This window comes from Hermetia illucens, chromosome 4, assembly GCF_905115235.1.
Source record: "Hermetia illucens chromosome 4, iHerIll2.2.curated.20191125, whole genome shotgun sequence".
NCBI lineage: Eukaryota > Metazoa > Arthropoda > Insecta > Diptera > Stratiomyidae > Hermetia > Hermetia illucens.
Window position 1 is genome coordinate 121707666 of NC_051852.1, and position 144179 is coordinate 121851844.

Below are 144179 nucleotides of genomic sequence, written 5' to 3' on the forward strand. Positions count from 1 at the left end.
AGACTTTCCGGACTGGATCATCCTCATCCATACGGATTAAGTGAAACGCCACCCGTAACCTATTGAGCCGGATTTTATCCACAACCGGACGGCCATGGTATCGCTCATAGATTTCGTCGTTATGTAAGCTACGGAATCGTCCATCCTCATGTAGGAGCCAAAAATTCTTCGGAGGATTCTTCTCTCGAACACGGCCAAGAGTTCGCAATTCTTCTTGCTAAGAACCCAGGTCTTCGAGGAATACATGAGGACTGGAAGGATCATTGTCTTGTACAGTAAGAGCTTTGACCCTATGGTGAGACGTTTCGAGCGGTACAGCTTTTATAAGCTGAAATAGGCTCTGTTGGCTGCCAACAACCGTGCGCGGATTTCCTCGTTGTAGCTGTTATCGGTTCTGATTTTCGACCCTAGATAGGAGAAATTACCAACGGTCTCAAAGTTGTATTCTCCTATCCTTATTCTTCCTGTTTGACCAGTGCGGTTTGATATTGTTGGTTGGTTCGTCTTTGGTGCTGACGTTGCCACCATATACTTTGTCTTGCCTTCATTGATGTGCAGCCAAAGATTTCCCTCCGATTGCCGCCTGCTCGATCTTTTTTTTTTTTTTTTTTTTTTGGGTAGGGTAGGTGAATGCATTTACGCACACAGTGTTGGACTCCCGATTCGGTACATCGTCGGACTACCAACTAAACACCTCCCCATCGTCAGAGAGCTAGCCTGGAACCGTTTGTCACATTACTTCGGGCCAGCCCCCGATCTCTCCCGCCTTGCGGAGCCTTCAAATCAGGGAATTCCTTTCACCAACGGGAGGGGAGAGGAGGAAGGGAACTGTCAGTTCAAGGAACTCCCTGCCATCCGGCTCCTCCACCGGTCGAGTTCTATCTTCTTAGCAACGAGAAGGGCCCGAACGTAATGGGCAACACGGTTCCAGCTGTCAGCAGTCCTCAGCATCTCTTCCACAATGTTGTCTGGAGAGAGATCCCCTGTGTTTAAATAGAGCTGCTGACGAACCCCATCCCACCTTCCACAAGAAAAAAAAGTGTGGTGGGCATCGTCCACAACTTCATTGCAAAACACACAATCCGGACGTGGTGCCTTTCCAATCTTGTGCAGGTAAAACTGAAAATTTCCATGCCCACTTAAAAATTGAGTGAGGAAATAGTCAGTCTCACCGTGCTTCCGATTCAGCCACGCACCTAGGTTGCCGATGAGCCGCGCAGTCCATCTGCCTCTAGTTTCATTTTGCCAAGAGAGCTGCCACTCGTCTAGAGTGTGTTGCCGTTCTTCGCGAGCAACCACCTCCCTTGGCTCATCTCCCTTGCGCTTGTATATGGCCTGACGCTCCCTAGCAAGAAGGGCAACGGGGATAACTCCCGCGATCACCATCACGGCCGGTTCAGAGACTGTGCGGTACGCAGACGCCACTCGTAAAGCTCCCCGTCTCTGTACTTGCGCGAGGCGTCTACGATATACCTCCTTGTTAAGAGCGCCAGCCCATACCTCTGCGCCGTAGAGCAGGGCAGACTGCGTTGAGCTCATCAGGAGACGTCGCCTACTAGACGTAGGACCCCCAATGTTTGCCATTAGCCTACTTAACGCCGAAACTCCAACCGCAGCCTTGTTCGCTGCTGCTTGGATTTGCTCAGAAAAGCTCATCTTTGAGTCAAGAGTCAACCCGAGGTACTTTACCGCTGATTTTGACTCAATTATCGACTCGCCGAACGATATGGGACACAGGGTCGGAATTCTCTTCTTAGTCAGGATGACTACTTCGGTTTTTTCCAGTGCAAGGTTGAAACCATGAGTAGTCATCCATCCGCTTACCCGTCGCATCAATATGCCGAGTCTGCTTTGCGCCTGTTCGACAGTGCGTCCAGCAACAAGGGCTGCGACATCATCTGCGTAGCCGACCAGGCGCGATTCTTCTGGCATGTCGAGTTTAAGCAGACTGTCATAGGTAGCGTTCCAGAGGTCCGGCCCTAGGATGGATCCCTGTGCTACCCCCGACGTGACCTCCATCCACCTTTGACCCTCTAGTGTTTCATAGAGCAGGGAGCGATTCCTCAGATAGTCCCTCAAAATCCGTAAGAGATAGTTCGGCACGTTGAAGGTATTGTCTAGTGTGCCTAGAATGTCTTTCCATCTTACGGAATTGAAGGCGTTTCTGACGTCAAGCGTTACGAGGAGCACCACCCGTCGAGTTCGGCGGCTATGTGCCTCTGCTCGTTGAACGGCGTCCACGACCTGCATGACAGCATCAATTGTCGATCTCCCTGCCCTAAAACCAAACTGCCGGGGAGATAAATCTCCGGCAGCGCGTATCGCTTCAGCGAGTCTACTTCTGATGAGCTTTTCGAGCACTTTCCCAGCAGTATCAAGCATACATAGCGGGCGGTATGAAGACGGCAGTTCGGGATCGCCTTTCCCTTTAGGGATCAGCGCAAGCCTCGCAACTTTCCAACGAGCAGGGAAAATGCCCTCTTTCAGGCAAGCGTTGAATGCACCGAGCAGTAGGCCTGGCCGGTGTTGGAATACCAGTTTGTACACCTCTGCTGGAATACCATCGGGTCCTGGCGCCTTCTTGTTTTTCATAGAGAGGACTGCCTGTTCCAACTCTTTTACAGAGAAAAGTGGACAGTCCTCTGCGCTCTCCGCGCCGACGTCACCATCCCATACGGGGTGTGCAGGGAAGAGTGCCCTCACAATGCGGTCCATCTGCTCGGCCTTAAGTGAACAGGGTTTCCGCAGAGCCCCGATTTTTCGGGTTACAAGTTTGTAACCGAGTCCCCACGGATCCCCGTTCACCTCGTCGATCAGATCTTGCCAGCAGCGAGCTTTGCTCTTGTTTATTGCGCTGCGGAGTCTCCTTTTGGCTGATTTGTACTCCATCATTATGGTACATGCCTCCTCCCGGTCGCCTAGACGTTGTGTTAAGCGGCGGAGCCTGTGACATTCCTTCCGGAGCTCTGCGATTTCCACTGTCCACCAATACATGGAAGGTTTGCAGCGCCTCGATGTCTTCCTGGGCATGGAGGCTCCGCAGACCGTCGTTATCAGGTTCATAACTGAATTTACGACAGTGTCAGCAGCGGCGACACCGCCCCCAGGAGTACCCTTCAGCGTGGCCCCACCCGTTCCCAGAGTTTCGACAAACTTCCCGGTGTTCACCTTCGCGACGTTCCATACACAGAAAGATCGCTGGGGTGGCGCACACCGAGAGTTTGTGTCCACCACTTCGAAAGCAATGTATTGGTGGTCACTGGCCGAAAACTCTTCCAGAACTCGCCACCCGTCCACCAGCGACACCAGTGATTCCGATGCGAAGGTTACGTCTGGAATGCTTCCTTCGCAGCCCGGGCGCCGGAACGTTGGGGTGGATCCGGTGTTTAGAACTACCAGTCCTGTTCTCGCCGCCATTTCCAAAATTCGTTTCCCTCTGGAATCTGTGTGAGGCATGCCCCATTCAAGTGCCCTAGCATTGAAGTCACCTCCGACCAGGATCCGCCCATCCGTGCTTAAGATAGCGTCCTCCAATGCCTCAAGCCTCCGACGAAAGTCCGGCATCGTCTCATTCGGCGTAAGATAGACACTAAAAAACGTTATCCCTGAACACCGAATCCAAACAAAGCCGTCCCCTCGGCCTTGGGCAAGAACCCCCAGGAGGGTGCCGTCCCGAACCCAGATGGCAGCGGTACCTGATATGTCTGGGTGCCATGAAACTGGGCCCTTGTTTCGGTACTGCTCACTGATGAGTACTAAATCAGCTTTGGTCTCCGCAGCGAACTGCGCTAGCAACTCGTGAGCGGTTGCACTCCGGTGCATATTGATTTGTAGGATGCGAATCATGTTGACCGTATCCTAGCTCTTTCCAGTTCTGCTCTGAAAACTGGACACCGCCCCGATCCCGCAGTGTGCGCAATGCTCTCATCAGTCGCGCCACGGTCCTTGCATAGAACGCAGCTTTCCTTTTCATTGCAGCTGTTCGCTTTATGGCCTGCCTGACCGCATTTACGGCATGTTGCCCTTCTGTCAGGTCCCCGACAGTTTGCAGATGTGTGCCCATAATCCAAACATCTGTAACATTTGGTTGGGGCGGCCCGAATTCGTATCCTACACACTACCCAACCAATTCTTATTTTCCCGCTGTTTAGAAGCTTCCTCGCGTAGTGCTCGGCAACTTCCACCACAGCGAGTTTTTGGCCTCGTGAGTTTGCGGAGGTGATACCAATCCGGACATTGGTTACCTCCGGGCATTCGCGTTTGATGGCCTCTTCTACCTCGTTCTTTTCCGTGAGACAGTCAAAGTCTCGTATTTCTAAAGCACACGTGGGTTCCAGGCTAGAAACCAAAGCTTTTTCTCCTAGAAGCCCCTTGACTGCTTCACAGAACGTGACTTTATTTATAGTCTTCGGGCCTAGTTCGACTAAGACTCCACCACCCTTCGTTTTACGTATGGAAGACACCTCCGCTCCGTTGTCTTCGGGTTTGATTTTGTAACGGATTTCGCTGAGGACTTCCGCAAAAGTCTTGCCTTCCGTCGGCTTAATAAGCAAAGCTGGCGGTCTAGTCCTCCTTCGTCTCCCCACCTTTTCTTTTGACACTCCATCCTTCGTGTCCGCTTTAGTTTTAGGCAGAGGTTTTTCTGATGGCGCGACGTGTTGTTGTCTTTTGATCCTCTTCGCCTTCTTCTTTCCAGCCCTGGAGAGTACCTGAGTGAAGTCTCCTTCAGATGTCCCTTCCTCCTTTCGTTTTTTACCAAGTTCACTCTGCAATGGGCTGTCAGCGATCCGTTTGGTACTCGTGGTGTTCTCCTCGGGAAGCGCGGTTGTTTCTGCTTCCTGCGGATTTTGTCTTACTTTCCATGTTCGCCTATAATATGAAATCCTGTCCAGGAGCTCTTCCAGTTCCATTAGCCCGTTTTTCACTCCCTTACCGACGTTTTTCTGAAGGAACGTCGAAGATCGCATGTGCTTCACAATTGCTGTGCATTTTTTAATAAGTCTTTCCTCTTCCGCTTGTGCCAGAGTAATCGACAGTCCTCCCACTCGGCTTATATTCGAAACCATTTTATTAGTTTCGGCAGTTTCCACTGTGCCTCTTTCCTCAATTACAGCACTGTGCTGTATGGTCTGGGTTCCTCCTATCCGCCTGCTCGATCTGGATGAAGGTACGTCTCGGGTCGTTCTTCCCATGATGTCGATATCGTCAGCATAGGCCAGTAGTTGGGTGGACTTAAAGAGGATCGTACCTCTTGCATTTACTTCAGCATCACGGAACACTTTCTCCAGAGCCAGGTGAAGAGGATGCATGATGGGGCATCGCCTTGTCATAGACCGTTGTTGATGTCGAATGGTCTTGAGAGTGATCTTTTATCTTGCCTCGCAAATTGGTCAACGTCAGTCTAGTCAGTCTTATCAATTTCGTCGGGATACCGAATTTTCTCATGGCCATGTACAGTTTTACCCTGGCTATGCTATCATAGACGGCTTGAAAGTCGATGGAAAGATGTCTACATTCCAACTCCAAAAGGAGTGAAGCTTCTTTGGTATGGGCATGAGGCTATCTGACCAAGCAAGATAGCGGAGGATATCTTATAGATGGTTCTCAGCAACGTTATACCTCTATAATGGCTGCCCTGCACGATATCTCTGTCTTTATGTATGAGACAGACGAGATGAGCCACTTGGTGTAATTGGTCGCCTCCATATTTAACCAATTCGGCTGTAATTCCATCGGCTCCTGGCGACTTATGATTTGTAAACTAATGAATTGACTGTTTCTTCTATACTTAGTGGTGGCAGTTTTTGTCCGTCGTCTTCAGTTGACGGGACCTCAACCTTGCCGATTTTCTGGTTGTTCAGTAGTTCATCAAAGTACGCAACCCATCGCTCCAATATCACCATTCTGTCGGAAATCAGATTACCCTCTTTGTCTCGGCAGGATGAGCATCGAGGTGTGTGAAGCTTTATCCTGCTAACTTGTTAGTAAAACTTGTGCGCCTGGTGCGGTTGCTCACTGTACTTTTCTAGTTCACAGACCTGTTGGTTCTCCCAGGCTTTGTTTTTTCGCCTGTAAAGTCGCTTCTCCATTCGCCGGATTTCGTCTCCGCGCGTGCCCGCGTCCTGTGAGAATGCAGCATTACTTGGTATGGAGCATTCTTCCATTTCGTTGCTAGCTTACATTCATCGTCAAACCAGCCGTTCCGACTTTTTTTGCGGCTGGGGCCAAGAATGTTTGTGGCGGTATTTATGATAACGTTCTTCAGGTGATTGTGAAGATCATTTGTTAATGCTTCATCTCCTGGATCTCTTTTGACTGCGGTTATTGCGGCATCCATTTCCCCTTATAGGTGTTGCGAACGGCTATGTTGTGGCTATTAAAATCCCCAAGTATGATTTTGATATCTTATCTGGGACAGGCTTCGAGGGTTCGTTCCACTGCCTCGTAGAAGGTATCCTTCTCCGACCCTGAGGTCTCCTCTGTAGGGTCGTGAACGTTAATAAGGCTTAGATTTCTATATTTGCCTCGCAAGCGCAGAGTGCTTAGCCGTCCGCTTATGATTTCAAAGCCGATAACCGCAGGTTTCATTTTTTAGCTGAATAAGAAACCGACTCCTACCTACTATAATATATGGGGTAGCGACTCTTCTCTAATTTCTAATCGATCCCTGTCCAACGCATCTCCTGTAATGCTGTTACTGGGAAACGACTACCAGGGTATCGGCTAGCTGCTTGACAGCTCCATCTCTGTACAATGACGCACCTTCTATGAAAAAAATGCGCAAATCGTTATTCCGTTGCCGGGTTCGTCGTTGTGTTATCCATCCAGCCCGAGACTCCTGTTGTGGCTTCGTAACAAGTTGTTTTCCGTGTAAAGCTGTCAGCCCTACCCAACCCCCAATCTGGAGAACCAGTAGGTGCAATTTGCCCCATTTTTAGGCACGGAAAACTCACCTCCATCCTTCTCCGTCTACAGCTTTCCGTTAAGAAACAGTTCCCAATGGTCACCAAGTGGAGGTGGAGATAGGGTTTAATAGTAAAGCTGTTGGTGTTGGTTCAGCAGCTGTTTTCCAGATTTTATGCTCCATGGTGGGTGCCAATCTTCGTTTCGCCCTGGGACCTATACTTCCCTTTGACTTTAAGGAAGTATAATTTGAGAACAACTAGCAGTAGCTATGAACTTCAGCACAACAATTACCGAAAATGAATAAGATCGCCTCCCCCAATTTGGAATCTAGGTCCAATCGCTGTAAGATATGTACCAGTTAATACTCTCTGTTATGCCCTGGTAACCTGAGAGTTTGTTTCAGGCAGAGTTGATATATAGGCACCTACATGAACAGTTAAACAACTCTTAGCGACGCATCACGGGTTAGGGTTAGCCCCTTATAGCTAAGTCCCCCTTATTCTACTCCACTTTTCTCTCAGTCTCCACTTTTTTCAGTTTACATTATATACACAAGGGCGACTTTTCTTAATCTTCCTGGCTTGGTAGCATTCTCTGCTTCAGATACCAATAATTCTCCTCCTCGCTGTTTTTAACTAATCTCGGACAGTAAAGTAATACGTGCCCTGAGTCCTCTGGAACTCCACTGCAGTTTGGCAGGTAAAGTATCAAATTGAAACCTGCATTCCTTCCCTCTAACGACTCATTGATGGCAGTATTCCACTTGTGTTTATCGACCCTTTCCCACCGCATGTGCTATCCATTTCTAAATCTCTCCTTTTCGGCGTTCTTTGTCTGCAATAAAGGAACAACCTTGTTAGTGTTTATCATATAATCTACCAAAATGTCAATCGATCTCATTCCCGGGTTAATGAACCGGAAATACACGGTATATATTGTATTCCACAGCGGTTATTGTAGTATGCATGCATGTGAGAACCGAGAACCGAGAAAATAACATCAATCGTCACCGGAACTTCCGCAATGGACTCCAATTGGCTGAATCAAATACATTTTTCACGATCAGGACGACTACCACCCAACATTTTCTGGTATCTATCATTTTCGAGAATTCCATTTTCAGCCAAACAGATAACCAATTTTAGGACATTTATTGTTAATTTGTCTTTAGGAAATCTGTTTTGCCGATCTGAAGGAAGCAATCAATTGTAGATAACCGACTCCAACATTTTCCTCATAGCACCTAAAACACTTATTGGTCTATAGAAAAATGGTTCACCTGAAGATTTATCTACGTTAGACAGTAGTGTCAGCTTCTTCGGCTCCAATAATGTGAGAAATATCTCTTTGGGTGTGCAAAGCACATCGAATAGGTTCGGTCTAAATTTCATGACGCGCTTAAGGGCCTTATTTTCCAGGCTTTGCTTACACCCTATTCTATTATCTACTCTGTTACACCCTATTCTATTGCCGATCGTATCTAGTTAATTCAAGGATTACCTCGTATCCGCAAATATCTGCAAGTCGTCAATGTTCCTTTCTTGCTGGAGGAATAACCCCTAGGAATGTTTCTTTGGAAGTGAACGTTCTCCCATCAAAATTCTATAGGCGTTCTCTAATTTATTTCCGTCTACCCCGGAGCGAGTTTCTTAAGACATTTCCTCCCCTGGATAGCCTATTTGAGGCTTCTTCCCTGTCGCCCTCTGAACTGTTCATCTGTCTCAATTCGCTATTCTACCAGTAGCCAAATTTTCTACTAGGAAATGTGCTTCTTCTACGTACGAACGCTTCGTATGCTTGGATTACCCCCAGGCCGGACTTCCCTGGCGGGCCTGGAGTAGAAATTTCAATGAAAAAAGGGATAATAGGAGGGCCCCATAATTTTCGTTCCAGACCCGTATAATTATATATTATATACGTATGTTTTTCTGCATGTGAAGGGTTGTCAGTGTAACGTGGCGTATCGAAAAGTTCAGGTAAGTTCAAGTCATTAGAGCTGATATTAACGGCCTCAAATTGGCATGAATACTGAAGTAGATGGAAAACAACCTAAAGGCCTACCGAAACGGCGATAGTGGACCACGTTAGACAATGATTTCAAAACCTTACTACTTCAGTTCACAATCCAAGAGAAGTGGAAAATCCGATTCAAACGAGCCAACTTCGCTATCTAAGGTTACCAAAATTGAATAATGATGAATGAAATTGATTTTTTCATTTCCTCCTCTATCTTTTTGGTCCTTGAATATTTCTTTGACTATATTTACTCTTCCTTGCTTTGACTATTGTCAACCGGTTTGACTACCGAAACCCACTGTTCAATACTACCTGGTATCTATTGTCCTGACTGCTTAATCGACTAACCCTATACACGTAGTGTTATCGGCTATTCCGCTCCTCGTTCAATTTGTTTCTTCTGCTTGTTGCCTATACTTACCATTGCTGATAGTATCCAAATATATATCTTAGCTCCGAATACTAGTGCTCCCCAAGTTACTATTATTTCAAAAATCGCTAGATTTTATCTACATTTGAATAACAAAGTAATTAAGTCTTATGGTGCAGGGATTACAATAGAGGCCTTTTCTTGTGGTCTGGCTTCTTAAGGAAGAGAAAGTTATCTTAATCAAAACGACGGAACTTAAGACCTGCAAAATAAAAACGAGAGTAACATGGTTGCAAAGATCCTAGCCTATATTAGATGTAAGGAAAAAACCAGCCAAGTGTGTTTTATTGTCTTATGCAATTGTCAGCTGATTCGTGTCATAGTTTCTGGTAGAACCTTTGATTTGTCAAAATAATACTTTCTACTTAACTTTTCTCTCTCTTTTCGTTTACGCGACGTGATTTAAAGGAGCCAATCTTGGGCCACCAGATAATTCCAAGAATTTTCAATTGTAGGATAACTCCTTAAAAGGCTTACTGAGCGGCTATATTTGACTTAGCCAAACTGATGACCTTTTCGCTTATAGGCATAATGCTGACAAGAGAATGGAGTCCAAAAAACCAAGCCAAGACAATTGAGGCTTTTTAACTCTGATAAGGATAATATATTCTAGGTCACGCTGTATTGCGGCTTCGCAAGCATATTTTAGAACTTTCACGTTTCTCTTGACAACGAATTTGTATGTTTTCTGTTTAGCCTTTGGCAAGCGTAGGCAGGCCTGACGAGAGGGGAAGAGTTTATTTTCGTCGAACCTGGAGGTTTTTCAAAAGTCCAAAAAGAAACTTTAAATCGATTAAGTTTCTGGTCCGGATTTTCACTGTATGGTCTGCATCATGAAAGCATATGAAAGGGCATTCATGAAAGCATATGAAAGGGTATTATTCAGTATGATCGAAGCAGAAAACATGGTGATATAGGCCACATTGTCAACGAATGCGATAGAACCTCAAATTCATGTTGTATGAAGGAACGAAGGGTTCAAATAATACCCATATTGCTTAGAGCACTATATGCCTAGAATTGAAGTAGGAAAAAAGAGAAATTAAGTTAACTCAACTCTTAGAGAATGGCTCAGGATTTGCATTCCCAACCCGCTTCCGAAATCAACCTAATAGAAGCTCTCTTAATAATATGTGGATCAGAGATTAGACTGAGATTGAGAAGGTGATTGCTTAGACCGAACGAAATAGCGCCGCAAAATACTTCCTTAGCTGGGAGCGAAGTAAAAGGCAAGCTTGGAAGCACTCTGCATAGAGATGAACATAAGTTTCTATGAATTTCTTGAGGGTTGTGAAGGACCCCTCAAAATCATTTAAGGGTTCGATGATGAATGTAAGCTAGCAACGTGGCGGAATACTGCATACCGAGTAATGTTGCATTCTCAAGGAATGCGGGCACCCGCAGAGACTTATCACGAACTGTGTCGACCCTAGAAGCGACTTCTCAGGCGAAAAAAGGAAGCCTGGCAGAACCAACAGATCTGTGAACTCAAAAATTACAGGGCGCAACCGCACCAGGCGCGGAAGTTTTACCAACAAGTCAGGAGGATGAAGCCTTATACTCTTCGATGCTCATCTTACCGGTACAAAGAGGGGAATCTGATTTGCGACAGAATGGGCATATTGGAGCGATGGGTTGAGCACTATGATGAACTACTTAACAACCTAAATGTCGGCGAGTTGGAGGTCGCGCCAACTGAAGACGACGGGCAGATGCTGCCACCACCAAACATAGAAGAAACAGTCCGTGCAATTCATCAGCCTAAAAATCATACGTCGCCAGGAGCCGATGGAATTACAGTCGAATTTATTAAAAATGGAGGCGACCAACTACCCTTAGCGGTTTATCAACTGATGCTCGAGGTATGGGGCAGCGAATCAATGTCTGACGACTGACGAGGCATTATCTGTCCCATACAAAACGAGGAGGATATCACGCAGCAATTACAGAGGTATCACTTTGCTGAGTACCATCTATAAGATATTCTTCGTTATCTTGCTAGACTGGATAGCCCTATGCACCCAGAACATCATTGGCCCATACCACTCCAGCAAATGAGATTTTCTCTCTGCGGCAAGCAAAAGAAAAACTGCTGGAATATGGGCATCAGTTCCATCATCGACTTAAAGGCCGCCTATGGCAGCATAGCTAGAGTAAAACTGCGCAGGACCATGAGAGAATTCGGTATCCCAACTAAACAGGCGAGACTGACTATGCTGATCCTGACCAATGTGCAAGGCCAAATAAAAGCAGCAGGATCACTCTCAAGACCATTCGACATCAACAACGGTCTACGATAAGAGGATGCCCTATCATGCGTCCTCTTTAACCTGGCCCTCGAGAAAGTGATCCGTGATGCTGAAGTAAATGCAAGAGGTACGATCCTCATTAAGTCCACCCAACTACTGGCCTATGCTGACGATATCGACATCATGGGAAGAACCACCCGAGACGTACAAACTGCCTTCATCCAGATCGAGCAGGCGACAATCGGAGCGAGATCTTGGGCGGCACATTAATCAAGGCAAGACAAAGTATATGGTGGCACCGAAATCGAACCAACCAACAACATCAAACCACACTGGTCAAACAGGAAGAATAAGGATAGGAGAATACAACTTTGAGACCGTTGATAATTTCTCCTATCTAGGGTCGAAAATCACAACCGATAACAGCTATGACGATGAAATCCGCGCACAGTTGTGGTCAGCCAACAGAGCCTATTTCAGCTTACAAAAACTGTTCCGCTCGAAACGTCTCACCATAGGGTCAAAGCTCTTAATGTGCAAGTCACTGATCTTGCCAGTCCTCATGTATTCCTCGGAGCAGACGAAGCAGACCCTGCCTGAGATGGGGCGATGAAGTAGGTCAGGACGCCAGACAATTTTTAGGGATATCGAATTGGTGGACCTCGGCGCAAAACCACTATGTCTGGAGTTCCTTATTAAGGCACGCCTAGACCGAATAGCGGTTGTTGCGCCGTTGATGATGATGATGAATTGCCCATTATTATATTTTCAATTTACAAGAAGATCCCCTCTTAAGTATATTATCGCTTGATCCTGCTGTACCCGGTTCGAATCCTAGTTATCATGGTTATCTATGTTCGTCTTTGTACTGTAGTTATGGTAGCTGAAAGTTATCTCCTTCATATGGATAGTCATATTAAAATCAATAGTCAGCCTCATTAAAATGCAAATACGTTCTAATCTACCAGAAGTACAAATGGAAATGTTTTCACATATAAAATACACAAAACCTTTCATATCTGAAGCAGCGATCTTCCGGTTTATAACTTATCTTGTAAATATTTTAAGTGTAAATTTTTGTTTACCTGTGTAATAATTCTCAACTCTCGTTCTGATAGTAGACCATGAACTCTAAGCTATTCTTGATACAGAACTTATCGCGGAAACGGAGCTTGAAAGAATGCACACTTGAATTTTTGGCTTCATGCAAATGGGAAGGACGTACAGTCTAAATACACAAAACCGTTCAAATCTGAAGCACCCAACTTCTCAACTTTTTTCCATTAAATGATGTTAATAATTTTGGATAATTTATTCCAAAGTAACTTATTAAATATTACCATAGTTCCAAAGAATTTACTAGTAATTGTGAATGCAAGATTCAAATTATTTGAAATGATATTGTGAGGGAAATAAAATATACATTTAAGCTGTATATTAATTTTGTTAGTCACTATTGTCACTCGGACTACTAGCAAATCCACTAACCAGTACATTGGATGTAATATAAGATGTATTCAGCTGGATCTTGGATAAAAGGCCTTTTCGAATATAAATTTACTCATCATATACACAAACCATAGCATAAATTGACATTTTATAGCACCAAAGCCCACATGCCATGAAGATTGCTGAAAACCCGACACAAAACATGCGTAAGGAAAAAGAATTCTTAAGGATTAATATCACCTCCTTGTTTTTTTTATCATTTTTTTATTGCCTGAAATGCTTCCTTCTTCTTCCTTGTCTTCAGTCTTTGTCCCGTCCACAGACGGAGTCGGCTTCTCACGCTCCCTTTCGTCATTTGATTCAATATCGGCCGCTTATATTATCCAGCTGTCGATCAACAGTGCCAGAGTTATCTTGCTGATCGCATGGCAGATACCCTCAGTAAGCCACCTTTTCGCGGGTGCTACGCAGATCATCGAGAACGTGTCAACATCTGAGCAAGTTCAACGTAGCGTGCGCCGTGATAAAAGTGAATTGGTTCTTGTGCTGATTAGGGAAACAGAAGCTACCGCAGATCGCAATGATTTCAGAACAGAATCATCTTGATCATCAGTGCACTCAAACGAAGTAAAGCCACTGGACTTTTCCAGTGTCTGCCGATCTGCTGTTGCCACTCACACGAAAATCCTGGGAATCCGATACCTTTTCACAGAGAGGCAGAGCAGGATGATCGTGAATATTCCAAAGAAAGGCACCGGTTTTGAGTGCGACAATTGGAAGGGTGCCTGCGTGCTGCCTACCGTAGCAAAATTAAAATCTAAAATAATCAAGGAGCAACTCAGAAGCTTGATGGACAGACTGGTTCCCACTCCGGTCCCTTTTGTATTGATCACGCCAACACCCTACGGCTCATTGTGGAACAGTGCGCGGAGTTTAGATCTTCGATACACCTGCCCATCAATTTCGAAGAAGCTTTCGATAACGTGGAAAGGGTGTATCTTGAATGTTCTAGGCAGGAGAGACTTTCCGTAGGAACTGATAGCTATTACCCAAACGACATATAATGACGCAAAATGTCGCGTAGTGCACCGAGGTAAAATCTCAGATCAAGGCAGAATGTACATCTCGGGTGACTCTTCCCATAATGTTGATATCGTCAGTGTAGGCCAGTAGTTGGGTGGACTTAAAGAGCGCGAATCACTTTCTCCAAGGCCAAGTTAAAGAGGATGCATGATAGGGCATCCCCTTGTATTAGTCCGTGGTTGATGTTGAATCGTCTCGAGAGTGATCCTGCTACTTTTATCTGCCTAGTCCCTCTTATCAATTTCGTTGGGATACCGAATTCTCCTATGATGAGGTAAAGTTTTACCGTGGCTATGCTGTCACCGGTCGCCAGTGATGAAAAGATGATTCAACTGATGTCCATATTCCAACAGTTTCTCCATCGCTCACCGCAAAGAGAAAATCTGATCTGTTGCTGATTTGCCTGGAGTGAAACCTCTTTGGTATAGGCCAATGAAGTTCTGGGCATATGAGGCTATCCGGCGTAGCAAGCAGTCGTCAGACATTGATTCGCTGTTCCATACCTTGAGCATCAGTTGATGAACCGCTTGGTGTAGTTCGTCGCCTCTGCTGTATCAGCACTAATTCATCGATTCCTGGCGACTTATGATTGATGAATGTGACTGTTCCTTCTATGTTTGGTGGTGGCAGTATTTGTCCGTTGTCTTCAGTTAGTAGGACCTCCAACTCGCCGACATTCTGGTTGCTGAGCAGTTCGTCAGAATATTCAACCCATCGCCCCAATTCCCCATATATTGGAAATCAGATTCCCTCTTTGTCTCGGCAGATGATCATCGAGGCGTATAAGACTTCATATTACTGACTTGTTGGAAAAACATTCGTGCCTAGTACAGTTGCTCTCTGTACTTTTCGAGTTCACAGACTCGTTGGTTCTCCCAGGCTTCTTTCTTTCGTCTGTGAAGTCGCTTCTCCACTCTATGAAGTTTGTGATAAGTCTTTGTACGTGCCCCTGTTGTTTGGGAATGCAAAATTATTCGATAAGCAATATTCTTCCGTTCCATTGCTAGTCATCGTCGAACCAGCCATTCCACCTTTTTTTGCGACTGTGGCCAAGTATGTTTGTGCGGAATAAGTGATTACTTCAGGTGATTGTGAAGATCATTTTGCCATGCTTAAGGGGGTCATCCCGTGTCAAGGCCGTTTTTTTTTGCTTTCTTTGGAATTTTTTTGTGAAAAACTGGATAAAGATACAAATTCGATTTTTTCACCATAGATTTATTGATGTCTTGAGCGTGCATAGTAATTTTTTCACCCCGCATAGTTGGCATAGTTGGTTATTGAAATACAGGACAATTTATGCACCCATCTCCAAAAAAAAGCTAAATTTTTGGTGCCATGTTAAACTTTTTTTTGCGAATTTTGGTGTTTTTTTCACGGCTTCTTCAATGAATAAAAAAAAACTACTGAACGAATCACAATTATTCTAGCTTGTGGACCGTAGAAATATGTTCTGAATAAGTCCTGAAAATTTCAGAGAATTTCGTTGGATAGATTTTGGGCTATGGTGGCAGCCGATTTTCAACATGCGGTTTCGAGAAAAACGTATTTAAAAAGTAGAATGCGATTTTTAGCCATAAAACCTTAACTAACCATTAATCTGCTATACCTAGTCCATAAACCTTAGGTTTCTTCAAGAAGCACATGTACAGCCTTGGCTTCAATTTTTGTCCTTTTAGCGGATTCATTCGGATCGATAAATACGAGCTTTATTACGGCGATCGATATAAATCTGGCATGTGACTTATCGCGTGTTTAACACTATAATTTCCGAACGACTCCGAATATCAAAAAATCACTTTGCGCATATATTCTACACTATATCTAGATACAATTGATGCAAAAAAAAAAATTCGATTCCGCGAATCCGACACACGGGATGACCCGCTTAAGCTCCAAGACATCTGTTGACTGCGATTATTGCGGCATCCATTTCCTCCTTATAAGTATTATGGAGGGCTCTGTTGTGAATGACTTCAGTGTTAACTTTCACCCGATTGTCAGAATGGATTCTAGGCGATGTTTTTATTCGAGCGTGGGACACCATGCCAACGACATATGATCCGAGTCTATATTGACCCCTCTCTCTATATATTCTGGCATTCATTAAGGCTGAACGGTGGCAGCGATAAATTGGAACCGCTTTCCGCACAAACCAGGTACTTCTAGCAACCATTTCGTGTGATACTGCTAACTAAATAATCCGCAGTCTGTTACCATTTTTATCGTATCGCTTGAATACGGACTCTGTGCCTACTTGACTGTTAAAATCTCCAAATATGATTTTGATATCATACTTGGGATAGGCTTCGACGTTCCGCTCAACTGCCTCGTAGAAGGTATCCTTCTTCTACTCTGCAGTCTCCTCTGTAGGGGCGTGAACATGCCTGGCGCTCAATGGTATCTGAAGAAATTCATTAATTTTCTGTTGGTATGCATCTGTTGCAACTCTATTTCATCAGCCCTATATTTTATATAATTTTTATTTCGTTGTCATTGCCGGGTTCGTCATTGTAAAGCCCATCCTGTCTGAGGCTCCTTCTGGTGCTTCGTAACGTCGGTTTTCCGTATAGGGTTTTCAGCTCTACCTAACCCTGAATCTGGAGGATTAGATGCTACAATTTGACACGTTTTTACTCGCCTACATCCTTCTCCGTCTGCAGGTTTGGTAGTAGAGCTGTTGGTATTGGTTCAGCAAGCACACGAGAAAGGAAAAGGTTAGAAGAAAGAGGTATGTAGAAAGGAAAAGAAGGTCTCCTCTTTCTAGCTCCGTTAAACGAATGCGGCGCACTGCCTCTTAAAAAGATGCGGCGCCCCAAAAGGGGCTATTTTTATGTCACTAATAAGCTTGTTTGTAAGGCAAATATCGTTGCAATTGGTCAGAGGACTAAATAAGGGCCGCTCTCTTTACAAACCCTCTTGCAAATCGCGGCCATAATTAAGCTTAATAACAACATGAAAACAGTTCTTTTTATGAAGGAATGACTGCAACGAGTTTTAAGTGGGACTATAAAAGTAACTTCTTCTTCGTTTTCCTGCATATCTTGCTTACCCTCTCATGCTCAGCTAAGAGGTGCCAATGACGAATCCTTTTAAAATGCCATTACTTTTTACAAGGACATGACCACCACAAATGTTTCGGCTGGATTGGGGAGAAATGATCTTCTGCCTCTCCCTTTTTGACTATTGCTGGTGTTTAAAACTAAAAGCTACCCTTTTTACCTCAAAATAGCCCTACTTTGAAACACTATAACTTTCTAAAGAAGGATATCGATACGATTCCTCAACGGAATTAGAACAAGGAAACTCTGGTCTTTCTCTGACATATCTTCCCCTTTGGGGTAACGTCGAAAAATTAAACCTAACCATAATAGCCAAAAAGTTTGTGGCGCCACCCACATGCCCAATTTTCATCAGGATTGATGACGGGGGACCTCCCCCTTCTCCTTTCCTTCCTCTATCCTTTTTTTACGTTGCAATCGCCATTTGTATTATCTTCTAACAGAATATCCAAGCGCTGGTTATTAAACTCTGTAGCTCTGCCAATTTTCAGTGTATTCCTGAACCTCAACTCACAGAGCCGAAAATACTTTTTGAAAAAGACCCGAGCGTTATTTCAATTAGTTTGAAAAGCACTTTGAATTATGCACACATACAAAAAGTGGCAATGGGGACTATTCTTCCTGGATAGATTTGTCAGCCCATATTATGCTTAGTAGCTAACGAAGTTTAATCGTTAGTCCTGTAGTCATCGTTTTTGAGAATTCCGCCAATGTTCCAAGGTGGGGCTTAATGCTGCTTTGCTATTTGCTAGTGTTTTTAGTACTTACTTGACTTTCTTGAGCGTAGGTGTTCATAAACAATATATGGCTTATATGGAAATCCAGAACTTACCTTCCAGGAATGAATCAGTCAGAAATCCTACTGATCTTACTTGTATTAGGCTGCAGGATGATCTTAAATTGAGTGCCTTGAATTTACGATAGAATCTGCAGATATGGAACCCTATGTCCTTGTCCTCAGTCTTTCTGCATATTTTTTGCTCTTGAATTGCATCCGGTAACGCAATATACAACAGTTTTAAAGAATTTATGTGAAACAGTTTAAACCTGTACACCGAACTTTCCAGAGCATTCAACGACCTTGCTATCTATTTACAGATCTCTCCCTTTCGGCATTGTTCGTCTGCGATAAAGGAGACATAGACCTGACGTTATATCTGTTCGTCATTTCGTCTGCCAGGATATCAATCCACATCATCCCCGAGGTGACGAACGCAGCATCATCTGAAACGGCCCTGAACGCGGAGCACTGCCTTAAGGCAGTTATTTTGTAGACTGCACTCAGTTTACTAATATTAAATAATAATAATAAAATTCCCCAACCTAGAGATGCACAGAGCAAAATCTAGTTCACCACCGTAGCCATAAGTAACCTGGAAACATACTGCAATATTTGCTGGAACTACCCTTTCCGTGAATTGCATCTTCGGCCAAGCCCGTAGTCAATTCGATGTCATCAATGGTTGATTTGTCGTTTCGGGACCCATACTGCCAATTTGAAAAGAACCGTTGATTCTCAATAACTGGTAGTAATCTATTGTAACTTCTGCCGCTTCAAATATCCCCTCGTACATGCACGCTTCGAACAACTCAGCGAAAACGCTTAACATTTCATGGCAAACTTAAGGACCCTATACGGTACGCCATTCAGAACCGGAGCTTTGCAGTCTCATATTCACCGCAGATCTATAGTAGCTCTTCTCTGGTGAATGCCGTAATTGGTCTCACATTGGAAGGTGTCAGTGCCTACTCTTGCTGGTGGGATAACTTTTGGATGATTTTTACCAAGAGGGCAGGGCAGTGTACGTGATCTGCGGAGATAGACGGCCTTTGAATGTTTCCATCATGATTATAAAGGCGCTTGCCCACGAGTTTACGTCCGCTTAAGAACAAAACTCTTGAAAGCGTTATCTCTTGCTCCGAGCTTCTGGGTTCCTTATAGGCGCGCTCTTTATGCACTTGATCGATTCTACCTACCGCCCTCTGAGCCGCTTTTCTAGCTCGGTGGCTGACCACCAGTAGTTCCCCCTAGCCATAGACGCGTCACATGCTTTGGTGATGCATTTGGTCACATGGACAGCTCTTTCCGTAAAGACGTCTGTTTTATTAGATTGGTCTAAGCACACCTTACACACCAGGCTGACATCTTTCTCGGTTTCGGACATGATTTTTCTCTGCCCTGTGGCACCACCCATAGCTCAAAGGTTGCCTGGTTATTACTGCAGGTGTAGCCCTCGCTAACAGTACCGGGAAATATCACGCGCCAGTGAAGGGCTGACAAAGGTTATGTCAACGGTTGAGGCACACCCCCTTTCCGGAAAGCGTTTACAGCACCTTCGTTAACCAGAACTATATCTAACTGCGCAAAAGCATCTAATAGAGTGCACCCTTTGCATTTGCCCCTGTTCCACCCCATACAAGGGCCCAAGCATTGAAGTTACAGGCAATCACCTTTGGAATACGTCCCATTGCGCCGAGAACAAGATTGTCAAGCAAGCACCTCATCTTTTTAGTTCAATGCACTGCAGTTTGGTAAAGCCTACGTTCTTTTGTACAAATCCTTTAAAACGTAAAAAAATACATCATTTTCCTTGGTAGTGAAGTTATGAGCCATAAAAGCTAGCATTAATCAAAAATGAACTCTTGGTACATATTTAAGATCGCAGTTTATTAAAAGAAAATGATAGAAAGTATATAATAATAATTTACGTTTGATACAAAAACATTGCAAAATTCATTAATCTATTAAATGATTCTTTCTTAATATTCTTTCCCTCATTTTTTGGTAAATATAGGCAATTTATATCATACGACAACCAAACAAATGGGGTACCTATATGACAAAATAGTAGCTCTCAGATTTAAAAAAGTCAAAATAAGTTGGTCCTCTTCGCTGTTAGATCGAATCGCTCAGTCTTCGAATTCTTTATTTCGATTGATGTTGTTTCCATTGAAAATAATGATGTAAATTATTCGTTATCATAGTTACTGTTAGCCACAATTTAAAAAAAAATCGATTGGAAATTAGGACGTGACAAGATGTTAATAAGGCAATGGGTGAATCGTACATTTTCCCCAACAGTTGGTCAATCGGATCTTATAGATACTTTCAACGTAAAAGTACTCTAAAGGTAATATGGATGATATCGTATTTGATGAAGGCAATATAGGATTGCGAATATAAAAGAGAAGTATGTGGTTTACCTAAATTCCAGCAAAAATAAATAATTTCTAAATGTAATAGAAAGTAATAAAAAATACGACTAAAGTATGTTATTCGTATAAAAAACAGTTTCTGTCGTTTTTAACTTACAGCATAAAGACCGACAATATATGGATGTAAACTGAAATTGTTGATATTCAATGGTTACACATTTTAATTGGTAGAATATATGTTAGCATATCAGAATCAAGCTCCAGAGTCAATAGTCATGGTGTACATATTTTTACAAAATTGACGTCATTTAATGAGCCTGAGCAAAAGGAAGCCTTAATTTTTTAAATTAATAGGTGTAATGCTTCCTCGTGGACTAGATATCAAGCCCATGCTGATATATATAGTATAGTAAAGCTAACTAAAATCATGAAAATATTTTATCGTAACCCACTCAACTTACAGCAGCTTGTATCCACAATTGCCAGTATTTAATTCAAAAGTAACTTTCTCTGATGGATACTAAAGTTAAATTTTAAAAATTACATAAGGCTTCATTCTTAAACACATTCTCCTTCAACTTCATCAGCTACTTCTCCTTCAAATTCATCATCCGCGGTCGCTTCTTGATATTGTTGATATTCAGATACTAAATCATTCATATTACTTTCAGCCTCAGTGAACTCCATCTCATCCATACCCTCGCCAGTGTACCAATGCAAGAAAGCTTTCCTCCGGAACATAGCCGAGAATTGTTCCGAAATACGTTTGAATAGTTCTTGGATGGCAGTGGTGTTTCCAATGAATGTAGAGGACATCTTCAGTCCCTTCGGCGGAATATCGCAAACGGCTGTCTTCACATTGTTCGGAATCCACTCAACGAAGTAGCTGCTGTTCTTATTTTGAACAGCAAGCATTTGTTCATCAACTTCTTTCATGGACATTCGTCCACGGAACACAGCAGCTACAGTCAAGTAGCGTCCATGACGTGGATCACATGCAGCCATCATGTTTTTAGCGTCAAACATTTGCTGAGTTAATTCTGGAACAGTTAGGGCTCGGTATTGTTGGGAACCTCTTGATGTAAGTGGAGCGAAGCCAGGCATGAAGAAGTGCAAACGTGGGAAGGGAACCATGTTTACAGCCAACTTCCTGAGATCAGCGTTCAATTGACCAGGGAATCGTAGGCAGGTTGTCACGCCAGACATGGTCAGTGATACTAAGTGATTAAGGTCACCGTAGCTAGGATTTGGCACCTTGAGGGTCCTAAAGCAAATATCATATAAAGCTTCGTTGTCGATGCAATACGTTTCGTCTGTATTCTCGACAAGTTGGTGGATCGACAGAGTAGCGTTATATGGTTCCACTACAGTATCAGATACCTTAGGTGATGGGACCACGGAGTATGTATTCATAATTCTGTCGGGATACTCCTCACGTATCTTTGAGATCAGTAGTGTTCCCATACCAGATCCAGTACCGCCGCCCAGTGAATGAGTTAGCTGGAAGCCCTGAAATAGAAACAAGAATATAATCAAAGATTGTAACCAAACATATTCAGTAAATCGAACTCACCTGCAAACAGTCGCAGTTCTCGCATTCCTTGCGAACAACATCCAGGACGGCATCGACTAGTTCAGCACCTTCGGTATAGTGACCTTTTGCCCAATTATTACCAGCGCCCGACTGACCAAACACGAAATTGTCAGGACGGAAAAGTTTACCATAAGGTCCCGAGCGTACGGATTCCATGGTGCCCGGCTCCAAATCCAAAAGGATCGCACGTGGGACATACTTTCCACCGGATGTTCTTGTAACAGCTGAAAAAAAAAGAAAGAATATAGCGGAGGACATTAATGGAAGTTATAAATAAGCTTTACTAGAAGAAATAATAACTGAATTAACAAAGAAGTCCCTCGTATGAAAGGAGCTAAAAACATATTCGCCTGAATCTTTAGTAATCTTAGAAAGCTAATAATCTTTCATGTGCACTTGAGGGTATTACTGAATATTGTGCGCTCAGTATTACAACATGAAGCTGTTTCAACTCTGAAACAGCTGTGTAATCCCTAAACAGAAGCTGGTTGATGAGCACGAGTAGAGGCATGGACAAATTCCACTCGACCACTTCAAGGAAGTAAACATGATACTGGCCAATAATGATAACAGTTTAGGCTCGACTGAGGAACTAATCTAGGTTCAGCCGAAAGGGCAGAAGCGAATAGATAGATGGAGCTGGTGCCTATTGAGAAGGAGGGCTGGACGCTCTAAAGCTGAATCTTCGAAAATTTAAGACGAATAGTCAGCCGGAGGCGAATGCCATGCCGGAGGAATGGGACGAGGCCCCGACCCCGGAGAAGAGCTCTAAGCATTAATGAAGCCAATAGCCAGCAGTAAGATAGCTCAGGTAACCTTCACAATGCAAAAGACTAGTGCTGGCTCAATAATCCGGGTTTACCAGGGGCAGATTCGTTGTGTGCAGAGACGAAGTGTATAAATTATTTAGGACACCTTTTGCGAAAATCACATCTATAAGTATGTCTGCAGTGTACGTATTTGAACTAGAGCCCAGGCATGTGGAATTTGCACCCATTAAAAATCGTCTCTCCTGCCCCGGCCCCGCAGGATCACTATTTTGGTTATACTTCGCACGGCGGTTTACCTTCAGGCACTTGTGCTTTTAGTCCTTTAAGCTTCCCTCCCAATTACTTCATTCAGCAGATCGTTTTGCATTTCCACAGTTGCAGAGGAAACGATAGAACAGTTCCCCATGTATTCCTGCGTTCTGTTTCCCCTCCATCACTAGTATTACCACGTCTGATGCGATGGTGAAGGTAATTCTCGACCAGAATCACCAAATATCCAGGAACTCCTATATCAGCCAGTATCCATGATACAACATAGCAGCCCCCAGAATTCAAGCGTCATTTGTCAAATTCACTACAATGATAGAGTAGGCGCATTGAAAAGCGTACTGACGCTTCAAAAGGCCATTGTCGCTTTCGGCTATGGATAACAATATATTATAGACGACTCACTCCATCATTTTCCCCTTGGGATCCAACAAGTAAATCGAGTGATGTGGTGCTAACGCTCTAGCACTCTACTGCTACTTTATTGATTGTGGGAAGCATACTCCACCCTTTAGGCACCCCTTGAAGGTGGCGGAGAAAAGTTTGGGCCTAGTCTTCATTGCAAGCTGCAAAGCTCTGTTAGGACCCAACCCCCCCCCCCCCTCAAAGCCTTTCTTTCGATCCTACCACAAATCTCCTTAAATTCCTCGTCCATAACTAGCGGCATCTTACAGTCATTGCACTGGACCACTATTTACATTCGGTTGTTTTGGTGTTGAGGAGGCAGAATCGCAACAGTTTCTTTCAGAAGACATGAACAGGTTACCTGAAGCCACCCTAAGTGTTGAGCAATTGGTTTTATTTTTCGAATGCTACCTGTAAAGCGGCCTACAGTTGCCTATGTACCCCTTATCGACCGTTGTATTATGTATTTCTTTAAACCTTCGATAAAACCTCCTTGCTTGAAAATACGAGTGCTCGAAATTGCATTGTATATACAACCTTTGGCACCTTCGTGTGCTTACGTTACCCATTGGGTGGTCTGTGTGAAAGTTTCTATGGCCGTAATTCGTAATTCGTCGCTAAACGCGCGGAAAACGTGCTCCCATCAAAAACTTTCGTCCTCCACCCTGCATTCTGCAATATCCTCTTTTGGAGCTTCATTCACTTCTGATCTCCACGCAGAGGAAACGAAATACATACAAAACCTCACTGAAGACGTAGAATAACGTGGGTAAAGCAACAAGGCGAAATAACTTCAGAAAATTTTTTGAAAGGATTGAACAAAACAACACAGTTGTAGTCAAAGGCAAAGCAGTATTCTCAGTCTGCCTGAAAAAGGAAGTTGAAACATTTATCGAAAATGCGAAAAAAAGGTGTAGCTACCCTGCGTCAGAGAGTAGTAAGATTCTGTTTGACACCCAAATAACTAACAGATGAAAGAAAATGAAAAAATCGGAAAATTGCAGCTCATTAGGAACAGATTCACCCAATGAATACGTACCGCCGGGGAATTATCCCCAACACAGTTAATCAGAAATGTCTTTAACGATATGGCGGTATAAGTTGAAATTAGGTACTAGCACTGAGGAAGGAGGCACGTGGTCTCCGAAACGATTGTATGCGGGAAAAAATAAAATTAATTACAGGATAAGAAAAAACCTAGTTTTTTTTCAACTTATATACCAACTTTAAAAAAAAACATGGACATTAATTTCATTAAATTCATTAATGTTCATTGATATGACGGTGTTTAGGTGGCAGATAGGCTAGGAACCTATAATCTTGAGGGTATTAAGGAATTATCTGAGAGTCCGCCCTCTACCCCATGGGACGCTGAAGAACCAGAGGAGGATGGAGATCACATCAGGAATAACACAGGAGTCCACTCTAGGGCCAGATCTCAGCAGCGGCAAAGAGTTACATCGTGAGCACCTTGTGCAATCACAGAAACCGGGAGCTTTGCGGATGACGTCTGCTTACCGCACTGCCTCAGAATCGGCTGTGAGGAGTAATCCCTATTGGCCTACATGCTTAAGAATGCAAAGCTGTCTCAAAGTGCAAGAGACAATACTCAGAGAGATGGTTGCTCGTAAAAACAGCAAAACATACTGAATGAATAACAACTCTCTTGGTAAAACGAGTCAAGGGACAAATGGACTGCACGATTCATCGGGAACTTGGACCCGTGGTTCAAATGTACTTTCCTTAACTGCTCTTCAGTCTCACCCGCACAAGATTAGGAAGGCACGATCCCTGAATATGTGTTCTGCGATATCAGACAACATCGATCACACCTTTTTTCGTGTAAAGTGGAATGGTATTCGTCAGCAATTCTATGCAAACACAAGGGAGCTGAGATTGACCGGTAATGGGACAGAATGCAAAGAGTTCTGTGAACTAACAAATTCACTGCCTCCTCTGCATAAATATAGAATGCTCTAATCCACAGAAGAGTCAGGGCAGGGTGTCATCTGGGTAGAAGCATCAACAGGTACCATTTCTATTGCTATAAACACAACCAGAGGTTGTCCACAGGGTGGGGTACTATCACTGCTAAAGTGAAGTATAAGAGTTTATGAATTTCTGGACGAACTAACTAACGCTGGAATAAAGGGTAAATATCGGGCATCATACTCTAAAAATATTTATAAGAAAACTATAAAAGCTTTGATGATTTGCAAGTCCACACAGGACAGATAAAGCTGATCCCTCCCCCACCCCAAGACGATGAGAACATGTACAACGGCATCCTTCTGGGATTGACTCCTCCTCCTCTTCATTCAATCTTCAAAATGCCCGATATTATCAGTGAGGTATAGAATTGTCTAGTTTTATAGGAAATTTACATTCTTTCTAGGCGAAATCTCGATTACTGATACAACGATGGGGGCACACTGGGAGAACGTGGCAGTGACCTGCGGCTTAAACCACTAATTGATCACTTAACAAATCACATCAGAGGAAGGAGGAATAGGTACCATTAATAAAAGCAAAACATACTTCCAACCAATGAGTTAGCATACTAGTTTATGTCAGTTGGAAATATACATCTTAGATTGGTGTGCCTTAGCATCATAGTGGGAATAGTCACAGGTCACTGCAGGCTAAATGATCTCGTAGAGAGGCTAGAGATATCTTCGGACCAAAACTGCAGATTCTATGGGGAAGGCGATGAAACCTCTGTACTCCATGCATAACCGAAATGTGCGGTGCCAATGAGATATTGAAAATGTGTTGCCCCTGGTGCCAGAAATTTTCCAAAGGTCAAGCGGGATGTAAGATTACTAGGAGCTGGAATAAAGGCACCAGGATTTTCGAAGTAACCTTAAGGTAGCTACACCAGGGCGTAAGTCTGGGCATCATAGCACACTACGGTCTGACTTGAATATGGGCCCCTATAAAATGTTCACTTAAGAGGACCTATGTGAGATTTGCGGCTATATTGGAGACTACAAAGCTTCGGGATTATATTGAATTCCGAACTGATTTCTTGAAATGGCTGTCAAAACCATATCCAATTGGTTCACTAGCACATTGGAAAAAACAGAAATTGAAGATACCAACCGACATGCCAAAAATCATCCAACAAACTATGTGTTTTTTTAAAAAGTCCAAAGAAGTAGCTCGCGGAAAAATACCTATGGTACGAGGCGAATGAAAACCCAAAGGAGTGAATTGTTGTGACAAGAGTTCATTGAAGTTCCATATTTTGGGCGTTCGTCTTTCAGCGGAAGAAAAAACGATCGATTTTGTAATTGAGCTGGCAATGGTAGTAGTCGCGAAATACTCAAACAAATTTTGTGCATTCTTAAGGAGCTTTGGTTAACGATTTGCAAATATAGAAAGATTTTTTTTTATTCGAAACGTCTCAGGACACTTGAAATTAATCAAAAAAGGTTCTGATGAATCCCACCGTTTTGAAGGCCACATCAGATTCTCCGATACAAGAAATAGATCTTCTTTAGCTGTAGTAAATTACTATTCAAATATATTCTGTACTACCATAAGAGCCACGACACATCTGATTCATACTGAATTCGTTAAATGGTGACTACCTCCTTTGGAATAGATCGTGTACCATAATGCCAGCCATAATCAATCACAATGCCACCTCGAATTCTTTAGCACTTAGCAGTTATTCCCTTCCATGAATCCTGATACCACCATCGCATACTAATCTCTTCAAAAAGAACAAAAACATTGTTTTCATTGACAATGAAATAATCAAGATTATATTTCAGCTTAAAATCATTACCGCCCCCACACAAAATAAACCGCAGAGAACGTGTCACCGACGAAACCAATTGCATTAATAATCATAATTGCAACGTGATAGGTAATCCTATGTCCCTAATGCGTCTGGGTGATAAGAGACGTTGCAATCACCTCAGGTTCGGCGCATCACACTTGCATTTTATTGATCGTCATAAAGTGTAAACTGAGCCGCTTGCATGCAAAGTGCAATGCGTGTAATGATTATGCTCGTTCTTAATCGCATGGGCACACATGCGGATTCTTCAGTATTCTACGGTACAGTGTCGTAAATATTCTTGAATTCACTGGTTAATTCGGCGGAAGGTACGTGAACATGCTAAAAATCAGTTAGCTATGCGAAAACAATTGGATATGCATACTTGGATTACACCTTTCTGCAATTAACCATTGCACTTAAACCCGTTTTTATTAAAACACTCCCTTTCTGATGGATTATGCACCTTTTATACCTGATTAGGTTAGGTTGTGTTAGCAAAATTGGGGATTCGGAATTCCAAGCACTCAGGCCGCAATAGATCCATTGTGCTTTCAATATTGTATTACCCCGTTGCTATTTTCTCCTCCTCCAAGAATCAGAGTTTGTAAATTCTTCGTTGAAAGGGACCTTCCCGTCTTCAGTCTAAGGTAGTCGGCATTTGCACATGAAATGCAAAGCCGCCTATTTAAGGTTTTCTGCCAAACAAAACCTTATTAAAATCAGTTTAGTACCTTTCTGTCTGTCTGTCACATCCATTTTCGCAAAAACGGTTTAGTGCCTTTCTGTCTGTCTGTCACATTCATTTTCGCAGAAACGGTTACTACTATTAATACTAAATCTTGAGAAAGGTAGGAACTGTGTATCTGTATGCAGTGAACAACATCGTTCGAGGTTTTTTTTGATCGGTGGGAAATGTCCTACAAATCTCGCCCAGAAGCGTAAATCCGCGTAACCAAAAGCCATAGCAAGGCAGAAAAGACCCATTTCCCGTAAACAACCTCTAAAGCATCTTGCTTCAATCGACTTTCTCCCGACAATAAAAAGGATCTCCCTCGATTCTAATATGTGGGGAATCGAACTGACCAGCGCGGGAGCGATTCCATACCTGTGTGAAAAGTTCATGTTCCATTCCAAGAAAGGCAATTTATTCAACTCCGCTCAAAATCTTCCCTACACTAGCGTATCTATTAATGCTAAGGTGGTTCCTTTAGTAGTGCGTTAGCCGGGGCTGTTTCGGATGAAATTTGATATTTTAATACCGAAAGTCAGATGTTAGGTTTCACATCGCATATCGTATCTAGGTAAAGAGGGAAGGTCCGTTATGACAACGCTCCCAGCTAGGTTTTTCTGCGCATCTGAGAATTACTGACGGAGCATATTTTGGTAACGCTGTGTCAAAATCTCGCTTTGATGACTTCCAAAGGTGGCCCGATGCATAGCCATGCTTATATTACAAGTTAGCAGCTTAGTTGTTTTGCATGCGGCAGTAATGTGACCGGTGCTCAGGATCCCAAAATATCGCAAAGGACTTCAAACTGCATGCAGATTGAACGCACTCCGAAAAAGCTGCACAACACCCTACACGATCGTGATGTTCTGAAGGCTGAAGCACATCGGTTGTATGGTATGCAGCTGAACGAATCTGAACGAGGTCTAGGCAACAGGAGAAGAATAGATGGTGAACATGCAGTTTTTTAACATATACTAAACGAAGAAACTGTGAGACGAAATACCACCTCCACCCGTCCTAGGTTTGCAGTTGTAAGAGGCCTCAAAATATAATAATTCAAACCCAACTTAACAGGACGCAACCTAATATGGCGAGTTATATACTCGGATCTGAAGAGACATGGATAAAACGAATAAATTTTCTGCCAGAGTAAGCCACACGGAATGGAAACGCACAAAGGAGATAACAGCGAGCAGACCTGTGCAAGGTGGCAGTGTTTAAAGGTACCACGCATTAAGAAAACCTTTCGAAAAGCATTTTGAGGCTGGACCAGAACGGTGAAGCAATGTCAGAATGGTGATCCTGTCAGGAAATTGTCGAGAACTTTTGGGGGTTTTAGCCGGTGAAAATCAAACGTAAGCATGGGTGTATAATACCGCTTTCATATCCATGAAGGATTTCCTCTACAAATCCATCATGGATATTAAAGCGTTATAATACATGCATGCTCCCGTTTGATTCTTAACCGCTTAAACCTCCTAAAAGTTCTCGACACTTTCCTGACAGGATCACAAAGATACATAGCAAACCAATTGAAATAAGATTTAGCCTTAAAAAGTTGCTATTAAAAAAAAAATCGTTTCATCAAGTCCTGAAAAGCAACCAGAATAGGAATTATATTACTACTTGCAAAGTTTGTTCAACACCCTCTGTGGCAAGCAACTAGAAGGATGTACAACTTCCACTAGAATTAAGATACAACTCAAATATACATCTAAAAAGGGGAGAACATTTACAAAACAGGTGAAATTCCAGGCTCCTTTCTCTTTTTCTTTACGGTAGATCGACAAATGGAGATAATACCTGCTAAGAGCAAGTCGGCAAAAAAAATTCAAGGCAAAACAGGTAAAGCATCAAACTTTCGTAAATCGCAATTTCCAAGGCTATATCATATCTTGTGGCGAATAAAGTAATCCCCCGCTATAGCTTCTGAAAGTTGTACAAGAAGAGATCGTCTCATATTACGCTCCAGATAATATTGCCTACCGATTTCGTGGAATATAGCACCATCCTCTCGATAAAGTATCTCATAGGAACCGGATCTGCATAATTAAATAGCTCTTTTCAGGTAAGAGGAACAATATTATGAGATTTTTACTCCAGAAATGGATGCTATTGAGAAGCCTTTCTCTGGAAATGCATCTTCAAGATGAAAAGCTCTGTCTCAAAAATCTTCAGAGCTACCTATAACGAATTTGGTAATAGTTAGCTTGGGTATCTATATCTGAACAACCGACTATGAAAATTGATTACGAAATCAAATCGTTCTCGGATCCTTTGCTAGTCTCGGTACTGCTGAACCTTCTAAGGGAGGCGCGATTGTTGCCCTAGCTGAACCAAATGACATTATAATTGCAAGATAATTCTTCCATCTAAGCAAGAAACTAATTACTGCCGGATCCAATTGAAACTTTGAGGTTATCTGTGTATTGCCTGTCGACGGTTTCACTTAAAAATAGTAACGTCCATTTTGCCGTGGTAAAATGATGAGAAACCTCAACTATTAGCTCAACCAGAAGAGTTCTCAATACCTGTGGATATGTTAATCAAAAAGGACCCTCATCACCATGAAAAGAAAAATAATAGAACAACATCCAGATTGGTGACTAGGAAGTTGCGTCCAAATCTATATTGAATTCCGAGAAGTTCATTTTTAAGGTTTTGTGTAAAACAAAACCTTATTAAAATCGATTCAATGTCTGTCTGTCTGTCACACGCACTTTTCTCCAAAACGGCTAAACCGATCCGAACAAAATTTGGTGGACAGATGGGAGCTATGAAATCTCACGCATACAGCGGCATAGATTTAGGTGGAGTTTAAAGGGGGGCTCCCCATACATGCAAAGGGGGGATTCAAAATTTTTTTTCACCGGATATAGTTGTGTGGGATATCAAATGAAAGGTCCCGATTTGTACTTTCCCAAACTGATATTAGTTTTGGCATAATTTGCAAAGTTCGTGAGTAAGGACTCAAAATGTACGCACTTGAAGTGAGACAGGACTCGTTTTCGGAAACTACCCAACCTAAAAATCCGAAAAAAATCAGGGTGGTGCGCCTAGATGAAATCTAGGCCTCGAAATATGTCCCATTCCGATATCTGCTCAAATAAACTTACTAATAGTATATTACTACTTTTTAGAAATTTACTGAAAAACCCCCCTTAAATTCATCCTAGTACTTCCGAATTTTTTACCAGCATAGGGGACAATATTTCGTATATATGTGCCAAAGTTCATGGAAATGAGGCAATTAACGCCAAAGTTATAGCAGTTCAAACTTCAATTCAATTTCGCGCGAGTTTACTGCTTCCAAAAACATGCAAATCAGATGCTGACGTCATAATTACTCGGAATAATTGACATTCGCGTGGAATATTAAAGTCGCATTTATGAAGAATCTATTTATCTGCAGCCCTTTTTAAGGTTTTGTGTAAAACACTGATGTGAAATCTAATCTTCGAGAGATGTCCCATTCCGGTATCTGCTCAAATAAATTTACTAATAGTATATTATCAACTTTTAGAAATTGACTAAAAAACTCCCCTTAAGCTCATCCTAGGTGTACCAAATTTTGCACCGGCATAGAGGACAGTCTCGTGCATACACATGCCAAGTTCCATGAAAATCCAACTATTAGTGTCAAAGTTATACAAGTTCAAACTTATCAATTTCGAGCTGATTAACAGCATCCTAAGCCATACAAATAAGATGCTGACGTCATAATTAAGGAAAATAATTGAAATTCGAGTGAAATATTAAAATTCCATTCAAGAAGAATCTAATTCTCCCTAGCCCTTTTGGGCTAGGCATTTGCTAATAATATTAAACTCAGGGTGTGAGGCGTATGAGGTTGACCATTATCAACACAGAGCTTTCCATCAAATGATTTATTTAAATCGCTTTCTAGAAAATAGAGGGCAATGGAATTTTTAGCTATATTACACGGAGCTATCGTGCACTCGTCGCTCCTCACATCTTTTTCTTTTTCTTCAGCCATCAGTTCACAAGCGGGGTCGGCCTGTGGTGATCGGTTTTGTCATTTTATTTTATCAAATGCCTGATAGGATGTAGACCTTTAAATCCCCATCCAGGATATCAAGCCACCATTGTTTTCGCCGGCTTTTTGGTTGCTTGCCATTGCTTTCAATGTTCTGACCAATACTGGTTGATGAATTCTCGTTAATGTGAATTACGTGATCACACCATGGAAAACGCCTCTCTTGCAGTGCACGATCAGTGCAAACCCGTTCGATCGCGGATATTCTCATTTCAGACGTAATCAAAACGTGTCACGCCACCAGTGCAATGCAACATCTTCGTCCCCATTACCGCAAGACGGCGTTCATTGTCCTTTATAGTCGGCCAACACTCAGAACTATAGAGAGCGACAGACGGACGACATTGCAGTAAATTTTAGAATTGGGACGTGCACTGATACGTCGATCACAAAAAACACCAGTTGGGAATACCACTTCATCCAGGTTGCGTTAATGTGTGAAATAATTTCATTACGCAGTTCTCCATTGGCAGATAGCATTGACTCGAGATATTTAAATCGCTGAGTTCTGGCAATGGCAGTAACCTGCCCCTCGAGATATTTAAATCGCCGAGTTTTGGCAATGTCGGTAACCTGCCCTTCGAGATATTTAAATCGCTCAGTTCTGGTAATGGCAGTAACCTGCCCAGAACTGAACGATTTCAATATCTCGGGTCAATGCTATAAGCCAATGGAGAACTACGTTATGCTCCTCACATAGGGAAACACAAAACCTTGTATACCTGAAGCGTCAAGCTTTCGGTTTCCCGACTTGTTATTAGATGATTTTTTTTATCCATTTCCCAAGATTATACCATGTTGTTTGGACCGTCAGTAACAGGGACCGAACCAAAAATGAACGATTTAAGTATTTCATATGGGTGCTCCAGTGGTGTCAGTGGCGAACTGCACTATGAAATTACTTCACGCGCTAGCGTAACCTTAGGAATCCACAATCTATTGCAGCGTCGTTCGTCCTATCACCCTTTATACATAATATAGCCATAACTTCTGTCAGTCGATTCGTATAGCGAAAAATGTTAGGCCGCCGAAACTGATAACACTGCGCACGGAGAGTACCTGACTATACCCCACTTCCGTCAGACTTTCAGGTGCCGAAGGTGAGTAGCGCGTGAACGACAACATGATGAAGTTCGATAACTACGAAAAAAGAATCGCGATTATTGCGTTGCACCAATGTGGAAATACGCCGAAAAAGATTGATAGTTTGTTAAAAAATCTGCCGGTAAACGAACGATTCGTTTTTAGGACATTAGCTCAATACCACAAAACAGCTGATGTGGTTGACAGGCCGGGGGGGGCGCCCGCGCTACGTACGTGCATGCTGTGCGTATGTTCATCGCAACCCTCTCCGCAAGCAGAAACGAATGTCGGCGGAAATGGGCATTTCAACTTGAAGTATGAGTTGTATTTTACAAGAAGATCTCGGTCTCGGTGCGTACCGCCAGAAAAGAAGGAAATACGGCGAACTCGGTGTGCTGCTCTTCTGTAACGATTTCGCGGTAAAACATATCGCAAATTTCTATTTTCTGATGAAAAAATTTTTACCATCGAGGAAAAATTCAACCGACAAGATGGTGGAGTATATGCCTACAATTCTTATGAAGCCAAAGTAAATGCTCCGCGAGTCCAAAGTTGTCACCATCCGATTTTTGTCATGGTATGGTAGGGCGTCTCACATTACGGAGTAACTGATATCCATTTCTGTGACGCTGGCGGCAAAACCAATGCGAGCGTGTACGAAAAGATATTGGAGGATATAGTCGAGCCATTGAGTGCATCTCTATGCGCTGGAAAGCCATGGTGCTTCTAGCAGGACTCGCCCCCCGCGCACAAAGCCAAGACAATTTAGCAGTGGTTAGCGGCGCATGTTCCTGATTTCATGACTGCGGATGAATGGGTCTAAGGTAGCCAAGATTTGAATTCTCTGGAGTCGAGCCTTTGGGCTAAGTTAGGGGAGACTGCCTGCGATCGAACTTACACCGACTTAAAGAGTTTCAAAGCCAGCATCGTGCGTGCAGCTCGAGAAATGCCGCTTCATACCATGCCTGAAGTGATCGATGCATGGCCTCACAGACTTCGGGCCTGTATAGCTGCTAGCGGCCATTTTGAATGTTTTTTTTTTTTCGTTTGAAAGCTCTATGTTTCTCTTTTCTAATGGTGTACTTTTCGATTGATTTGGTTTATTACTTAGTAAGAAATAAAGATTTGTTTAACTGACAGAACTTATGGCAATACTATGTAGTTTCTAGTACTGACCGGCTACCAAAGACAGTGAGCGCTGACTCGCAATAATGGAAACAAAGATCTTTTGCTGAAATGCAGGCAACATTCACTATCAAAACGAGATTACGCTAATCATGCAGAAATTGCTAGACAGACGTCTTCAATGTTACGGCAATGTAATCTACGTTAAAGAGAATTCGCTACCCTGAATAGTTGATAGGAAACGACCCAAAAACAAATACGTGGCGATCTAAACGACAGCCCCCTGCCAAACGGAACAAAAACTGAAAAGGATACCATTTTGTTTGATTCATTTCTATGTAAAATATTCAAAATTGCGCATGCAGTATGTCTTCAAAATATTAAGACATTTTCGAAAAAAGGAGCACGGCATTAAAAAACGGTTCTCTACGGGAGTTAGAATGACATGTTCAGTTCTCATACAACCATTTATGTAACAAGCATATCACAGGAAATTTCGGCACCATGCACATCTTCTAATGAAAAGTCGATCAGAAAACGGTTCACCAATTTCTCTACGATGGGAACTGTGGAAATAAAGCTGAAAGCAGAAGAAGATTGGGTTCGGACTTAGTTGAACACTGAAAAAACTTCCACGAAATTTTCTGACGTCTCGGACCTAGATCACTAGCTAGCTAGCATAAACATGGGATACCAGAACGGACGTCAATTTAACGAATTTTGATTGTTCCTTTCACTACGAAATACAAAAGCTCGTAGGATCATATTCTTCTTAACTCAACTTTTCAGCCAATCAGAAGTTTGTCGGACATCTGTTCCTGGAAGATGAGACACACTTCCAAAAAAATTGTTATTAGACCCGTAAAGATTCTAACTATTGTAGGGAGGAATCGCTCATGTCTCCTCAGCATTTGCACTACTAGCATTACGACCGCATCTTGCAACTTCCCTAACGGTGAATTCTACCGACCGTTTAACCAGGCGCCTTATGGGGATGAGCACATTTCCCTAATGTGACGGCTTGCAGCCTACTTCTAGGTATGAATCAAGAGCCAAATTTGCCATTTCCAGCCAAAAGACCATGACGTTTTCATCAGGTATTCGACAACCTTTTATAGGGGAGAATATCGACTCCTATGAGCATTATCTCTAGTAATGCAAAATACGAATAAAAAAGACCAAATCTCGGACTAAATTGTGCCTACTAGTATCTGAAAAGCTAATAAGCTCATTGCTAACAATAATGAGGTTCAAAACCGAGTAACCAAGGTGCAGTTGCAGACAGGCTATGTAATCCAGCCTATAATAGTCGAATTCCTTCTGAGTGAGGAGATTGGTCAGTGTCCGCCGCAAACCAAAAAGGATTGAGTTCAGCATACCACCAAATTACGCTGACCATGGAAACCAATATGAGCCAACTTGATCCATATACAGCTTCAAGCGATTGAGGCCCTCTAGGAAGCTGAATGTCATGAATTTGGACATAACACCCTACAAACTAATTGAGAAGATCCTAAGGTGAGAAGAAAACAGGACCGCAATGACTGCCACTCTAAGCAGCTAAGCGAATCAGGCGACTAACATGGACTTGCTCTGAATATACGCCTCAATACGGTCCTTCGGAGAAAGGGACGGGATGTAAGGATAGCCGTAATTTTAGCGGATGTAAGTCCCCTTGACACTTGCCAAGGTTTCTAAATTTTCCACTTTCATCAAAATTGAACGAATCATTTTTTTTATCAAGTTTATCGGGAAAAACTCAATGGGTCAGATTGCGTGAGGTTATGACGTATTCCATGAGCAACATGTAGTTAACAGAACCTTAAGTAAGAGGGCCACAGCGACGGATTCAAACTCTTCAGATTCCTCAAGACAATAAAAAGTCATGACCCATAAATTTCATGAATATTTGTAATGCCCTCAATATATTTTTGAAGTACTGAGAATGGATATATTAACTATAGCCATCTTTGCCCTTCCTTGTACCTACACTTAAAAGCCCAACTCACTGCAACACATTATTCTGTATTGTAATGCAAATGTTGGGATGCCCCAAAAATGCGTGAAGTCTGCATACAATCCGGGAAAAATAGCGAACGTCATCGATTAAATTGCAAACACGTACGATCACTAAAAATGGGAGGAAGTGATACGTTATATCGGTAGAACTTCTTGCAGCCACTTGACTGTGTTGCACTTAGTGGTCTGAAAACGTATGTGGAAAAGTAACGATCCAAACGCATAATAATCAAATAGCGTGCCGTCGATTTACGTACAACTATGCGTTTATGGTCGTTTTGTGGCTTCAATGGGGTATGCTCATTCCAGTTGGGCAACTAACTCAGTTGTTTGTGGCTTTTAGTTACATTGAAATGGGTGCGTACGATGGTGCGGTTGAATTGCATCACATGTCACCATCGAATTTAGGTGGTATCTAACTGGCCAGGCTTGTCCATTCCGGACTATTGCTGACGTTAATTCAAAAATCTGATTCATTAAGATATCAGAATTCATTTGATTTTGTGGCTTTTATTGTCTAGACGTCGATGACGGTTATCTGTGCGTCAAAGTTGCTTAAATTCTACGAAAAATGAAGTTACATGTTCTGTGCGATACCCCATGAAGAATAGCCAATCCCTCTGTAAACATATGCACACCTTTGAAATCTCCCCAAGTATCATCGGAGTATCTGAAAAGTAGGTGCGTTCTTCAGGAAAACTTTCAAGGTTTCCTGTGCCGCATATGGCGTGCACTCTACCAGGTGGTATGTGAAAGAATTTGTCAAGCGTTTGATCAGCAATTCCATGCAATTGATTGGTATTCGATCGTTAGATCGCCTCAACACATTATGCCCAGCGCATATCTACAAGATACAAGCTCGCAAGGCTACAACAATCAACCAAGTAATCAACACCTGTGTCAGTGTCAATTAAAATGATCGCTAGTTACGCGTACGCAATGGTTTGCTCATTTGTTCAGTGCGTAGAGAGGTCCTAACCAAATATGTGAGAAATGGCACCTAATTAGTCCGTAACGCTTACCTGATGCTTCGTTGTAGTAGACGCTAACCCTTTCCAATTGAAGATCGCTGTCACCGTGGTAGATACCGGTTGAATCGATTCCATGTTCTTCTGAAATAATTTCCCAGAACTGAAAATATAGAAAATAATTGGGAAGTTAGGAATGATGTTCATGCTATGATAATTCAAGGAATTTAAAGCTAATTGAAAAGGGTTTTATGAATACTAAACCGGAGACACAGTGTGGCCTCAGATGTGAAAGAATTGTGACGTAAAAAGTAACATAGTTTTCTCAATTTCATTTAAGCATCAGCAAATATCTTATAGGTTACCTTCAATGTTAGCCACAAGTGCAGCTTCCCACCGTTTCATAAAAGGTTAGAAAGGATATGATCTTAGTCTCTTAAACTCTTGGAGTTCATTAGTTTCATTTTAATTCCACACCTTCCCAAAATATCTTAATGGATAGTAGATGCAGCCACTATGGCAGAAATCTAATCCGAAATCAAAGAACTTGAACCCTCTGAAACACTCCTCATATTTTCTCCGAATCGTATCCAATGCTTCCAGTGAATCGAATCAGTTCACGAGGCTTTGATCAATCACCCTAACGGTCGTCCGCAAGTATAATTTATTTCTGCTAACCAAAAATGGCTCATCATCAATTTCGGAGAAACACAACAAATGAACAGTAGGAACTTACCTGTAATTTGAAACTTCCGTGGATTGTACTCCGTTTTGGATGCTCATTTTTTGTGTTTCTCCCATACAAGCTATACATTTCTAAGTACAGAGGTGGCATGTAGCCGCACTTACATTAGGTGAATCGTGTGGTCTTGAATAATCCGCGGAAGCTTGCTGAGTTGAAGCTCTTTCGTGGGCATTTTTTCAGGTGTCGGACTTCATATCATTTTGATTGAAACAAAAGGAAATTATTAAATTAGCCCAAAGGCAATTGATTTCAATTTGGTTTTTTTAGCGTGGCAAGGCGAAGAAGCAGAAAATTAAGTAGTTTTTTTGTTAAGACCACCCATTAATTCTTAGGAAGAGGATGAGGTCCGTAGGCATTAACACCTATTTTTCACATAATGCAGAGGAGCCACCGCTCCAGCTATTTCACCAAAATCGTGGCAGCATCTTGTCGACCTCTTAATGTTCGGTACGTATCTATCGTTTTGCTTCTGGGAAGAAAAATCTAAATTCTATTTTATTTAAGGTAGCACTCCCACTTTCTACTCCTTATCCATATCCAGCTTTTCATAGCCGTATTATATGCGCCATGCACTTTCACTGTAGTTATTATATCAGAAAAATTCCCTTCGGGACGGATAAAGATTCCCTTTCTTTAATGATAAACCTTATATTTCAATTCTACAAAATAACGACATAACTACAGTATACCCCGTTAAATACTGGAAACTAAGGACCTATTCGGCTAGTTCTTTGGATTAGGAAATAAGCCTAAAAACCACGGAGCATAAGGTAGAGAAAAAAGGATTCTGCCGACATTGGGCACAACTCGTATCCTAACTAGAGGATGCCAATTATGAGTGTTTTCTCATCCACCGTATTATCTATGCCGACAAAGAGAAAGCAGTGATAAATACTCTACGTTCACAACAGAACAATAGGAAGAAGGAATTTTACTCATAAAGGATAAGGAAGTACTACTATTCGATAACATTTTCAGCAAAATGCTGAAGTTAGTATTTAAGCTTCAAATAAGTTTCATATTCATATTTAGCAGAGGGTGTAATCCATTCCTGCTGAAGAGTCATAGGATCATTGTGTTCTACCAAAAGGCAGCTCAGCTCCCCATTCGCACACCCATTTTGGTTTTGCTTATTGCTCAAGGAACTGAGGTTAATTGAAGTACAATAATGGATGTAATTAAAGAAGAGAAGGATTACCAGGCAACCTAGACATTCATTGAAAAAGTAAGAAGCCAGTAACATAATAATTTGATCTTGACAATTTAACTGGTGTATAGATTATGGCCCCATCAGTCGGAGGAGAGTTTGGTGGTGAGAGTGCAGAGAAACAAGGGGTGAAAGAAAAAATGTCTAATATTTTGCAAATTGAAAGTTAAAACGGAAAATAAATGCTCGATTTAGGAAGAATGTGAATGACTTTAAATTAAGGTTCTAACTAACCCAACTGGGCGCCAAGAGGGATAAAGATGGATGTCAGTTGAAAAAAAAAATCAATACTGGCACAAAGGTAATTGCTGACTATGAAATAGCGGATGATGAAAAACTTTCGCTTTCGGGTAGTCAAGCCCAAAACGGAAAGGGAGAGAGGAAAGTTGTTTAAGTTATTCCGTAGGATTCTTGCAAAAAAGGACGAAAGCTCATGTTGCCATATACTGCTTCGTTTTTTAAGGTTTTTTGTAAACACAAAACCTTATTAAAATCGGTTTACTGTCTGTCTGTCTGTCTGTCTGTCTGTCTGTCTGTCTGTCTGTCTGTCTGTCTGTCTGTCTGTCCGTCACACGCATTTTTCTCGGAGACGGTTGTAGCGATTGACACTAAATTTGGTAGAAAGGTGGGAACTGTGAACGCTCACGCATACAGTGAGTTACATCCTTTTATGTTGAATTTAAGGGGGGGTCCCCATACATGCAAAAGGGGGGTGTAAATTTTTTTTTCATCAAATATAGTCATGTGGGGTATCAAATGAAAGGTCTCGGTTAGTACTTTTCGAAGCCGGTCTTAGTTTTCACATTTGTTGGAAAGGTGGGGAGTGCGGGGGGTTGAAAGTGATCATTCCTTTAAGGGGGCCATTCTCAGAAACTACCAAGCCGAAAAATCTGAAAAAAATCAGGAGGCTGTAACTATATGGCGCCTGGGCTCCGAAATACCTTCCATAGTGATATCTGTACAAATAAAGTTAATAATAGTATATTACCATAATTTTTAATAATTGACTGCAAAACCCCCCTTAAGTTCATCCTAGCACGACGAAATTTCACAACAATAGAGAGTATAACATAGAGCATGATCTCACCAAGTTTGGTGGAAATCGCATTATTACTAACAAAATTATAATAAGTCAAATTTGTGGCTTCTTCGCAAATTCAAGACTATAAATGTCAACATCATCCGAAAGTGGATATTCCCACATAATATATGCATATATTACGTGCTACGTACTAAGAAATACACAAAACCTTTCGTATCTGAAGCGTCCAGCTTCCGGTTTCCCGACTTGTTAAGAATTCCACAAATGTTTCAAGGTGCAGCTTTTCGCTTTGCTATTTGCTAGTGTTTTAGTACTTACCTGAGTTTCTTGAGTATAGGTGTTTATAAACAATATGTGGTCTATATCCACAACTTATTTTCGAAAAATGAATCAGTTTGTTCTTCATTTTGTATAAAATAATTATCGGATGAAATCCTACTGTTATTATTAGGTTGTTGCACATGAAATGGCGGATTCGGTACTAACATTTGAAACGACTGTAAAGCTTACAAAAATTTATTTAATTGATCAAAATAGGTGCCAGTCAATTCAAAACACTTCTCCCGGAGAGATACAAGAGCATGTATGCCAATTTCGTAGAAGTCCAATTTCCATGTGTTGATAAACTCGTCGAAGGCAATTTTAATGGCCTCTTCATTCCTAAATTGTTTTTCTTCCAACAAATGATCCAAATGCTTAAAAAAGTGGTAGTCGGTTGGCAAAAGGTCCGGTGAATATGGTGGATGAGGCAGAGTCTCATACTGCAATTGCAGTGCAGCATCTAGCCTGTGTGCTGATCGGCAACGGTTGCCTTATAATATCCACTTTTCATCACATGTCACTATTCTGTAAATTTCCATTCGAAGCGCCATGTTTTGCTCCGTAAGGGCATCCGGAACCCATTTGTCGATTTTTTTCACCTTTCCAAGTTGTTGCAAGTGCCGGGAAACTGTCGAATAGTGTACGCCCAGTTTCTCTGCAATGTTTCCCACAGACTGACGTGTGTCGGAGTTGAAAAGCAAACGTAACTCCTCGTTGTCAATCGATGGCTCACTTTGAAGGTTTAGGTCGCCTGACCGGAATTTTTCGAACCACCGCCGTGTGGTTCGTTCGCTTACCATATCAGCTCCAAATGCGCTGTTAACGCTCATTTCCATCCTTTTTAAGGTTTTGTGTAAACACAAAACCTTATTAAAATCGGTTTACTGTCTGTCTGTCTGTCCGTCACACGCATTTTTCTCGGAGACGGTTGTAGCGATTGACACCAAATTTGGTAGAAAGGTGGGAACTGTGAACACTCACGCATACAGTGAATTACATCCTTTTACGTCGAATTTAAGGGGGGGTCCCCATATATGCAAAGGGGGGGTGTACAATTTTTTTCATCAAATGTAGTCATGTGGGGTATCAAATTAAAGGTCTCGATTAGTACTTTTCAAATCCGGTCTTAGTTTTGACATTCGTTAGAAGGATGGGGAGCGCGGGGGGTTGAAAGTGATCACTTCTTTAAGGGGGCCATTCTCAGAAACTACCAAACCGAAAAATCTGAAAAAAAATCAGGAGGCTTCCACTATCTGGTGCCTGGGCTTCGAAATACCTTCCATGCCGATATCTATTTAAATAAAGTTGATAATAGTATATTACTACAATTTTTTATAATTGGTTAGAAACCCCCCTTAAGTTCATCCTAGTACCATGAAATTTTTCGGTGATATAGGCTATAATATAGAGCATGATCTCACCAAGTTTGGTGGAAATCGCATTATTACTAACAAAATTATAATACCTCAAATTTGTTGCTTCTTTGAAAATTGAAGACTATGAATGTCAATATCACCCAAAAGTGGATACTCTCACATAATATATGGATATATTACGTGCTACGTACTAAGAAATACACAAAACCTTTCGTACCTGAAGCGTCCAGCTTCCGGTTTCCCGACTTGTTTCTGTACTATGATAGCAGAATGCCTTTGTATGCATTGAATGAAACAATGTGTCCGTATTGTGAGAGGACTGCGCTGCATCAAATCCTATTGAAACGCTTGCGATAATTAGAGACTTCTTGAAAATTCACTTAGTTTTACTTATTTTTACCTAAAGTCAATAACGACAGAATGAAACGTTCCTTCCTGTGGGTGCTAGAAAGCCAAACATTGCTGGTAATGAGAAGGTTGATAGATGGGCTCGTGAAAGGCTAGGCTTCAAAAAGGAGGCACCAGAACAAGCATTTATCGTCAGATCATCCACTGCTCTGAAGATTTGAAGAGTAAAGCTCACACAGCCGATAGCACAACAAAAAGTCGCCACGCTTGTATCTTGTTCCTTCCCCCTGAAGTCGATGTCCCTATGTCCTCTTTGATATTTTTACCTATAACAAGCAAAGCTGTTGAAAGCATGTCGGTCCAACTTGCAGCTTTGGAATACATATCTTTTTTCCCAAAAGCAGGGCCAAGACTTTACCATGAGATTGGCTGTGGGCGGAAGGATATTATCCTGGTTTTCAAAAAGCCACCAAATGAAAAAGAGTTTTAAATAATTAATACCTCCAACCAACAGAAGAGAGTTCTGGAGCCGGAGTCTTCCTCTCGAATAAAAATGAGAAGTGTGCTTTTCCTTTGGGACAATATGCAACGGTTTTTCAAGCCGAAGTTTATGCGATCCTAAGGGCGGCAAACTGGGTGATTGACGAGCGGTTGAAGGTCAGGCGCATCGCAATCTGCAGTGACAGCCAAGCTGCATTGAGGGCATTGAGTAGTCCTTTGATCACCTCGAAAATCGTTCAGGAATGCAGAAACCGTTTGAACTTTATCTCTAGATTCAACGCGGTGGAACTACTCTGGGTACCTGGTCACTGTGGCGTAGAGGGAAATGAAATCTCGGATGCTTTAGCGAAGGAGGGGTCAATCTCCCCTATGACGGGACCGGAATCAGCAATTGGAATATCAGTAGCATTGGCCTGTTGGTTGGTTTGTTTTCAAAAACTGGGAGCAAGCTTCCCATAATGACAGGTGGTAGAGCCTAAATGCTGCTCGACACATCAAACTTTTCCTGCCAGAACCGAACATACGTACCGCAAAGTTTATCCTGTCGAAAAGCAGGAGGACTTGCAGGTGTATTGTGGGCATTCTGACAGGCCATAATTCACTAGCTGGGCATATGTTCAGAATAGGAATTACTCAAGATGATACGTGTCCCACCTGTAATGAGAAAGCGAAATCCACGGAGCATTTGAAATAATAAAAACTTGTTGTTTCTTTTTCGTTGGTGTGAATGTTTATTCTTGCGAAAACCGATATTTCGGGAACCACTTGTTCCCTTCATCAGTGCTAACAAGTTTGTTAGAATTTGCAAGAATAAACATTCACACCAACGAAAAAGAAACAACAAGTTTTTATTATTTCAAATAATTAATCGTTGAAAACACCGCATAATTTCGCTCAGAACCACGGAGCATTTCCTATGTGAATGCCCCGCCTATGGACGCATCAGTCATCAGATCTTTGGTGCCGATGTACTCCAATTGCGACGGGTAGCATCACATCCACTAACGGAAATCCTGCGATTCATTAACGAATCCGAAATATTCCGTTAGACGGGGTTGGCGAGTACAATGGGCCAACACGTCCTGAGTGCTCAGAAGCTGTAGCTACTCCCCCCATACACACAGACAGAATACCTCCAACCAAGTCCTCTGCCAAACCCACTCGATGACGTCTTTTTTTATCAACGAAGAAATAAATTTTTTGATCAACGAAGAGATAAATTTCGTTCGAACTTTTCCGCGAGTATTTGCTTAAATATGACGGATATCCACCATTTCGAGCTTCCTTAACAGCGCCGGTATTTAAGACCAGATCTCATCTGACAATGTATTACAGTCGATTGCCATTCCACCATCTAAACAGAATTCGTTTAGACTGAAAGGTCAGTTTCACCTCAGGATTTCTTGAAGTTCGTCGTTTTAGACCTTGATTGCAGTAATGTTCTCAAATTTAAACGAAGCTGGCACGCCAATATTATTGCTCAAAAAATTTGTGGTTCAATCTTTTTTCTTTTCCTGCAAGATAAATAATTTCTGTGGGAAGGTGGCTGATGTAACTCAGTTGCCTGAGCTGCCCCGGTGAAGCCTTCTTCAATTTGTTCATTAAATCATAAACGATGAGTTTGTGATTCGTTTTGATAATGCGCTCTCCGTCCTCAATTAAATGTTGCCGAGTTAAATGGGACTGTGAATGGCCTGCAATCCTCTACCGTATGTATTGTATCTTGCCTGAGTCTCTCTGAACTCCTCAAGTAGAAAGGAACCTCCCAAAAGCAGCTCTTAAGCGACATTGATACCCTTCAGGAGCTTTTGAAGCAACAAGAATGCCGTTAGCATAACTAAGGCAAAAATCGAGACCTTCAAGTGCGATGTCTGAAAGTAGGAAGACGCCGGTTATGCTATCACCAACAAAACGTTGTTCGGTTTTTCGATCTGATTCCTAGTCACCGAAACTAGAAGCAAACGTTGTTTGTTTCCGGCGAGCTTGCTAACAACCGACTTGCATAGGGACTCACATTGGTGATTTTCTTCTCGGTAGCGATATTGGTAGTAACAAAAGGTCCTAACCCTACGATCACGCAACGGGCTCGATTAGGGGGTTGAGTTAACTATACTAATCGAGAACGATTTTCAAGTTGCCCTCGAACTTTTTCATACACGATGTCGGACGTACAGGCTGGTTTCGGCACTGCAGGGAATTCCAGATCTCAGCCACGGGTAGATTCGATCAAACTTCTCAGATTCGTCAAATATGTAAATTAGAATACACTACCCCAAACATAGCTCGATAATTGTTACATAAGCATTGCTTTTAGGACTAAGTGTTCTCAAAATTGAAGAAGACTTTTAGATAATCAGAGGACTTTCTTCCCTGCCTGGTTTGGTCCAAGAGACGCCGACGACCAATTCAATGGATTTGAATATGAGAATTCCTTTCTTGACGGCAATGGAGATAATTAACGCACACATCCAAGATCGTGTAGTTAAGTTCGTCCGATCCCAGATTAATATCAAATAATGTTTCGACCCGGACCAGAATTCCACATCATCCTGAAATAAGAGGGGAACTTTGAGAAATCGATCAGCTCTAAACTTCGAATCATTGGCCCTTGACAGATTATTCTGTATTGAATTTCCGGAAGTAATGGACGGTGCGATTTGATCCTGAAAGCTTAGTCAGATCTCTTGAGATTCAAAGTTAACGTTAGAACTTTTCTAAAGTGTCCTTCTTTGCTAGCGGATCACAAGCAGAGAAAGATACATTTTCTTCGATATTTTGAGGCTAGTGTCTCACAATGCCTCCCCCGACTACTTCGGATTTATATAAAATTTTAAACCGCGAAAGTCAATTTTATTTCGCAAAATCGACGACCTGCGATTCTCGAGTCTCTAATTTAATTTCTTCTCTCACTCTAGCTTAATTCTCTCTCAGTGGCAGCAGAATAAAAGTCAATTTCAGTGATCAGGCGGCCAGTCACTCTGAAAGAACCTGTTACGTTCAAAGACAATTGATGTGAAGAAGAAGAGAATTCGGTTTCATGAATATAAAGTTCTGGCTAAATTATATATAAATGAATTTTGAATGATTCCAGGTTAACTGTCAGCATCAGGATGTGGTTTAGAAAGGGGTTCAGATACTTTATAGAAGCATGTCGATTAAAGAAGTAAAATTGCAGGGTGTTGCGGACGGTTTTATGCGTGCTAATTTCTCTTTGCCAGCATTTGTTCCGCTGCACTGCTTGCGTCCCTTCCAATAGTATGATGTAGGTCCTGAATACTTTACTGTTGCTGGGTGATCGAATCCCTGATAACGTCAAAATTTTCACGTGACGCAGTAATCGACTTGTCTTAACTGTGTCCGAAAACAAAGTCTCTTATCACAGTGATATTGCGGAAAGTATATCCTGAAATCTTGGACATATAAGACGGCCAAGTAGTCGAGAGCAATATCCTAGTTGCGTTGAATGAAACAATGTGAGTTTAGATTGTTCTACGTAATGACGTAGGGATGTATTCCAATCGATCCGATCAAGCGTCATAGGAAGGAAAAAACGAGCCCGGAGTAAAAATCATGCAGGACCCTCTCTAAAAGTGCTGAATTGATCTAATTTTCTTAAATTTTCTCTACTCCAACCTTTGAGACACGCAGGCTTTGGACTTGATCAATGGGAGGAATATTCACCAATCCAAATTCTTTACCTTTAAGTTAGTTAGGGAGACGGAAAATATTTGTACTAGGAACTATGGAGTCAACAATTAACACAAGAAGTTTGGATTTCGGCTCATCTTTATATGAAGCTAATTGTCGACCATTAGTTTTCAAAAAAATTTTTCTAGTCAACCTAAGTAGGTTCAAAGAACATAACCCAGGCAAAAGCGTAAACTTCACTATACATTATCATCAATATCAACGACACCACAAAGGGAGTCAGATCTACACCTGCCTTAGTAAGCAACTCTAGAGATCCTTGTTTTGGGCCGAGGTCCACCAATACCATAACCGTAATAGTTCACTGGCATCCTGGCTTCTTTTCTATCATAGATCCTCCTCCTCACCCATACGGACTTGGTGGCAAGTCCGCGAACAGACTGTTGTAACATTGCCCATGAATTTCATCGTTACATAGAATAATTGAATCATCCATCCATGTAAGGAGCCCAAAATTCTTCGAAAAATTCTTCTCTTAAAAGCAGCTAAGAGTTCGTAATTTTTCACGCTTAAGCCTCAATTTTCAGAGTTATACACGAGAAGAGATACCAAACAGTTTTTTGTAAACTATAAAAATATAAAAGACCCAAATTTTTGGAAGAAGTCATCTAGTTGATACGAGTTTGAGATTTTTGCCTTCAGTGAACTCTCTCCCAATATATTACCTAAATTTTACTTATTTTTTGAAAAGATTATTAAACCATTAATGGGATCTGAGTAAATACCAACTTAAAGACTTCAACGTGATTCAGCTTATTATGTGAGAATTGATCCACTTTCTGATTCCGTGTTAATCCAGTTTTTTGATTATTTACTCAAACATAAAACGAACACAAGCAAACGATTAACCTGGAAATACGCATGTCATAATTCCATTAGAAAAAACATGGAAGTTTTCATCTCTCCATTATCATACTTCCGACTAATCAAAACCACACTCGTGTTACTTCAACAGTTAACACAAATGAAACCTAAATTAGCATCAAAACTATCTTCTTGAAAGCTGGTGCCATGCACACTGCAAGTACTTGTTTAGAATTCCTTAATCGTTTCATGATTAAAAAAAGATCTTCATTTTCATTTATCCCCCATAAATAAGCGGCTCCCCGACAGCTGACATTGCTTTATTTGGTTTTAGTTTTAAAAATATACTTGCAGTACGTACTATCGTTAGAGCAGATATTCTTTCACTTTAGTCGGCTAATTTTCGATATGATCACCATCGTCGCCAGCATCATTCTTTGAGAACTTGCAGAGATTCCATAGTGGCAATTGCTTGATATGTATGCTGGCACCATTTAAAAATAGATGGACCAACTGAAGAATAGTAGAATATTCTGAGTAGTGAAGGAATCCTTAAGTAATGTGGAATGAAATGGAGGAGAAATAATATTCAAATCTAGAAGAGACTCTAATTTGCGCAAATTATCTCCTCAGATATTTTATTGGGCCGAGTTCACTCTTTAAAACGAAGCTGAAAAACAAAGTCTAGAGTCTGGAAAGCTATAAGTCCATATCTTTCTAGTGATAGAAGCAATCCTGAGTCTTCATCCGATCGATGTCAGATTAGCTTAAATGAGATGAAAGTATTTTTATCAAAATTTTAATAGATATTCTTCGCATGTAATCCCTGGTTTCCTATATTCGAATTCCTTCTCTGCCTCATTAGAGAAGACACACACACGTATTTAGAATATGGATACAACACCCCCAGAAAACCCCAGAAGGCTGACCGCAAATAATCGGACCGGAAGCAAATCCAAGGAGATATGAATCTAATCCTTCAGAATGGTTTCTTGGTTCTGGTGAAATCTCGTAGCCTGGAGCACTTCAATCAAAGGCTGGTTAAGTCTCAGGTCGAACCGCTTACCTTGATGAGTAACCTAACGACATTACACATAAACCTAGCAGTCATTTTGGAATTCGAGGGGAAATAGGTGCTACACTAGCTCGAAATTTCAAAAACACATAATGGAGGCCGACATAAATAGGTAACCCGATAACATTGGGTATCGTTGATTCCACTCAGCCGTGGATATCCTAAAACCAAGGTCGATATGGATTATTGGGTTATGTTAGTTCCACGCCCTTCTTTCGACTTTCATCTTAAAAATACCGCATTCTTCCAAGAATCTTAAAATTCCTCGATAGCAATAAAAGATACATAATTCACTTAAAAATCCGCTGACGATTTAACAACCTAAGTGTACAGTATACGTTCCGCCTTAAATAGCTTTCACAAAGTTCCCGATGTTATTTCCAAACCACCCTATAATCATCATAATCGGAAGCCAGGCAACTGGATGCTGAATGTTAGATGGGTCATCCATCCTTTTAAATGTGACGACGACACATGGGCTCCAACGCTTATTTATTAAGGCGAAAATGTCGCCAAGAAAAATGGTCGCGGGTCGAGAAGACACGTCTGCCAGCCAGCTTAAATTTCTTAAAGCAACATTTTCCACACATTTTCCTTTTATTTTACTTATTTCCATCGTCTTGATCGTGTGAGATGCTCCTTTTGCCCCATTAGGTGTAAGATCTGTCCGCTGTTCATGAAGCATCCAAACAATCATTGGTTTGTATCTTTTTCCCAATGAGACGACATCATACGTTCCGAAAATAGAAATTTCATCGAAAAATTAAAACTGGATGGTATCAAGATGCATAGGTGCATTGCTCAGCAAGGAAACTGTTGCTAGGCAGCGTACTAAGCACGCAATGGCCAAACGAAAGATACAGGAACACCTATGTGTGCGGACGAACACACCTTGAGCAGTGATGGTCTCCATAATTTCCGCATCTTTTCTGGGAGCCCTCTTAGAAATATTATGCTGTCTAGTTGACTTGGCTCATGTTTAATTTTATAGCTCATGAAAATGATATATATGTAGTTTAGTAGGGTTGGTGTAAGACAATCAGACGATGATATTAATGGTTCAGGAAGTGACACAAAACTGTCAGAATTTTAGTAACGTTTTATGTTTTTGACTGGTTTCCATAGTTTTTAATGAGATTTTGGCTGCGGCTTGATAATAACCGGAACTTTATGGCGCTCCTTGGCTTTACCTATACGATTGTGACATAATGAATGGAAAACATTCATTCTTGAAATATTTTTTTCTGTGGACATCTACAGGCTGTTAAGCAAGGAAACGGCTTTCAGTCAAATCCTAAGTCTTTACTTGTTGATGATTGAAGTCGAAGAGATACCAGAAAGATCATTACCTTTTAAGAATTGTGAAAATCACATATCACAGAAGATAAAATGGTTCTTCTCACAGTACGCCACATATATACCTTACACGTCCTCGACAACAACACGCTAGGTTCTGCCCCAAAATCGCATTCCCATTTCCAACTAACATCTCGTGTTTATCCTACATCACCTCACGTGGAAAAGTCAACCTGGTATCTACCCCTCCGCTGGAAATTCTATCCTTTAACGATGATACACAAGAGCTTATCCTCCATTCTCATCCAGCAATTTAGTCTACTTCTTCAACAGATCGAGGAAACAAAACAGCCTTAGGTCCCCTTGAGTTCCCCCTGTACATTCAACACGATTTCAATAGACTATTTTGCTGTGCGCTTTACAACTAAGCTTAGGCAACCTCGTTCAACGATTCTGGCTACAGAAAAAACACCCCCAAAAACATCACTGTCTTCCAGATCCCGTTCGGGACCGAGGTTCCAGACAGGTTTGCAGGCCAGACTCTTGAATATATCCCATCCCTCGTAAGCTAATCTTCTGAAGTTGTGGATTACATCTAGTGCCACGGCACCAACCTCCAATGCCAACTCGGCCAACGGCATGCAATTGAACAGATTCAGCCTACTTAACTGTACATTATTCTCTGCTGTTCAGAGTAATATTGTTCGCAAAGTTCAGGAAGATGTTCCCACAAACTCGAATAACATATTGGTACAAACATTTCCAGCACATCACTTAGTCACTAAGAACTGGCGATCATCGTCCATGATGTGGCTCCAAGGAGATGCAATGCAATCCGCACATTGCAACAGTCCGCTCTAGATAACTTGAACCAGCTGGGGATCTTCGCGGGCAATAGCCGCACAAGATGCCGTTTTCTGTCCTTCTGCCATTCGTAGACGTCCTCTCCCTAAGCCTGGACCCAGGGCAGCTGGAGTTGTAGCGACACAACAGCAGCTTCTCAGTAGAGCGTTTTCAATTTCGCAACTGAAATTTCAACAAGCAAACGGTTGTGCAGGCAATTTGTGGCGTTCCTGTTTCCTTGACTGATCTGATAATTGACCAACCGCTAACGCCGTTACCTCGCTTGTGATGCGCTTCGGCCTCGGTTCTGCTACTGCTGGGACAATCCAAAACAAGATCTTCATATACGTCCTCTGACCAGCTAACTTTGATTGAAACCAATCTCTTGCAGACGCCACGGCGGAAATAAGGCTCAAACTTCATGGTGGCTTGGACGACCTCGCATTCCACGATGGACAGGAATCCACTCAGCTCACTTCATGGCTCTGCACGGCTCAATCCGCGTATGAAGTACATGGCATTTGTGGTTTCTATCCTATCAAGCCGACGGGGTGAATCACGCCCTCTTACTGGGCTTGATGATCGACAAGGTGCGTTCGACAATTTCTTTAAGGGACGTCCCGTGCACGCGACGGTCGGATTTCCAAGCTTTGAAAGCATTGTGCGGAGCTGAAAGCCAATATTGTTAACCTCGTGAGGAAACTGCAGACTCTCATTTATGCTGAAAATGTATGTTACATTATATGAGCCAAACATTCCCCTCGATTGGAATGTGTGTGTTTGAGTTGGAGAAGAAGCAAAATCTCAGAGCACTCAGACCTTAATGGTCCATTGTACTCGATTCCCCCGCCAAACGGAATATCCCGGATTCGTTAGTAGATGCGATACTACCCGCTGCAATTGGAGCACATCAGCACCGAAAATCTGATGTCTAATGCATCCATGGGCGCGTCAATCACATTGAAAATGTTCCGTAGATTCCGCTTTCTCATTACAGGATGGACACGTATCATCTTGGATAATTCCAATTCTGAACATATGCCCAGCTAGAATCCCCACAAAACTTCTGCAAGTCTTCCTGCTTTTCGACAGGATAAACTTTGTACTATGTTTGTTAAGTTCTTACAGGAAAAGTTTGGTATGTCTAGCAGCATTAAGGCTTCCCCACCTGTCATTATGGAAAGCTTATTCCCAGTTTTTGATAGCAGCATCAGCCACTGCTATTGGCACCCCAATTGCTGGGTCCGGTACGGGAATGGGGAAGTTGAAACCTCTTTTATTAAGGCATCCGAGATTTCACTTCCCTGTACACCACAATGACCAGGTCCCCGGAGTAATTCCACCGTAATGAATCTAGAAACAGAGTTCAATCGGTTTCTACATTCCTGAACGATTTTTGAAGTGATCAAAGTACTACTCAACTCCCTCAATGCAACTTGACTATCGCTATAGATTGCGACGCGCCTGCCCTTCAACCGCTCGTCAATCATCCAGGTTGCCACCCTTAGGATTGCATACACTTCAGCCAGAAAGACCGTTGTGTATTGCCCCAAGGCAAAAGCCCACTTCTCGTTTTTATTTGAGAGGTAGACGCCGGTTCCGGGACCATTTTCTGTTTTTGAGCCATCAGTGTAGAAGACGTCAGTACCCGTCCACACCGGTGATACCCAGACACACAGTTCTTCGCAGTATGGCTAGTTTACAGCGAAAATGCTTTTGTTTCACCTTAACCCACCACACTACGGATGCATAAACAAACATCGGCCTAATGATAGCAACATATATCCACATTACTACCTGAGGCCTAAGTCCCCATGTCGAAGCAAAGGTCCCCTACACAGTCCATAAGCTTTTAGAACTCGTTTCATCTTTATCTCTACATGTTTGTTCCAAAGAAACTTCTTGTCTAGAATAACTCCTAGACATTACACTTCTTCGGAGAGTTGAAGGGTTGTAAGACAAAGACCATTCAGTGTCCTACTTTTTGTAAATAATACCATTGCGGTTTTATTTGGAAAGTCCATGCCTGAGACACCAACTGTCAATTAAATCAACGGCGCGTTGTGTATTTCGACACACCATTTCGAGATCTTGATCAACAGCCATCCCAGTCACATCACATGTATTGATAGATTTTGCAGTTCACATAGTAGTGAGTTCATCAGCATACTCCACAGAAGTGACGATAGCACACCTCCGTGAGGGCAGCTTTTCCTCGCTTCCGTTGTTAGGGAGCGATCAACACCCACTTCGGCACACAGTAATCTCTGCGTTAGCATAGCGTAGATCCACTTTATTAGAGTTTCTGGCGGGCTTTTGGAAGGTCACACGGTCAATGTCGCGATGTCATGAACACCCCCATCGTGTACTCACCTTTCAGAGTTGCGTCCTCTATATTTGAAACCAAAGTGTAAAGAACAGACTCACAGGACTTTCCACGCTGGTAAGCATGTTGGTTTTCATTTAGTGAGTGCAAGCTTAGCGCGTTCTCACGAATGTGACGCTCAAACACTCTCGATATTTCACCAAAAATGATGTTAGGCTGATTTGCCTGAAGTTGTTTGGATTTGAATAGTCATCTTTCCTTGATAAGAAGACTACCTTCACCTTCTGCCAAGAGGAAGGCACGTAGCCCAGAGCAAGTCATCCTCGAAAAATATTTCTCAGAAGTTGCTCTAAGTGCTCTAAACCATCAGGAAGTCCTCGAAACATGCTCTCACGACTATCGTTTCCATACTACTTGAACGTTATCTCCCTATTTTTCAGATATCTTTTCATCTCAAGATCGACGCTCACCATTTAGTTCTTTGATTCGATGCACAACCCCAGTAGTCAGCTCCCCCACTTTGCGCAGTGAGTTAAGTTCAATTTTCGAAGCTGACTCCGATAATCTCGATCCAGCCTTAATAGCAATCTATCCACATTTTCTACATCATCCTGTTTGGTTTGCTCCTCAATTATAATAATATATATAAGGTTAGTTGAGTATCAACTGACGAGCAACACACATTTAAATATATCGACCGCAACGCGATCACTAGTAGATTTGGGAGTAGTCTTCTAAACGTGCGAAGCAAGTGAGTCCTTCAGATCGGTCTTGCACCAGATCATCGCTTACATTCACTTTCTTATTCCGTCCGCATCTTCCCGTACAAGTGCTCCAACCCGCCAAGCTCAACAGGGCCAGTTTTCGATATCCGGCTGTGACTTATTGTGGAAAAAATATCTTGGTGATCTGATGGCGGTCGTCCCTGAAGAACTCGTCGAAAATATTGATGATCAATAGACCGCCATCAAATGTGCTCTTTTCTCTGATACAAGTGATGTTGTTCGCCACGTTGCGAACGGACAACATGAGACCTGATCAGACTGTATATCACATTTCAGAGGAACTTGTAAGTCTTTCGGTGATCCGGTCAGGGACGTTAATATTCGACTCCTTACTCACGATAGGCACGTTTCACCACGGTTTTCAATTGTACAACAACCAGTGAAGTTTCACCTCACCTGGATGAAGTGGTTAATCACCGTAGCCTATACGGTTCCATTCTATCGGCGATAATATTCCTTCTTGTTGTAGGCGACGTTTTTCAACATCTATTTGTATTCACACCGAGTCGTGAACCTTGGCCAAATGGTTCAGGATTTAGGGATAGAAGAAAGCGCATTCGAACTAAAACTAAATACTAACAAAACCAAAGTTCTCAAGCTGAGAAATCATTGCACTTTTTCTATATATATCTCAAGGGTTTCGTTCAATTTGTGTAGCTTGGTAGTCTAGTTTCTGCTGACAGTGAACTTAATGCCGGTTGAACGGTGCTAGATCCGCCTTCACTGTTTTGTGTAAAATCCGGTACTCCAGATAGCTCAATAATAACATCAAGTTGTCATTGTTCCACGTCCCTGTATCATCGAGATGCTCTGGCCCCTCGTGATCTCAAATGAAGCAAAACGTCGGCATATGGTCAAGACATGGTGACCAGTAAATGAAAATAGCAGGGGATAGATGACACATTAAGAAAGAGTGATAACTCCTCTCGGGCTATGGCATGCAACCAAATCGACTACCCCTAAGTGGCCGACAAGTAGATCACAATAGGAACAAATTGTGCAGAACAGTAGAGGAGTAGTGTAGGTTTCTCAAGAAAACCTGAAGGGACCTGAAACATATTTGGGCGAACCGGCAAGGATGGCGCGTAGGTATAATTGACGCACTATGTCCCACTATTTCAAACCGATCTTGCAGAGTATCTTTTGATTGATACATCTGTCCTTCTAGAGTTCTTCAAGACTCCATATTGGGCACTTTATTATTCCGATTTTCGATTAAACTGCGTCTCACTAAGACACTTTGGTTAGTCGGTTTTCTGTGAGGAAGCTAATAATAAATCTCAACAAATAATACTCAATGGGTTACCCTCCTTAATATTATACATTTCTTTTTCTTACCCTCTTGATGGGTAATTTTTATCCACCACCATGATAATCGAAAATGCTTGCCAAAAACTGATTTGACTGAAAGGTCGCTGGCATTGGAAATCCTTATTTCAAAAAGTGTATCCAAATAAAAGTTAGGCAAAGAATTTTAATTATATCGAACTTTTTCGATCTTTATATAATGTTAACATTATGAATTTGATTCACATTATTTCTTGCCTGCATCATCTCTTATCCCTCCAAGGAATGACTCTCCCTTTCTTGATTGTAGATCAAATAAAAAATCTAAAGACTCTTTTATGTAAATTGATCTATTGACCCAAATAGTATTTTCAGTACACAGATATCCAGTGCGTACTTAACTGAATTTCATGGCTGGGTAACCGAATTTCCCTGATTGCATCAAGTCATAAAGAAGACATAAAACGTCTTAAAATCTATTAACTTCCCAGCAACATGTAATATGCATCCAAAAAACCATACCCTACAAATTATACGTTTCAGATGCGACCAACCATTCATCAATATCCCAAGATACAATCACCTAGAAGACCGGCAGGGCCGAAGGTTTCCCATAAAACCAATATTCTATTATTTCAGATGCTGACATATGCAATTAACAAGCCCTAAAAGCCATGAAAAGTACATTCTGTACCATGTACTAAAGAGATTTGAAGATACTTATATTCAGCTTCCAGATTGCGGGCCATCAGGGCTGGATTAAAAACAGAAGTTCATGGTTCGGTTGTGGCGATATTCTGAAGCGCCACGCAAGAGTTGAGCTCGCCCGGTACTACGTGTAAAGTGTTAAGGTATGAAAGTGTATCTTTTTATTGGTCATTTTTGATGGAATTTCATTATCAATTGCTGAAGTCTAAAGGTTTGGAGAGTAGCCCCAATTTTCTGATTTCGATCATCTCAAACTATTTTATCATTTCCTACATGATTTTCATTTTACGCACCAATCGATGCATAAGATCCAAGAAGTATTTCTGAGATTTTTTTGGGCATTCAATCCTCCGGGCTGGTGCACGCTCTTAACATGAAATAGGAGGAGAGCAATGACGTTTTTCTTCCCATGACCAACGATTTCATTTATGATGTCTTTTTTGAACGTTCTTAACATCTCAAAACTAACTGTACACCATTCAATCAATTGACTGGACTTCTGGGAAAAGTTCATGTAATTTGAGGTCATTCGGGCAATTTATATCTTTCATGAAAGTTCTTTTAGCGGGTAATGGTCGAATGGAGGGCAGTTGGCCTGGATGTAGTATAGCATAATGGCTGCAAATTATCCAAGTCGTTAGTGTCAGTTTCCTAGCAGCCAAATCAATAAACATGGATGAAAACAGATATATGTACGTATGTATATGTACATAAATAGAATCAACAACGAACTCTCAGTCACGACTTCTTCCCTGAGTGGCTTCATTGGATTCATACATTTCCAATTTCAATCACCGTTTTCAGTTGGTAGTTCTAGTTTTTAGCCTTCGACATCCACTCAACTGTTTGTTGTGAATGAAGAATGATTTCTCCCAATAAAGGTTCAGGTCCATGAATATCTATCATTATACAAATAAGAAAAGTGAACTGCAAAGAACATGAAGTAATTATTTGCCCCCATTATAGATTCCTCCAATTCCAAACACAAAAACGATACAAGACCTTTCTCTCATTCTAATCATTTAATAGTAATTGAACGTGTTAAATAGCAAACACTTCAGTTTTGCAATATTCAAGTCATTGAGCACTTTAGCGTAAGTAGCCACTCAAATTTCCAACAGAAACAACTACCAAATGCTTTCCTCATTCAAATGGCTACGGTAAACGTAAAATCCGCACATAAATCTCCTAAGAAAATTACTTTATTATTCCTTATGCTTTATGCCTTTCAACCTAAATATAATTTAGTATCTTCCAATGGCCACGATTTGTCCTTTGTCTTGTAGAAATTCCCAACTAATCATTTCATTGTCTCCTCTGCCAAGGCAAAGTACGATTTCTAATTCAATAAAACCATCATCAAGAGAAACTCAAAAGAACAAATTGCTTGATTGCATTTCTCAGCTTTTTAAGTCCCAGAACAAGAAGAAACGGACAAGTCACCATTATCGTGATCTTCTTCAAAAGTCTTCCTAGTCTTGGACGCAGTTGTTGTGGTTTTTAAATCTTCCACTTGATCTGAGAATCGCTCTTCACTACCTTTTGAGTTCAAAGCATTCATCAATGCCAATGATAAATCTTTCGTTTGTTGCATCTTCTGTGCATGTAAGACGTATATCTTTTATGACAACTTGAAGTATGGCCGTAACACTTCCTAGCTGTGTAATAAAATGAAGACGCTATGATGAATCATGCGGTGTAATAGGCAAGGCGGGATTGCATCCGAGGATGTCAAATGGAATTTTACTTGGACCAAGAAAGCAAAAAGTATTTGCTGCAAACTATTTTGCCCATTCCTGTTGGCAATTAAAAAGATAAAACATCCAAGATATTGGCTCGAAGTTCAGGTATTCTCCTTAGAGTGAACGTTTATGTGTCATTACTAATTACTCACATATCTAAACAATTTATGAGCTGGTTATCACTCGGAAAGCGGAAAATAGATTGTTTTTTCATTTTCCAAAACAAAAAGACCGGCCATATTCTGTTGGCAGGCTTACTATCGACTTGGCACGTATCTTTAATTTAATGAGCGTATTTTTATCATTCAATTCAGCAAATCCATACAAGCAGGAGGAAATAAAGTTAAGAGAAGCTGCACTGGGTCCTAAAAGAACTATTGTGCCCCCTTTCCTGGTTATAGTGTACCCATTGACCATACTGTCAAGCAAGCCTATAACTGTCAGAAATTTTAAGATATTTCCTACTTCCAAGTATTCTAATTTGAGATCTTTTATTAATTATTATCCCAGGTGCCTCGAAATATTGCAAAACCTCCATACACACTGTCCCAGAATGTGTATGGAGGTTTGGTCACAGAATATGCAGGCAGGGTCCGTAGGTATCCTTAGTTTCCCCAAGTGATAGTTTAGTCGGTAGTGACCAGTCAGTATTCCCACTATAATCTGAAACAGTACTTTGTGCACTCAGGTTCGTAGCCCCCATAGGCACCCTGGACTGCTCCATTCCTGGTTAATTCGCCCAGTATAGCTCCCTCAGCCATTCCTCTGCATTTTTTAATGTCATAGCCACGAATCCGTTTCCGATTCCACCGAAAAGACACAGAGAGTATTCAGAGGTTATTGTGCGAGCAAAGCGTGCTCGGTCTCTTAAGGCATTCCCATACCAGTTTCGAATTCATCTGATTGAACCTAAGTGCCTTAACCGCCGTGTGGCTGTCAGAATAGCAATGTTCTGCCCGCTATAGTTCCTTTTAAGGTTGAAGGAGGCACATTTGTCGATGGCGCACATTTTCACCTGGAATATGCTAGTGTACTCACCCATTGGTTTAAAGTACGTTTTCCTTGGACCAATGACCCCAGCGTCCGGTCTCTCTGCTGTGAAGGATCCGTGAGTGTAGCAGGTAATCAGTTGCTGGTTTAAACTAAATATCAATGCCTTCCTTCCCCAATTTGCAATGTTACTACCACATGTTACAAACTTGTTACACAAATAAAACTTCGTTCTGAAATTATCTCTTGGTATCAATAATTCGGGGTATGCCTAGAAAGAATATCAATTTTCCTTTGATTTAGGCAACTCCCCGCCTCACTGCTACTTCCGCCATTTTGAATGCCCTGCTTACCTGCATCTGTATGTACAGGGGTAGTGGAGCTTATCCCGGAAAGTCCTCCAGGGATGCCCTTAGGCATGTCCTCATTGCCCCACTGATCCAGACGCTAACCAGCCTTTGAAGTTTGTATAACTCCCTGGCTGTTATGCTGAGTTCAGTGCTTTTTGCCCAGATTACCGTACCATAAGTAATCATAGGTCTTACTATTCCAGTGTATATACAAAGTGGTATCTTCGGAGTGCAACTCCATCCAAGTCATCAAAACTCTTGTAACTTTATCACAAGCATTTCCAACATGCCTCTTGCAGAGTAATTTGTGGTTTAGTATAATTTCCAAAGATTTGACCTCTGTTCCTCGATTCACCTCCATGCGATGTAACCTAAACTTACGATTCCTAGTGAATAGTACTATGGTGGCTTTGGATTTGATGTGCAGTGTCGTTTTCCTGTACCAGGCACTAGTAACTCTTAGTCCAATTTGGGTTCGATCAGATAGGGTATCCACATATTTCTCCCTACAAATGAAAACCATGTCTTCAGCGTAACCCTAAACTTAAATTCCAGTATTTGTTAGTTCTCCTAGAAGATCATTCACTATCACATAAGCAGTGATAGTACACCGCAATGTGAACAACCTTGAATAGTATTCATGACAGTAGAATTTGTACCTGTTGGTGCCCCTATTTGTTCTTTCTCTAACATTCTGTCCATCCAGGAGGAAATACATATGTGTATAATTTCCAACACTTCATTTAATTAGAATTTAAAGGTCGACTGGTTATAGAGAGGGTGGATTCCCAAGTGGTCAGCCAAATTTGCCAAAATTAATAATAGATGAGGCATATCTCCAGGAGTGACTTCCGTTAACAGCATAGTGCATACTACGTTCAGAAAAAAAGTTTATTCATATGCAGTGTAGTATACGTCTCACGCAGTTTGCAGATTCGATACTGCAGTCCTCAGCAAAAATTTAGGTAATGGACGCTGATTTAACTAACAAATTCTAATCTCACTCCCATACGAGTTTAGAACCTGGACCATGTGCTCCCTACTCGAAACTGGCATTTTCAGAACACTCATTGAACGCGTTTAAAAGTGGAAGATCGAAGACACCAAATTGTTTAGCAGTGAAAGAGAGGACACTATTTTCAGAAATAGAAAAAGTCTGGCAGACAAACTTCAGGTCAATTACTCAAATAAAAGATAAGAACGAATCAATAAAAAGCGAATTGTGTAGTCACCTATAAATACTAGGTCAGTATTTGAATCATTACTCTCAAACGGCGTGAGAATGCGTAGTACTCGCAATGATCGAAGAAGCGGCATTCCACCGTGGAGCTACTGGTTGCCAAAGTCTCCACAATATAACTAACGAGGGCGGAAGCAAGCTCATAGTATTTGCTTACAGCAGAAATATGGTACGGTATATGGACATGCTTCCCTCACAGCATTCACAAGAGAACGTGATGCCCACCAGATGTGATGGCATTAAACCACATTGCCTATGTCTTTATCTGAAAACCAGCTGTGCCTAAGCATCTTTGACATGCGTTCATATAATAACATTCCAATATCGATAATGGGTAGCTAATAATGGGGAAAGCAGGTTCATGCCAGGTTCGATATTGAAAAGCTGTGGAACGAAGAAATGCCAACGACATATATCGGAGGACTTAGATGAAAGAAGCAACCAAGAAGACTGCGAAGAAAACCATCGGGCACCAACCTGGACCAAAAAAGGAAACAATAGTTTGACAGGTAGCACCAGCAGCCCATTGATGAGAGAAATACTTAAAACACTGCATATCAGGAGCGACTCACAAGAGCCAAACGAGACAAATACGTAGAATATAGATTTACCGCTGAGAAGATTTGTAGAAATGAGGAATACAAACTTTAAGAAACATAATTCAAGATCTGCTAAAAACTATATTTTGCAAGGACGCGCCGAGAAATTTTATTGGTGACATGGATAAATTATATTTCAAGGAGCTATTCGATGCCACAACACAATCTCCGCATATGGAAGAAGCAAAGGCGATGCAGATATCTGTCCTAGACTCAAAGAACTTAAGAATGTACTTAGAATATCCATTAACAACAACATACCTGCGGGGTTACTAAAAACTAGGAGTGGGTAGTGGGAATGAGGACTAAAGTTCATGTGTTCCTAAATATTCAAACCTCTAGTCATATATTTTGTGTATTGGGCGCTAGCTTAAAATGGGGAGTCCATGGAGCCAAATGATGTAAGCCGCCATAAACTGGATGGCAGACTAAAGACTCCCATAATTCCAAACGAAAATTCCGAAACATTGTTTGGTACGTCAAGCCCATGACATCATCCGGGTGATTGACGCAAAAGTGGCATTTGCCTTACTGTCTGCTGCAAGAACTATAGAAGGATATCGATGTTGTGTACATTCTACAAAGTTTGTCAAAAATAAGCGATAGAATTCTTCTCAAAAAAATCAATGGTGAATATCAGGAAGGATTTCAAGACGCTCCAGTACAGACTCCGGATTAAAATCAGGCGATGAGCGGGCGCCAACATTATTCATCAACGCAGTATATAAACTGAAACATGCCACAGGATCTAAATGGTAATAGGTCTAGTATTCAAATCATCCCATATAGTGAGTAGTCTACCCAGTTAATATAAATCTCTTAGCATCCCCGACAGAGAACACGAACCAGGCTTCACTAGTACTGGTAAAGTTTGACGAAATAACGAAAGAAGTTGGCCTAAAACCAAGTCGTCGATAATTTTGTGAATTTACGAGCAAATCATACTTGTCAACAACTATTTTATGTAAAATTGAAAATGTGCACAGAAAAACAAAGTAAAACTTTGATTCGGCCGTTCTTGTGTTATGGCAGTGAGATGTGGACAATTATCCAAGCCGAAAAACAGAAAATCAATACTTTTGAACATTGGGTCTTCAGCGAAATGTATGACAGCGGAATATATGACTTGAGGGTCCACCATTAAGCGGATGGCGGACTTAGAAATCCCCGGATTCTCAAATACAATTTTCAGTAGAATAAAAGGCTAAGTGGGGGTGAACTATGGATGACGAGTGATACACAAAAGCTGAGTTGCACCTATTATACGATGAACCAGAAACCGGATGACAGAAGAATCCCCCGCAACTACATCAGGGCAAGGCGCAAGATAAACCGATAAACGAATTTTCGAATAATGAATAAGAAGTCTGTGGCACGCTGTTCAGGTTACAGGATTATAGGATGCGAGGAAAATGGAAACGAAGACCTTGGGCGCTCGATAAACGACATCAGACTGACGTCGGAATGTATCATCATAATAAAAAAAGAGGAATTCTTGATTTGTTGACATTAGGCTTAGTTTTTGGGATGCAATCATTGAGTAAGGCGTGTTTAGGTGTTAATATTAATTTGTAAAATTTGTGATTTGTGGCGCAACAACGAAATGTAAAATTTTGCGTGAAAATCAGGAGAACTGTCCCAGAAAAACGCAAGGAGATGTACCTCGAGTAGAAGTTTGACCTTAAATGATGCCTGTCATGTCAACCCCATGCACCGATTGATCTTCATAATAAATCATAGAAAATATTTCAATTGGGTCATGGCAAGAAATTTTGTCTGGAAAATTAAAAACGCATAAAGTTGCAGTCAAAGTTTTTTTTTCATTCGTTGATAGTAGAACAGAAAGCAAACCAAGTGGATGTTATAACTCTTTAAGCTAGTCATTGACAATAAAACAATACACACAATCACAAAGGGAAACGAAAACTGCTTTTATGGTCTGGCATGTCAAAGTTGCTGACTGTTTATCGACTTTATTGAAATCGTTAATTTTGAGTTCATTTCTGGAGGATAAAACATGAACCGCGTGCACTACTACAGTGCTTTACAACCGTGACATGAAAATATTGACGAAAGAATACCAAACTTGTCAGCGCCAACTCGCGGCTCGAGCACCGCGACAAAGCTCTCACACATTCTTCATCGATTTGAACCAGAAATCAGATGACTCTCCGTCTTCACCCATTGTTAGCTATTTGAGTCGTGACGAATGTGACACTCCCAAGCTCCGGTATCCTAACAAACCTCGTGAAGTTTAGTGCAACCTGGTCTGTGATAAGAGAAAACTTAGACTATTGTGCTGATTAGGGAATCAGATCCACCGTAAATAATAACGATCATCGCATCACAAAAGAATCTAGTGTGGTTGCGAATATTTCGATAGTCCGCCATTGATGAGCTTAAGATATGGAAAAGGCAATTCATTATGATTCGTCACTGGATAACATTAGATAAAATTACACCTAAGCTATGGATATGGATATGAACTACTCCCACACCAGAAACGAATTCATTTTTTGCCCCCTGTATGCAGGATATGGCAGCGCAAAAAAAAAACCATACTCGTAAACATACATAATGAAGTGTAAGGAAATCGATAGGCTGGCGTTGGACCAACTAGACGATCGCACCGTTTATCACCCTCATCATATTTTTGTTAATACACAGAACGTTGGGGCCATTCAACAGTTTCGAAGTATTGTTTCTTGCGGCGGTGTCGCCAACCCGTTAACTACGTAAATCCGCCTTTTTTGTGTTGTCCAAAAACTGGAAATCAAGCTATCATCAACTTCAAATTGAGGTTGCTCAATACCAATGTTCTCTCTATGGTTCTATATGGTAGCAACAATGGAAATTTCCCCCCCTCTCACCAACTTATGGCACAGCTAAGATATGTTTCGGAAAGTACTTATCAAAACCTTTCATTAACCCACATGCCCATGTTGCATGAAAAATTTGTACACCCCCCTATTTCATGAATGGAAGTCCCCCCACCCCCTCTAAATTAAACACAACGTAGAACAATGTCATCCACTGCATACATGGTGTCCTCAGTCCCAATCTTTCTACCAAATGTCGTGTCAACAGGTATTAGCTTTCTAAGAAAAGTGCAAACAAACGAACCGACAAACATACAATCACATAAATAACAAGTAAACCGATTTTCATAAGATTTTGCCTTCCATAAAACCCTAAAAAGGAAACTATTCACTGGCTAAAAGTATCCAGAAGACCTGATTTCCTATCGAAAATAAAAGTAATTTCCATATCACATATTGTGAGGAACAACATCTGTGCATAATAAATAGAGGGGGTTTATTAAAAAAAAATACAAAAACGATCTTTAACCAGGAAAGGGTGATTCAGGAACAAGTGCACGACTCTATTCAACATAAAATCGTTATAATTCGGGAAGTAACCGAAATTTGGAAATACTTTCTCAATTACCAGAGTGTTTGAGTTGTCCAGAGAATTCTCTGAGGAAACAGAGAAAGTAGAGAACGGGAGCCAAGATCGTTGCCTAAGGTTGAGTGTGACCAACGCCAACTTCCAGGTTCACCTTTGGGAAGAAAGTCGATCAATAGCTTTACATGCAATTGTTGTAAACCAATGCTGGTTACGAAAGTATTCAACGTAAAAACTCCTAAAAGTTATAACTGCTGAGTCTATTCGAACAAGGTGAGGACTTGTATTGTATCGACACCTGTGACGAAAAATGGGCTCATCATTCTACGCTTAAGTCAAAATGACCCAACAATGAGTCGAGAAAGGGCAACGCGGGTGGACAAGAGAAGGCCAAGAGGCGCTCATCAGTCGGTAAAGTAATGGCAAGGGTTACTTTATCAACAAGATGCTTTTCAATGCACAATCAAGGCAGAGCACTATTGCAAAATGTTGAATGTGGTGAAAATGCATCGGAAATGGAAGACGAAATTGGTGAAAAGTTGGCGAGGAAAGTTCGATTCATTTAAATAATATAATCCAGATCTAAGTTTTGTTCAAGGATTTAAAAGAGTCTTAAGTCCGCAACAACCCATTGCAAAAAAACTGTTTTCTTCTGTTTATACATTGTCTGATGAGTTGCCTCTGCCCTAGACGAAACCTTTTCTTTTTTCCTATAATCCAGTCTGGGCGTCTTCTAAGTGTAAGCGGTGTTTCTAGCGATTAAATTATTTGAAGTAATTACGACTTGCCTTTTTCTCACTAGTAATATTTTGGAAAAATTGGATTGATACATCCCTGAGAGTACCGGTAAAATTAGGAAATTAGAATGGATGGCTCCCATTAAAACAAACCCAATATCTTCCTGCTCAATTCCCGCACCCGCGGTTACCAAATCTCATTCTCAGCGGGTCTTGCCACAAAACTTCATCGGAGGTTATCTGGCACCAGGGCAACAAGGGTGGCTCTCTCAGAGTATATAGTAATAATCATTGGCGCGACAATCCAATTGGATTAGGAGGTTGAAGTATACCAGGAAATAATACCGTGTAGGCAATATGGTTGCACCTTGATAGTATATGCTTCTGGGAAAATTCTGCAGGATGTCATCTTGTGCGCTCTATAAGAGTTTCATAGTTGTTGTCTTCATATCACATCTATATTGTGGGCTCAAGCATGGAGGTGTTAGATGAGTTTCGCTTCCATTGGTATAAATGCTGAACCCGCTGTGCTAGTTATGGCGGGGCTCTGATTGTTGGTTAGTTGGCAGGTATTCACGTTGAACACTTCTTACCTTCTATACATTTTAACTGAACCGATTTTAATCTGTCTAATGCAGTGTTCTGTTCAAGTTACTTCAACATTAATAAGCCTGCGGAGACCCTCAAAATTCGATGTAGAGAACAAATATTCACACTGTTTCTTTTCCTTTCTGTTAACCGTATTCACCTAAACAAAGTTCTTTGGTTTTTTGAGTACCTCGGTTTTTAAAATAAGTCGATAAAGAAAATGCTTCCTCATGGTCCAAGCAACATATATTTTCTACTTTGAGGTAAAGGATTAATGTGTGGACTACTTTGTTTCCTCACCCTGAATATTGACGGTCTAGATTCCCTGCAATTGCTGATAAGGACCATCACTGTCAACTTCAACTCACGCATTTCTAATCAAGATTTAAGAGCATAAATCGTTTCATTGGAAGAAAACTTGTCTCCGATGAAAATCGCGACTATATCCATAACCGGATCGTGTATCAATGATCCATCTCAAAGGGCGGGCACTTCATAGTACATCGAGATCTTAATATGAAATACTGCAGAACTCCTGCCATGATTCGGACATTGTAATTACTGAAACTGAACCTGACACTTCTGAAACCGAAGGCCACTGCCTTCTGCAACATGTCAACGAGCATTGCCACTGCATTTAATAGACTGACAAAAATCCCGAAGATATAATAATAATATATAATTCTCTTTCATTTTGCACAGAGGGTGTTAAAAGCTGTTACGAATCACAATCCATTAGAGAAACTTCTCATATTTCACCTAAGATACAAGATATAAACTAAAAACTAAAGTAAACTTGGAAGCAGGGAGAGCAGTTAACATTAAATTCAAGTTAATCCATTCAAGAGTAATCCACTTACTTACGTCATTAATAGGAGAGCGAAACTGAAAACGTTGACCCAAAATCAATCCTGTCAAAAATGGGGTGAAAACCATAACATTTTTATCAATTTTCTCAATCATGCAAGAACAAATAAAATTGGCAGTTGTACATTTTAACGACAGAGAAAAAGTGACAGTCACTCTTCCATTATTTCCCGGCCATTTTTACGATACTGTAACTGTATTGTATTCCTTCTGATTTACAAACATTTAAAAAACATTTTTTTTCACGCTGCAGTGATATTTGTGATAGCTCCGCTATTAACGAATCATGTTTTTGACCCAGTTCTAACCTTTCTCTCCTTTCCAACTCTTAAAGGCAGTCGGCCCAGCCGTACGAAACAGTAAAAGAACAGATTGACTCAGCTAACTTTCTTTCTTTTCCAAGATGTCTGAATGTGGGTATGTCTAAGGTTTCTTGCAGGTTCATGACTTTGCCGGAAATTAATTACTGTATAATCAAGATAAATCGCCAGGCGCTTTTCGTTTTTCTTCTTTCTTTCGTGTGTACGCGTATTTTTTTGGGGGATTGCCTTTTTTCGCTTATCCCAATCCATCTCTCATAATCGCACCCAGCCACCATTGAAGACATGCCAAGAAATGATTTGAGCTAAATTTTCTTTTCCGTCAGATAGATTCGACAGAATTGAAAGTATCTGCAAAAAGTAGATGTGAGCAAAGTCTAGAAATTACCTGCTCTCTCTGTTACTTTGGCTGCAGTTCACTGACTTCAATGGGCTGGCTTGTGTGCGATTCTGTGAAACTACCAAGCATTAAGAAATTTCCAGGATTAGATTGGTTAAGTGAATTTTTCACAATAAAATGATTTTTTTAGTGAATGTGTTGATTGTACGATCGGGTGAGATCGAAATTAGTTTTGGATGTTTTTATCGTAGCGAATTAAAGATTATTGGAATTTGAACTGTTCCATTGGATCTAGTGATGTGAAAGAATTGATGACTAGAACCTTTCCAAATTTGAGATTCTCCAAACTGTAGAAAAAGGTAATTTACAACGTTCCAATTTTAATCTTCAACAAGATTTATTACATGCAATCTATTAAGGAATAAGTACGTGAGGTATGCAAACATTCATATGTATATAGGCATTATAAAACCGAACCCCAACTCAACTTCCAAATATCCAGACATCTCAAGCGTAGTCATCACTTCATTTTTCATTTCCTGAAAAACTTCTCCGACAACGTAGAATTTCGAAAGAAGTTTCCAAATAGATAGGAACAAAGTCGTCTCAGATACAGTGCTGACTGCACGCGATCAAGCCAAGGAAGGGCAACGACCGAATTTCTATTTCAGAGCTACTCAAATTTAATGGCCACCAGGGGAAAACACGACCAGAAAAAAGGGAAATGAAACGAAATGGCTGCATACAACATTCCCAGAGCTTTCTTCGCCGACCGCTACTGTTTAAAGTGTAGCAACCATCTTCTGCACTATCATCCCGAAAGATCTGAAGAAGATCTCGTCCCGACTATCTTTCAGAATGCTCTGAAAATAGAGTTCGCGACAACTGGATGTCGCAATTTATGACACGATGCAATCATGCACTATCTTTTGGGCTGGATCATGTGTTCCATCCTCCCCGGTCATGATCGGCTGATGCTGCAGACAGATTGGTGATCACCTCCTTGAAAATCATAATATAGACCATAAGATTGCTTTTATAGCATATCATAAAACAACGTTTCGGAGTGTGATCCGCTAGAGAAGCATGGAAGCAATTAAGGCCATAGATCGGTCATTAAGAGAACGCCGAAGCGGAACGATATTCTGTTTCTTCTCTGCACGGAAGATGGTTGATTTTGATGCGGTCAGTTTCACCTGGCCACACAACACCGCATACAAACATACCACAACAACACATAGTCTACGTAATTTTCATTACTTTGCGCGATTCCGATCGTGAGTCAGCGGAAGATGGGGTCAATCGATTAGATCGCAACCGTTAGATTGGAAAAGTACATTTTGTGAATGATGCAGTCCAATAATTTCATTTGACGGTATTTTCGATCAATTGAACTTTCAACCAATCGCGAATAATGGCCGGACGGCATGGAGAGATTGAGTCATACCAGTTCTACTTTTGAACCGCATTTGGTGGAATCTTCTTTCACCGGAAGATACAATAAAAAACTTGAAAACCTCTTTTGATAAGCTGAAAGTGATTTACTAATATCGAAATACCAAATATAGTATTTTTGTGGTTGTTCGATTTCATTTTCATCACTTCGAATGCAATCTGGCTTTTTTGGATCACTACAAGCGTGTGAATACCTTATGATTTTCGTTAATTATGTGTATCAAAATAAAGCGGCGCGGAGATAGTTTAAATTGTTTAAAGAGTAATTACCTCGACTGAACTGAGGCCTCCTTTCGAAAACCCCCTAAGCTGGCGATATCCAATTTCTAGTCTAGTCAATTAGGTGAAAGAGACCGTGGGAAGAGCACATATTAGCAGAGAATGACAAATTTATTACTGCCCATGCAGGACAACGGAAACCACTTCCTTGACAGGATTGTCCAGCTGTCTTAGAGTCAGATAACGTAAAGAAAAATAGAATTGAAGTAAATTGGAAATTTCTCTAATGGTCGTTGGGAGAATAGTTCCATTTGGGCAGGCAACGATATCGAAGGAGCTTAGCGATTTCAAGCGTTTCACGTCCAAATATATACATATATTGATATACTACTTGCAAAAGCAGTTTGGACTCATATGGGTAACTGGTGAGTGACTTTTTAGATTATATAAAGAAACGTCTTAAACTTGTCAGAAATCATTTCACTCACTGGTTAGCACATACCTAGCCGTTTAACATTAACTTACTTAGCTTAGCTTAAATTTGCTCGACAACTAGCGTATTCAACTAATATTATATCTGAAACTATCCGGTCATACCAAAACTCTGCATTCGAATTCTACGCTCACCTTTTATGACCGACCCGAATCAGTTTTTCATCTGGTTCTAAGATGGCTTCTCATTATAACAAAGATACTTGCGTTTATGCACTCTCAGATGTCACATTTTTCGCGTGAATGTGACATCAACATTATCTAGCTTAGAGTGCATCGAAAAAGTTTGGCTTTGGGATACTGCAACCTTGTTAACAATAACGAAGTTTGCACTAAATTTTCCAATATCATCTCCTAAACTAGAGCTATAAAATTGTATCCTTCCAGAAAAACCTTAAGAGAACTTTTCCAAAATATTTCTAAAATGTACAAATATGGGTCGTTTTTTTTCTTTGGTCTTTCTCCCCTTTGGTAGCTAGCTGTTATTAGCTTTATTTGGGTTTATGTTAATATGAAATTTTTGTCAATCGTCATAATTGCTGAGGTGACGAATGCTATATTATCCGAAACGACCCTGAAGGCGAAACACATCTCTTTAGAGGGCTATTCTTCAGTACGGCGACGTGCATCACTGATGCCACTTAACACCCTGCCTCAAACTAGGTGAGGGCACCTGATTTACAAGCGCTGTTTTAACGCTACCAACTCATCAAACCATGCTAAATGCAATGTGGTGGCTTCAGGCCCAGCAGAAGTACTCTCATAGTTTTGACCTTCAAGTCCAGCGTTCAGATAAATCATGAGCTCTGATAGAGATACCCTACCATCCCCCAGATATGCAGTACCTGATGTGAAAATTCGATTATTTGCAGTATTAAGCGGATTTCTGGCATGAGCGACAGTTTCATTTTCACTCACTAAGCGCTGCTTGGCTAGATCATCCACTCATTATTTCCGGGTACTTCCCTATGAATGGCGACATTGAGTTACTTAGCTACCTGTGCAAACAGTTGAGTGCGTTGAGGGTTCTGAGGATAGGACATACTATGGCAATGTACACCCTAAGAATAACCTTTGTATAATAGTTTTGCAGGTGTACTAGGCTATACAGCCCTATTTTCTTTTGGGAAATGAGTGATCCTGAATCCACTACACACACACTAACTTTGGAATTTCAAATAGGGCAAGGGGCTCTCCTTGAGACGAGCCTCTGCCGATTTACCTTTCCACAATCATTGATTGGGGCATCTTTTCAAACAAGTATTTATTAGAACCTTTAGAACAGTCTCGCTATTAACGTTGTGAAAAACTTTCATCGTCCTCACGAACCTACAACGGCTTTCTTGAGTTTAGGATGAAGATTTCATACTCGTCTTCAACATTGTGTCACAAACTGAGTCGGATATAACTTCCAAAAGCCTTCCTTAGTCACGGAGCTACTGCTTCCATTTGCTTCTGTAATATGGTCAGAAATTGCCCTTCCATGACAAGAAGCTTTGAATAGTTTGCGTTATCCTTTTTTGGGCATAAATTCTTATAATATTTCTTCTTCTGTAAATAGCACATTCGTGTTCAGTACTAAGGAGGAAATTCCTTTTCACTAAAAGCTCCCATTTTTCTTTTTAGACAGGACGCAGCTCTATATTAATTGGGGATCTCTCGAGCCTTGATGAGTGATTGTTGATGGTTTTAATAACTGTTGTATAAATTTGAAAGTAGCTTTTGTAAAGCTACCCAAATCTGTATTAGAAGCAGAATATCTCTAAAGCCAGTTTTCTGAGTTTAGCGAAGTCTCTTGTTCACTATAGTTTCTCTGGCAAGAAACCATGCAAGCTATTATGGATACTCGTTATTTTTACAAATGGCATACAAAAATATCGGTCAGCATTCGGCTGAAGACTATCAAGGGCGGAATTACTAGCACTACTTCATAGCCGCTGATTTTAGATGGGAAAGAGTCAGCACCTCCTCTAAGTTAAGTCGATCGCATGAGCTAAAAGCGCAAATGCCGACAGAACAACGGCGACCTGCACATGGCATGGTCTACAGGGGACCATGTTTACCAGATTCAGCATACCCTTCAATTTCCATTTTCGAAATTGTAGAGAAGAGACAAAAACACATCATCCGCCCCCCTTGTCTAGCACTAGCTAGAGCCACTCTACGGGCACCCAGTAACTAACCCTTCAGGACCTCAAAGAGATCTCTGGTTGCGGGACGGAGAGCTACTATCCTTTGTAAACGCTACGAGCTGGTTCTGAAGGTTTGAATAGTTTTCACTCATCTTATCCTTCTCCCGGAGCGGTCACTAATACCTGCCTACCCTACCTAACACCCCAAACACCAATGCAATGCAATACCTTTTTGTGAAAACTCGGACATCCACCAATCTAGTTTTCGGATAAAACACAGAACGCAATATGAATTGTGCTCCCATCACAGCTCCGCGCCAGATTTAAAATTAACAACGGGTCATTGCAGTATGTACTTATGACCTCTAAAAAGTCTTTGAATCAGTGTGGTATTGAGAAATAATTTACAAATTTATATAATATGAATTCGATAAGCCAATGATTAGGCTCATGACATGCAGGCATTTCTTTTCTTCTGCAGTGGGTTGTCGGCATCGACTTAGCTTGCCTTCTCTTCTAGTTTCCCTTTCAAGTTTAAACTACCTTGTAGAACTTTCCAAGGACTTCAAGAACTAGAAAATGAAAATTAGGAGAGCCAAGACCAAGTTGAGGGAAATCTACTTGCAAAAAACTAAACACTGAAATCGGAGCCGTCGTGATGAGCAGACCATACACAATTAAATACTTCATGAATTTCTGAAATTCAACCCTCATTTAGAGCTTCCCATCAGCAAAACGCGTGGTGCAGTTGATCAGTGAAACCTAAACAAAACCTGAATTAAAGCCATGATAAACTGTGAAGCATTTAGAAGCTGCCTGTTGACATACTGCACGGCCTTGTACTATATTGAGAACCAGCATGACTTGGAAAGGTTAAACCTCTTAGGGAGTGCATTCTAAAGGCAATGGAACGAAACGACCGTCGAAAGGACGAAGGATCGTTCAAATTTAGATTTAACAAGTCTGATTCAGAATTTTCCAAACCAGTTCAAAATTTTCCAAACTAATTTTAGACTTTTCCAAATCAATTTCAGAATTTTCCATTCCAATTTCAGGCTTCTCCATTCCATAACCAGTATTTTCCATTTCAAATTCAGAATCTTTTCAATATTTTACTGAGCCTTATAGCAACATTTTACCATCAAATATGGATGGAGCTTTATTCTTTGAAAAAATCTGAGCTGCCCATCAATTTTTTATCAGTTGCCTTACTAAATCATTGTATTCGATCTGGGAATATAATAGTCCAATGGCGTCCTCTAGGACAATATGTCCTTTTCGGATTCAAAAAAATCTGAATTTGAAATGCTAAGTGCTGGAATTGATTTGGAATAGTCTGAAGTTGATTGGGAAATATCTGAAATTAGTTTGGAAATCCTGAGTTTGAAAAATTCTAAATTAGACGTCAAAACCTGTATACTGATCCGACAAATGCACCAGCAGGGTAACATTTCTCCTTTGGCTACATTTTTAAGGCCCTGCCAAATTGATAGTACGAATCTCAACCACATTCACAATTATTAAACTTTTAGATAATACTTGCCCCAAAGATTGAGCACAGTGATTTCTACTTTTTATGAATAATTTTTGTTACTTTGAATTGCAATTTCTCCATATAAAAACTCCATTTATCACGCTGTAATTGTTACAAATTTGAAATGTGGAGCGATAAATCGCATTTTAATTTTCCTCTGAAAAACTCGCAGATTATTAGTAAATATCTATCTATTAGTTATTAGTTTGAATTTTTCTTCGATTAATTTGGTCTAAGTCCAAAAAGAGAGGTCCATAGGCCAAGAAAATGGGAGAAAGTTTCTCTATCATTGGTTCGCTCCGACATCAAATGTTGGGCGAACTCAGGGCTCTTTCAATTCCAAACAAAAATTAGATTGATTTGTTGTTTCCGAAAGTGGTCCTATAGTAATGGAACGTTCGAATTTTCAATATTCACCACTTTCCCCTTAATAATAAGATTCTATTAGTGGTGTTCACAAGGATTTTAGGCCTTTCCTGAAGAACAAAAAAGTTCATTTATAATATCCCCATCTTATGTGATTCCAAGGCCTCCACACTCACATCTTTCCTGACAATAGACTAATCGTTTTCAACTAAATGGCGTGTAGAAGATAGATAAACAATGAATCAAAGGTAATTTAGTTTTGTATCCATGAAACATAAAGAGTGTGTGCCCATGATTATACTGAGGTCACCGCTGCGAACCAGTTGAGTCCAAGCGAGTATCCAAACACTTTAATTTCTTTGAAAATTATTCATTCTATAGGCGTGAGTGCGCTAATCTTTTATCTCTGTCATATTTATTTGGGAACAAGTCACTTCAAGATAGAATTATTCAATCGAAAATTGCAAGTGCAAGCACTACTCATCCAATGTGAGACTTCAAAATAAACACAATTTCAACCAAATAATTATTCAAGGCATCGTCTCAAATACTCGTAGATGCCACAGAACGGAAACAGAAAATTGCCGATTGTGAGTCATATCCTCGCAATTCTGGAATACGCCATTGGAAACTTTTTTTGGCCGACTCACTGGCGTGCATTCAGAAAGCACGCGATAAACATTCACATACTTTGTATGTATAAATAATTAACTGAGCGACAACAACATTTCGCGTACTTTCAAGAAGATAAACTTCTAAGTGAGCACTTGGAAGCCAGATATGAATAATATGACGGTGAGGATCAGAAAACTTGGAAACAATGGATCCTCATCTAAAGATAAAACTTATAAAATGTTAGCCTCACAGATGGTTACTGAAAGCCACCGATCGCGCACTCATGCCTTCTGTGCGGATCTGTGAATTTAATTATTTGTTTAATGAAAATGTATAATCAATTTGCATTAATTTATTCACAACCGGCCGGCGAGCTGTACTTGCTGCGGTAAATCGTCGAGAAATGGTGGAATTATTTTTATAGAAAGATATCAGATACGTCGGTCAGTCAACTTGACGGAATCCGAACATGCAGACACTTGGCAAGTTTACTAGGGCAATAGATTAGATTTTTATCAGAATTAGTGGAAAATTTATCGGTAAATTAGTGTGAGCGAGGAATTCAATTAGCATATGAATATTCATGTAGATAGTTTCATTGACAATGACCGAATGAATTAAGAGATTAAGATAGCATACTTATGCGCGTATGTATAACTAAGTTGTTTATGTACCTCATGGAAGTTACCTTGGATAATTTGAAAATTATTAAATATGCGTGTTCAAGCCATTTTAATAAACAGCTTCGAGGAATAGTGATTGAATAGCGGACATACCTGAAATGAAAAGAAAAATGGATTAGTATATTAGCTAAATTTTAGTAACCATAATACTTAAACACAATGTATAATTAATAATCTAATATTTATGATAAAATAGGAATAATAAATATAATAAAACGGTAATTTGGTCACGGTGCACGGGCATCAGCCTCTCGATTCTTCTGCACCGGGTTCGAAACCTAATTGCATGATGGACATTAGCGGTTTTCCCCTGTTTTTAACTTATTACTCGCATACCACTTAAGTGTGATGAAAATAAAACTGAAAACAGTCTAAGAATAGAATGGAGAGGAAAAATAACAACGGGAAGACGGTCCCTAAGTGGTGAACAGGAGACATAAAAGTATATTATTTGAATACATACTGGGAAAGGGGCCGATTAAGACCTATAGATTTTAGATCACAGATTTCAAATTTTTATCAATGATCTAGTTTCAGCTTGAATTCCGAATTAAACAAGGGTTGATAAAAAGGTATCCAGTTGGATTCAAAAAAGTTGCGGATCATCAATTTTAAAGATAACGGTAGTACTACGCAACCATTCGAAAAAATGCTTTTATTTTAAGCAATGAAGATTTATTCTGTAGGCCATACAGATTCCAAGCTACAAACATGAGACAGTAGGCTTCAGTCAGAAGCACTGTTGCAAATACTGTTCACTCATTTGTGGGATATAACGCATTCACAGTCTCCCTTTTTAAGTTTTTGTATAAAACCTGTCCGTCGGTCTGGAAACCCTTATAGCGATTAACACCAAATTTGGAGGAAAGGGGGGAACTATGAACACTCACACCTACAGTGAATTACATCATTCTAGATAGAACTTAAAGGGGGATCTCCATATATGCAGAAGGGGGGTGCACATTTTTTTTTCACCAAATATAGTCATGTGGGGTGTCAAATGAAAGGTCTCCATTAGTACCTTATGATGCCGGTCTTAGTTTCGAAACCTGTTGGAAAAGTGGGGAGTGTGGGAGGACAAAAGTGATCATTTCTCTCCGGGCCCATTCTCAGAAACTACCCAACCGAAAAATCTGAAAAGAAACAGGAGGCCGCCACTATGTCCATATCGATACTTGTTCAAATAAAGTTAATAGTAGCATATTATTATGATTTTTAGTAATTGGCTGCAAAACTCTCATAAGTTCATCCTGCAGCAGTGTTGGCTATGACATATAGCATAATCCTGCCAAGTTTGATGGAAATCCCACTATTACTAACAAATTTGTAATAGGTCGAAGTTGTGATACTGAATGTGCGTATCACGCGAAAGTAGGTATTCTCACATAATATATGCATATATTACGTGCTATGTTCTAATGGGAGAAATGTCCACTCAAATGTTTTTATATAAGGAATACACAAAACCTTTCATACCTGAAGCGCCCAGCTTCCAATTTACTGACTTGTTGTATTGTTATTATGCTTAAATTTTAATGAGACTGTGGTTCACACAACAGCGGAACAGCACAGAGACTAACATGAATATTCATGACTAACCGGGATGCTTTTTTTAGAAATTTTTTGTGAAGAACTGGAGAAAGATACAAACACGAATTTTTCACCATAGATTTATTAATATCTTGAGCGTGGATAGTAATTTTTCCACCCCGATCGCGTAGCTCGTTATTGAAATACGGAGCAATTTATACACCCATCTCCAAAAAAAGATGTTTTTCTGCTGCCACGCTAGAGGGCGCTGTGATCATCTTAGAGGAAAAAAAGTAAACGGCATTTTAACGTACAGACTTAACTACAGTCCGCAAACTAGGATTATTAAAAAATATTAAAAACTAAATTTTTGGAGCCATGTTAAACTTTTTTTTTTGAATTTTGGCGTTTTTTACGGCTTCATCAATAAATAAAAAAAACTACTGAATGAATCGCAATTATCCTAGTTTGCGGACCATGGAAATATGTTCGGAATAAGTCTTGAAAATTTCAAAGAATTTGGTTGGATAGATTTTGGGCTATGGTGGCAGCCGATTTTCAACATGCAGTTTCGAGAAAAAACGCATTTAAAAAGTAGAATGTGATTTTTAGCCATAAAACCTTAACTGACCATTAATCTGCTATACCTAGTCCATAAACCTTAGGTTTCTTGAAGAAACACATGTACGGCCTTGGCTTCAATTCTTGTCCTTTTAGCGAGGTCATTCGAAAGTCATTCGGACCGATAAATACGAGCTTTATTTTATTTTATATTTATATTATTTATTATAAATCTAGCATACGTCTTATCACGTGTTTAACACTATAATTTCCGAATGACTTCGAATATCAAAAAATCACTTTGCCCATATATTCTACACTATATCTAGATACAATTGATGCCAAAAAAATTCGATTCCGCGGATCCGACACCCTTAAAGGAAAAAACGTGACTCGAAAAGGGAATATTTTTTACTCAGCATTATAAACACTTTTCAAAAATTAAATATATAATAACAAAAATATCAGCTCCCTCTGCATAATCTCTCCCAGATTCGGCAAGAAAGAAGGAAGGCCAAAGGCCAGATGAGATCCTTTTGATGATGTTGACAAAGAAACCTCGAAGTAGTCAGTCAGTGAAGAAAAGGACGGGAAAGAAGGTTTGAAGGCTTAACGGATGACGGAGACGAAGAAAAGTGTTGATAGTCTTCCAAGCATTTAATTTCAAGCGAAACAGTATTCTTTCCTTTTTTCCTTGTAGCGCAACAAACCGTTCAAGGCGTTGGCTTCTTTAACATTTGCCCTTAACTACCACTGTCATAAGACTGCGCCCTCCAATTTTTTATAGCTATTATTTCTCCATCAACCTTCTGCGGCAAATTATCTTTTTGAATACTGTTTTGAATATTCTCCCGACGCCTATATGCGAAGTCTTTGCAACCGTATGAGGGATGAGACTTCTGGCTTACCATAGATTGTTGTGCAACCTTATGCGCCTGTAAGATGTTCCTTTAAAAGGAATCCAATATTTTTATTGCTGCCTGAGTTAAGGTCCACGCCTCGATGCAATAACTAAGCGTCTTCATGTATTTTTTATTCATCATTGTATTTATTTCACCAATTTAATCTATATCCTGTGATAGTTTATTTCCTGGATATGTGAAATTGTGAATATTTCTCAAAAATTGTATATTTTGTCTTAGTAGCGTTTTTTTTTGGTTTGCATAATAATCTCTGTTTTTTTTTATTCATTTTATCTCGGATTTCGGGACAAAATGTTACGATTGTCAGCACTATCCGGTCGGAAAATAAAGGCCTCCAAGTCCTCCCTTTGGAATCTTCGCATTTGAACGTCAATCAAAATTCTCGCGACCTATCTAGGGCATAGAGGGGGTATCTAACAACCCAGGATGCACGATATTTATCGCTTATACGGTCAGTGATTGTTTTTCAAGAGGTTTCCGGGCAGCAGTAACACCCGTGATCTTGTGCCATCTAAACGTCTGATAAGCTCAAGCTATTGATTATATCGCTTTACTGGTGAGAATTGTAATTTTACAGGGGTGAAACTGATCTATTACGATCCGAAGAGCAGAACTCAGACTGTAATAGGTTCTTCAAAATCGTGCAGTGTCCGCGGCTTAGCAACATGAGCTATATTTCATCCGCCTCTTCCCAAGGTCAACTTGTCAAGATAATGCATTCAATAATGTGTAATATTCCCTCTTTTGATATACCTCTCCTCTCTAGGCCGCCTCCGGCCACTAGTATGGCCCTTTTGGCCATTCCCAATCACTTTTCAGGTCCACATTGCGCTTGCCCATGATTATTACTATGATTTGTCTGAATCTGAGTAAACAACATTTTTGCCTCCAATGAAATAAACACAATCACTTAACGACAGCGACCTATCCAGAACTAAGCAATTTAAATATCTCAGTTGTCCTCAGCTGATGATGAACCGTGTTATATAACCCCTTTACAGTGCATGGAATCTTGGATGAAGTGGCGTTCTTTATGATCGGCACATTAACAAACATTTCAAATCTAAATTTACACCATTTTCATTCACCCTCTTGTCCTCTATGATTTTGAGTGCTAGCAGACTACCGAAGAACAATGAACGCCACCTTACGATAATGGAGGCAAAAATGTTGCTTTGGATCAGTGACATAATACCCTCATTGCATGTCTGAGATTATTAAATCCACGATCGATTTGAGGTTGCACCCATCGCGAGAAAATACGAGAGAAGCGTCTTCTATAGTATGGTGATCTAATTCGCGCTGCCGAAACTTCACAAGCTAAGATGAACCTAAACATCAAAGTCGATGGGAAACGGCCCGAAGGAAAATAGAAATAGTGGTAACCCGATGTTTTTTTTTTATTGCTCACAAAATACAATATTTTTAGGTATGAACTGAATTATAGCAAAAAAAAAGGAAGAACCAATTTTAAATTCAATACTTTTTTATTATTTCCTCGAAGTTTGCAAGAAATTTATCTTGAACTGCAAAAAAGTGAGAATAATAAAACTACAGGCAATTTACCATTATAATAAAAAAGTAGACGGAGTAAAAACGAACGCAATCAATTCCTTGCATAAAATATTATTCCCTCCACAGACGTTGGTGTCGTTACAAATTTTTTGTTTGGTATATAGTGAGTTAGATACAAGAGGGAGTTCTTAAAAAAACTAACAACCACATCTACGTTTGAAAGGGAAGTGGTCAGGCCATGTAAAATGGATATACTACAGAAAAATTCAGAAGATGAACTGTGGGATTCCGCAGAACAAAAAAGAATAAACTTTTATTTTACACAAAAGCTTAAAAAGGCGGGGCTTTACAAAAACAAACCGAATGTGTGATGTATTAAAGGTATTATTTTGGTTATTTACATCCTCCAAAAGGTTAGCAAAAATGGCCTACTATAACTATTATGCTATAGATTAACACATGTTGTTCGATGCTGTGCTTCTAAGATGGAATGAAGGGTGGTTCCCAATAACTTTTCAAAATATAAAAGTATTCTAATGGTATGTATTATAAATTTTTTTTAGCTAGACCTGGTGACATTGTCATTCAGCAGCGTCATTATAATATTTTGCACTTTTTAAAAATTGATCACTTTCCGAAAATGAGCGCTTGATTATTTAATTGGCCACATCTAATCACATTTATCTGACAAATGCTCAGCAGAAGGATTTCAAAACGAGCTAAATATGGGACACACGCTACAAAATCGCTTTCAGGGTCGACGTCCTATATGATGCAAGGACTCAATTAGCATTGCCCCCAAAATACATATATTTCTTTCGAACTGGCTGAATGGCGCGATCGCTGGACCTGAAAGCGTTTAAGAAGGATCCAATGCTCGTCAAGGGCTGGTAGGATATTGAAGAAGAGAGATGCGTATCTACCTACAAAATGTAAATTTCACTTAAACCAATGACATCATGGAAATAGACGACGCCGTTGTAAGTCAAAAATTGCTTGGATACCTATCAATTTGTATTTGGAAAACAAATATTTTTAGAATCGACTGAATTTAAGCACGCTCTACACGAAATCTTCAAATCTCCAAAGAAAAAAACTTAATCTGTTTTTTTAATTAAACTCCAAAACACTACCACCAACCGGTCAAAAATAAATGTTTTATTTGGCCCTTAAATAATCCCTAAACCCTTGAAAAACGAATTCCTCCATAAGTTTCAACTTCAGATGATTTCCTAACATTTGTAATAACGTCAAGTATGTTTTCCTTGAGTAGTGAAAGCAGAATTACAAATGTATCCTCAGCAACTCAAGTTAGATAAATTTGGTGGAAATTCCACTTGCATATCGAGTGCATATAGAGTAACTGATTTGTTTACCAAAGCATCCGACAAACAACTGAATTTTGTTATTATTTATGTTCTGTCCCTTTAGCTATGATTGTTAAACACATTACACAAGAAATTAACTCTTTTAGTTGATTGAAATACCGACATCATTCCCTGCACTAGAAGAACTTTCAAAATCTCCCGATCTTCCAATGTGTAATTGTTGAATTAGGGTTTACAGTTACATTTCTATCTTTTTACGCTAAGAATGTTGTGGAGCCTCAAGATGATAATCCAAAAGAATTTCAGCTTTATAAAGTTTTTTTTTTCTGGATTTTCAGTTGACCCAAGAGTCTCAAGTGTATTTTAAAGTACATATGGATTCGCTGTACACAGATGGGCCTTTGTTATCCAAGATGCGTTTGGATAAAGCAATGATATGATGCTGCTGTTGAAATGACAGTGGATGGCATTAAGTGTCTTAATTCAATTTGATGCAATCAACTTGATTTTGATTAGCGGCAACCACTTCAGAATAAGTTGTCTGGCAGACGTCTTGGGATGATTTGATATTTCGTAGGAAAGGCATTGATATCATCAGACCATCATTTCTCCATTGTTTCCGTAGGAGATAGTGTAGTGCCGATCTTTTTACCTTTCATGATTTGATTCACCGTACGAGTATATGTCAATCTTCTGAAAGTGTCTCTCATGATTATAATACAGCTGAATACATATATGTCAGCAACTAGAACTCAGGCGCCGCTTTAATATTTCAAATGATTGCGTTGCCATATTGAATCAATGTAATATAGAACCACTAATGTATGGTAGATACCAAAGATGGTTAGGTAATATTACACTCGCGCCTTTATCGTTCGTTTCTATGTTGCAATCCATTTTGCGCAACGAATGCAATCAATAGATGAAACGATTTTATTATGGCTCAATCAATTATTCAGCATCGCACCAATTTCAAAATAAAGCCAAATCACACCTCATCCTTCCGTTTAGGAAAATCCTAGATACTACTAAATGCCGCCAATATCAGGACCTACAATTAATTTTATTTTCATTCAATTTATTAATTATTAATCTAGTTAAACATCGAGTTCGGAACCCAAGGATGTATGTTTCTGTTTGTTTTTGTCACTCGTGCGTATGATGAAAATGAAACTGATAGGCAGCCTCATTCAAAATAAAATTTCTTAAAATCTAACTTTAAACTTGGCGATACCTAACGGTTATCTGAAAACGTCTAGCAAGGTCCACACTAACCAAAGAACTACCAAATTAACAAGGACTTAGGTAAACTTTTCATCAAAAGTCAGTCAAAATCTTCATCGATACTAATAAGATTGAAGTGTGGCCTCCGAAAAATCTTTGCAGATTTTATTCCATAAAAATCGACCGATAGCCAATAATTGCATAAAGTTCAATAAATGAAGGATGTCAGCAGGATCATTGCTATTTTCTTGGGCAATATTTGACCGATGAGCCGTGCTTCCCGTACGATCCAGAACACCACGTGTTAATTGGAATGGAATAGAAGCACCCGGATGAGCCTAAGCTCAAAAAAGAAATTTGTTAAATCATCGTTGAGTGTGGAGTATTGAAGTTTGCTGGCTCAAAAAAGGCAGGTTGGCACCAATTTGTTCTGACAGTCGGACAGCGTTATCGGCACTCAACAACAACGACATATCAAGCCAGTTGATGTTAATTGCGAGCAGTGGCTGCTGAAACTTGGTTGAAATATATCTAATACGGGTGCCAGAGCATTCGAACATCACTGGTAATGAGGAAGCTGAAAGACTGGCTCGTCAGAGCGTACTTTTTGCACTCGGCCATCCACTGTCGTGTCTATTCTGAATGAATTTGCAAGGATTCATGCAGCTGACCGGACAGCCTTAAAATCTTGCCAGCAGGCAAAAATCTTTGTGAAAAATCTGAGGTCACTAGTCCGGCATTTTTATTGTCCCTTAGAAAGTGAGACATGAAAACCCTAGTGACGGTTTTAAAGGGACAGACTGGACTTTATCTGCAGCAGGCCGGCTTCCTCAGATCTCAGACGAAAATACCTTGATAAAGTTTTCTTCAGTAAAGAATCTGGCCACTCATTACCTCTGTAGAATTTTGAGAATTTTCAGGGATAGTCAAATGGGCATAACAAAAGGGTTAGGGCTGCAGCTCCGCCCATTGAACTAAGCGCCTAATCTTTAAATATAAAACAGTAGAATATATTTCTATTTCGAGCTTAGCATTTTGATTAAATCCTTGAAAATACAGCATCTTTGGAACCAATTGCTCCCCTCTTCCGTGGAAGACAGACAGGGAAGACACTTCAAATGAAAGGAATGGTTCCCAAACTACTGTTTATTGGATGATTGCTATGGTTAGCCAAAAAATAAAATGTAGTATTTCACAGTTTTATCTTTACGTTTGAAAAAGTCGAAAATGTTTCTAAGATTCGACAAATATAATACATCACGGAAGAAATTTGTTCCTCCTGACCAGAAGGTTAAGCCGTATTCAATTAATCTACATAGGTGTTCAGAAGCGTTTTGTGTGGCGTATTCGGACGGAATGCTGTTAGCAAGGAAATTGCTTTGCAAAAAAAATGCATCATCACAACATTTCATTCAATCGCTAACCGTTCACTATAAGTAACATAATTCAGGCTTATATATTTCCTAACTATTCATTAATGTGCAAGCTTCCATACTGAAAGACAGTTCTATACTGATTCAGAATGCTTCTTGAAGGGTTAAATCTCTGTGCCGATTCCCCAGGCAACTGTTAAGCAAGTGAGTTTCACAATACTAATAAGCCTAACTCTTGAAAAAATCCTGTGTATCCTGTAACGTACCATACACGCCCAAGATAGCTGAGTTTTGCAGTGGTTCTCATTTTACAAGATTTATATGGTTCCTATAAACCTCTCTGTGGGCTATAGGATATTACCCCTATGTGGTCTTCTTGTTGGTTTGAAATATGTTTGATATTTTAGTAGCGAGATAGCGATAAGTTTACAAAATATCTACCTCTTTTGCGGTAAACAGAGCAAGGTTTTAAATGAATTCTGAAACCGCAGCTCCAAGCACGATTTCAATAAAATGGTGAAGGTGGGTAGATTGTGTATGTAATATCACAGAAATAATATCACCTTAAGGTATGATATCACATTACCATCACCGAGCACGATTCAGGCCTCACAAAATCACTTAACATCACCGCATCAACAAAGTGATGGTGATATTACCCTGATGATGACCAGACAACTCCGCCAAACGTTGGAATTCATTAAATAAATATCTTTTCTAAAATCTTGATATAACCTCATTTTTGTTAAAAAAACAAATATGGGACAATGCCGAGCAAAGCAATGGAAAATACATATAAATAAGAGATAACTAGTGTTCGTTTGAAAAAATCAAGATACCCTGTACTTTTCATGTAATAATATCTTACTATGGTGTATCCATGTAAATTTCATTCATTTACAACGTACATAATTGGCGCTGTCACGCATTTTATGGCATGTTATATTTGCGATATTACTTTGCAATATCACTTTTTCAAAAAGTGGTGTAATATCACAGTATCTATTAAGGTGGCGTTTCGCGTACCCCCAATTAATGGTATAGTTAGAACTGCAACCGTCTTTCGTCAATGAAAATGATCAAAGCCATATGAAACATCTTTGAGGGCAACTATAAATGAACCTAGAAAAATCACTATCTTAATTGGGATAAAAAAACAAAAAGCCAATGCGGATTTCTCTCATAATTGATGCCTCTTTACTGTTAATTTTATAAGTGATGAAAATAAGATTGTAGATTTCTTACGTTGCTAACAATAAAATGAAAAAATAATTCTCAATGAATGAAAATCAGTATTGAAGCTCTGAATAAAGGACGAACAATAGATTCATGACACCGAAAATTTGAAGCAAAATTTTTACTGTAATTAAAACAACCAAAATGGATGGGTTAACTAGCTATAAGCAAGTCACTAACTTCGCCATGAAACTACTTCATGGAAGTCGCGGGGAAAAAAGAGGCGTGTTGATTGGACGTGTTATACAATGCTTTGCCAGCTCTGGTAAGAAATGGAATAAATATAAGACAAAACTCAAGATACGAGAAATTGGAGGTATCCCATTCAATTTCTAAGTAAATGAGGACATCTTGTCGATGGTGATCCTTCTAAAAGTGTATACGTGTAAATCAGTTGATTAGGAAGTGATAAGAGAGGAGTTTTTATCAAGGCTTCTTCTGCTTCCAAATCAATACTATTACAGGAACCATCCTCATTTCATATGGCTATTAATAAATATCCGAAATGTCTTAAAGTTCATCAATGAATACTAAATCCTCATCAGACATTCTCATATGAAAAGACTTAACAAATCGTTTCTCCTCAGCCATCAGATCAGGACGGCATGCATCCATCAATGTCATTGGTCTGTAGAAAGATCAAAGGCCTGACTCTTGAGAAGTGCTAATGAAAGGCTATTGTAAAATTGTAAAATTAATTGTAGTGCAGTGTTTGTTTTCATGATTGAATGCAGCCTGCGTGCTATTACCACTCCTCAATGGTACCCTAGTCTGTCTATTTACTTATTCCCACTTTAAGTGGAGCCAGACTCAGTGAACAATTACAGGCCTTTCTTCACTCGAAAGACAGACCTCTTCTCTCATAAATTACTCTCCCTATTATTTCGCAAAGACAAAGATTAAAGAAAAACTAGTCTAGCCTTACGGTATTTTGAACAGTTATTAGATACATATGTGGTCTTCAATTATTATGCTGAATTGTTGTATATTAGGCAGTTAATTCTTAATTGTTGCCATTTAAGATGATGCTCGCGTGATAGGCTGAATGCTGTAAGTTTCTAGTTTAACCGAAATGCTTGAAAGAAGAAAAACGGTCGATCACTTGGTTTCAACCTAGACAACATGATTTTGTGGTATTCGCTCGAAATACTTGAAATATTATGGGGTTTTCACCGTTTGTGAATTAGCACAGTATTTAAGATGTTCGAGTTTCTGTTCTGGTCTGCTAATCATCTTCATTTGTAGCAACTTTTTTTGTTCATTCTGAGCAAAGAAATAAAGGTTTCATTTTGACGAGGAACAACTTATTGAACACAAATTTATAACAGTTTCGAAATGGTGAAATATCTTCTTCGCCATATTAATAACAAATCAGTCTATCTAGCCCAGCTATGGTAAATTACCTAACTAACTTTATTAACCTCTTAATCGAGTTCAAGAATACTCTACATTTCTTTTGGTTTTACACGTCGTTCCCAGTAAGATTAGTACTAATTGTGCAAATGCTAGTTACCCTCACTTATCTCTAGCAAACTGCGAAAATACCGAAACCGCATGATCAAAGCAAACAGTATGTCTATGAATAACGAAATAATTTCGAATAAATTCAGTTATCTTGTATGTGATAAGTGCAATACCATGTGTCCCCTTTGTATGCATATTTAAAACTGCATATAAGAAAGCTAGTTCAATTTAATGGGCAACAAACACAATATCTTATCAAACCAGCTTATCTTTCTTATCTTTTCTCAGAAACCTGCAATTATTACGGAACAATCTTCAATAAATAACCCAACGAAATTATCATTTTTATCTGAGCTCATCTCCATGTCAAGTTCAAGTTTTACATCAAACAAGAACGGAATTCATAATGAAAAAGAGATTTGAACTATCTCTTGTTAGAGGTCATTCCTTGACTCCGGAAATATTGCAGGGGGGTACACCAGCAGCGTAATGCTAACTAGGAAATTATCAAATAATGAGTCTTTATATGGATGTTTCTGGGCATTGCTGTCCATACATTCCCACAAAGCCTAATTTATTATAATCAACTCGGGGGAAAAAAAGTGTATAATTTTGATGAGATTTTAAGACGTTTTCCAAGCAAATTTCTTTCTTTTGTTAACAAGTCTCTAAGTCGCTGATGATAGTGCCATTCAGTTCTGTTCGTTGGGGGAAATAAAATTTATTGCCACGGCGAACGTTAGTTTGGCTTTCATTTCTAATGTCAAACAATTTCCAGATAAATTAACGATAATTATATTTATCACAATTGAATTGTTTGCATTTCAAAGCGTTCAATGTGAGGCTCAATCCCATTTTAGATGGTGAGAAAAATCGTGATTGTATGCTTCGTAACGCTGGAATTAAAAATAGTGGCTAACATTGCGAATTTCAATTGAGACGATAATGATAAGGCAACTTTTCCGAAGTGAGAATCCGCATTAGGTATATGCAACAGATTTGGGTCTTTGCGTAGAAGATGAAGTTGCGTATAAATCGGAGATAGGTCGTTAACCGGAAAAATACCGTGCATCGCGCAATGAAAAATCAGATGTGGACTATCATACATACTACAATAAACTTTGTAGTAGTAGAAACCACACAGAATAATTGAAAGTAACGTCACCGGAGAGATCCATCCATGCTATCATTCCACGACATGAGGACCTTCGGCGTGACTTATTCACGGTCAAGAACCGTAAAAAGTTTTCAGAGAAGTAAGAGTTGACCACAATAGATGCTAAAACAAGTACTCTGGAAAAATGTTGGCCCATATTGGGATCAGATCAAATAATCAGAATTGCCAAAGCTCAAGCTAGACTGCAGTTAGAGCGAAAAAGTCCGGGACGAAACTCATCGAAAAGTGCGGAAACAAAATCTCCCAGGAGTAATGCTAATTACACCGAAAGGGGGCATGTCCTATGCTAGTATCTTCAGCAAAGTCAAAGTAAATTCTTTTCAGAAAGAGCTTATCGTAAATGTAGCTCGTATCCCTTGGTGAGTAGGCTACCATCCGCATAAAGCCATCAATTAGTTGTAATTGAATGACCGAGGAAGTTTGCGTAACTGCAAAGGCTAGAGGATATGCGCGATGTGGAAGATACGCAGAAGAACCCTATCTAGCTAAAGATTGCAATTGCTTACTCTGCAAAAGTCAAGGGTCCCATCGTTTACTATCGAAAGACTTGGACAACGAAATTTGAGAAATAGTTAAATAATGAAGCACCAGGAACAAGATTTTGTGAGTGGAATGAAGAAGCTGGAAAACCAAACAGGGATAAAGGCTGCACTCGAGCCTATTTTAAAAAGCTTAACGGGTTTAGATATGGAGAGGTAGTTTCTATCGAGGATCTAACTTTCGCAAGTAAATCACTGTATAATTATTCACATTAGCGTGTAGTCGGTACAAAATACTAATCTAATTGGGGCAACTGCAAAAAAGGCGTGGCAGATTACTGATCGAATACATCGGGCATGTGACTGCAAAGTCATGGAGCTATTGTCTGAAGTCGAGAATTAGCAGAGGTAATGCGATAGAAATTCCCCATTGCCGTCTCAAATACAATTAAGCGCACAAAGGGTTGCGATGGGACATAGTTAATCGCAAAAATTACGACCCCGTCAAGAATATTTCCACACATAGGAAGGTGCATAGAAATCTTCTATGTCGACCTCTGAAGACCTCTATTAAATGTCCTAGATTTTAACGAAAAATTACCACCGCATTGTGCCCAACCGCTGGAGAATATCTTTCAGATTGTAATAGTAGGCAGAGAGGATTTACCAGCAACGATCGATAATGAAGGTCTGTACATAACGAAAAGGCTAGCAAACAAAAAGCCAGGATAGAATCCTTGACAAGAGAGTCAAACTGGTAATCAGAATGCACCAACAGTGTGCTTGTCAGCTTGTCTAACAGAAGAATTATTTCCCACAGCGTGGAAGCACTAAAATCTGATGTTGACACAAGCCGAATAAGTTGCAAAATGAACCATCCAACAGTTCATTTTACCTCGTCAGTACGATTGACAAGGTTCCCGACATGATAACTCATAACTGGCAATACTAAATAGTCGATACCGGCGGTTGCTTATTAAAGCGGCAACTTGGTTTCCGTATGGCTTGATCAGCTTTTGTGTGTCTCCTATTCATTTCAGTGGAGTATAGGGTAACCGCACAATCTCAATTTTCAGTGAAACTGTGTTGAGTTCTGTCATCACCACACTTAATACTAGACAAGTGAAGAGCCTACAACAAAGGGATAGCACAAAGTCAAAAACAAATGAACAAACCACAAACAAACCCTCAGTATCAAAAATATCTTCAAGTCTGGGAGATGGAAGCATATCATTCAATCATCCACGCTACAAATCCCAAACTATACTCATGGACAACTTCATTCCTTCCCTATTGTGCTGCGATAAAGTACAAAACCAAGATGGTGTTTACAACGGGGCTGCAAACATTAAAAGTATCATCCAATTAGAGTATATATATATATTATCTATTCGCACATCTTTGAAATACATCGAAGTAACGTTCAACTCAAAGCTAAGCTTTAAAATGCATTTAAAGGGATGTTGACCACACAGCATCTACCATTAACCGAACGCTAGCGAGGAAGCTACCGAAAATACGTAGCGATCATTTCTATTATGAGTTACACGCTCACACCAATGTTTACTCCGGGACTCAATATCTTATAAATTCATAAACGATTTTTCCTGTGAACCGACTAACGGCGCTACCAAAATGTTGGCGATACTCATCATCATCATCAACAGTTTTGGGCCGAGGTCCACCAATTCGACATCCCTAAGAGCTATCTGGTGTCCTGGCCTACGCCATCGTTCCATCTCAGGCAGGGTCTGCCACATTTCCTTTTTCTAGCATAGATATTACCCATATAGGCTTTCTGGGCTGGATCATCCTCATGCATACGGATTAGGTGGGTCGCCCACCGCAACCCGTTGAACCGGATTTTATCCATAACCTGACGGTTAAACAATTCATCGCCTAATAAACGTAACGTTAATATCGAAAAGGAGGTTCCCGTTTGGTTATGGTTCTAAATTTCGTTAGTCTTACACTAATTTGCGATATATCCTAGAAAACCATCGAACACTACAATGATAGCGGTCATCAGGCAATCGTCTTTGACCCGAGAAACAAGTTAAGCGATGGAGGGCATATAAGCCCAAAAATTAGGAAAGCATTAGGCCAGTTTGCGAAAGCAACGATCAAGCCTTTATGTAGATTAACCTAAACCAGTGTCCAGATGGCTCAAGTGGTTAGAGCGCAGGGCTGTCGTAGCGGAAGGTTGCGGTTCAAATCTCCCTGGTGGCAATGGGATTTATTATCGTGCCTGGATGTCGGATACAAGTCGACTCAGCTGTGAATAAGTACCGGAATCATATCAGGGTAATAATCTCGGGCGAGCGCAATGCTGACCGCATTGCCTCCTGTAGGGTACCGTTACGGTCTTGAATGAAGTACTCTAACATACTTCAAGGCTCTGATCCAATATGAATTGCTGCGCCAACGATTATTATTTTATATGTTAAACCAGACCAAAATGTCAGGTACACTCTCGGAGTGCGCCCTTCATACAAGGGAGTGCAACGGAATGGAAAACCCAACTACTAGTGGAGCAGGAGCAGTAACCTATTTGACCTTCCATCGGTGTTGCACCGTGCTAGGCAAACAACCCAAAGAGCAGTAGGCAAGATCGATTAGGAGGTGCAAAAGCGTAAATGCAAGGAAGCCTGCAAAAACCTCAAGTTAACTATACGGTGAAGGAAGAGGGGTTGCTTTAAGCAAATCTATGTAGAAGTGAGCTTACAAAGTAAAAACGCAATTTTGAGTTGTTATGGTCACGTATCTCTACGAATCACATAATTTCACTTTTTTCTGAAAATTATTCAGAGAAGAAAGGCAGGCTTGATCACTGCCTCCAGAGACCTTTATATACGATGGTAACACCCGCAATAATGATGAAAAAAGTGCATTATGAGGCGAAGCCAGAAATATTTGTGGAGATCCTTCAACCATGCTTGGCCGATGGGATTTTTCCTTAGTCATGAAAATGCTAGAAGTGAGTACCGTTTCCTAAGGTTAGTAAAATTCACTGATGAACCATAGTCACACAGATCCATATCTGAAAAATTTTACAGCGAGTAATCTATATCAGACTGCTCTCCGTTGCTAATATCCTGAGATGCTTATAGACCAACAGTTTGACTTCCATACAGTCGAGTCAAAAGTTGGTTATGGACTTAGCCGAAAACACAATACAGAAAAAGATGAATGCCAACAAATTGAAATTTCGCGGTGGTCACCTTTGATGACACGAATACGTTCAGTTCGGCTAAGCAGAATCGAGTGGCGACGATCAGTGTAGGTAATTTCCTGGATGACATTATCGCAAGTTATTTAAAAGAAATGCTTTTGTTCAGTATGTGTGTTTTCGCAGATATCCCACAGAGTTTCTTGTTGAGCGCATTCTTATAGAATACTATTTACAGTGTCATCATGTCACTATCAGAAACAATCACTGTAATAAACGAATGGCTAGAGAACGCTGGACTGACTGGTATTCATCATCATCATCATCATCAACGGCGCAACAACCGGTATCCGGTCTAGGCCTGCCTTAATAAGGAACTCCAGACATCCCGGTTTTGCGCCGAGATCCACCAATTCGATATCCCTAAAAGCTGTCTGGCGTCCTGGCCTACGCCATCGCTCCATCTTAGGCATATATAGACTTTCCTTGCTGGATCATCCTCATCCATACGGATTAAGTGACCCGCCCACCGTAACTTATTGAGCCGTATTTTATCCACAACCTGACGGTCATGGTATCGGTCATAGATTTCGTCGTTATGTAGGCTACGGAATCGTCCATCCTCATGTAGGGGGCCAAAAATTCTTCGGAGGATTCAGTCATACGCGAAAGTTAATGGACATTTCTGGGAGATGGCATTTAATTAGTGGTTGATGTGCACTAATTTGAAGTATAGCTCTACACTCCTCTAAGCTAAAATAACCTGTATCATCTTAGGACAATGAACTATCTATATAACGCCTAATCATTGCAATAAAAGTTTTACGAAAAGTAACCCACCACAATTCGAACTGGAAACGGTCATTATTAGAACGAAGCATCTGATTATCCCATAGATGAAGGAACAGCGAATTGTGCAGATCACATATACAAATCACAGGTCAATTCTATCAGCCAATGGCGAACTGCGTTATGAAATTGCTTCACGCATTAACGCCACCTGGATGAAGACGCCTTCCACAACTGGTATTTTTTGTGATCGATGTATCAAACAACGCCTCAAATGTAGAATTTACCGCAGTGTTAGTTGTCCTATTGCCCTGTATAGCACGGAATGTTGGCCAAATATAAAAGCCAATGAACGGCGCCTCGCGGTAATGGAGACGAAGATATTGCATTGAAATCTGCGATCGCTATGGGGTTGCACCGATGGTGAAGAAAAAATTGCAAGAAAGGAGTCTTCGATGACATGGTTACGTAATTCACGCCAACGAGATTTCACGTAGCAAGATACGCCGGATGGAAATTTGAAAGTCTCGCGACTCTGTCCATCATTATAGGTTTAACCGACCACAATGACACAACCGATCACGACGAGCTGACCCCGCTTATGAACGGGACAAAAGCTAAAGAAAAAGAAGAAGTTACTACAAATTCCATAAAGTGAAGCGATGTGTGGAAACAGAACTAGGATCCCCTATCGTAGAGAGTTAATTAGAAATATAATACAAGATCTGCCACAGCCCCAGCAATGACATCCATACGTTACTTATTGAAAAGGCAGCTAATAACATCTTACGAAGCAATAAAATTGCGCGAAATGAATCAGTAATAGGAGGTTTGGTTCAAAAGTGGGCTAGTCCGATGAGCAAAATCAAAAGGGAATTGCACTAAGTTAATGGTTACCACTCTTCCAATGCCAATTTTCAAAATTTATTGCTCAATTAGCAGGAGTATGCTCATGAAAATTGAAAATTACAGTATAAGCCCAGATCTCTTCGTCCCAGAGAGGCCGTATTTTTAATTGGTGTGAAGAAGCATGGACAGTATTCATCAGATAAAATCTCTCTGACACCTTAGCGATTTGAAAACAAGCACTTTTAATTATTGCAACACAGACCCCACTGATCTCGATTCCAACAAGTGCTAATGATCTTTTCTTGAATTTTTTATATCTTTTTCATTTCTCCTCATTAACGTATATATTCAACTTTAATGACTACTAAATTCTTATTAATAGTACTGTGAACTCTCGCTATAACCGGATCATTTTCATGCCTTACTGTTGTGGCTACTTCACCTGGCAGTCGGCTAACTTGATTCATCTTTTGATTTTCTAATAAAATTTTCAAGTTGTGTGCTATTTTCTCTATCTATACTGTCTCTATTATCTGGCTTATTCATTTCGTTACGGAAACATCACGAATGTGCAGTTAAAATAAAAAAACATTGATTTAAACACGAAGGATTTCATTTATAATCAATTTTTCGCTAAAGATGAAGATTCATCTGTATCTACTTCTTGTATTTCGAGCAACCAGACTGTAATAGCACTAGTGTCAATGTTCTTCTTCAGTAATAACTTTTTCGATCGTGAGCCACGCGATTTAGGAAAAAAATTGCCGGCCGGAAAGTTCTAAACCGGTTGGAATTATTATCACGCTCAGCAACTTGCATGGTTTGATTTGCTTGGTTTTAGAGGGAAATTTTAGGAATATCTAATGGGGCCTGACGGAAATGAATCTATGCAGCGAAGTAGGTATAGGGGCAATTCGCAAACTAAGATATTTAGATACACAATATAGTATTGTATTTAAGATGATGTATGCAAATGTATCCCCTGTTACTGAAAACCTGTCTAAGCATACCATACCACTCCATATTACTTGCTGAATAACCAATTAACGCAAGCCAAGGTAAGATCTGAGAAGCGCTTGCACATCGGCGGTGACTCAATATATGTATTTTTTTTCGCATATGCCACACATACATATATAAGGGTTAGGCGCCCTGCTTCTTTTCAGGTTCTTTTTTGTTGCTATGATTTAGTTTGATTCTGTATCTTTTACTGTTTGCTTGATATCTAGTAATCAGATTGGATAAATTGTTGAAACCTGTTTTCTTACTCAGGAAAAGGAGGAACAGTTAGAATGCATATTAGGATAGGTAGCTCCTAAATTGGAAGTCGAGGAGGTTCATCCTTAAATATTCGAACAATCCGTCCTGTAGCCAGGTTTGATGGCAAAGCTTTGAGGAAAAATATGTGAGGCATGGCGTTTCCATTCTCAGCAAAGAATTTTCTTAAAATTTCTCGGTTTCTTTACAAAAACTTAACTACACAAGCTCCCATTGGTAGTTTTGGTTATTAAGGCGATTGCTTACCCAAAACTACAACACCAAATTCCTTCCACGAATTTTCATTCGATTCATTTACCAAATTTAATTACAAAATTACATACTTTACACGCAAACGTGTACATTCTCCAAATATCATCACTTTCATGGTTTTTGAGCGATCACACAATGCCCACCAGTAATGCATTTGTTGCGATCACATTACAACACGCCATTATTCATTAATATGTTGTATATAATGAGAATCGAGTAAAAACGCCTCAATTCAATGCATATTTCTTACAATACGTAACGTACGCAATCGAGTTTGCCAGAGGAGAAAAATAAGATAAAAAACCGTATACTGACGACAACGAATTGAAATTTTAATTTGAACAAATCCTTAAATACATGTAGATCGCAAGATACTCTACCTTCACCTACCTACCATTTTTGGTGGGCCGTTATTCCTTAACGGATCACTCTTGCCCGACAACATTTCTGCATTATTTTAAAGTGAAGAATTGTGATTTTCGCATTTTCTTAATTTATTTCAGCTTTTAATTTAAAACATAATGTATCCATTGGTTGCATTTTGATTGCATTATTTTTAGCATCTGGACAAATCAAGTTTTCAATTTTCAAGCACTTTTTCTGAACGCATGGTGAAATTTTGTATCTTTGTCAGAGAAGAATCTTCATTCCTAAAACGTTATGTGCAGATGCAAAAAATACAATATAAAAGATACTGCAAATATATCTCCTATTACTCAAAAACTACCCGAGCATACCACCTTGTAATATCCGCTGATTAACCAATTAACGATGTTTCTACCATGCTGAGGACGTTGAGTATGGCCATTATACATTTGGCTTCGTAAATGCATGTAATCACCAATTAGATGAGGATGGTGTGCACATTTTTAAAAACGAGTATACATGCCTGGATGTAGTGATCATGGATTTTTCTAGCACCAAACCCAAGTATGCAAAGATACTCTTCATTGGTGATTCGAGTAGAACCGAACATCCCAGAAATTCAAGGTTACCTGGAAAATGTTCATGTTTTCGGTCAAACAATAAAAAGTTCGTACGGCAGTTCTGAAAAAGGAGCCCCGAGGACAAATGCATTTTTTTATGCAGAAAATATGAACTACGTAGGTAATCATCGATTGTATAAAGAAAAATCGCAGAACTCATTAACACTACTGTGGTCAAGGTAAGTAAATAAGAACAAATGCTGATCAAAATTGAACGCATAATCGACAAAAACACTTTAGTCACCCCGGAAGGGACAAGGGACCCTAACTCAATCAAAGAAAACAGTGTAGAGAAAATTCCTAAAGCAACATCAACTAGTTAGCACTCTCTAGACCGATATAGCATCCTTTGCTGAAGATGTTAAATTGCACAAGCCTCCACCAGTTTCCTTTCGCTAGCGTAATACTCCCAAACTAGTTAATTCTTTTAACCTAAAAAATCGTCGGACGTAATGTGTGCCAGGTATTTCCACCCTGTGAGGAAAGCCAATATTGATGAAACGGGGGGGGCAGGGTCGTAGTGAAATCGACTATCGGAAAGTCATTACAGAATTTAATTGGCAGGGAAAAAACGACTACATCTACCAAATTCAAAACAGTAAAAGATTGGCAGTAGTCATTGAAGGTATTTGTGCTAACCCTATTGGTATCTCTGAAGCGCTCTCCAAGGAGGATTAGAAGATTAAATCGTAGCATTAAGAACCGATATAGGCAGAGAAGAGAATGATACCAAAGAAGTTAAGCAAATGTGAGACACATAAAATTTACGACTTGTGATGCCTCCGTCCCCGAAGAGTAATAGTTGTACCTATAAGCGAAAAGGTCCTATCCAATTTCTTTACTGTCAGTAATTTAGACACGCAACGGCACAATAACCGGTGTCCGGTCTAGGACTGCCTTAGTAGGGAACTCCAGACTAAACAGTTTTGCGCCGATGTCCACCAATTTGATGTCCTTAAAAGCTGTTTGGCGTCGTGGCCTACGCCATCACTCCTTCTCAGGCAGGCTCTTATCACGTCTTCTTTTTCTATAATAGATATTGCCGTTATATACTTTCCGGGCTAGATCGTCCGCATCCATATGAGTTAAGTGACCCGCCAACCCGCCTGTTGAACCGGATTTTATGACAACCAAATGGTCGTGGTATAGGCTACGAAATCGTCCATCCCCATGCAGAGAGCCAACAATTTTTCACAGGATTAATCTCTCCAACGTAGCCAGGAGAGCGCAATTTTTCTTCCTAAGAATCCAGGTCTCTCTCAAAATACGTGAGGACTGGCAACATCATTGTCTTGTACAGTAAGAGTTTTGACCCTATGATGAGATTTTTCGAGCGGAACAATTTTTGTAAGCTGAAATAAACTCTATTGGCAGCCAACAACCATAGCTGTTATCGGTTGTGATTTTCGACCCCAGATAGAAGAAATCATCAACGATCTCAAAGTTGTAGTCATCAGTCTTTACTGTGCCAGTTAATGTTACTTCTGTTACTTCTTTGGTTCTCGGTGCTGACGTTGCCACCATGTATAATACTTTGTCTTGCCTTCGCTTGTCGCAGAGAGAAAATCTGATCTGTTGCCGATTCGCCTGGAGCGAAGCCTTGCGGCTCAACAAGATAGCTCTATAATTGTTGCACTGCGTGATATAACCTTTTTTATGTATGGGACAGATAATTGCCCGTAGCCAGTCGTCAAAGATTGATTCGCTCCCCCACACCTTGAACCAGGCAACAGAGTCCATTCTGCTGAGAAAAGTCATAGGGGATTCGTTGTGTATGTTGAAATGAGTTAAAGCGTCCATCCACCAGCCAGAAACTGTTTCCAATACTTCTAGCAGACCCGCATGAAAGTCAAGTCAAGGTGAGGAGATAATTCACTACTACATCTGGATAAACACTTCTTGGGTGTTTGCTACCCCTCCCCCAAGGCCGTGTATCCAGAGATATCGGCACATGGACATGCTTATGCGTAGACTAAGTGGGTGGGACGACACGTGTGGACAAATATTGAATACGGGGAGGATAACCTGAAAATAAAATACATATCATATGGAGGAGGAGAAAGAAGGTAAATCTTTTATGGTGCAAGGCTTCGGATAGCCAATACTTGGCGTGGTTAAGTAGGCTCCCAAGCGTCGATATCCAGCGAACATAGTGCCTCAGTAGTCGGAAATTTGGCTACTGTGCCACGAGAGATAATAGTGGATTCTTTTAGGAAAAGTTGCAAGCTTGTTAGGTCCCCACCGAAGACAACGATGGCATTTGGCAGTCGAAATTCGCCGCGGGACTCAAAGAGGAATGCGGACAACTCCAGGATCGAAACAAAAGTTTTGGTGCGAGTGGAACTGGCGGGCTGGCGCAACAGTATGAACCGTATCAAGCAAACACAGAATGTTGGAATTAAACAGATCAGCAAGTAGTTTCTCCGGCAAGGTTTTAACAGTACACACTGAAGTTCGAATCAGAAAGTAGGAAATAACAATCAAATGCAAAAATCCAAACAAGGTTACTTCGCAAGACGAGGTGTATGATGGTATTCAAATCGTTTGTTGGTGGAAGCAAGGGTTAAATTGATTACCACGAACAACGAAATATTTGTAGATTGAGTCATAAACAAATTCAGGGAATAAGTATCTTGAAAAAGGTGGTTTATGATCTCGGTTACTTTAGAGTAGTAGCACCAGCTAAGATAATACGTCGAAAAAGGGCAGAAAATGTAGAAACGAGGGCCACGTCAAAAAAGAATACCCCATGTTGTGCAAGCAAAAAGGCGGTGTGGACAATACGCACGTTGCAAGGGCTGGCAGGTGTCCGGCATGTGGAAGAAAACACAGAAGATGAACTTGATACAAATCAATCTCTACAAACAGTCCCGGATCTGCTTTAACAAATCATTCTTCAGTCCAATATAGACGTGATGATAGTTTGTGAACTATACGAAAATTGCAGTAGCGCAATTTGAGTGAGGAATAGATCTGGTAACGCAATATGGTCATTCGAAAGACAAGCCATGCAGAATACATACCGTGAAGAAATCAAATAACCATTTTCGGGAGCCAGTTTTGTTGGTTCTTAAATTAACAGTGTTCACATCTATAGTTACTATGCTCCTCCTGTACAGTTTGGTGTTGGACGCTAGGGATTACAACCCTAAAATAATTGCGACTTCAACGCAACGAGGAAATCGAGTGACGTAGACCAGAAACCTAATCCTAATCGAAACATCTGTGAAGCTGTACATCATACTAGCCATCGTTGGATGTATGCCGACCTTACGTGGTGGAGGCTAAGCTTGATCGTCATACATAGTCTTGCCATGGTCTAGCTGGAGCAGTACTTCTACAACGGCCAAGAAAGACACTTCCCTTAAATTGGAGGGGGCGGAAGAGCAGGAGACGATATTCCTGGGGCTTTAGAAGGAAACCCCGTTTCGAAGGAAATTGGTCAGTCAGCTGCATTAGCGTATAACTGATATAATGTTTCGACAATGGTTGCCTCCCATTATTCCCTGCCCTGTGGTAACCGCGGAAGCTGGTTCTTTTACAGAAACCCCAAAAAAAACACCTAATCTCACCCTATTTGTCACAAATATGTAACAGGCTATCTCTACACAGCTAGCGAGTGGTGTATCGGAGCAGTAATATGGGCTCTCGACAAACCCATTCTACGGTTGATGATTGCGATGACCTCTGATGAGTGCTGCGCATTGATAGACGGTAGAAGTACTGTTAGTTTATCCAACTGAGATTAAATTAGGGATACTATGGCTAAACTTGTTGCCCCGAACCACGAGTTGAAAACGTACATTGTGACGCCAGGTATTCTATTAGCTTCTGTTGGGAGATCCCTTTTATGAAACACTATTTACGATGGAGTGGTTATCCTTCACATGTGGCTACGAAGTGTCAAATTGGACCACGAAGAGAAAAAGCGCGATTTTAATTGTCGATCGCATGGAAAACAATGCTGGCAATATCCAGATTGGTAATCTTGAGATTATCTACAAATCTATCGTTTGAGAACTGACTGTGTTGATTGAAATTACGAAAACTTTTTCTATTCGCTAATGTTATTTATTGGTCTTGCAAAAACCGATGTTTCGGGAACCACTTGTTCCCGGGGGAATTAATTATTAATTAGTTATTAATTTTAATCTGAGTGTAATTATGCGTTTCCAACAATTAATTATTTGAAATAATAAAAAACTTGTAGTTTCTTTTTCGTTGTTAGCACTGATGAAGGGAACAAGTGGTTCCCAAAATATCGGTATTTGCAAGAATAAATATCTACACCAATGAAAAAGGAACAAGAAGTTTTTTATTCAAATTTTAGTCTAGTATTCAGAAGATTAAGAGTAGAAATTATGCAGCAAAAAACATTAAAAACTGTTATTTCATGTTGCTAGGGTATATGCACCATGCATATACAACAATTCTTCCAGAAAACTTCATATTGAATTCGGAAAGCTGGAAGTGAAAAATGTTGATAAGATAGCCAGGCCTACAGGCCGAGGTTGAAAATTATGCGGGCTCTCCCTGTTTCATTGGAATTTCCACTCCAAACCCGAAAAAAACTCCTGCCTTATAGACACGTTTTAGGGAGCAATTGTATTATTAACGAGGATCATCAGCAAATGGAGAAGAAAGGTCAATTTCAGGGTATTAGAAAACCTTAATCTGCCGACAAACATCCTGAGTTCCTAACCAGATACGTTTTCCATTCATAAAAACGAGTATCTCGCAAATATAACCAACGACAAACTAAGATGTAATATTTTATCAAGCCATGTTTCTACAACTTCGGAAACTTCTTCATGACTTCAGCTTTTTTCCTCTTATCTCTGGCGTGTAATGACAAAGAGTGAAATATCTTTCAATAAGAGTTCATATATCAAGTACTGGCAGTCAACCATCGCAACATGGGTTTTTTCTCCATCAAGCTGACTGGGTAGTACACCATAGATCTTACGTTACCAGCGAAATGATAAAAATGCGTTGGAAGCGCCAAACTACAAATTGTAATCATCACATTAATTTTTTCCTACTTCATGGAACATATGGGATATGTTTTTATCGGCAACACATAAGTCCTCATAAGAATATGACTGTAACAAGTAAACATTGGAAGTGTGGAAAAAAATGTGAAGAATTTTCTGTTTTGTTTGAATAAGCTCGTTCAGTAGATACATTGGTAAAGATAGAGCGATTTTCTTACATTCTGAACAGTGTCTGCGTCTGAAGCTTTCTCCATAAATATTGATAAAAAGATATCAACTTTTTATATTTGAGCTCAACCACTGGCGTCACTACAACCAACATCATAAAATGATGTAGTAAATGATTCAGTCTAAGCAACGCGACATACATGCAATTCCCTTTCGAGGAAATTTTGACTATAAAATTGTTGAAGTTTTACTGCAATTTCACCGAAGAGAAACGAGAGTAAATGTGCATTGCATGGAACGACATTTGGTAACAAAGAGTAAATATGATCCTAAAGCAGGATATAATCCCTTATAAAACCCGCATCCTTGCTTCACTTTAGCAATGTCTAGCCAGGAAGCTACCCCGCGCCAATAAAGTTTGTTGTTGGTAATGTTCAATCCCTGTTTTGCCACAACTTTTTTTCATAATATCCTCCACGATGCCAGAATAGTTTTTCAAATGCTTATGTATCACAACAATCTATTATGGTGGATTGCTCTGCTTTGCATGGGTTTTTCCACTAACTCAACGCACACTAGTCCTCTAAAGGCCCCCATCAAGTGAAAAAAATTAAGCTCGGAAAATCCATTAAAATGTTATATTCTAGTTCCAGTTTTTTTACTCCTATGAGAGAAGACTATTTTTTAGGGTGTCCTCCGGACGTTGAATTTTAAAATAATTTAGATATTTGTTCTAGATTTAGAGATTGTAAATCCAGTATTTAGAAGCTATGAATGTGCTACCCTAGTACGAACGGTAAGAAAGTTCGGGCGGAAGATTTCGAAAAAAGTACCTAGTCAAAAGTTCAATGATATACTGTACATTTCAACCAGTTGATCCTATCTTGTCCATTGACCTGAAGTTTGAGGTTACTCAAAGTATTACCTGCTTGTCGTGAAAGATGATTAAGAAGAATAGAAATTTATGGACTAGCAACCTGCAAACTTCGAAACTTTATTGTAACCGAAACCTCAACAACGCTTCGGATAAGGATAAGCCTCACGACTACGACCAATGGCTCTCGAAAATTGTTCATGATTGGCACCGATACCGATGGTCCAACTTAAACGAGAACTCCAGCGATACAAACTGCAGCACAGTGCTTCAGTACTCCGGAAAGCCTAGGGATAGGGAACACGATTCCTGTGTTGAACTGTTGCCGAGGACTAGCGCAAAACGGCCTCTCATAACTGAAGCAGGTATCTGACAGGATCTTGACTGCGAGACCCCGGTCCAGATTAAAGAAGCAGGTCGCCAATGTACAAAGAGAGGCTTTCTATAAGCAGTTAACGCACTTCAGGAGAGGCTTCATAAAGATGGCATTGTGATCGCGATACCTCGGACATACAATGAGGAGACATGTTTTTGGTGAGTGTAACAATAACGATGAAAGTTTTGTAGATTTCTGCAACTTTGCAACCATTGGTTCTACACTGTTCGAGCAAACGGCCTGTGACAAGGTCTGTTGGATCTCAACTCACCAGCAAAGAACATCTAATCAGATCATACCTTTACCTGAATCCACCCCCGCAGCATTTCTGTTCTTGAGGTCTGAAATCATTGAGGTCATAGAAGTCAAATTCTGGAAAATAGAAAACTCCGGCTCCAAATTTCGATTTTGGTTTAGGACAGTCTGCCAAAAAGGATCCCCGAATTACTGAAAAAGCCAGCTTCAAGAGATTGTCAATTGTTTTTGTCGCAAAGTTTGTTTTCAACTGAAGTTAACATCGACAAACTCACTCGGCTACATCCGAAAGAATTGAATTTTCTCCAAAAACTTAATCGCATAAAGGTCGCTGGGGACATTCTAGAACGCGTTAATTTCGACTCCTTCATAAAGTGGATTATAACTGGTGATGACACATAGGTAATCCGATTAAGATGAAAACCACCTAAAAAGCTTTGAATAACCCCGTTCAACTTAGCCAAAACCAAAAAACACGAACTCGCAGCGAGGACTAAAGCGCATGTCAGGAAATACGTTTGAGAAATGTGTTAATGATTTAAAGAGGCGATACAATAAATTTGAATGAATCATAAATATTTTATGTTTTATTGACCACTCCCCGGTACTTCTTTGACAGAATTATTCCTGGTTCCATTTATTCCAAATTTCTAATCTACTACTCCTATCAGAACTCACCTCCAACCCTATTGTTGAACACGAAGCTTAATTGAAATATTGTCTATCATGATAGACGACTTGCTGCCTTCCTGTGGACGGAGCTACGGTTCCATTCCCATAGAAACTAAGCTGTTCTTCAGTATAACTTTTTAAATTTATTATCCCCCCTCCCCTGTAAGGAATCACGACATGAACAGATAGAGGTAACGATACAACCCAAGGACCTTACTGTGAATGGATAAAAACTTCTCAGTCCAAGCAGCCCGTTCCCCCAATTTATATGGAGTTACCTAGGATTTGGATGGCCTCATATTAGCTTGCTGAAAGATGACATCCCGAGATTTCCTCACTTTTAGACGTTTTTCCTAATTGCTTCCTTCAATATAGTTAGCCACTGACAATGAAGTTTTTCACCCGAGAAAGCTAATTGTTTTATTCTATGCCGCTCCAGTAAGGACTACCCCATTAACGACCATCAAAAGGAGCTTATTATTGTTATACAAGATATGTACCATTTGAGTAAATGGTAGTTTTCCAACGATATCGGACAATGCAGTGCCAGTAGTATCCGGTTTGTTGTCAGTAAACATCTTAACTAAAGGAATGTCACGAATCTACTAAGGGAGATTGGCAACCCAAGAGAGTGTGAAAATTATCAATAACAACAATAACAATAACAACACTGTCTCCAAGACAGAGCTTGCAATCTTCTTTCGCTGTCGCTTTTCGAAATGGAAGACCAGCATAGCATATCCTACAGTGGGAAGAGGAAGGGCAACGATAGTCACAGACACTAATCGCTAATTAAATTTCCGCTAAAACTCTTTCGAAGATTGCACATCCATTGCTGAGCCAAAAGAACCAACATTTACCAATTTGAAATGACGCCATTCTTCATATTGCAACCAGCTCTCACTAATTAAAATAAAATCAATATTACTCTATAAGACCAATTTGGATGAAGTGACGTTCACAACTGGAATTTTTTGGTGATAGACACATCAACGAATGTCTCAAATCCACAATTTACGGAAAATGTAGTCCTTCCTGTCGCCCTCTATAGTTCTGAGTGCTGACCAACTATCAAAGACAAGGAACGCCGCCTCGCGGTAGTGGAGATGACAATTTTTCTTTACAGAGAGTAGCGTAAAACTCCACGATTATATCCAAAATGAGGACATCCGATCCGATCAATGCGATTCCCAGAAAAGATTCTTCGATTGTATGGACATGTGATTTGCCCTGATGAAAATTCACTTGCCAAGATTGGTCTGAACATCGAAGTCGATTTAAAAGGACCAAAATGCCTACCGAAGCAGCGATGGCTGGTTACGTTAGATAGTGATAGTGGGAGCATCTCGGCTTCCTTCAAATCAGGCCTATGACCGATAGAGACGAGTCGCTTCTGAATGTGACAAAAGATAGAAAAGTATTACTAGAGAAAGCAGAAAATAAATTTATCCAGATATCCGTCAAACCTAGTATGTACTTTTGCTCTATATTGTTATCGATATTAAAGAAATGGTAACTCGTTTTATTGAACATTCACTTAAAACACCTTTCTAAAGGCTACAAAAATATTTTACACTAGACTGAAAATCTGCACAATATGGAATTTCTTTTGTTCACACTCTAGCCCCAACTTCTTCTGAATTTCATCTCTACCTAACTTTCCTCATGCCTTGATATCAAATAATTTCAAATCTATTCATGGAATCCCATTGGAAGCGGCAAACTTCTACAGCTATTGTTTTCTCAACACCTCATTACACGCATAAAAAAGGGTCCGAGGCGGACAATGGCACCGCTGCATGCCACACATGTCATTCCTTTAAGCCAGGCATACGATTACATTCATTTACTTTAAACCTCAATTACACACAATACCTGAAGCATCCGGTCTTCTAGGTGATGTAGATTTTACTATCTACGAGTAGACATACTCGTACAATGGTTTGTGCCTAACTAAAGTTTTCATGTAATCATGATAGATAAATGATATAAGAGAAACAGGGGTATGAAGATATTTGACTTTCTGTGGAACTACCGGATGGAAATTAGAAAGTAATTTCAATTCAGGTCTATAGAAAATATTCAAAGTTAATTTTACGTAAAACACGCCTGCTTTTGATGATAAAGCTGACACTGTTAAATATTTTACGTTTTGACCTTGATTTGTTAATTTGTTATAGATATTCACCCCAACTTTCTTAGACTTTTTGGCTATTTCGGAGAAAAATCCCTGTTGAACCTCAACCACTATCAAAGGACATTTTTTTTTGAAGAGGGCTAACTGTGACCTTTCATTTTATATCCAGCGTGATAACAAATTGAGAAAACTATAACACCTTTTTCATATTAAACAGAAAACCACTATTCTGCATCTCGGAGACACAAGGATTCACCCAAACAACGGAATGATTTCAAAGCTGCTTGAGTTAGGCGCATTTAATCTGACAGACTGACAATGATGTCCACGTAGTAGCACCGAGAAATGCTGTATACACATCGATTTGTTGGTCGCAACCCGAATCTACACGAGGACTCATCTGAATTAGATGTGGCCACGAAGCGTCGCCAGAGATTATCTGGTACCATGGCAATATATCAGGAGAATTCCTGGGGCACCTGCTTTCAGTCCAATCATTATCACCTGACCCCCTAGTGGGAGTTTCAGGGGGGTTGCCGTTACGTCCAAGCGGACTGAGACCTTACGGTGTTTACAACTTGAGTGTCGTAGACCCTAGTTCCGTAGAGAGCTGGATAGGTCCTTCAACCACCAGTATGAATGTCGAGACACTTAATATAGATTGGTAACGTTGTTGCTTGTCGCAGCCGGGCTCTGATTCGGATCACAAAATTATGTATTAAGACCGTGAGATTGTTGATGTCTTGTTCTGTTCAAGAACTGTCAACTGATTTTAAGCTGCTCTAAAAGACAGTGTGTCCGGATAGCTGAGTGGTTAGAGCGCAAGGCTGTCGTACGGAAGGTCGCGGTTCAAATCTCACTGGTGGCAGTGGAATTTGTATCGTGATTTGACGTCGGACACCAGTCGACTCAGCTGTGAATGAGTACCTGAGTCAAATCAGGGTAATAATCTCGGGCGAGCGCAATGCTGACCACATTGCCTCCTAGTGTACCGTTACGGTCTTGAATGAAGTGCTCTAACACACTTCAAGGCCCTGATCCAACATGGATTGTTGCGCCAACGATTATTATTATTAAAAGACAGTCATTATTCGATTACTTTGCATAAATTTCGGTCAAGGAACTGTAAAATCGCCGAAACAAATAAAAAAAAACAATTAATTTAAAACCAGAACCAAATTGAAGATTAGGTGAGACACTCCCAAGACTCTCATCAAAAGCAACATTATCTAGGGACACAGGGGACAGTCTCCCATTAAACAGATTAGCCGCATCGAGTTCCGCAAAGTAAACAGGACTACTTTTTAGATTGGGGAGTATTTGCTTCCTATACCAAATGGGGATACTTCAGAAATTCCACCAGCAAGTGGAGCAGTATCAACATCATCCTCACACTTCAAGATACGAAGTGAGAACGAAGATAATGACTGAAAATCCAACACGATTTTTAATAGCAGTAAAGCGTAACGAAGTTGAGAACTAAGTTTTTTCGTAAGTAACACACTTAGATGGCTTAGCCCACCTCCCAATCAACGAGCAAACCCTAATCTAATGGAAAGTGTTTTAATGTCTAATACATAAACTCCTATGATGCCACTTATGAGAAAGAACCCAATTTTCGATGTACCACTGCACAACGACGCTAAAGTTGAGTTGACGCGTATCCGGAGAGTAAAGGCTACGTGAAGAAACTGTAATATAACGATGATCTTTATTCAGAGAGAGGTTTACTTTCTACTCCCCAGAGAAAAGAGAGCTCTTCGTAGAGTTTGGAGACACAGTATATAACCGCTTGAGTAAAACTCTGCAGACAGACAGACTCTGCAGTATCAGAATAACGGTAAGGTGGGGCAACTACGCGCTGCCCGCTTTATCGGAGGAGGCATCTCCACTCTAGACAAACGCGGAAACCTCATATTCAGAGACAGTATAAAAAAATTGTTCTAGTACTATAGGACTAGGTTAGGTGATACCTGAGGACTTTTATTACAACGGACTGCATTCCATAAAAAAGCCCATTTTAATGTATACATGCAGCATTTCGCGGCTGAAGTTGAACTTTGATAATAGCGTAATAGTGCCAACACATCTCCAAAACTGCCTAAATTTACTCCCATTCATTTAACACTGGGTGACCAATAAGAGCTAATAAGAGAGTTCAGAGTTATGGGGAAGATATGGTTTTAATCTGTCGGGACAAATATGAGGATACCATATGTGATAGTACCCAAGCTGGACTAAGATTTACTAGTACCTGATGCAAGAAAAAGCGGGGCTGTGCATCAGTCCACCCAAAGCGACCATAGTACCATTCACTAGAAAACGTAAGCTTGATAACCTAAGAGCCCATGGAGGCGAAACGAGAAACGGAGGTTAAATATTCAGGAGTTATACTACACCAAAAATTACTCTGGAAGACGCACGCAACATATGTCGAGGCAGTAAAACCCTGGAGATGCTCCCCGACGACACTATTTTGGATATACACTGAAATAGCAAAGCCAATGATTACCTACGGACTAGTAATATGCACAGAAAGAACTGAACTCAGCTCAACAGCCAGGAAGTTACACAAACTTCAAGGACTGGCTTTCGTGGAGGCCATTCTGGGATTAATACCAGACTTCATATAGACGCAGACCAAGAGGGCGATATTCAAAATGAACGAGAATATCAGTGAGGCGGGGTGTTCACTAAAGCGAAAGAAAATATTCCAAGTTACTGATGCCAAAGGATAACATGATAGCGAGGTTTCATTTCCATAAGAAGTTTATAACAAGTTGGATTAATAGAGCAAACTGGGAGAGCGTGACCGTGACCTACCGCTTAAACCAGCAATTGATTACCTGATACATTGACGAATCCTTTACAGTAGAGGGAGCGGACGCGGAGTTATTGGTCCCAGAGAAACGTACTTTGAACCAATAGGTAAGCACACTACTATATATTCCAAGCGGAAGTATACAGTCAAATGTGCCTCCTTCAACCTCAGAAGGGACTATAGGAGGTAAAACATTGCTACTCTGATTGACAATGAAGTGGCGATCAAGGCACTTAAGTCGAACCAGATTAACTCAAAACTGATATGGGAATGGCTCTGCACGGACCAGAACCTTTCTGTGGAATCGCAAACGGGTTCATGGCTACAACATTAAACAATGAAGAGACTGAGGGAACTATACTGGGCGAATTTACTAGGAATAGAACACTCCAGGTTGTTCATGGGGGATATGAATCCAAACAATGAAAGGTCTCTCTGAACATGATCAAGAAGAGCCTCCGGATTAATAGTGGGAATACTCACTTTTCATTGCCGTCTAAACTATCACCTGGGGAAGCTAGGGATATCTAACGACACCATATGAAGATTCTGTGAGGAGAGTAACGAAACTTAAACACATGATCTGGGATAGTGCCCGGCATTTGTGCAAAGTAGATTGAGGCACCTGGGAGGATACTTCATATCAATTGCCAAGTTAAAATAATTAAAAGTAGGAAATATATTGAAAATCCTGTCAGTTATAATCTGCTTGACATACTATAGTTAAGCACACTATAACCAGTACAGGCACAATAGTTCTTCTAGGACGCAGTGCAACTTCCCTTGACAGGGTTATTATTATACGTAGCAATTGAAAAACGAGTGGAACGACAAACTTGATACAAACATGAAATTTACGAAGTGTTTAGCAACCCACCAGCATCTATCTGGACCGCCTCGCAACCTAAATCGATTGACCGTGTAGAATGAGTGTAAGTGGATCGAAACCCAAGGAAGCCTACCACAGGAAAATATGTGGAAAAGGTAGGACAGCTCAAACGGCAGCAATAGCAAATAATTTCCAAGTTGTCCAAATTAGAGGGCGATATAGATGGAGCTGTGTGACCAAGGATCGATGGGTTGTAGTGCAGTAACATCACCAATTACCTCGCAAACCCAAACTCGTATCTATTTCTTTCCCATCATGTTTTAATGTAATCGATTCAAGTCACTGGATAAGGTCCATAGAATAAACTCAAACTTTTTTCTGAAAATGGCTGTATTACAAAAATTAAGCGAATTAGATTTTCCCCCATTTTTAACCCAAGTATTGTAACAAACTGTAGTAGCGAAAGGTAACTAAGTATGTATTCCCAGCTATTAAATTCCGATGGCTACTCTATCATTATCTCCATTGCAGACGAAAATAATTATACATATTTAAGGTGTGTTAGCTTCAGGGTACATGCTTGTACTTCTTATGGGTATTTGAGTATATTTATGTATTCCCCTGTTTTTCTGGTGTGACATTTTTATAAAAAAAAAAGTATTTGACCGAAGATTGGCATGACAAGATCTCAACTGGAAACAGTGCTAACATGAAATTTGCACACATGAACAAAGCAAGAAATTATAAATATATCATCAAAGAGCATGCAAAGTTTTTATCCACTTTAGACCCCTTCAAAGATAAAGATGAACTTCGAGCACATTTTAGCGGATTAACGTTCCGAAAAAAATCTAAAAAGAGCGGTGGCAATCATGTGTGTGATGACTGAACTTAAGATGAAGTCATGATGAATCAATTAACCCCATGAGCTGGGATGAACATGAGATATTTAATGTACATAATATACATACTCTATATTTGTTTCAGAAAGGCACCCTGCCTTCAATACATATGATACACACCATATCGGACTTAAGATCTTTGTTATCCCACATTGAGAGGAAACTCATGGATTCCATTTTCAGTGCACAAAATTGATATCTTCCTGACTCATCCACATTCCAGACCAGTGAAGGAACTTACAGTATTTTTACGCAAAAGCAAATATTCCATGCAGCTCAATATCATTTTTAATTGAAACCCCACAAATACAGGACGTCCTCTTGAAGGGATATCATATTACCAGGAACCAGACAAGAGTAAGGCTAAGCATATGCCATATGTTCAACCCTTGCCAATTTGGTATTGCATTACATGAAAGGATATTATGGATGGATATATATGAATACAGTATCTACAGCATATTGCTACAGAGTTTCTTGCCCACGTGGTTGGAAACTGCTCACCATAAAAAAGGAAGGCCAGTATCCCAGTGACAGCCGCCTTTCGAAATAGGAATAACATCGAAATACGATGTTTTGAAGTCATCATGATTTATAAATTAAAATTTATTGATACCATGATAGTTTTGATCCACCAGGCAGGCTTTTAGTTGCACCAATAAAAAATGAAAATGTATCTAAAATGAACGGATACTTTCAACACAAAAATTATAATTTGCAAGAGAAAAATGCATAGAGACTTTATTTGATGGAAAAAATTGTTTTTTATAATTACTATTTAAAAAAAAATTGATAAGATAGATGGTCTGAAGGGATCATAAAAACCAAATAAATATAATTTAGGAAAATCTCACCAATATCCTTTTTAATTGATTTTATTTATAAAGAAGAAAGGATCCCTATTTGCTTTATAAGCACAAACTTATAATGATTAATTCACTAATCTTCAGGGTAAAATCCTTCTTTCCAAATTGCTTTGCATGGGGACCTGTAATTGATCCCATCCCTGTAAATATTTATGAAAACCCTGAAAATATTGAGGATATCCCTAATGTGATTCGAAAATTCAATTATATAGCCCAAAATGACCCTCTTGTTCCTTGTAATCCCGAAATCAATGTAAGGAAATTTTATACGTATGAAAATGGGGAGCAATTTAGCAAAAACACGTGGTAAGGAAACATGAAACTATCCATTAATATAGATTATAAATTCCACAAATAAATCCAAAAGATACTTTAAACACATATTGAAATGCACCGATACTATCACATCCGAAAAATTAAAATTTTAATTTCCCAGGCTATAAATTTTCACCTTATCCCTTTAAATAGAAGTACATTTTAGTAGAATTCCTGTGCACATGTACATATTTTCCCAATATGATCCGTATTAACATCCATCTGAAACCAACCATCCCTTTACTTCCTGATATTGAGAAAAGAACCATTCCCACACCGCACACTATATAAAACATGAAAATCCGGAAAGATTCTCGCTATTCACTTAAGATATACATTAATATCGATAAATTGAAAATCCTCTTACCTTAGCACCAATCTGGTTACCGCATTGGCCGGCTTGCAAGTGAACGATTTCCCTCATTTTAATAAATTTGTTTTAAGATACAACGGTAAGAAATTTACGAAACAAGTCAGATGGCTGACTGAAAGTTTTAATCACAATTTAAAAGTTTAATTAAATTTGCACAAATTTAATTGAGAATTCCAAAAAAAATTACTTTTTAGTTTTCGCAAGTATCAATTAAATTAACAGGCACGATAAACTCAACACTGCTTTTCAACGGGAACAAGAAAAGATACTTTTCCTTATAGCGCACTCTTTAAAATTGACCGGGCACTTTCTCAACGAGTTCTTTTGATTATTTCTTATTTAAAAATCAAGTCTCCGTCGTGGTCGTGTGTGAATCAGAGGAAGGCTGATAATAATTTGTTGGTCTGGTCGACTTGATAAGACCCTGTACCCTGGAGTGGTTTTAAGACGTTGACTGCCTCTGTGCAACGATGACGAAAATGACTGTGCGATGATTCTATTTGCGTACTTTGTGTGGGCACCACTCAGTTCGGAGTTCAATTTCTTACTGGCATGAACAACTGATTTTACATGAAATAAATCACCTTCTCAGCCGGGCCTGGAGTTCCTTCAAGAAGTCTGTCTGGCACTGGCCTTTTCTTACTGCCGGCAAACGGAATGCACTAAATATACTACACACATGTAGAGTATCTACGTAGCGAAAAAAAATCATGGACTTCTTTTCGCCGGGTTTAGTGCATTCTACACACTCTGCTCGAATTTGGATTTTTAAAGACTCAAAGCCGTAACGTATCTTTGAGGCGTTAAAGGTGTATCTATACGAGGGGTTCTCGCACATGAGCAACATTGTTGAGGGAAACGAATCCAAACAATGCAAGAAGTCAGATGGTTCATAGTTCGCTGTCTTTGAGCTGATAGGGACCGCTCTGCTTTGCTATGCTCAAACGTGCACAAACATGTTGTTTGGTTCCATCCTATAAGGCCGTCTAATTTTTGGTTCAAATATTCAACCATATAAAATGTAGCGTCAAAAGGCTCCTCAGCCAAACCCAAATTCAAGTTAAAAGTTTCTGTAAAATTCAAAATTTTACCATGAAATAAAATTCAGTAAAATAAATATTAGAAAATAATGGTTGGGGTGGCCAGAAGGTAATATATGTCCCCGGGCGAAACGTGAATTGGTACCCACGATGGAGCATAAAAACTGGGAAACGTCTACTGGACCAACACCAACAGCTCTACTGCTGAACCCTATCTCCACCTCCATGTGGTGACCGCTGGGAGCTCTTTCAGCTCAGGTAGGGCTGACAACCCTTCACGGAAGAAAACTTGTTATGAAGCCACGGAAGGAGCCTCGAACTAGACTGACAATACAACGACGAACCCGGCAACTTAAACCGAATAACGATTTCCACATTTTTTCATGGAATGTGCGCTCCCTAAACCGAGAAAGAGCAGCTAGTCGACACCCTGTCCCAATTTAGTGCTGATGTAACAACATTGCAAGAGATGCATTGGGCAAGCACCAGTTTACTGGAGAAGAGCCATTGCACCATATATTATATTGGCCATCCAGTAAATCATGCGTTCGAAGTAAGTTTCTTAGTCAGTCAAAAAATGAAACCTGCTGTTATCGGCTTTCAAAATATAAGCGAACGCCTATGCACTCTACGCTTCCGACGCAAATTCAGAAATATAAGCCTCATTATCGTTCACGCCCTAACAGAGGAGACTGCAAAGTCGGAGAGAGATAAAGAGATACCGTCTACGAGGCAATAGAACGAACCCTCGAAGTCTCAAAATCATACTTGGAAATTTTAACAGTCAACAGTTGGCGCCATAGCTTACATCAAAATACAAATTACAACGGACTGCGATTTCTGCAGCGTCACACGCAATAACCACGTGTTGATAGGGGGCCAATATAGACTCAGATCACTATCTCGTTGGCATGGTGCCCCGGGCACGAATAACAACACCACCGAGAATTCCCTCTGACAATCAGGTGGGAGTTGACCACAACATCTATAAGGGGGAAATGGACGCCGCAATAACCGCAGTCACCAGAGATCCTGGAGATGAAGCATCAACAAATGATCTTCACAATCCCCTGAAGAACGTTATCATAAATATGGCGACAAACATACTTGGCCCTAGCTGCAAAAAGAGTAGGAATGGCTGGTATGACGATGAATCTAAGCTAGCAACGGAACGGAAGAAAGCTGCATACCGAGTAATGCTGCATTCTCAAAGAACGCGGGCACTCGCAGAGACTTATCACGAACTCCGTCGAGCGGAGAAGCAACTTCACAGACGGAAAAGGAAGCCTCAGAGAACCAACAAATTTGTGAACTAGAAAAATTCAGGGAGCAACCATACCAGGCGAGGAACGGGGAGGGAGGCCAGGGAATCAATGCCTGACGACTGGTAACGAGGCATTATCTGTCTCATACATAAAAAGGGAGATATCACGCTAGAGATTACCATCCATACCATAGGGGGTACCATCTATAAGATATTCTTCGCTATCTTGATAGATCGGATAGCACCATATGCCCCAAGAATCTTTGGCACATACCAAAGAGGCTTCACTCCAGTCAAATCAGCAACAAATCAGATGTTCTCTGTGCCACAAGCGATGGAAAAACTGTTGAAATATGGACATCAGTTGCACAATCTCTTCATCGACTTTAGGACCGCCTATGATCGTATAGCCAGGGTAAAACTGTACACGGACATGAGAGAATTCGGTATCCCGACGAAATTGATAAGACTAACTAGGCTGACCCTGACCAATGTGCGAAGCCAGATAAAAGCAGCAGGATCACTCTCAAGACCATTCGACATCAACAACGGTCTACGGCAAGGGGATGCTCGATCATGCGTCCTCTTTAACCTGGCCCTCGAGAAAGTGATCCGTGATGCTGAGGTAAATGCGAGGGGAACGATCCTCTTTAAGTCCACCCAACTGCTGACCTATGCTGACGATATCTACATCACGGGAACACAACCGGAGACGTACAAACTGCCTTCATCCAGATCGAGCAGGTGGCAACTGTCGCGAGATCTTGGGCTGCACATCAATGAAGGCAAGACAAAATATATGGTGGCAACATCAGCACTAAAAACCAACCAACCAACAACATCAAATCGCACTTGGTCAAATGAGAAGAGTAAAGATAAGAAAATACAACTTTGAAACCGTTGATAATTTTTTCTATCTTGGGTCGAAAATCACAACCGATAACAGCTACAACGAGGAAATCCGCGCACGGTTGTTGGCAGCCAACAGAGCCTATTTCAGCTTATAAAAACTGTACCGCTCGAAACGTCTCACCATAGGGTCAAAGCTCTTACTGTACAAGACAATGATCTTGCCAGTCCTCATGTATTCCTCGGAGACTTGGGTTCTTAGCAAGGATATCGCGAACTCTTGGCCGCGTTCGAAAGAAAGATCCTCCGAAGAATTTTTGGCCCCCTGCATGAGAATGGACGATTCCTACATAACGACGAAATCTATGAGCAATACCACGAACGTTTGGTTGTGGATAAAATCCGGCTCAATAAGTTGTGGTGGGCAACCAGATGATCCAGCCTGAAAAGTCTATAAGGGCAATATCTATGGTAGAAAAAGAAGACGAGGCGGACCCTACTTGAGATGGAACGATGGCGTAGGCCAGGAGACAGGTTTTGGTGGACCTTTGCTCAAAACCGGGATGTCTTTATTTCCTTATTAAGGCAGGCCTAGACCGGATACCGATTGTTGTGATGATGATGAAGGAATTCAACAAACGGTTTTGAGCATATAATAGCTTCAGAAACAGCTAGAATTCATCTCCTCAGTGAACAGTAAGACTTCACTTCACAAGTGTTTCCTGCTGGTCATAAAAAGGACTAATTTTTCAATCAATCTGAAGTGTACGAACATTTCCCAAGGCAGATATCGAGGCGAGCCAGAATATCCGCTTGCTTCGACTTCAACAAAAATTTTAGCGGGAAAGGTAAACAGGAGATAAACGATGTAAGGTGGTGGAACTCGGGAGCACTTCCCTCCGTTTTGCGGCATTGTGCCGTTGTACTCTGGTAAGCTTTCTGCAATGGGGCTAGGTATATGATATCACAAAAATTGTACCACATTAAACGCCTGAGCGTGATCTAAACATCCCAAAAAATCACAGCATCACGAAAAATTACAACATCACAACCTAGTAAAGAAGTGATAGTGGCAGTGGTATTACTCTTGTAATACTTTTTAATGTCCCTGCCAATGTCTATTATGCTTTATAAAGCATTACAAAACTTCACTGAGTAATACCTTAATGCATCGTTCGATATATCACACCGTTTTACGTAAGTAAAAGTAATGGAAGGAGGGGGAGGGGGGTTGTCGAGCGCCCATACCTCTCTTAGCTACTTTTAAACCGGAAAAAAATTTTTCGGGTGTGTCTGTGATAACCATATGAACTCTTTACAATGCCAAGCAAGGCAGAAAGTACATGTAATTTTTTTTTCTCTTCTCTTTAATGAAATCTTCTTTCTTCATTCATACTTATTTGGTATTGCTGTACATTTTATACAACGATTATCACATTCGGATAAATATCATTCTAGTAATAAGTAATATTTGGTAATGTTACTTTTCAGGTGTAATATGTGTTGTTGGTGATATGCCATCACATGGACAATTAGGGTAGCTTCACTTTTCCCAAAAATTGATGTGAAGTGATCACCTACTAAGGGGGTGTTCCGCTCGTCTCTACTTTACAATTTCCACCAGGTCGTCATTGGCAGCGCCTTGTTAGGGCACATAGAATGTCATATAATCAGTTGGGTTTCAGCTGATTGACATGGGTACCTGTAATCAAATCGACTATATCACGATTAGCAGCAGATTTAGTTGTTGCCTTCTGAATGTGTGAAACAAGAGTGACGTTCACATCACTAGTCTTCCCTTACGTGTTGTGTGTGCCCATACTCGGACTGGTGAATAGCCTCGACTATCTCAATACCTTACATTTTTTTGATCCGGCTTTCGCTCAGAAGGGACAATACTATATTTTCGACCAGATGACAGACACCTTGAAGAATACGCCGAAAAATATTGATGATCATTGGGCCGCCATCAAAAGTGCTATTTTCTCTAGCTCAAGTAAAGTTGTCGGCCACTTCCTCAAGAAGCTCTATAAGATCTGACTAGTTACTGAAATGGAGAACAGGATTAATGAGCGTTCACTGAAAGCTGAAATTCATATTCAAAGATGCTTTTTAACGGGCGACAAATTGTGAATGGAGATGGAGTCGAAAAGAGAGACTTTAACAAAGTTATAGGTTTATTATTTAAGTTCAGTAACGGCGGGAGGAGTTCCTGCAGCTTAATATGCAGATGAATATCACTTGGACAAGCTGGTTTAGCAAAAGGAGCTCATCAACGTGATATCCCATCAGCTCATCCGGCGCCACAAGTCGAACAAATTCATTTACCAACTTTTGCTAGTCCTAGTAAAATAAGCCAGAAAGCATGAGCCCGCGACCAGGTCTGCCGAGAAGAAGGGGGAGGCGGGTTTCGAGCTCGGAGTTTTATCAAGTAACCGCCTTTGCACAGAAGTGTTCACGGAAATCAATTTACTTTATGGGGAAGACTTTGAATTTTGAAATATTAAGTACGTAATGTAGAAGAGCTACACTTCTTAGAAGAATGTCAAAATGAAATCTAAAACGTGGCAAACCTCATTGTAGTTTTCGTAGTAGAAAAGTAAATAACACTCTGTCTTCCAAACAAGTAAATAACACATTGCGACGACAACTAAAGACTCCCACTGCTCTAATAGGTTGCGAATACGTAAAACATTGGAAAGCTAAACGTAGCCAGATTATTCAAAGCTTTTCATAACACTTAGATAGAAGGAGTATCGCTAAACACTCGTAGATTTCACACACTCCTTCTCAATGATGGAGATGTAAAACTTTTGGCGTCTGGTCGAAGGCCGGTGTGATTTCCCCCGAGCCCGGAATTTGCTTAAAGTGCTGAGAATAGAGACTTCAATAGAATTTCGATAATTTTGCAACTTTGTCTCGAGTAGAAAACACTTATCCCTGAAGGGTAAGAAACCCCTACTCCATACCTGACGCTGAAGCTGGATTTTGTCTACTGTATCTGTAACTTAGCATACTCAACAAATCTACGGCAACTCATTCCTTTCCTTCTGATTAAAAGGTTTCAACTAGCCAATTAGAAAGTTGTACAAATTCCTGACCACTTGTGTGTAGTACACACAGATTCTAGTGCCACTTTCTTGATTTGAATTATCGATTTTCACGTAGAAAAAAGTTTCACATGCGATTTTAACTGAAATTTCGTGAAAATTAACCGAAGTAGACTGATCGAAACTTTTCCAAGAGTGATCATGTAGGTATTTCAGTTATAAAAACGTACTACTCTGACAAATTTGGCAAAGTTAAGGGAAATTATTCTGAAAAAGTTTGCACATTCTGTTTCAAAGACAAAGTAAAGTTCGTGAGACTTTACAAGCGTTATGCCATACACATTTATCTTAGACTCACTTTCCCGCACTGTACAAAAACTTTCATTTCTCGAGCAATAGTTTACCTTGAAAGACAAAAGTATCTTAACTAACTATAACTATCCATCATAAAACTAATTCGGAAACTGAAAGCTCAGTGTTTCAGGCATGTATTGCCGCTGCAAATTGTAGCAGACATGTCCTTGACCTCCGATATCGCAGTAAATGTAGGGAATTCAGCATACCATACGTCTTAACTAAGGGCAATTTACTATTGCGATGGTTAGAGAGGCAGGAGCTGCTGCAGATAATAATGATTTCATAACCTTATAACGCACCACGAGGGAACTTGTAGTTGATTGCAAATCTTTGGATCGTCTGTAAGAGGAACAGGAATGATAGGCTCATCCACGTTGCTGATCAAAAAGGGCGGCTTTCCCACTATCATAAATAGTACGACATCCAGAGAAGTCCCGTCCCGTGGTTGAAAGAGCTAGTCACTGCGTCTCCAAACAAAAAAAAATTATTTCAGCCATCCATGCATTCAAGCCCTGTAGTTTCTGTAGCGTTGCTATTGCTACTTATTCAAAAATCCCAGGAATTCGCATGTTTGCCAATGTGTTGGAAAAGAGGCTGATTTTAAATTCCGAGGAGGCCATTCGCTTTGAGGGCGACCATTGTAAACTTGACCAATAGGAAATAACCTGGTTTCCTATCTGGACCCTCCCCCTCCTAATCACATCAACTGCCTTGAAATCATTTTGGATAGTGTACGGAGTTTAACTAACCGCGGGAACAGGGAGTGAACTTGGAGTTCTTAATGCCTGACACCGATTCTAGAGGAACTAATAATTATATAGGGGGAATTCCCTTTTAAAGCAGGTTTGTGAATCGATCGACGAGTGGCTTAAACGTCTAAGGTGGTGCATAGTTTCTGTAGCCTACCTTAAGTTAATTGAATTACACAGTTAGTATAAAGTACTGTGTAAGCAAGAAGTAAGTTCGACAGTTGTTTCCGTTTTTAAAAAGAAAATATTTGAAATATAGACAGAGCTGACTGCACAAGGTAAATCGTTTTCAATTCCATAAAAAATATATAAAATATATAATACTTTCATTCAATGTGAATACTAGAAAACTTAATTCTTTCATAACAATGTATTATCAGTCAGTAACTTTCAGAATTTCTTCTGAAACCATTGATTAATCTAACAATCTATTCATTTTTTCTGCCTCTCAAATTTCTAGAATACCAAAATAGAACATTGCTGAAAAAAGAGAGCAATATTGCTTAGAATTCTACTAATTTCCTTGTTAAAACCAAAAATCTAACATGCACGATGAAATTTTTGCTTCAGCGGGGGAAAGTGAACTCCCTAAGATTCTTTGCTGGGGTTGTTCACAAGGGTATAAACATTTTTACCAATGAAGCCAGTTAAAATTTTCCAAATACTATCTTTTAGATTCTAAATTTATACATCAATTATTCATCGAGTGGTCAAAATTATTGTGAAATATAGGGCTCATAATGCTACTGTCGTATTCTTCAACCAACCGCTCGAGTATTCTTTAACCAACCAATAGACGCCCCGCCCCCCTTGATTTGAACCAAAATCGACCCCGATCGAAAAGAGAATATTTATCGTTTCCAACCAGACGTTCTTAAGCAACCTTTATTCAATTAGCTTTAGTTGTCGTTGATATGGATAAGATAGCTTCAAAAGCCAAAATCATTTGGGTTATTTTTGCTAGAGACTAGACATGACCTCGACTTGAATATTATAGCATCCGTTAAATAAGGGAAGAGGGTATAGAACAGAAGCGTTTTAATTTCGCATTTAATTTATTCTTCTAAGGGGGGAAGCCACCTTAGAATGCCAATTTTCATGTCTGTCTTTGACATTTTTTTTTAATAGGAAATTAATTAATTAATTGTATTCAATCAGATTTGGAAATTAGAGTAGTCATAAAAATAAAACTAGGCAGCTTTCTCCTACTACAATATATTTTAATAGTTAGTAAATACGAATTTCGAGAGCTACTTACTCTCTTCCTCAATACTTAAGCTAAGGAGAGTAGTCATATTTCCAAAAACTTTGAAAATTTTTTTGAAAAATTTATGCCAAAAATAAAACAGTTAAGCGACATTATTCGGATGAAGGTCGTAACCAGAGTTCATCAACTGCGGGACATGTAGCGAGTCCAGTTATTTTCTAAAAATATAAACCTCAATGTGGGTGAAAATAATCGAAGTCAACAATTTGCAGCCGTTAAAAAAACATTCGCAATTTTCACCACTTTTTTGTGAAAAATGCAAAAAAGGCACCCTTAAGAAATGATATTGTCCCATATGATTGTTTTATGGTAATTTTATAAAGAATAATACCTGGAAATTTCATAACGATCGGTTTGTTAGTTTTTGAGCTAGAATTCCTGCAAATGTCGAAATATAGTATAATAAAATATAATAATCGCTCGGTACTACGCTTGTAAAATTTAAAGAAACACAAATTTCGCTTTGAAATTTTTGAAGTGTATCCTAGGATAGCTAAGTAACGATATATGTAATAACAAGAAAATCTGCATCTGAAAACTAATGTGGTTTCTCTCCTTTTAATATAGGTTAATTGTCCCACCTTGGGCGCCAATTTTAAAAACTCATCCCATGAAATGCTGATATGAATTAGGCTGGCTAGAACATTTTATTTTAAGGGTTAATTATGCCTTAGAATTTTGTGTCACTGTTATTCATTTTCCATGTTTCAGTTTAAAGAAGATCTTGAGAATTACATGCAGTTGTCATTAGATCCCAAGCATTTTGCAAATCATAAATAAATCTTATAATATCAATCAAGCCACAGTAGACATTCTGCAGAATACTCATCTGACCCAAGATTCAAAGCCCGCTCATAGCGAATCCTATATTTTGGGGAGCTTTCCAGAAACATCCAGTATATCGCCAACCAGCTAAAGACGCGAGTGGAGTTTTTTGTATACCTTGTGTTCAAACATTATTTCTGCCAAAATCGTGCTAACATTGTCTTTGCAAACTGGGTTCTCCCCATTGAATAGTCTCCACAACTTTTCGGCAGGGACCTGCAAAACATGTCTATCATATACCTATTTATTTTTTTTCAATGGACTTCACGATTGATATGGCGTGTGTATTCTATACATAACACGAGTGTAAATGAACTATTTATCGATCGTTGCCGTGGAAGAGGCAGCACCCGACGAGTGGTTTGTTGTAACAGAAAAGAACGTTTTTTATAAAACACGCTGCAAGTTTTACTCAAGTAGGACCCAACAATTTTAACTACTACAGGGTGCGCAGCATAACTTCCTTTTCTAAAATACGCGCCACTCAAATAGTTGATGTCATAGCGGAGCGCTAGTGGTCTCGTTCAAGAGGGGATACTGTAAAGTTTTGTCCCGACATGGTTCAGTCGCCATCATGCGTTGGAATAATGAGGAGCGTGCCTTTGCCGTTGAGGTTTATTTTTCAAGTGGATGTTCGGTTATTGCAACACAGCGTGCATTTCGGAATCGCTTTAATTTAGCCCCGTTGGCTCCCATCCCAGACCGCAAATCAATTGTTACATGGGTCACTACATTCAGACAAACTGCAAGTGCGACAAAAGGAAGAACTTGAGTCCCTCGGTCCGTTAGATCACCTGAGAACATTGAAGCAGTGAGAGCGTCAATGTTGCGATCGCCACGGCGTTCTGCGCGCAAACACGCTTCTGCCATTGGACTATCCGATCGTTCTGTGAGAACAATTCTTCGTGATGATCTTCATTTTCATCCCTATAAGATGGCGATAGTGCAGGAACTTTCCGAACGTGTCTTCAATTCTCAGATGAACGCGTGTGAGCTTCTTCTTGATGTCGTTCCCGAGGGTGCTATTGTTTTTTAGCGATGAAGCCCATTTTCATTTGTGTGAGTCGGTTAACAAACAAAACATACGCTACTGGGCTGACACCAACCCTCGAGAATTGCATCAAAAGCCTTTGCATTCACCCAAAGTCACAGTGTGGTGTGCAATTTCCTCAGCTGGAATTATTGGTTCCTGATTTTTTGAGGAAAATGAGGTTACAGTGACAGTGAATTCGGACCGGTATGTAAACATGCTACAGAATTTTTTTTCCCACGGCTAGAAAATTTGGATTTGGGGGACACTTGGTTCCAACAAGACGGTGCAGCAGCACACACTTGAAGAGCATTGATGGCTGTTTTGAGGGCACACTTTCCAGAGCGCCTTATCTCAATTAGAGGCGATTTGGAATGGCCGGTACGCTCTCCCGATCTGTCCCCTTGTGATTTTTTTTTATGGGGTTTTTTGAAATCCCGTGTTTATGTGAATCGTCCAAGAAGCCTACAAGATTTGAAGACCAACATCCAAGAAGAAATTGCCAACATAACACCTGCTATGCTAACAAGAGTCATGACAAACGCCAGAAATCAGTTTACGCAATGTATGGAGAATGGGGGACGTCACCTAACAGATTTGATCTTCAAAACAATGTAAATAAAAACTTTAGACATGTACCTACATTATAAAAAATAAATAAATATCTTCCGATGCATACAATAGTTTTTATTGAGTTTTGAAAAAAGGAAGTTATGCTGCCGCACCCTGTATATAATTACAGTAAAATTAATCGAAAAGTTGGATATATTATGATAAAGTATTTCTTAGCGTATATACAAGGTACTGATATTCAATCTGGGAAAAAATGATACCCGTTTAAACGTACCATAATATCTTTATGCTATCTGTTCTCCACACATTTGGTGAGTCGTGTGGCCAACAAACTTTAAAGATTTTATTTTATCAACTACTCATACATGTGCAATTAATATAACAGGAACACTCAAACAGCAAGTTGAATGGTAGTATAATTCAAAAGTACAGTATATCACCGTACCGTATTCATATATGTATGTACAGATGTGTAAAATGAGGCATACGAGGCGCATGAACCAAGGAATAAACGCATCTTTCAGATACTCGTACATTTTTCTTTCCATTTTTAAGATAGTTCCAAGTTGCAAGGTATTTTTGGACACAATCTTTCGTTACTCCTCTATTCATTCCTTCAGTCCTGGCAGAGAGGAATGCTATCATGCATATATTCCTCCAATACATACAAAGATATGAAAGATAGGTATGAATAGTTGATATGTAATTATTCACGCATGGTCTATTCCGAGATATCGGTATTCATTTTAATGAATCATGATGAGATGATTCTGATAAGAATTTGAATATTTAGATTTTATTGAGATCGCAGTTCGCAAAGAGAGTTTAGAAGATGATAAGGACGATTTGAATATCGCATGCAAATATGTACATATATAGAAGTGAATATTACTAATTCACAAATGTGGCGCACGTTATTTAGGTTTTCGCTGCGTTTTCGATTAGCTTTAGTGCAAATGCTGTTCTATAAAAATTGGATAACGTGGATTTGAGATAAATTATATATGTACATATATACCGCACTTAGTATTGACTAGACCTAAACTTGAATACTGAAAGTATATACATAAGTTCAGTGAACGCAACTAAATATGTATCTTTGCTTTCTATACAATACCGTATACTGCTTTGGATTCTTACTGATGTCAAGTCACAACCGCGCGAAATGCAGAACTTCCTTTAGGACGAACTATAGCTATCTGATGTATAGAAAAACATATCCACTCAAGAAGGAGTTGAGTTTCCGAATTCAATCTTGGCAAAGAGTTGGAGAAGTACATACTCGTGTAAAGGCTATATAGACGCAAATGAAATAGGGGAGCAACTGTGGAAGCAATTAAAAAACAAGTCGAAAACCAGAAGCTTTTTTTACGTAAGAATTACAAAATTTTATGATTCTAGAATAAACTTAAGGGAAGGGGGAGTTGCATTAAATTTACAAAATTTGATATTCTTTTTTTCCGTTCAGAAGCGAAGTATTTTTATAAGTGAGTCCTCGTCAGCGCGAATTACATGTCCATATCATTGAAGGAGGCTCTCTCAAAATGTTTCCACGATGTCTTCATTTGGGAGTGTTAGGGTATTATGGCGTGCTACGCTTTCGGTCCAAAGGAATATCTTCCTCTCCATTATCGTGAGGCGCTGTTTAGTGTTTTTGATAGTCGGCCAACATTCAGAAGCATAGAGGGCGGCAGGGTAGATGACATTGCATTAAATTTTGGATTTCAGACGTTTTGATGCGTTAATAAAAAAATAACGCCAGTTTTCGATTACCACTTGTTACGCTAATTCTTCAGCAATTTCATAACGCAGTTTACAATTGACTGATAGTATTGATCTGCCACTGCCACTGACAGTGATATTCATCGCGATCGATAGTCAAAAATTCTGTTTTATTCAGTCTCAAACCATGTTATATGCAATGATCATTTCATTGAACACGTTACTCTAAATAAGCTTTGTTACGAGACACTAGGAAAGCACCCTCTGCATAGATCAGTGTGTAGGACGGTGGATGCTGGGTGTCCCGTCTGACAGTGTCCATAACAAGAACAAAGAGGAGTGGTGGGAGAGCATTTCCTTAATGAATACCGACAGAGACAGGAAGCGGTTTTGATTTACCCACCACCAATGTAACCTAGAGAAGGAATTTCTCTGGCACCAGGGGCTGCCTCAGAGAATCCCAAATGAGTTTTTGTCGAACGCCTGCTCTAGATGCGGGAATGCAATGTGGAGAGGGCGATAATTCTCACGCTGTTTTTCCGTGAATAAACGCGCAGCGTATATTGCATCAGTAGTTGCGTAGTTCTTGACAAACCTTGGCTTGGTTCGCAGTTATTCAATCGGTGTCGCGAATACGATTGCCAAGAATGCGTTCAAAAATCTTCATGGTATGGGACAGCAACCGGATCGGACAGTAATTTGGACATTCTGCTGTATTGTCTTTCTTTTTCCATATTGGAACGGTTGTGCGTTTTCACTAGTCAAATGGTGTTCTACCATGCTCACTCACTAAGCCGCAGTTTAGGTTTCAGCTCTTCGTATTTCACAGCTGAATTGAGATGTCATCGGGTCTAGCTGGTTTCCCCGATTTAATTCATTTGATTGACTCCTCGACTTCAGTGGAGGATAAGCAAATTCTCCTGCTGAAATCTGCTCGAAATATTCTCGCCATCTATCCGTTGCGTCAGGGCACGTCATTTGGTATGCAAAGTAGCAATCTTGTCATTAACGCAAAAAAAAAAAAGTTAATTTAGAAAATATAGTAATGTACTATTATTCATTTTATTTGGCAGATATAAATTTCCACAAATATTCTCAGGGAATTTAACATCGATGTCCCAGACCTTTATATACTTCTAATACGAACTGGAAGGCTTTTGTACAAGTTCACCAATGAACAAAGCAGTATTTCAATTTAGAATATATAGTAAGCTAACCGGTAGCATCTGAATAAATTCGGTTTGACCACAAGGGTCATTTCAACCGCGGGCGTGAAGTTGCAGAACTTAAAAGCCAGTAGGCATAGTTCTAACTTTTATATCAAATGGCACCCAACGTGGAGTCAGTGAGTCTCGAAAATAGCTTGTTCCGAGTCAAAACTTCGCTTCTGCTTTGCCGAATAGAGATGACATTAGTCTCTCATCTTTATTCCCGGCCATATTTTACGTGAGACCTATCACGAACGTCGAGTGGAGGAGCGACTTCACAAACAGAAAAACGGGTAACCAACAAATCAATGAACTCGAAGAGTAAAGGAACGCAGCCGCACCGCGTGGACCTGTTGCAGCAGGATGAAGCCGAAAATACCTTGATGCTCATCCTGCCGAGACAAAGAAGGAAATGTGATTTCCGACCATGATGAACTGCTCAACAACAGATAAAACCAGTAGGATCACTTTCGAGACCATTAAACATCAGTAATAGTCTAAGACAAGGAGATGTCCTATCACGCATCCTCTTCACCCTAGCCCAGGAAAAGGGAATCCGTGATGCTGATGTAAATGCGAGAAGCACTGTCCTCTTCAAGTCCAACCAAATACTGGCCTATATTGGTAATATTGACATTATGAGAAGAAAAAACCGAGATGTACAAACGGCCTTCATCCAGATCGAGCAAATAGCGATCGGCACGAGAGCTCGGGCTGCACATTAATGAAGGCAAGACAAAATACATGATGACAACATCCCCACCAAAAAACAAAGAAGCGGCAATAACAAATAGCACTCGGCAATAAAGATAGGAAACTATAACTTTAAGATTGTTTATAATTTCTTCTAATTTGGGTCGAAAATCACAACCGATAACAGCTGCGACGATGAAATCCGCGCACTAATGCTGGTATCCAACAGAGCCTATTTCAGCTTACAAAAACTATTACGCTCGAAACGTCTCACCATAGGGTCAAAGCTCTTACTATACAAGATAATGATCCTGGCAGTCCTTAGCAAGAAAAATTGCGAACTCTTAACTAAGTTCTAGAGAAGAATCCTCTAAAGAATTTTTGGCCCCCTTTATGAGGATGGATGATTCGCTACGGAATCATAACAACGATATTTGTGAGCGATACCATGACCGTCAGATTATCAATAAAATCCAGCTCAATAAGTTAGATGGAGCGATGACGTAGGCGTAGGACGCAGCTTTTAGGAATGCCAAATTGGTGGATCTCGGCGCAAAGTGGAGATGTCTGGAGTTCCTCACAAAGACAGGACCTAGACCAGATACTAGTTATTATGCCGTTAATGATGATAATGATGCTTTACTTGCACTTGACTTCATCTTCTAAGTTTTAGGTTACACGCCATGAAGCAAGTGTTCCTATGACTCATTCTCGTTTTCCTGGTGTATTGCCAGTAGTTTCTGCAAGAATGAACTTTGTAAATATAAACTAAAAGGTGTTGCCATCCGAGCATCCGGTGCAATGAGGTTCCGCTGATAAAGACTCTACAATGAGGAACATCTCGTCTGCATTTGTTTCTTTCGTAAATGCAACATGCACATGAGTTTTCCACGATTAAGTGTTCTGAAATGGTTGATAATTTAAGAGAGGAGGAAAGTTCAATTTATTTATTCAAGAATTATGAAAGGTTGATTACTTTACTAGACTGCTCTTTCTAAGCAGGATCCAAGCGCGATGGACAGTTACATAATTTCACCTATTGAAAATCTAGTTCCAGTGAAACATGTACCCAGTACCGCAGACCACAAAACATTAGCCTGCTAAAACTTCTGTAACGCCCACAATTGATAGATAACTTCTACGTCCATTACGAGTAGGTATTTGAACTGCGAATACTATTAGGTTGTTGCTGATATAATGTCGGAATTCAAAGTGATCAAGGGTCACAACACAGCGGAGATAACCGTTAGCAGGGCATTTTGGGGAAATACGGTAACTCAACTGTACAGCAGTCGTTCGAAAACTGTCGGCAAGGCGACATAACCCTCCGAAATGAACCGTGGATAACCAGGGATATCAATTGATAACGACGAGTTGCGCTTGCTGGTAAAATCTCACACAAAAACTTTTCTAAAGTGTCCTGGCGCTTACAACAGCTTCTAAAGGTGATTGTTCTCACTCAATCGATCCCTTTCTACGCAAAATAGTGAGCTACAGGGAAAGAAAAAAGAAAATGAGAAGGAAAAAATAAGATTTCAAAACACTTGCTAAAACCGAGCATTCACCCAAAGAAGATAATTGCTACCGTTGGTGTTCTGCAGCTAGAATTATCCACTATTCTTTCTTGCAACTTGGTGAAACCATTAATGTACATGGCGGGAATACAATTTAGCAATGAAGCTGCTACCAAAATCGCTTTCGAGGAATTTCGTCTCACTAGAAAGCCGGACTTCTATGAGAATCTATATAAGTAGTTTTATCTATGGGATTTCGAAGCGCTTGGCATACACTCACAACCACCTAATTGTAAACTCCAATGTGAAGGACTCCTTGGGTCTCCACGAGAGGATCAGGAATGTCTCAATTGAAGGAAAAGAATGGTGTCCATTGTCCTAAAAACTGTCTTTACTAATGGCCCTATCGTACTGGAATTAATAATTATAATGTCCCTTGATGCCCTGGGATTTTCATACTGTCAGAATCAAACCATGCAAAAATACGCCATTCTGCATACCTGCTCGATGTTACGAGGAGTTCTCGACGTGCCATTACGCTACCACCAGCGACCACCACCAAAGCCCTTTTATCTTTTAAACAGGTAGGATCGTCCAGGCCTAAAGTTGGCACTTAGTGGTAATATTGGGTAAAATCCGGAATCTGTCGAGATTGTGACAACTCAGAATATACTGACACATTTGATGTACTTAGATGACATCAAGTTGTATGCTGGTGCTGACGACCACCTTAGAAGTCTATTGCGAATAGTAAATATGTTTAACCGTGATATTCGAATGGAATTTGGATTAGACAAGCGCCGAATCTATCCGCAAAAGTCATCACAAACGGCATGGCGGATATAGCATTGGCGACCTCCACGTCCGAGCTATGGCGGAGACAGACTTCTAGGAATTCTGCAAGGAATCCATACTTGAGTTAGTGATCTGAAGGATGCTCTACTGTCCAAATTCCTGGGATGTGTGAAGTTGGTGTTGAAATCACATCTTTCGAGGAAGAATAAAATAAACGCATTGAATATATTCACTATCCCTTCATTGGCTTATGCATTTGGAATTTTGCCGTGGACGAAAACCGATCTAGAAGCGTCCAAATTCTGCCGTGGAGCGGACGAACCTGGTTGGTGACTTCAGAGGTAAGGGAGTAGTTGACGTGGCGGCATAGTGAGGTGAAATCAGACCAAGAGCGGATCAATGAATGGAAGTCGAAGACAATGCAGGGTGTGTGCTCGGGAGCTGCTGAGATTGAGCAATTTATCGGTGCCACTTTGGACATTATGGTCGCTACCCGAGCTTATAAAAGCTCATAATGAATTAAAGAAATTTGACGTTTCGAGAAAGAAATTGTAGTTGCCATAATGTTGTCAGCTACAGGTATTGCACTTAAAACTCTCACAACTTCCCTTGATGTCCCGGGACTTTCACACAGTCTGGTTCAAACTATGCAGAAATGCACCATTCAATTGGATCTGGGCCTTAAAGCAGGCCTACACTACACTATAGGGGGCAATACGAATGAAGAAGATAGTGCAAGGCTTTATTGATAAAAATGTAAGCTCAAAAACTCACCGCAATATCCGTAGGTTATTACGTTGCACATTTTCCTTTAACAAGCTTGCTGATTACTTTCTTCTTCCTTCAAATTTTAATTTCATAGATCTTCTTCTAAGTTTACGATACAGCGATAGTCGTAGGATCCTCCAATCGATTGGTGGGATGCTTTGAACTGATGGCTTCTCTGGTGTCATATTATATCATAGTCTGAAATTGCAAGAATATACGAATGAAATATGTATTTTTGTCAACTTTTACTGGCCAAAATTAAATAGCACATCACTACTCCTGCGGTCCTAATTTCCAAAGGAAGCCTTCCTAAACATCGCATCATATTCATACTTCTTAAAATAATACTTTCATAATTGTCAGCCTGCCTCTTTTGCTTTTCATATCATATCTCTTCGGCCACGGAACCATTTTTGAACAATATTATAGTTCGTTTATAGCAAAAGAATAAGGTGACTTTATTAAACGTCTATTTATAATTATCAAACAATTTGACTTGCAAACTTTGCAGTTAAATGCCTCAAATCGAGAAGTGGAGCACATGCCACCTAAACTTATTTTTCAAAAGGTTTTGGCTTATCAAATAACCAGGCACTACCTTCTAAACTCGTAAGTGTTCCCTTGCCTTTTCTCATTGCGATTATTTCCTAGATCTGTAGCCATTACTTCCCAGTCTCATTCAGTCGTTTCCTATTCTATTGTTGCTCCCCTTCTCTAAAGTCCTGGGTCCTTTCATCATTTCTCCAATGCCCAAATCTATCATATTCCGATAACTAGAAATAGTGTGCTTCTATTTCCGCACCTAGTGACACTGCACTACTGATTTAATGGGATGGCGACGGTAACAATACCATCCTAAGTTTTCGAAGATAACCAAGAGAGCTATACCAAAAACCTAAAAAGTTGGCGAAATTGATCATAAAGATCCATCCGTAAATATTATACTAAAGCTCTACCGAAGTGCTCCGTCGGTATGCGCTTGGTGGCCTTTGAACACTTCAGTCCCTCACGCGTTCCTCTACAACATTTTCGCGTGCCCTTTACCGGTGCGTGGGTCCACAACAAAACCTGAAAAAACAGCAAACATCGGACATAGCGCGAACCCAAGAGAAGCTCGCATCACATACACGGCACTAACACCACGAAATTTTTCACGCACCTCCCACCGCGGTCGAAGTTGTGCAAGGATTCTCCGTCTCCATAAAATGTCAAAGAACACGCTGGAAGTTGAATCTTCTGTATTTAGCCTTCTTGACGCAAGTTAAACCTGCAAATTGAAGCAAATAAGGAAAAGTAACGGCAAGACCGTGCACGTAGAAACGTAAAACCTTGGGTTGGGATTCCATATAATAATATGCAGTATGAGCAAGCCTACCTGAAAACAAGAGGACAAGGATCATTTGTAATTGCTATGTTAAAACGTGGGGTAGGATTTTGTAAACAAACGAAAATTGATAATTTTCAAAATTAAATTTTTAATATAAGTGAACGTCGGGTTGGGAATTTGGAATTTGGAAGGAGCTAAGAAGCTAAGGAGTGTTAAAATGTCAGAAAAAGCAAAATGCTGCATATTAGTAAATGCATTCTCTCGTTAGCGTCATAAATCGAACTGAGCGAAAAGCTTTTTTAATTTCAGTAAAGATTATTCGCTAGTATATGCACACAAAGACCCAAGAGTACGCACTCTGTTCAGTCGAAATTTCATTGGGAATTTTTATGCTTGTTTCCTTCAACGGAGGGAACCTTCCGTTACTTTCCATTACATTGACTTTCATTGGGTATACTCTTAAATATGAGACACTGAATAATCAAGCGTAAATTCATTCCTTTCTGCCCTTAATATTGCCTCCCTTCGATATTGTGAAACTCTCCTTGACTTAGGTGCGTTGCTTAGGCTGTACTAACCTTAAGGACAGCTTCGTTGCTGACGACATTTTATACCAAAAATACACATTCGTTAAGGGGGTTTTCCTAAGTGACGGTTTTAGAAAGCAATTTTTTCTTTTATATATATTTTGAAGGCAAAACATGTTGGGAGTATAGGATTTTCCCAGGCATTGTGCCGACAGTAGAAATCCTGAACAGAGACCACGATCGCACAGATCGCCCTAGCTTTGCTTCGGTGGCGTCGAAATAGAATTCCATGAGACCGAATTTAATTGTCAGAAGCAAAAAAGGATCTGCTAAGGCCACATTGGGTATGAAGGAGCTACACTCGTATCTGTTTGGGCATTTTTTCTCTCCATTTTTTTTTATTAGCTTAAGGGGGGAACACATTTGGAGGTTTTCAGAATTGACCTTTTTTATTACATCCCAGAATATCCTGTAAAATTTTCGAAACGAAATTCGTCTTCCTTCAAATTTTACAAGCGTGGAACCGAGTGCTTTTCGCTTTTCGGGAACAGGCTCAGTCTTGAGCATTGAGGTTCATATTCTTAGAAAACAAGTTAATAATGTAAAATTAAAATTGGAGTTACCACACGTTCCGCAGTTGGAGAACTCTAATTATAACCTAATTTCGTGTAACTTTTTTATTTTTGGCTGCAATTTTTCAAATAATTTTTCGAAAAGTGCTCGAAATATGTGTGTTTGAATTTGATTAAATGTTAATTATATCTTCCCTTTAAAAAAAAAAATCCATAAACATACCTCAGAAAAGGCCTTCTAATGTGGTTTCTCTCCTTAAAATACGCTAAAACATCTCTAGCTTCAAAATCAATAACATCCTTGCATAAAAATTACTAGCTTAACTATTTTTGGAGTTAGTGTCTCTGGAGTAACTCCTAAGAAGAAAGCCGCATTCAGGCCGCTAAACACTTACTTTTCAATATGGCAAAAAGACTCGGTGCAGCATTACAGTTACCAGAAAAGAGCTGTAAGACCAAAATATGGCTGTGGAAGGACAATTGTATACTGCCAGGATGGCAGAATGAAGTTTAAAGAATTGTATGAACCATATTATCATTAATTTCGAAAGGTTATAGCGTTTTCAAACTTCCAGCGCGTTTTTCTCGAACTCGAAGAGTTTTCATTCGATCGATGTGAAAATTTGCTTGTAACTTCTTCATTTGATTATCTAGTGAGGTACACACGATTTTAACAATTGAATAGGAGATGTTTTTAATAAACAATTCGAGTCAACTTTTTTTTATCGTAAAAGCTATTTTTTTTCTTAACCTCGCCATTTAGCGAAAAATTAAAATTATACTTATATATTATACAATATAATATTACGCTTCCAATTCTTGCTTTATTTGTACGGTTCTACCCTCTCGTGCTCCTGAAGAGTTGTGATTGTGGAGTATAATTTAAAAATATGCAACAGACAAAATCTTGGAAAAACCCTTTTTTGGGGCTCCAAACAAATAAGACCACTTAAAGGGCTAGAATATTGAATTCGAGAACCCACAGCAGCGTAGCAAACGAATAAAGTGCATTTGCATAATTCGTTGCTATAATATATAATAAAGAATTAGGTTGTTGTTTAGGATCTGCGGGATCCTAAGTCCACATCCATGTGATGGTGGACCGGACTAAATGAGGAGCAACTTACTCCCACGTTTTTTTAGTCCATGGATCCCTAGTTTGGAGCGTAGCACCCCAAGCATTAAAAATCGAAAAGAATCAAAATTTAACTGACGGTTTCGTCCAGGGCAGAGGCAACTCATCAGACGCTGCCTCACCTCTGCCCTGGGAGCAGCGTGACCGAAAGTGTCAACAGGTGGAAAGACGCTCCCTTTTATCAGCGCAACCGTCAGTCAAATTTTGATTTTTTTCGATTTTTAATAAAGAATGGTTTACAGAATTTCGATATATCGCTGTTTTGGCTAATTTTTTTTCTTTTTTGTCAGTTCGCTTCGAGATTTCGTAGTGAACGGACTTGTTGCGAAGCAATCCAAGTGTTCTAGGAACGGAAAATTAAAAAGTGACGGAAGTGTTAAGCGGAGTGCTCTGTAGAGCAATTAAACAAAGGAAGTATCGTTCTGTTAACAATATACAGTGGATCTCAATATTATTGAGACACCGTATATTAAAGTATAATTTACATGCGTTTGTTTTTTTCTGTTTTCTTTTAGTGAACCGAATTCCTGACATCCACGCAGGACGGGCTTGGGGACAGGATGTTCGCCAAGAGGGCGAAGACCGGGGGCCCCTCTGACGAAGAGGGGGCCCGAGCCCCGGAGACGAAAATCGAGCAAATCTGCTCGATATTATTAAAACGCTGAAGGAGGAGATCGCCGAGCTCAGAGCAGAACGTGAAAAACGGCAGGAGAAGGAAAACTTGTAAACCGGACAGCCCATTGAAGTGGACGATATCGTGGGATGTGCGTCTGCTTTCGCCGGAGCTGTCTCGGTAGAGCCGACCAACTTTGAAGCCAGAAACATCGTAATCGGCAACGTTGGAGTAAACTAGATCGTAATCAGCAACATCACCGTCGCAACATCGGAAGACGAAGACCCATTCAACTTCGTCACAAGACGTAAGTCAAAAAGGAGTAAGGTTAGTGTCAAAAGTGTAAAAATTAGTGAAAGCACTCCCCAGGCAAATATTACCCCAACCCCCGCTCAGAAACCAAAGAAGCAAAAGATACCGGTAATTACCGGATATTCATTAAATGTTCCTGTTCTGTTAAAGTCCCTTAAGGCAAAAGGGATAAAGGCAACGTTCAAGAACACGAGGGCGGATAAGACCCTCATTTTCGCCGAATCCATCGAGGATCACGGCAAAATCTTCGCTCTCATCAAAGAGCAAGGCTTAAACGCCACAACAAGCACTCCTCAATCCGTGAGGACGGAGTCCCTCATTATTCGAGGATTACATTGGGAAACCGATGCTGTAGAAATTCTGGCGAGCTCAAAGCTGAGCATCCGCAGCTTAAAATCTGGTCTGTAGCCAACTTCCTGACGATTCAGGACAAAGCTCTACATAAGGGGAATCCTTCTCTCCCAATGAAGTCTCAATCGAGACTTTTTATAGTGACCTTCGAGCCCTCTCAAGAGCTCAACGATGCCTTCAAGGTGAAATACATTCTACACCAGAAGGTTACCTTAGAAAAAATAAGACCGTTGGGACAGATTCAATGTTTCAATTGTCAAAATTTTGGGGACGTTGCTCAAAATTGTACAATTGTACATCGGTGCGCTAAGTGCACCACAAAACATCCGCGTGGCGACTGCCCACGCCCCTCAACGGAGGTGCCGTAATGCTGCAACTGCGGCAAAGTCGGACATCCCGGCAGCTTCGGCGGTTGCCCAGCATATAAAGATATGCTGGCCCGAAAAGAAGCTGCCCAAGTCCGCAAATCTAAAGAAGCACAGCAGACCAAACAGGCAGTAGCACAACTGTCGCAAAGTTTGGCCAAACCAGGCATAACTTACGCCCAAGCCATGAAATCACTGCCTCGGGTGGCCCCTGCATCTCCACCCCCAACAAAGTCTCTCCCAAACCAGCCGGCTGCATTCCGTGAATTGGTTGGAGCCCTCACCTCAGCCAGCACGAATGAACAACGGCAATTCGCTGCCATTAAACTTATTCTTAATTTATGGAGTTAAGTATCGTTACTTTTAACTCCGCGTCCCTTGTATCTCACGCTAAACGTGCCACTGCCCAGGTGTTGATCGACTCTCTGAAAGCAGACATTTATTGCGTTTCGAAGACCCATCTTAAAAGCAGACATAACGTGAACTTCACCGGATATAACATTATCCAGGACGATAACAACACCGGCTCTGCCCTATTAATCAAAAAAGATTATGAATTCGAGGAAATCGCCATAGACAACCTGCTAACCTGTTCCGCTGCGGCGGCTTTCATTAAAACGGCTAGCAATAAACGGATTCTCATTGTCTCTGTTTATATTAGGTGCCAATCTAGAAATGAGGAACTGGGCCATGACTTAAAAGTCTTGAGCGATCTCCAGTTGAAATCTAATTACCTTGTGTTTGGAGGCGACGTCAACTCCAGGCACACTCACTGGGGCGACACGGCCATTAACTGTAATGGGAAAACGCTGCTCAAATGAATCCACGACCCTTTCTCGCCTACCAATCTCGTGATGGTCTTGCCGAATTCTCCGTCAAGGCCCAGTAGTCAATCTATATTAGACTACTTCCTTCTGTTTATGGAAATGAGGCAAAGCTTTCAGGTAATATCATGTGATACCTTACCAGGCATGTCCGACCATTTCGCGGTCAATCTCAAACTGTCTTCACCTCTTTCTCTGAAAAAGAGAGTAATGACCACAATTAGGTCTTTCGCCCGCATTGACTGGGATAAATTCAGGGCTGAGTTAGCACCAAAACTCAATATGAAAAAGCTCTCAAATAACCGCAATCTGTCGGACAAAGAAATCGACGAGGCTATTAACTTGGCGTCTGACGCTATTGACACTGCTACACGCAGGAACTCTAAGCTGATAAAAGTCGATGAGTTTGAATTCAATTCTCTTCCACATGAGATAATGCTCCACTTGAAAGTTAGGCAGATTTGGAGGCGTAATCTCAAGCACAAATTTCACGAGCACGGGAATAAAATAAATGCGGAATATAAAGCATTACTCTGCCGGATTAACTCTCTCAGTACGCTAATCCGTGGTATGGTGGCGACTTTCCGTAGCAAGGAATTGACCCGCAAACTTGCAGACATTAAGCCTGAAGCTAATATGTTCCAAAATATCAACAGGCTAACCGGAAAATACAAAGCCCGCAACTTTGTTCTAACCCAAAACAAAGTGCGAGTCTGCAGTGATGCTGAGAAAGTAAAAACGCTTGGGGAATACTTCGAGCGGCAGCTCAACGCAACACCTCCGAGCAACAGAACGGCTCTCACTAAGACTGTTGATTCAACAGTCAGAGATTTCACTTCTAGGAACTGCTACAGAATCACGTCTTTTTCTGTCCAGAACCCTTCCAACAAGCCTACTGATTCGAGCAAATTTCTGAGTTTATCACAACTCACTGCTATTACCCATAACCTTAACGGTAAAAAGTCAGCAGGCCCAGATGGAATTACGAATTTCGTCTTAAAAAATCTACCAGTAGCCTCCATTAAGTTCCTGCTTGCGGTTTTTAATAACTGCATTAATAATGGCTACTTCCCATCCACCTGGAAAATGGCCAAAATTATAGCCATTCGGAAAGGATGTGTCTCCTGTGAACCTGGTAACTTCAGACCCGTTTCACTTCTATCTAACCTGGGGAAGCTTTTTGAGAAAGCATGGACCGTAGAGCTGGTCCAACATTGCAATCTTAACAACATTATTACAGACCATCAGTTCGGTTTCCGTGCTAAACACGGAACACAGCACGCTCTGAGCTACCTCCACGATACTGTGGCCGGCAGACTTAACGTCAATAACAAACCCACGGTGGCTTGCGCTCTGGATTTAGAAAAGGCCTTTGATTCCGTCTGGATAAACGGGCTAATCTATAAACTGATCATATACGAATTCCCAATCCCGACGAACAGACTTGCCATCAGTTTCTTCGAGGATAGACATTTTTACGTCAGTGTCGGAAATGAGATTTCCTACTTTATACAACATTTTTACTGCTGATGTCCCCTCCCCTAAGGCCGGTACAGAACTTATGCAGTATGCCGACGACACACTCGTCTACTGCTCTAATTTTCGCCCAGACAAGGTAGTTAGCGATATAGAGGATTACTTGGTTGACCTCTGCTACTACTGCCAGAGCTGGGGTATTAAAATTAACTCAACCAAGACACAAGTCTGTATCTTCAGGAGGAAATTTAGATACTTGGGATCTAAATCTATCCACAGGAAGGCTAAACGCCTAAAACTGGAAATCGGGAGTACAATAGTAAGAGGGTCGAAATCGGTCAAATATCTAGGAATCAATTTCAAAGAATTCCTAAAATTTAACGACCATGTTAAACTCGCCATTGGCAAAGCAAATGGTGCATTGCGCAAGATCTACTTTCTTCTTCACAAAAAAGTGGGTCTAAGCACCAAAACTAAGCTGATCCTATATAAAACTCTCATCAGGCCCATCATATGCTACGGAGCCCCTTCGTGGATCACTTGCTCTTCGAAAGCCATGGATAAATGTATGTCTTTTGAATGCCGTGTATTAAGACATTGCACTGGATTGTCTTACAATTGGAAGCCGATACCGCCGGATACCGGCGAGCAAATACAGACCCCATTAGAGAATAGATTCTCAACATTACGGAGCGCTTTTTCAATAAACTTGAAAACCATCCAAACCCAAAAATTAGAAGACTGCATGAGCAGGGCAAAACAATCCCACTAGCGACTTTCCTTAGGCCGTGCCAGATACTGAACTCTGACCTAAAATCAATAATCCAGTCCCTCTTCGACACACCTTGCCTGGTAGGAGTGCAAAGAGGCTAAGCACTATATGAATATTAAGTGCTATTGTATATAGTAGAATTAAGTATTTATGTAAGAAAATATAAGTAGTAATAAGGTAGATGTAAGTAAGTAAAACAAAACCTTCTCGCGTCATTAGTGGGGACGCAGTTTTGAAAATAGGTTAAGTAATGTTTTAATTAAATATAAAGCCAAGGAACGTTGTAAATTACAGTCTGTTTTTACACAATAAAGTTAATTCCAGAGAAGGTCGGGTAGGCCAAACAATGTATAGCCACCCATTGTAATAATTTTAAGCTAGCTAAGCTAATTCTAAGCTACTTTTAAGCAAAATGTATCAGATGTAAGACACTAATTGGAAATAAATAAAATGAAAAATGAAAAATTTTTTTTGTTGTCAACTAGCCTCAACGGTAAAAAAATTGCATATTTCCTAAGATGACGATCTCGCTTCTAAATACTGCATATTAACTTTCTTCGTAATTTCATCTCATCTAACGACATTAAATCTGGGTTCATAAATTACAATATAAGCATCATCTTGATAAGATGCAGTTTCATATAACTACCATTTTTTGTTTACACATTTCAGTTTATCTCAATCCAAAAATATCCCACCGGCAAATTACTATTTAAGCACTTTCCATTAGAGCCCAATTTGTAGATGTGTGTGTTCATGCACTCCCCCACACAAGTTCATTTTTTTATCAAAGTTACTCTAGAATGGCAGCACCTTTACTTTACTCCCCACACTCCAGCAATAAATCCGAGGTGAAATAATCCAGAATCTGCCGAAAGGTTTCAACCTTGGTACCAACTTTAGTCAAGTCACAAACCTGAAACCTTCCCTAGACACAGGATTCCTACAAAACTTGCTGAAGTTAGCACATATCTCTCAAGCGAGTATTCAAACCAAAGAAAAGCTGACTTTAGATAAATTCTTCAGAGGAAATGTTTTCCAAGTACAGCTTTTCCAGATAATTCAAATTATTTTGGAATTGCTCCAATATAAGGAGGATTAAGTTGGTAGGGCTCTCTTGTAAACTAAAGTTGTATTCGATATTTTCTCAGCATTTTGTAAGTTTACCTAGCAAAAAAGCCAGTATCTATAACCAAGGCTCACTAGTTCAATATTAGAACTGAATACTAGAAGCCTATATTTTTGGAGATCAGGCGTTGAAGGTAGCTATTTCGCTACCACATACCACTGATTTCCCTTCTTGAGGGGCAAGGGGGAGTATGGTAGCTGTCTAGTATCTACCTGTGCCACATACCGCCAGCCTCGACGGTTTTTCGGTGGTCCCAACAGGGCTGCTATATCCACTAATTCGTAAATCTTTGGAATCTGAGATCCAATCCAAAGAGTGAAAGCAGGGGATGATCGTTGGGATTCTGAAGAAGGACACTCGTTCTGAGTGCGGCGATTGGAGGAATAGTTGCGTGTTTCCTACTGTCGCGAAGATATACACTAAAGTCATCCTCTAATCCATCGAGGAACACCACAACAGCCTAATCGACAGAGAGCGGGCTAGTTCGTACCCCAGATTAACACCGTGCGATTCACTGTGGAGCAGTGCAAGGAGCTTAGATCTTCCCATCACTAATTCTTCATCATTAACGGTGCTACAACCGGGATCCGGTCTAGGCCTACCTAAGTAATCTGATTCAACTGCAGACTTCCCGGTTTTGCGTCGAAGTCTGACGTTTCCGAAGGAAACATGAGGATTGGCAAGATCATTGTCCTGTACAGTAAGAGCTTTGACCCTATAGTGAGACGTTTCGGACGGAACAGGCTTTGTAACCTCTCTCTGTATAGGTTCTGTTAGCCGCTAACAACCATGTGCGGATTCCATCGACGTAACTGTTATCGATTGTGATTTTCAACCCTATCAATGGCCTAAAAGTTATAGTCTCCCATCTCCATCGTTCCCATATGACCAGCGCCATTTGACGTTTTTGCTTCTTTATTTTTTTGTGCTGACGTAGTTACTATACACTTCGCCTTGCGTTCAGATCTCACGCTTCCTGCTCGATATAGATAAAGATAGGCTGTTCATTTCGGGTTATTCTTCCCATAATGTCAATATCGTCAACATAGGCTAGTAGTTGGGTGGACTTTGCCTCTCGCACTTAGATCATCACCTTTTCCAGGGCCAGATTGAAAAGGATGCTCGATATGGCGTTCCCTTATCTTAGACCATTTTTGATGGTGAAAGGTCTCGAGAGTGATTCAGTTGTTTTTATCTAGCATCGCACATTGTTGGTTGGTTGTTGGTTGTCGAAATCTCTCCTGGCCATGTACAATTTTACCGTGGCTATGCTATCATAGACGGAGTTGAACTCAGTGTAAAGATGGTACAACTGATGATCATATTACAACACTAAGAAAGAAGCCTCTTTGGAATGGGCTGATGATGTTTTGAGCGAATGGGGATATCCGGGTTAGCAAAATAACGAATAATATATTATAGATAGTACTCAATAACGTGATACCTCTGTAATATTGCCCCGTTGCCATTCGTGAAGCATTGATTCGCCTTCCCACAGTATCACTTGATGTACCGCTTGATGTAGCTGATCGCCTCCATCTTTAACCAGTTCGGCTGTAATTCCATCCGCTCCTGGTAACTTATGATTTTAAGCCAATGGATTGTTCGGACTGTTTCGTCCATACCTGGTAGTGGTAGCATTTATCCATCGTCTTCAGTTAGTGAGGAGGCAGGGCTTCCTTTTCATTTCTGTAAAATCGGGCCTCCGCGAATTTCATGATAAGTCTCTACGCGCGCCCGCGTTCTTTAAGAGTGCAATATTGCCCAATATGCATCATTCTTCCGTTCCGTTGCTAGCTTATGAAGGCCCAAAATGGCACATGCTGTATCGAGGTCAAACCTCAGAGGAATTTGAAATCCAAAGTGGAATCCGCCAGGGTTGCATCTTTCATCGAAACTTTTTTTTTCTCGTTAACGGTGACATTTTTCACGCCATCTGACGATCGCTTACCTTCGCTTGTGTGTTGTTATCAGAGCATCACATATAATGGCGCCAAGATTGCATTTTATCACCAATATAATTTCTTTTTCTTATCGATGAGATTCTTTACACTACTTTCCCCAGAAGATATAGAGAAGTTAAATTGACCAAGCCATCTTTTCTCAAACTCCTCGACTGCACTGATAATATTTGTTTGCTCCCTCGCCGGGCCATGGATCTTGGCAAAATGGCTCTGGATTTGGAAAGACATGCAAATAGAGGTGGAGTAAAGATGAAGGCTGTTGTACAGAAGGTCGCGTTTCAAATCTCACTGGTGGCAGTGGAATTTGTATCGTGATTTGACGTCGGATACCAGTCGACTTGACTGTGAATGGGTACCTGAGTCAAATCAGGCTAATAATCTCTCCCTATCTGCATTAGTGAGCAGAGCATCGACGGAGTCAATCAATTTGTATATCTAGGAAGCGTAGTTTCTGGCGACGGTGGTACCGAATTGAATGTCGCATTAACAGCACCAGATCCGCGTTCTTTCTGTGTTACTATATGAAAGTAGCATATGGAAAGTGATCCCTCGCTATTTTTCAAAAGCTCCAAGCCTCTGTGAACACTCATCTGCAATATATTGTATCATCGCAGTACGTTTACCTGATACTATTTCGAACAAAGAGCTTGATTGGCGCGCAGACCAGTTACCCGTGAACGATGTAATCAAAAGACGGAAGTGACAATGGATAGCTCACACATTAAGAGAAGCGAACATTTCATTTCTAGTCACGCTATGCAGTTGAACCCAATCTCCCTAGATGGCCGAACAGTGGGACGCCCCATAGAGCACTTTGCGCAGAACAGTAGGGGAGAAGTGCGGACGTAGCGGGATGTACAACACTAGATGTCTGAAAAACCGCTCCCTATTCATGAGGGTCAGAGGAGGATGGAGGTCACGTCGGGGTTAGCGCAGTGATCCGTCCTAAGGCTGAACACTACCTACAACAGGCTACTGCGACTCGACGTACCAGAAGAGATGTTGCGGCTCTTGTTGCCGGACACGCTGTTCTACAGGCGCGAAGTAGACTTGGCATATTAACGCGACGGGTACGTGTGCGCTGGAAGAAAACCAAAGTAGTCATCTTCACTAAGAAGAAAATCTCGACCTTGAGATCGACGGGTCGATAATTGGGTCAAAAGCAACAGTTATGTACCTTGGACTGACGCTCAAAGATGAACTTTTTGAGCAAATCAAAGCAGCAGCGGACAAGACTGTAGCTAGAGTTTCAGTCTTAAGTCGGCTAATGGCGAATAATGGGAGGCCTAATATCTACCAGGAGACCTCTTCTTATGGGAGCAACGCAGTCCGTTCTGCTGCACTGCGCAGATTAATGGGCTGGAAATTGCGCAAGCATAGAGACTCTGTCTCTGAACCGATCATGATGGTGATTGCAAGAATGATTCCCGTCGTCCTTTTTGCTACGGAGTGTAAAGCCGCATACAAGCGCAAGAAAGAAACGCCAAGCAGGGTCGTTACCCGTGAAGAACGGCATCGTACACTAAATGAGTGGAAACTCTCTTGGCAAAATGAAACAAGACTCAGATGAAGTACGCGGCTCATTGGCAACTTAGGTGCGTGGTTGAATCTGAAGTATGATGAGACTGTGAAGGTTTTCAGGGAAATTGGGAAGGCACGATCTTCTGATTATGAGTTTTTCAATGGGGTTGTCGATCACCTCGATCACACCTTTTTTTCATGTGGAAGATGGGATACGATTCGTCAACCACTTTATTTAAGCACGAAGGACTTCTCGTAGAGGAACGTTGGCAGGTGGAGGCGTGTGGATAGAGATAGAGTTCGGCAGATGGGGGGACCGGATGGCGGAGGTTCCTTGAACTAACAGTTCCCTTCCTCCTCCCCCCTCCCGCTGGGGAAGGAAAGTCCCTGATTTGAAGCCTCCCCTCGGTTTCGGGAAAAACTCGGTCCGAAGTAATGTGACAAAGGGTTCTAAGCTGGCTCTTTGACGATGGGGAGGTGTTAAGTTGGTAGACCGACGGCGTACGGCCCATTCACTCAATACCCCCAAAAGAAACCCACTCATTAGCCTTTCTGCTATAGTGGGTCACATTGCATGGTATAATTCGTAATGAAGTTTTCCATAACGTGTAAAACAAACTGCCACTTCCGCTTTCTGATCAACGCATTCACGGGTATCTGACTCGTAGGTGGACCAAGTTCTTCATTAGTTATTATCTCAGATCAGCATACCCCAACGACACGACCCAGGCATGAATCGATGTAAGCTTTGAGCTTTTTTAGCCCCGTGAGTTGGGCTTTAAGAATACAGTCAAAGTGTTCCGTGCTTGTTGTAAAAAGCGATTTTTATGGGATAGCATCCTGGGAATTTCAAAGCTTTTCTACTACTAAAACGTCAATAACCCCTAGGATAGTGATTGACCTCACAGATGCGACCTTTTGGATATTGATTGATTTCAGGAATCTGCGTACACTCCTCAACAACGATGTTGAGGATGCCTAGAATATTCGATTTCTCCATTTCGAGCAAGAATACCAGCGATATAAGCTCAATATTGTGGGCCTAAGCGAAGTGAGATGGTGGGAGACTGAAAAGTACTCCTCTGCCGGTTGCGGCGTAGCGCTTCTGTATTCTAGACATGTTATTGGGAAGCACGGCGATAGTAACGGTAATGAAGAGGGATTTGTCGATTTCTGCAGCTTCCATCTTGCTAATCGTACAACAGATACCTTAAATAATACGTCTGAGAATATTGAAGAGTACTGGAGGCCATAAAAGATGTTCTTTCTCGAGTGTTTCGCAGGTCATCGGCGACGTCCCGAAGGGGCGTTGCAAAATCCGGCTGACTACAGCGGATCGATAAATGGAAAGGATTGAAGGCTCTACTGATTGCTAATACTGATGGCGAGTCGAACTCCGATTGAGGTGACAAAAAGAAATTTGTTATTGCGTTGCTTAGGGAAGCAGAAGTTGCCGTAGATAACAATGAATTCAGGACAGTATACCGCGCCTAAAAACGGGACAAACTGGTCCTCCAGGTTGGGGGTTGGGTAGAGTTGACAACCCTACACGGAAAACAACTTGTTATGAAGCCACAATAGGAGCCTCGGACTGGACGGATAATACAAAGACGAAGCCGGAAACGACAAAGGAATAACGATTTGCGTATTTTCTCATGGAACGTGCGCTCCCTGTACAGAGATGGAGCTGCTGAGCAGCGAGCCGATACCCTGTCCCAATATAGGGCTGATGTAACAGCGTTACAGGAGATGCGTTCGACAAGGGCCGTTTCCTGGAAAAGAGTCGCTACACCATCTATTATAGTGGCCATTCAGTAAACTATGTGCTCGGACTAGGTTTCTTAGTTAGCCAAAAAATGAAACCTGATGTTCTCGGCTTTGAAAACATAAGCGAACGGCTATGCACTCTGCGCTTGCAAAGCAAATTTAGAAATATAAGCCTAATTAACGTTCACGCCCCTACAGAGGAGACTGCACAGTCGGAGAAGGATACCTTCTACGAGGCAGTAGAACGAACCCTCGAAGCCTGTCCCAGATATAATATCAAAATCATACTTGGGGACAGCCAAGTAGGGAAGGAGCCCGTATTCAGGCGATACGTTGGCCCCATAGTTTACACCAAAATACAAATGATAAGAGACTGCGAATCATTCAATTAGCAGTGCCACACGAAATGGTCATTGGAAGTACCTGGTTTGCGCGGAAAGCGGTCCACAAACATACGTGGGCCTCTCCAGATGAATGTCAGAACCCCTATATGTTCTGACCAATATAGACTCGGATCACTATCTCGTTGGCATGGTGCTGCGAGCTCGAATAACAACACCACCCAGAATCCCCTCTGGCAATGAGGTGAGAGTTAACACTGAAACCATCCAGGACCAACAGGTCTGTGAACTCGAAAAGTATAGGAAGCAGCCGCACCAGGCGCGGAAGTGTTACCAACAAGTCAGTAGGATGGAACCTTACACACCTCGATGTTCATCCTGCCGAGACAAAGAGGGAAATCTGATTTCCGACAGACTAGGTATATTGGAGCGATGGTTTGAGTACTTTGCTGAACTACTGAACAACCAGAACATCGGCGAGTTGGAGGTACCGCCAACTGAAGACGACGAACAAATACTACCACCACCAAATATAGAAGAAACAGTCCGCGCAGTTCATCGGCTTAAAAAACATAAGTCGCCAGGAGCCGATGGAATTACAGCCGAATAGGTTAAATATGGAGGCGACGACCAATTACATCAAGTGGTTCATCAACTTTTGCTCAAGGTGTGGGACAGTGAATCGATACCTGACGACTGGCAAAGAGGCATTATCTGTCTCATACATAAACAAGTCAGGAAACCGGAAGCTGGACGCTTCGGGTACGAAAGGTTTTGTGTATTTCTTATGTAGCACGTAGCACGAAATATATCCATATATTATGTGAGAGTATCCACTTTCGGGTGATATTGACATTCATAGTCTTCAATTTTCAAAGAAGCAACAAATTTGAGGTATTATAACTTTGTTAGTAATAGTGCGATTTCCACCAAACTTGGTAAGATCATGGTCTATATTATAGCCTATATCACTGCAAAATTGCATGGTACTAGGATGAACTTAAGGGGGGTTTCTAACCAATTACAAAAAATTGTAGTAATATACTATTATTAACTTTATTTAAACAGATATCGGCATGGAAGGCCCAGGCCCCAGGCCCAGGCACCATATAGTGGCAGCCTCCTGATTTTTTTCAGACTTTTCGGTTTGGTAGTTTCTGAGAATGGCCCCCTTAAAGAAGTGATCACTTTCAACCCCCCGCGCTCCCCACCCTTCCAACGAATGTCAAAACTAAGATCGAGGCCTTTAATTTGATACCCCACATGACTATATTTGATAAAAAACAATTTTACACCCCCATTTTGCATGTATGGGGACCCCCCCCTTAAATTCGACGTAAAAGGATGTAATTCACTGTATGCGTGAGCGTTCACAGTTCCCACCTTTCTACCAAATTTAGTGTCAATCGCTGAAAGCGTCTCCGAAAAAAATGCGTGTGACGGACAAACAGACAGACAGACAGACGGCTGGACAGACAGACAGACAGTAAACCGATTTTAATAAGGTTTTGTGTTTACACAAAACCTTAAAAAGGAGATATCACACACACCGTTGATAATTT

At 40.5% G+C, this 144179-nt stretch overlaps 1 protein-coding gene across 2 annotated transcripts; it reads right to left on the reverse strand.

Annotated features, from left to right (window-relative positions):
• Window positions 1–19839: 19839 nt before the first annotated feature.
• On the reverse strand, window positions 19840–110563 carry LOC119656266 (tubulin beta-3 chain). 2 transcript variants are annotated; one of them, XM_038062689.1, is made up of 5 exons: window positions 110105–110563; window positions 109912–110029; window positions 37211–37319; window positions 21922–22166; window positions 19840–21857 (listed from the first exon to the last, which is right to left on the reverse strand). In XM_038062689.1, exons 2-5 carry the CDS (start codon window positions 109966–109968, stop codon window positions 20907–20909), a joined length of 1362 nt encoding a protein of 453 aa, XP_037918617.1. In that variant the 5' UTR covers window positions 109969–110029; window positions 110105–110563; the 3' UTR covers window positions 19840–20906. The 2 variants fall into 2 exon arrangements, with proteins under 2 accessions (XP_037918617.1, XP_037918616.1); XM_038062688.1 differs by having other exon boundaries at window positions 109912–110563.
• Between the last annotated feature and the right edge of the window lie 33616 nt (window positions 110564–144179).

Bases quoted from the DNA above. Each gene is read 5' to 3' on its own strand.
- LOC119656266 (XM_038062689.1), bottom strand. From the start codon at position 109,968: ATGAGGGAAATCGTTCACTTGCAAGCCGGCCAATGCGGTAACCAGATT. The intron at 37,320-109,911 runs GTAAGAGGATTT...CTATATTTTCAG, and splicing joins GTAACCAGATTGGTGCTAAG to TTCTGGGAAATTATTTCAGA. The intron at 21,858-21,921 runs GTGAGTTCGATT...TTTCTATTTCAG, and splicing joins AGAACTGCGACTGTTTGCAG to GGCTTCCAGCTAACTCATTC.